This window comes from Dysidea avara, chromosome 2 (assembly GCF_963678975.1).
Source record: "Dysidea avara chromosome 2, odDysAvar1.4, whole genome shotgun sequence".
NCBI classification, from domain to species: Eukaryota; Metazoa; Porifera; class Demospongiae; order Dictyoceratida; family Dysideidae; genus Dysidea; species Dysidea avara.
Window position 1 is genome coordinate 42107648 of NC_089273.1, and position 143634 is coordinate 42251281.

General features: G+C 37.4%; 1 protein-coding gene and 2 long non-coding RNA genes across 11 annotated transcripts; all 3 read left to right on the top strand.

The window, feature by feature from the left end:
* The first annotated feature begins 6514 nt into the window (after positions 1-6514).
* Positions 6515-100285, top strand: LOC136247381 (uncharacterized). 4 transcript variants are annotated; one of them, XR_010697459.1, is made up of 7 exons: positions 6515-6632; positions 8225-8322; positions 19476-19527; positions 22321-22366; positions 34542-34662; positions 71156-71314; positions 100122-100285. It is a non-coding gene; the product is annotated as an uncharacterized lncRNA (long non-coding RNA). The 4 variants fall into 4 exon arrangements; XR_010697461.1 differs by lacking the exons at positions 19476-19527; positions 22321-22366 and adding an exon at positions 66068-66187; XR_010697460.1 differs by lacking the exons at positions 19476-19527; positions 22321-22366 and adding an exon at positions 91317-91404.
* Positions 100286-113986: 13701 nt separating this feature from the next.
* LOC136245375 (uncharacterized) lies at positions 113987-115797 on the top strand. Its single transcript, XR_010695820.1, has 3 exons — positions 113987-114948; positions 115075-115598; positions 115655-115797. It is a non-coding gene; the product is annotated as an uncharacterized lncRNA (long non-coding RNA).
* A 5312-nt stretch (positions 115798-121109) lies between these two features.
* On the top strand, positions 121110-134346 carry LOC136247376 (uncharacterized). Of its 6 annotated transcripts, none has more exons than XM_066039043.1 (4): positions 121110-121167; positions 122089-122172; positions 127836-131670; positions 133899-134346. In XM_066039043.1, exons 3-4 carry the CDS (start codon positions 127844-127846, stop codon positions 133978-133980), a joined length of 3909 nt encoding a protein of 1302 aa, XP_065895115.1. In that variant the 5' UTR covers positions 121110-121167; positions 122089-122172; positions 127836-127843; the 3' UTR covers positions 133981-134346. The 6 variants fall into 6 exon arrangements, with proteins under 6 accessions (XP_065895115.1, XP_065895119.1, XP_065895120.1 ...); XM_066039047.1 differs by having other exon boundaries at positions 127884-131670; XM_066039048.1 differs by lacking the exon at positions 121110-121167 and adding an exon at positions 121618-121731 and having other exon boundaries at positions 127884-131670.
* The last annotated feature ends 9288 nt before the right edge of the window (positions 134347-143634 follow it).

Below are 143634 nucleotides of genomic sequence, written 5' to 3' on the forward strand. Positions count from 1 at the left end.
GATCCAGAGTTTCGAAAGAGGGGGGCACCTTTCTGAAAAACAGTTGAAGACCAAAAAAACTTGCTTAAAACCAGTTGAAGACCAAAAAAAAAAAAAAAAAAAAGGTCACAACAATAATAGCTAGTTATCCTTACCTACTATATCACGTCTGTTATGTAAAATAAAATCCTATTTGTAGCTTCATAGGTAAGCTACACTGCCTCATGAACATTGTGACTGCTTTATTAGAGTAATTGACTGCTCTATTAGAGTATATCGATCTTGTATACAATTTCTTGAAGGGGGGGGCATTTGCCCCAAATGCCCCATCCTGGATCCGCCACTGCTCCTATTAGATGTGCAATGTCTCAAGTCAACAAGATATACTCACTGGTGGCAGTGCATATATCTTGTTGAGGCAGTGTGTAATGAGATATACGCACTACCTTAACGAGATATACACACTGGTAGCAGTGCATATATCTTGTTAACATTTTGAGTCAGTGCAATATGTGATATATATGCACTGGCTTTCCTTTGATCTGAGGTGTGAAAGTGGTACATGTGAGAATATAGAATGTGCTTCAATAATTTTGAACATATACAGGTTAGAGAGACAGGTGTGTAGTTACTACACTGAGTGATGTCACCTTTCTTGAAGATTGGTACTGCAAATTGGCTCAGGGGCTAGTTCAGCCTAGTTGTGGCCAAAAAGCTAACTTTTGGCTAGTTGTAAATGGTGATTGGGCTAGTTGTAAAAGTCAGGCTAAAATAGTATAGAGAAATGTGAATTTTTAGAATTACCAACAAAACAAATCCTATAGCTATGCACCAGCGTTGAAACAGGGTCGGGTCATCCGGGTCAACCGGGTCACATTTTCTCCGGGTCATCCGGGTCCGACCCGGTTTACAAATTATCCGGGTCTGACCGGATTGGATCACGTGAGAAACGAAATTGTTTGATGACATGAACTTATAAACGCTAGTCCTCTTTTCGAGAGCCACGCCCACTTATCGCGTTACAAACATACGCTCAGCCACGCCCATTAATTAGTAAGTGCATAGATACTACACTGTGGGTGTAGTGTCTATGGTAAGTGCAATCTGTAGCGAAACTGTGTCTGTTGCTATCTGCAAGCTTATGTGGAGCCACGCCCACTAATCGATTATTGTACGAGTTGTATATAGTCTAGTATTGCAGCAGGATAAGTACTTTTGTGAACCACACTCACTTCAATATATCAGTCGGGAAATTGTAATACTAGTTTGGCACACCCAATTGCTGTCTGTAAACTCACAGTCAGTAGCTACGTGGAACCAAAACCTACTGACTGAATTTAAATTATAAATTTACCGGCTTAGTCTTGCTCGCTTGAGACTACCCGAAACATAGCTCTTATCGCACGCCTCGGCTTTAATTAATCCGGGTCAATCCGGGTCACATCCGGGTCTGACCCGGATTGCTATCCGGGTCAGTGGGTCATTCCGGGACAGCAGTAGTGACCCGGTTTCAACGCTGCTATACTCAGTACTTTTATGCAACCAAGTCATCCTAGAAGTAACCCAAACAAAGTACTTTGGAGTGGTTATTGACTCAGTCAGAACTCTCCTGGTCACAGCATGCATATAATTATTAAAGAGATCTCTAACAAAGCCAATCTCGAAGCCAATAGAAAGCCAATCTCGAAGCCAATAGAGTCAAAGGTTTTCTACTGCACGATCTCCGAAATTGTCCTCCATCAGTCACAGTAAACTGTTACAAATCATTATTTAAATGAATATTTTTGTCGTTTGGGCACCACATACATTATAAAGACATATCTCTTATTGAATCAGTCCAGAAGCATGCTGCAAGGCTTGTTTTTAATAATTACTCCCCATTTTCAAGCATTACTGCATGGAATGTTACAAAAACTAAACTATAGGGCTAAAACAATCATGGTTTTTAGAGTACTCTCTAGAGTTAACGATGGAGTACTCACAAAGACTATAGCTAGTCATACCCATTTGACATGTTTTGTAAGCTTTTCAAGTAACAACAATGATGCGCATACCAGGGGCGGATCTAGAAATTTTCAGAGGGGATTTCAGTTTCTCTGGAATTGTAACTTCAGCCTAGCTGCAGGTTGAAAAAAAGATCACTGCATGGTTTTGAATGCTGTGACGGTGATTTCAAAGGCAATTGTATGAAGTTTTGCCAATAGAAAAGGCCATAATATAATACAACATGTATAATTCTTTGTAATTTTTATTACCCAGACAAATCATAGGGGCGTGCACAATTCAGAGGGAGTTTCTGGAATCCCCCAGAAACCGCCCCTGCACACACACACACTAGTACTGTATTAAAGTACTGATGTTAGTATCCTGACAAAAAGTTATAATATGCAAATCAAAATCTACATGCACTGAACTTTCATTGTGTCACTCCTTGGTGACAAACGCACCAGGTCACGTGATCTTAACGAGTACTCGTGTACCAATTTTACTATCCGAGTACCAAATCCTTAACGAATACTCAGTATTTGTTTCAGCCCTTCCATTAATACATCATCGAAACCAACTTAAAGTAATCACCATGATTATATACAACCTTATCGACATGCCTGCCCATCTTACAGAAAAGTACAAAGTCAAAATTGCATACTAGTATATGTGCTATGCATCTTAGCTACTTCTTCTTTTAGCTTATTCTGGGATTTGACTAAAAGTACCTGAAGATCAATATTGAGTAGTCATTTTCAAAATTTTCTATTTTGTGGTCCATTTTATGATTAAAAATTGTCTTACAATCCAACTTATAATTGACGGGGGATAGTATAGCAACAGATTCATGAACTGGAAGGGTGCGATCGGCTCGATATACACAGATACAACTCAATGAGCTCAACACTAAGTCATGACCTGTCAAATTTCTAATTACAGCACACTATTACATCATAATAATTATATTACGTGTATTATTATTAAGTGTATGTGTAATGTCAACAATCTTCGACAACAATAATATTATTGCTTTAATTCCAACTGATTCAGTGCCTTAACTTAATATCTAATAATATAAAACAACAGCTTACTCTAAAACTTGGCTTGTATGTAATGCACCTATCAATCTTGCCCCACCCTGGGGCATTTGACGGCAACAAACTCAGTTTGCTGAACCAAAACAATCTCCCTAAACCCCTCTATTGAGGTGAGGACATAGTGCGGTTTTCACAAGCTTCTTAGCCCCAGTAGCCTACTGGGGAATTTGACACTAGGCTTTGTCAAATCCCCTATATTCCCCAACCCTTCCCAGGAGTGGGGGTGGGGCATGACATTGATAGGTGTATAACTATAGCTACTCAGGGGCATAGCCAGAATTTTTTGAAGGGGGGTTCCAGCACCAGCATTGAGTTACTAGAAGCAGGGGTCTGGGGGCGCTGCCCCCAGCCGCTGAGAGACTTTCAATATTTTAATAAATCAAAACTCAGCAAATTACTATATTTTATGCAAAAAGTACATTAATTATGATGCATTAAGTGCCCCAGGGATGAAGGTAGTGCTAGATAAAGTCACCTAGTGGAAACAGACAGCATAACACATAGAGACACATATAGTAATCTGTAAGTGATGGTTATATCTCACTGTGGTATAGGAGCCATGAATCCACTGATACAAATGACAATCAAAACAATATAGCTAACTATACAAATATGCATAGCATGAATTAATTTTGCATAACAAAAGTGATAAATTACTGGAGCTCTATATCTTTAAACATTGCACACCAAAGCTATAGCAGTATAAGGTCATGCTAAGTTTTGCATTTAATGTTGGAATGTCTGAAAAACTTCATATGGACATGGATATTTACATGCATGTTCTATTAGAGTATACCTGACTGCTCTATTAGATAGGGTCCGCAACGCGAAAAATCGATATCCTCCAATCAACTACCTAACTATTGTCATGTGTTAGGCTAAGTGTAACTTGAATAACACCAGCGTGGCAGCCAAGTTTGTCACTTTCTTCTGGTAGAAAACGATACAAATGTCTTAAAATCACGTGATTTTTCGTTGCAGCAGTTCGTAGGGTTCTTCGTATGCCACGATATTTACTCTCAACATTGTTCAAGTAGTCTATCATCAACTCAAAGTATTGGTGGTTTGACTATATTGGTCAGTTTCCGGTGGCAGCACGATATGTGCAGCTTTTTGGCGACAGACAAAATGTTTCTTGCTCTGGAGCACAGGACAAGCAGAGCAGCAACTGCGCCGTGGGTCAGCAATGACCAGTACTAGGTAAAGTACCTGCATGCAGAGTATGGTTATAATTGAAGCTTGTTAGCCATCTGGCTGAGCCATCTATATGCTGAAATTCGGCCAAAACGACGCGATTTTTGCAAACAAATACCAGAATGGTTGATACATCAGTGAGATAGTCTTCAACAGCAAGGATGTGAAGCTTATAAACACCTAACAATACGGCTATCTCGTCCAGTAAACGCATAGAGTAATCCATTGCATGAAATAAGCACTCACGTGATCGAAATTCAAATCGCGGAAAATACAACCATAATCTATTAGCCTTATCAGAAATTACGCCACAGACATAAAAATGGCCGCTGTAATGTGTGGGGACGTTCGTAAAATTTGTATGGGCGACTATGGGGAGAAATTTTTTGAACGGCAATATCTCAGCCAAGGCGGAAGATATCGAGCTCTAACCAACAGGTATGGTGATAAATTTGCTGAAAGAATAGGAATCTAGCGTTGTTTTGAAAATCAACCGAAAATCGCTTTTACGTACTTATTGTAATGTCTTATAGCCATACCTGCTAGTTACAGTTCGATATTTTCCTTCTTGGTTGAGATAGCTATTGCCGTTTAAAAAGTTTCGTCCCATAGTCGCCCATACAAATTTTACGAATGTCCCCACACTACAGCGGCCATTTTTATGTCTGTGACGTAATTTCAGATAAGGCTCATTCCAATGACCTTAAAATCACTTGGAATCAAGTGGCAATCAGTTTGTGTGCATTAGGTTCAGCATCTCGATAAGTGCAGCAGTCTGAGACTCTCCCTATTATGCCATCACAGCATAAAATATACCTGCACTGGCCCAGACCACGCCCGAGTGAACAATTAACACAAATATTTACGAAAGGAGTACACTGCATGGTTCCTATTCAGAAATGAAAGCGATTTCATGGGTATTTCCGCGAATTGAATTTCGATCACGTGAGTGCCTATTTCATGCATTAGATTGCTTTATGTGTCTACTGGGCGAGATGGCCGTATTGTTAGGTGTTTATAAGCTTCGTATCCTTGCTGTTGAAGACTGTCTCACTGATGTATCAACCATTCTGGTATTTGTTTGCAAAAATCGCGTCGTTTTGGCCGAATTTCAGCATATAGATGGCTCAGCCAGATGGCTAACAAGCTTCAATTATAACCATACTCTGCATGTAGGTACTTTACCTAGTACTGGTCATTGCTGACCCACGGCGCAGTTGCTGCTCTGCTTGTCCTGTGCTCCAGAGCAAGAAACATTTTGTCTGTTGCCAAAAAGCTGCACATATCGTGCTGCCACCGGAAACTAACCAATATAATCAAACCAACAATACTTTGAGTTGATGGTAGACTACTTGAACAATGTTGAGAGTGAATATCGTGGCATACGAAGAACCCTACGAACTGCTGCAACGAAAAATCACGTGATTTTAAGACATTTGTATCGTTTTCTACCAGAAGAAAGTGGCAAACTTGGCTGCCACGCTGGTGTTATTCAAGTTACACTAGCTTAGCCTAACACATGACAATAGTTAGGTAGTTGATTGGAGGATATCGATTTTTCGTGTTGCGGACCCTATATTAGAGTATATACCTGACTGCTCTATTAGAGTATATCGATCTTTTTAACAAGTTTTGAAGAGGGCTCATGTTACCTCTGTAAATCCTTCCCTGAGAGATGAATGTAAGTTTTATCAACTCACTCATTTTGTCCTGCCACACTAAATGGTGTGTTAGGATCCTGCTTACAGAAGTCTAAATTTTACAGGGGGGGTTCTTGAACCCTCCCTCCCTACGCCCCTGCTACTGCATACATACATGTAGCTAGTTCACTAGTTCTTGATCTTAATTTGTCCCTTCAGCTAGCTAACTACTTTCTTTAAATTACGTCCAGGTTGCAGTCATTTCTCTCTTGAATTTGCTTCCAGATTCGATCTTGTCACAGCTGTGCCGGGTTTTAAAATTTTCCTGGGGGAGTATGCCTCCACTATATTAGTTAGAAATCATTTCAATCTTGCTATGCAACACAAGCTCTCTTTCCACTTTAACTAGTTATGGCAATGATTATGTTTTAATAGTTCAAGTTGGAGCATGTGTAACAACTTTCTCCCCCCCTCCCAGTCTCAGGTAGGGACACTGGCCCAGGCTAGTTGTAAAAAATAGCCACTGCACTATTGGTTTGTTTTGGCAGTCTGAGTTAGGATGGAATTAAAACTAAGGATGGCACTGAAATCCTAAATCCTAAGCGCCAGGTGGGGCTTAATTAGTAGACCGCAAGATAAGAGGCGCTCTTAGACGCAGAGGGAAGATTGGTCAGGGCGGTCGAAATACTATGTACGCAAGTTGTTTCAGACAGGATGGACCAATGACCTTCAACAGGTATTCATAAAAATAGTGTCACGTGTTCGCGTGTTGATTGTCGGTCCTTTTTCACAGAAAAGGCTTTCTTCTCAACTAATCCCAAAAAGAGAGGACGGTGTCACTCCAATAGACACTGTACTAGTCTTGTACCCAGACCGTTTCTTCTTTTTTTGGAACTTTTTGTTAAGGCACTTTTGTTAAATGGCAAAAAAGGCGCGCGTGGCTTTAAACTCTACATCCAAGGGTACGAGCGCTGTTTTGCCCATTTTCACTTCGTCATCAGGCGTTCACTACTCATAAGCACTAATCAACAGTCCCCAAAAATTACCTCACCCACCCGCAACACACATACAAAAAGCGGTTTGAGCATGACTGTCCTACAGTCTGCAAATTTGTTGTTTCAATTTTGACATTTGTTTGTGTGTTATACATGAGAGAAGTTAACTGCATTTATTGGGCCTCATTATGAATTGTAATAATGGTGTTTAAGGTGCTTGTGTTCACACAAAAGTTGACCAGTGGAAAGCACCAGTCACTAAGTGTGTCACTGCCATGAACCAAGGAACTATCTCTTTCCACCATAGATAATGTATATGTTCCTGATGGGTTGGAAATGCCCGTTAAATTATTTTCCTATCTCCTATCCAAGTTATGGTGTGCCAATACATTGGAAAATTTGTTGAGTGGCTGTTTGGCTTTCTCTCCTTGTTTGAAGGCCAGTTTGAAGGCGTGGACATTCCTTTTACATTGTTTATTGTGTTGCATTGTGTACTGAACAAGAGCAGAGCATGTCTGTGGACATTGGGAGAAATATTGTTTGTGACAGGTGACAATGGCAGGTATGCATCAGCTATTTCAGCAGCAGTACTATTAGCCAACTTCTCATCACCACATTTACACAGCCAAAGAAATGTGTGATATATTGAAATAGATTTTATGAGCTAAACAATTGCACGAAGTAGTGCTTGTTTTCTGAAGTTTTATCAAAACGGGGATTTCACAGCGAAGCAGTGAAGATCTAGCTAGCCTACTACTACTACAAGTGGTATTAACAGCAGCAAAGAAACAACGCTACACTTTCTGTTTCTTCAGGAAATTTGCACAACTGTTTTGAAACACCATATTTCACCTTTGAGCCTTACGCTGTTGTTTACTACTCTCCAGCATCCCTACCCAGTCCAGCCTCCAATCAGTGTAGGTGGTAACAAACCCAGCTGTAAACAACAAACACTAATTTGCTGGTTACAAGAACAGCGGAATATTCCATCTCCCAGCGAAATCTATTGATAAAGTTCTTTATCTGTTGAGGTTGTTAACCTGTACTGCAGGTGTAGAGGTATCATTTTTTTTGATAACCAAAGATGATTTTTTTTCTGACAACTTTGCTACTGTCTTCCTAACAGTTTCACTCGAACGTATCTCACGTATATTGTTAGTTAGCTTGCTTCTGAGGTCCAGGGTAGTAGTGTTAAAATTTGTCACTCATACCTGCAGTGCATTGATCTGATGTCCATACATATTCACACACTATAACATACATTGTCTGATGTGGTTTGTACTGCACCAAATAAATTAGAATCCATTCAGACTTGTTTTAATTTTTTTGCTAGGAGATACTCTACCGATGGATCAAGGAGGCCAAAAATTAGCTATGCAGCATCCTGTTTGCCCCAGCAACAAGCTTCGTCTTAGTTTTGGAGAAACTGAGGTGAGAATAAGTGTGTGTATCTATATATGCCTTGTTTTTGTTCACTATTACTTGTACCTGGGTATTATAGAGTTTTGGGTCCCGTGTTTGGACTTCTAATCAATATAGATAAAAAACCTGACCGCCAAATCTGTAGAGGCTCCAATCTAAACTTAACATAGTTCTATCATGTGGTACGATGATATATTGTATAGTAGGGACCGCAAAGGAGTAGATATGGCCCACAGAATAATATCACCCAAAAACCAGCCTCAGTTTTACCTGATGACGATGAGGCAGTATTGGTTAGGTAAAACTAAGCCCAAACAAGTTTTCAGATCGACCTGAAATGCTTTCAACAAGTTGCTATGGAATTTAAAAAAAAATTATTTAACGGAATTTTCTACTGACTGACTTGAGTAACTGACTGATGCCTTCAGACAAGCGCAACTCGATAACGGCTAAGGCTAAGGGCTTGATTTTTTCACTGTTTGACATCGCTTCGGCCCAACAAGTGCCTTTTGGCATACCATAGTACGTACAATGCATTCTTCATAGACTTACCAGTATCCTCCTTTGTGTCCCCTTCATCTTTGCTGACAGCGAAAAGTGTTGATTTGGTGGTAGCACGTGATGGCTTCTCTTCGTAACGGAAAAGTCTGTATTTTTCGTAGTAACAGTTTTGATAGCAGAGGTGCTTTTCAAGCAGTTCTTGATTGTACTGCTGTGTAATGGATTGAACATAGCCGACAAAGAAGCGTATTGGATACTTCACTTTTCAGACGATAATTGATATGACTGGGGCACATGGCACCATTTCTTTCATTTGGCATGCGTGGATTGTAGAGGTGCCTTTCAAACAGTTCTTGATTTGAAATGCTGCATAACAGGTTGAACATAGCTGACAACAAAGCATAATGAATACTTCACTTTTCAGACAATAATTGGGGCACGTGGCACCATTTCAGATGTGGTATGCATGGGTTCACCAGTCCTAATAATTATTTACAAAAAAGCAAACAAGTGCACAGAACAATTTGGAATTTTCAATTAGAGTAGGGACCATAGCACATTGATAAAAAGTACTGAAACAAGCTGGAGTAGTGCACGATATTAAATCACAGTAAAACAATAAGAAGTGTTATATCCCTACTGTGCATTTCCATCTTGAGCACGGTAGGGATATAACACTTCTTATTGTTTTAATGTGATTTAATATCGTGCACTACACCAACTTGTTTCAGTACTTTTTATCGATGCGCTTTGGTCCCTACTCTAGTTGAAAACTCCAAATTTTTCTGTGTACTCAGTTAAAGTGGTCAACACAACTTTGAACAATACTTACAATATAACAATATATCATTGGAGAATAGTCAGCTGTGCTTATTATAAATACAGTACTATAGTAGGGACGACAAGGGTGTGGGTGTGGTCTGTGATAAAGTATCAACTAAAAACCTGCTTTGATTTCCCCTCATGGTGACAGGTTGGGTAAAATCTAGCCCAAAAGTGCCTTCACCAGATTATGTTTCTGTGCCATGTATCACCACTACCATCATGATAAACAGCCTCGTTTGCTCCTTGATCCTCCTGTTGTGTTCAGAGTACAGCATAGTTACAACACACGGTGTAAAGACTGTTTTGCCAACTCACTTAGTTACCATTTATCAACCACCAAAAAATATTTCCGTTCCTCTGCTACAACATGGTGGAATTCTCTTATAAAATCTATTTCAATTGATTGTAATTACAATTCCTTTGTATTCTCTGTTAAAGACTTTTATCTCAACACTCAAAGTAATTAATTATGATTATAGTTAGTTTCTTGTGTGTGAATTGTTTGTGTATTTGTATGGCTGCTTATGTTTTTGTTTTTGTACTCTGTTGTACGTATGTGTGCTCCAGTAGGGAAGAACGGCTCTGCTGACTATTGTGAGGATAAACAATAAATCAATCAATCAAATCAGTCAGAAACGTTTTCATCAAGTTGTTACAGAATTGTAAAAATATTTATTTAATGGAATTTTCTAATGACTACCAGCCTGATGTTGATGTGTTCAAGCAAGCATAGCGGAAAAGTGGCTACAGCCAGCGCCCTACTTTCACAGAAACGCTTCAAATTCACAAGTAGAAACCTTTGGTATATTAATAGCCATACATTATGTATGTTACTTTTATCCTTCCATATACTAGTGTTCAGCACTATAGTACGCTCATAATAGGAATTGCTCATATTTTTTAAACCAGGTGTGTGCCTGTGTGCACCTGGTTTACTGAAAATAGTTTGGCAAACCCCGTGTGTCTGTGTGTCTGTCCAATGCCCATGTGAGAAAACAGGCTTAGAGCTACAGAAAATAAACCTCATTCAGTGAATAAAGGCTGTTGCCCAACTTTCTGTTTTTGTCATCGTGGGAGTGGCTGGTATCTGAAACCACTTGAAACAGTGCTCTAGGGGCTAGTCTACATGCTGTAACAGGCATATAATGACTGAAAAACAATGTAACAGGCCTAGTAAGCTACCAGGAATGGCATATCTTCTCGAGGTAAAAGTAGGCGTATTCCCTTTGTATGCGAACGAAAATTAAAAGAAGACATAAGGCTTTGTGTAGAGAATTTGCATATGAAAACAAAGTATAAAACAGTTAAGAAGTTCCTCTATGCATAATTTGTGGTTTAAAGTGGTTTGCTTGAGTTATGCTCTGGAAATTATATTCAAGGTCTCCATAATCCCATTAAGGGTCAAAATGTGCAATTACACCTCTTTGATAGTGCTTAACATGTGTCATGTGTCCTCCTCTGGAATTAGCGTTGAATTATTTTGATAATTAAAACCCACAATCAGTTGTAGAATTCATGTGTATATAAAGAAATCAGTGATCTTTACAATCAACAGATATCACAATGAATTCTGTGTTAGTATGGTAATTAGTAAATTTTTGAAAAAGACTTGCTAAAAAGCAGAAAGTCTTTAAAAGTGGATAAGAGTATCAGATCGAGCATTTGTCAGATTGCCCAGCTACTGTTGTTGATACAAGCAAGAGTTCATAATATGATAAACTCTTGATACAAGTAATAGTTGTATACAAATCAGATAATGGGTGTGTTCTAACTGATTTGTGGTGTGGGCGTGCACAGATCAAAGTCACCCGTTTGTAACACAGAGGGAACAAGAACACAAGACTGATATTGGCTACTACTGAGCGCTGTGTATTAGGAACAGTTTTACTCACCAATTACTGTCTTGATGGTTAGTTAATTCATTGTTAGTTAGTTTATTCATTGGTAACGTGTTTGTTAATCTGTTAATGCACGAGCGCAAGGTGCCATCATCGATGCCAATTACTCCAATCATTGTACTGCTTCTGAATCAGTTAGACGGGTGTAGCTGACTGAAGTGTTTGATATTCATTGTTGAGTAGTGCAGCGCTATAATAGCCTTGGTTAGCTTAATTTATTGGCGAACAAGTGTGTGGTATACAGATACCTGGCTCAACCCAGTGGTTGTACTGGTTCCCATTCCTTCAGACGAGTGTAGTTGTGTGTTCATTCGTTCCAGAGTAATTTATTTCCTTGTCAGTCCTTGATGAATTAGACTTGTATTGTGACTTCCTGTGTTAATCTGGTGTTTGGCTTCGCTTGAAGTCTTTGAGCTAATTAGTGGCCAGACTGGGTGGCCAAAATGAGCTACTTAGCCATGCTACGATTATTTGTAAACAGTTAGTTGGAAAAGGCAGATACGGTCGGATGCGGACACGGATGCTGAACATGCTGTTGATTTCATGTCCGTTGAGAAATTGTGTATTGCCTAAAGAACAATTTCCAACTTGGTTTAATAAAAACTTTGTGGTTGCGTAGTATGGGATTTTTCAGCAGAAACAAAATCCACAGTACAGTAAAACCTCACTTAGTGGCCACCTCATTGTAGTGGCCAGGTCCAGCAAGTCCACTCTACAATAGTACACTTCAAACGTTTGCAATTTGGGCTTGATGGAGTTGTTATCAGTCTACAGGTGTGTGTGTTGTCACTACTTTCAATGTTGTTATCAATAAAAAAGGAAAGCGTAGAATTGTTCTACAAGGTGAGAAATAGTTGGAACCGAAGTGGCTTAGTTCACTGGCAAAGTTATTGTAAAAATTGGCTTGGAACTTCGGAGTTTTATAGGTATCACGTAATGACTGAAAAACAATGTAACAGGCCTCGTAAACTACCAGGAATGGCATATCTTCTTGGGTTAAAAGTAGGCGTATTCCCTTTGTATGCGAACGAAAGTTAAAAGCAGCCATAAGGCTTTGTCAGAGGAGGTTGGACATGTTCACGTGACCTGTACTTTAATTGCATTCTTTGATTTGATATTTCACGTGATCCTCAATAGTGGCAATACCAAACTGAAAAATGGTGAGGATTGCTGGGGATCGTTAGATATTCATATCGTCCTTTGTGTAAGCTTCAAGGCGATGTACTTTGTTTTGTAATCAGTGCTTGAATTCCGGGTGAAATTAATAAGTTACGGTTTGGTGTACACTGCTTCACCAGCCTTCATGTACGTATTCTATTAACGAAATATAAAATGTCTCAGTGAGTTATTCTGAGATTGCGATGCATTAACCTCCTCTACGAAGGGGTTTTGTGTAATTTGTTTTAGTGGTGCTTAAAGCGTGTCCAACCTCCTCTGAGGCTTTGTGTAGAGAATTTGCATATGAAAACATGATAGACAAACTATAAAACAGTTAAGAATATACCTCTGTGCGTAATTTGTGGTTTAAAGTGGTTTGCTTGAGTTATGCTCTGGAAATTATATTCAAGGTCTCCATAATCCCATTAAGGGTCGAAATGTGCAATGAGCCTTATCCACAATGACGTTTTATGACATCACGAGAATAAAAATGGCCGTGATAGTTGGGTGTTATACAAGCGCCTATGGAAAAAAATTTTTGATTGCTCATATTTCAGCCAGGAAAGAAGATATCGAGTTCTAAACTAAAGGTACAGTCAAGTTTTATGTAAGACATTACGATAAACGAGTTTTGTCACGTTTCAAATTTTTTTTCTAAGTAGCGTGCGTTTAGAATAGCTTTTGTTACTTTATAACCACACCTGTCAGTTAATGGTCGATATCTCCATGCCTAGCTGAAATATGAGCGATCGAAAATTTATCTCCATAGGCGCCTGTATAACAGTCCCCCAACTATTGCGGCCATTTTTATTTTCTGATGTCATAAAACGTCATTGTGGATAAGGCTCACTACACCTCTCTGATAGTGCTTAACATGTGCCATATGTCCTCCTCTAGAATTAGCGTAGGATTATTTTGATAACTAAAACCCACAATCAGTTGTAGAATTCATGTGTATATAAAGAAATCAGTGATCTTCACAAACAGCAAATATCACAATGAATTTTGTGTTAGTATGGTAATTAATAAATTTTTGGAAAAGACTTTTGTTAAAAAGCAGAATGTCTTTAATTTAAGGTGGATAAGAGTAACAGATCGAGCATTTGTCAGACTGCCCAGCTACTATTGTTGATGCAACTAATGTAATTCAAAATATTTGCTTATCACAACTGTGGTTAATTCAAATTCACTGGCAAACAGTATCAGTTGCTATCGTGTGGAGCACACCCTGACTAGCCACACTATCTCCTTTCATAACTTCAAAATTATGTATCACAGACCATCATAGCACAGGTGATGGGTAAGCGTTACTCTACTGTAGTACACTTCAAGCTTTTGCGATTTGGGTGTCATGGAAATGTTGGCCAATGTTGTAGTCTATAGGTGTGCGTTTTCACTACTTTCAATGTTGTTATCAGTAAAAAAAGGAAAGCGTAGAATTGTTCTACAAGGTGAGAAATAGTTGGAACCGAAGTGGCTTAGTTCACTGGCAATTTATTATAAAATTAATTGGCTTGGAATTTCAGAGTTTTGTAGGTGTAAAATGAAAGCGTGTTATTTCACGAAACTTTGTATACTAAACTAAGGAATCACAAGCTATCACAACAGCTTTTTAGACATAGATTAAGGTGTGCACTATATAGCAAAGTTTTGGGTAGCTCAGTAAGCACGTGGGTTGAAACAGAGGCTGGACTTAATTGGTTCAGTGTCACCTTAATCTCCTACAAAGTAACTCCTTGAAATGTGAACAACTTGATAACTGTGATGATGTTTGTAGTTTTGTATGTATACATACAAGTACAGTGGTCCCTCCATCATCCAGCCATTGATCATCTGAACATTCGTTATCCAAACTTGGAAAAAGTGACTGTTCTATTAGAGTTTTTAACTGAGCTGTGTATATAAATTTGTGGGCTTCGTTTATTCAAACTTCTATTAATCTGAACACACACACACGGTCCAATGAGTTTGGATAATGAGGGATACTAAATAAGTTTGATTAGGGATCATAGAAAAAAAAAGGGAAACAAGGGAGTTGCAGTTAGTGGACATTAATTTTGTGACTGGATCTGCAAAAACCCAACACAATTTGAATTCCTCTTTATTAGATATTTATAATCTACTTAGCCAAGTGCATGCTTTGACAAAGTTTCAGCCTCGTATGCCAATAGCTTTGTGAGTTACAGCTCTACTAAGTAGCAAGAATGGAAAAATTGATTTGTACAGCAAATATAGGAAAATTAAATTACAGGTGCTTTCTAAAATAGTTGTAACTTGACATACAGAGTTGAAATTTGCACCACTCTGTTTGCCATGAATAAGAGAATTGATCACTGGGTGAATTTTATTACTGTTCTTCACTACATACAAAGGTGAAATAAGTAAAGGAAGATTTATCAAGTATTATAGTTTCGACGTGACATAAACAAACGCCCATAACTTGCGTGCCCTTAAATTGGGTCTACTGCAACGAAACAGATTTTCAAACTCCTTTTGAGTAGGTAAATAAACTTAGGCTGGTTTTCAGTTGCTTTTCTTATGAAGTATTTATAGTCCCTACCATACAGGCCCCGAGAAGGTCCAATGCATTCATGTGAGCCATAGGATTTGCACTAGTAATAGCATGGGTAGCAGTGAAATTTGGGATAAATATCACGAGTGTTGTATTGGAAATGGGGATAAATTTCACGAGGCGAAGCCGAGTGAAATTTACTATTTCCAATACAACAAGAGTGGTATTTATCCCAAATTTCACTGCTACCCATGCTATTCCCAGTTAATACCATACTCGCTGCATATATGCATGCTGTGCATTAGCGTTGCTATGTACGCAATTTGTCACTATGTACTAAACACGCGTCGACACTAATTGGCGCTACATTGTTAACATAAATTCTAGCAAATGAATTTGCAATTACAACTTTTTCACTGCTGTCAGTGAAATACGGGATAAATTTCACTGCTACTATTGAGACTTTTGTATGGGCAGTGAAACAGGTATGGTATTAGTACAGAGAACCTATTTTGGGAAGGTAATGCTAAGATATATGTGCCAATCTAAAGTAATTGTTGCAAGTGCTAAATCCATCGGTTTAATCAGCACCGTTCAACCCTGATGGTTTGATTTCAACATACACGATCCATTGTAGACGTATTCACATGATTAAGAGCTCACTTTAGACAAACATCCACCAGGTAAGATAAGTACAGCTGAAACTGATTTTAAGTGTCTCCAGAGAGCCTTACAATCTACAACACTGATTTGTTTTTAGCAATTAAAGGAATGTTAGTAACAAAATTAGAGACGCTTAACACAAACAAATACAGCTGTATATGGTTGTTTTATACAGCTACTTGTTGGTATTGATTGTGGGTTTTGGTTTTTAAAAATGATACAAGGCATACTGTATGTGTGACAAATAATTATGTACGTATACTTTACAAGTGTGGTTGTTTTGTGGTATGTACAATGAAAATTTAACAACCAGTACAGTGGAACCTCAGTTATCCGAACCCCTTGGGACCAGGGGTGGCCCATAAGTCTGAAAAATCCGTATCTCTGAAACTGTGTATAAACAACCTTAAAATAACACAAAGAAAACTTTAAAAATATCAGTATTTTCAACTAGCCTAATAGAACAGTCACTACTCTAATAGAGCAGTCATTTCCGTAGTTTGGTTAACCGAGAATCCAGATAAGTTGGGTCCGGATAACTGAGGTTCCACTGTATAAGTTCGTAAATTGCTGTATAGATTCCAGTTATGCGCTTATATTTTACAAAGGAATTATTTTTGGACTTTTTATGTTTGTTAATGCATGCACTTCTCAATGATGCTAAAGAAGTTTTTACGTAGGAGGTTTTGTATCCGCCACGCTTTTGTAAGTGATTTGGATACTAGAAATAGTTGGCCGCAGTTGAGGTAATGGCATAACTGAGAAGTCGGGTGCAGTTATTATAGGCAGAAATGTCTTCTAGACATGTGCCTGGTGAGACATTGAGTGTGCTGTGACGTTTGTATGATCTTTTGCTGTAGCAATGATTTGAACTGTATGTGCTAAACAAACGGGTGTCCAGTGCAGTATACCATGTGCTCTTAATAGGCAAACTGCGTGCTTGCGTACCTGCCTGATAAAAATACATGTATGTGTTTGAAACTGGTCTCAAATTCAGTGTCAATGTGTTCCTTTTTATAGGGAAGGGGGGCTTGTGCTTCATGCTGCGGGGTGTTCTTCACACACCAAGTAGTACAACTTGTCTTATGGCAATGCAGCCTTAATAATCTTCTTAAGCTGCTGTGTGTGACAATAAATCATGCAAGCAACATATTAATAAATGCTCCAGTCAAACCCGCAATCAGTAATTTCAGGTATATCAGTGGTGGTTAACAATACTGAGCAGATGTGTGAGTAATGGACTTGCCTTTGTCTTTACGTGCAAGCATAAGCAAAAGTTAGAAATTTTATATACGAGTAGACCTACACCTGCAGCATCTTTATTCAGATATAAAATTTCACTGGAAAGTGATGTGGGTCATTCCACTTGGTTAACAGTTCAGCTGCGTTCAACCTATTATACTGTATCTATAACTGAAGAACAACATGAGAAGTGACTTTGCAATCAATTCAGTCGCAACATAAAACGGTGATTACTAATACGTGTGCTCTGACTACCAATTACTGAATATAGTGAAGTGGCCATTTTTACTTTGTTTCTGGGTATCTTCTACTTGTTGTACAGCTTTGTAAACAAAGAACAGTACAATAAGCGCCTCTGCAATCAATCCAGAAATTACAGGTGATTCTCATGATAGCTAGCAGCTGCATTGAACTCATTTTGCATTACCATGGATTAGCACCTTAACTCCTATCCATTACAATCACCTTAACATCTACCCATTACAATAGTGGAGAAAGAAATGTACAACAAGGAGGACAATGTGAGTACGTGCATGATATATGAATTGTAACAGCTGCAGTTGGCAAAACAGCATGATGGTACTTTCAATTCATACAGTATACCTTGTAATGCTTGTATCATTTTTAAAAACCAAAACCCACAATCACTGCCAACAGGTAGTTGCATAAAACAGCTACTGTACAGCTGTAGCTATGGTCAATTAATAGACTGTATTCCAAATGATGTCACGAAATAAAATGGCTGCAGCTACTTGGGGTATTCTAACAATTTTGAGTGGGAGTTCCAGTGGGGCTTAGTAAGATTCAAATCACTATTCAATCCTGGAAGAAGATATTGACCTAAAACTAACAGGTACAGTTATAAGGGTATAAAATCTATTCTCTAACACCAGGTTAGAATTTTTTAGCTGGTTTTCAAAGTTTAGAAGAAATACTATTGTTTCTTTGCTGTAATAACCAAACCCGGTAGTTTTGCCTCGATATCTTGTTTGTTAGCCTCTATATCAATCTTCGAAATCTCAATCCCCATTGGTGATAATACTCGAAAATATAAGAGTCTCCTAAATAGAAAATTTGTGTGACGTCATTTGGAATACGGTCTATTGGCATCACTAATTTATTTATTTTTTTGGAAAAGGCCATATACTATCTGGAGACCTTTGTAAATTCATATTTCCATAGTGTACCATGATGGTATACTATGTATCTGATATTTGCTTGGGATGTGGCAACTGTTCAAATTTGACTATGACTCAATGCTTGAAAATGATGCTGCAGCCCTTATTTTCAAAATTAATTATTACACCACTTGAGTGTGACTACTATTGAAGGTGCGGCGTTTAATCAAGCAAATACAGTAGCTTTAGGATACTATTGGTACATAAATAATCTTTCTTTTCTTCATTTCTTTGTTGCGATGGTAGACAGACCACTCTCCTGAAACTAGTTTGAGAAACCAGGCCTGCTGCTAGTTTACAAACCCAAAACCACAATCAGTAGTAACATGATTGATAACAAAAGGCCAACTATTGAAAATATTGTCAGGTTCTTCGTTATCTTTGATATTCGTTCTTTATTGTGTAATTTTTGGAAGGTGTTCTGCAGCCCTTGTAGAATACTTGTTATATTTAATTTATCATCAACCAAATGTCAAAGTAAGTATTTTTATTATTAGCACTTTACAGTGACCAGCAGTGAAGGTCTGACAACAACATGTGCTGCAGCCTTAGGATTACCTAACCTACAAGGACTTAGACCTAGTGACTTGACTTACTGACTGAATAAGGTGTAACAGAAAAGGGGCCAAAGTAAGAAAAAATCCCTCCAACCCCAGGATTCGAACTGTAGGTCACCCAATGTCTAGTCGGAGCCACACTCATTTGATCAGAGTGTTCTGTCAACATGTTTATGCTGTATTGTATGGTTATAACATGCTTACAAGGGGTGAGTGAAATATATCCCGACTGTGCAGTGGTCGAGGGGGATTTCAGCCATATCCTGAGTAATTGTGTTATAACTGGTATATTCTATATAATGGTTAGGCATTGAAACACAGGGTTCTACAGAATTTAGAAACTCAAAAGGCCCTGTGTTGTTGTGCACGAGTAGAGTGAGGGAGCCACTACAGGTCCTAAGGGTTTCTAAATTCCGTGGAATCCTATGTTTTGATGTGGAACTAATTTAGACCACAACTCATTGTTGTACCTTTACTGCTGCTGCTGCTCTGTTTATACACATGGCTTTCATGTGTATAAACAAGCCCAATACACATCCCCGTAGCTAGTAGAGCGCTTTCTATCCAGTTAAATGCCCATGCATTGCCAATGTTACAGGCGTATAGTTGCTATTTTGCATCTCCTCAGAAACAGGAATCTATTGAGACATAAAGAAAGGATCTACAGGATTTAGATACTTGTAAGTAGCCAATAAAATGGTAATATTTTGCCTTGCTGTGCCCAGTAGACGTATCGATTATATGTAGATATGATTAAGTATGAAAAACTAAATATGTGGGAATAGAGATGCATGTTAAGCACCCAGAGATCTCTATTTGGACTCAATGGATATATATATATATATCTGCAGGTATAGGCGACCTTGTTTCGCTATGTGATCTCTATGTGTGCAATTGAACTTTTTTTTGTAGCATTATTACGACTGGTGAATCTACGCATATCGCATCAAAGAAAAGAATGCTACCAGAGTTGATGTTTTCATCTGAATGTGTGTCCCAGCTATCAGTTATTTACTCGAAAATGAAGCGACCTTTACACTTCACTTTCAGCTATGTTCAACCCTTTACACAGTGCTACAAATGAAGAATGGCAGGAGAAGTGCATCTGCAATTAATCCATTCATAATGGAAAATATGGACGATTTCTGTTTACAAACTGGGAAAGCCATGCATCTCGCTAGAGCGAAGAGCAGTCAACAAAAAATAGGACACAAAGGAGGACAAAAGTAATTCCATTTGACGAACAACAGTATGTCAAAAGGCACATCTAAGGACGAAAAAAAGTGTTATCGTGCTGTATGACAAACATCCTTCTCCCCAAATTAGTTTGATTCTAAAATGTAAAGTACAAAACCATCTTTTGGAAAACTGGATTACAACTGCTACATGGTTTTAGAGAGCTTTAATTAATAAAATCAAACCCACAATCAAAAGTTTCAGATGCTTCTATAAATACAATGCAGTGTTCAGAATGTGTGATTGATTGCGAGGTGCTTCTCGTACTGTTCTTTATTATTTTTTGGAAAGGGTCATACAATAAATTATTGGAGGCCCCTAATTAACCTTTCGAGAACCAAAGCCCAGTATATTAGGCACAAGTACATGTGCTTGTATAAGCCGTTATAACTAATCAGTACACAACAGAATGAATTTGCTAACGCCACTATACTCACCATGAAATTTCTGACAAAATCACACCAAGTATTGCTTTGTTTGAAGAAAGTCTTCACTGCCTAGGCCGCCAAGAAAAAATAGGTCTTCCATTATCGTCCACCGTTACTCTACATTTGCTACTCTGATCGGTCATATCTCGATGGTACTTTTTTTTCCGTCCTAGCGCATCAAACTAGACACCATTAGACTCAGCACGTGATGATGATTTGATTTTTGTATACAAAAAATCACGTGACTACTTCATGAATTTGTGATAAAGAAATAACAAAGCGGATGTTCAGTGGAGATGACATCGCCCGTTCATTGCTTCATATCACAAGCACTGTTTTGTGTAGAGCAAAATTGTTATGATATTATTGTTGTGTAAGAAATTACCATTAAGTCAATGCCATACAATAATCTGTCTTCGTTTTACAGAAGACCACTGCCTTCCTTATAACACAAAGTTACACGTTCCTCCATACTTAAGAATTAATCCAGTCCTCGAAAGGTTAATTAAAACTGCTGCTACATTAACACATCCTATTATGTAGTAGTTAGGCCAGGACAAATTAATCTTATGTTTCACGGATGCGATGGGTCAATGTTTTGGCAAACCCAAAATTAAATATAAATCATGTGATCTCTTAAAAGCAGTGCTAATATGGCTATAGATTCTTTAATATTGTGCATGCAGTAACAGGTATATTAGCAGAGGGAAAGGAAATTGAGTTCCATCACTTTATTTCGGAAGGACTGTAGCTGAAATCCTGTCAAGATTGAGATTCTCTAATAGAGCAGTCATCTAAGCTCTAGCAAAACATCAGTTTCAACTGAAATGATTTACATTTTTATTAATTTTTTGAACTGCTGGCTCACTACTAGAGGGCAAACAATCCATGAAACATATGATTAATTTGGTATGGGCTTATGTACACCCAAGCTCCAGCACAGTATGGATAGTCACTTCTTTTTATGTTACAGCAATTTGCTGTCATAATATACCAACTCAAGCTTGTTTCAGTACTTTTTATTGGTGCACTATATTCTACTATTCTAGTTTAAATTCCTAATTTTTTCTTATACTAGTGTAAATACAGTAGCTACACCCTACATTAATGCTCCCGATATAGGCACGCCAACTTTGTATATTGACTTTCCTTGCTATACTTTACATAGCAACTTGTTACTTGTTCATTGCATGTTAATGGTCACTGCATGGTACTTACAGCAGATATATTAATAACAGATGACCTGGCAGTGATGTATCTAGAATAATAATTCTTCCAAAGAATAACTTTTTATGTAATGGATTATGCAGTTGTATCTAGGGTGCAATATAGTTACCATTTAACATGGAAGTTGTAACAATGGTGTTGCATAGTGATCAGTCAATCTACAAGGTGTAGTTACAGGGTACTAATGACCATGTAGCTAGGGAGCAACAGACATGCAAGGTGTAGTGTTTGTTCTAGAGTTGATAGTTTTGTGTGCATTCTATTTAATGATCACCCCCAAGGCATTCTACTATTGCAATTGTGTTGTCAGCAGAGTTGTTATGAAGTGAGGAGCATATAACCCTACAGAGAGCATAAATAAGTTAGAATCTAATGTTCGATTTTTCTGTTATTCTGCTGTTCTGTTATTTCGTATTCTGGGTTTTACTGTTTCCCCTACCAGGCTGTCTCATGATAGTTGTATTATGTATAGTAGACTATTGTGTATAGCTTACCTGTCTCCTGACAATTGTGCGTGTACAGTAGTGTGTTTGTGTTTTGATACTTGCACATTTAATCTGGTCATAATTTGGTTTGATGTAGGTTTAAAGAAGGTCTGTCAGCCAAGAGGCCCAAGATGGCAGGACAGGTATGTGTTATTGCACCACACTAGTAGTTTTTTGTATTTCTAAGTGACTTTTGCATATTAGCAAGTGCTGGTAAACAGTGGTAGGGTATACAGTAGCCTGTGATAAGTGATTGTGTGAAATAGCAATAATATTGTTCATTTATGCAAAATACAGTAGTAATTTGAATGTATATGATTGTGACAATGAGTCTTAGTTCTTCATCCAATAATTGTACTATATGACGGAAAATGTCGGCAGGAGAAACCATTGGTGAATTCAATAGTTCAAGGTAGTTGGGAGACAAAAATTTTAGCAAATAGCTAAGCTTCGCCAGTGTTTTGCTATGCTTTTCACTGTCTATGAATGGCTACAATTATTGCTGACTGGTAACCTCCCCCAAGATTGGAATGTGAGGAGATGGAGGGTTGGTGCCTAAGAGCACCTCATACGGAGAGACTCCTGTTGAAGCATGGCGGCTAGTGTGGTAGAAGGATAGCAACAGTTGTAATTGATCCTCCCAGTCATTTCCTTTATCTGCAAGTGTTCTTAGGAGAGTAAGTAGGGATCGATTCATCCTCTTCACAAGGCCATCACCCATAGGGTGGTAGGGTGTTGTATGTGACTTCTTCATGCCAAATGCAAGGCATAGGTCATGCAAGATGTGGCTTTCAAAGTTCCTGCCTTGATCAGAGTGGAGCTTGCTGGAAGGGCCTACAAGGGCAAAGACATTGTTCTGTAATGTTCGCACCATCCCGTCAGCCTTTTGGTCAGGCATTGCATATGCAAAAAGCCACTTAGAGAAGTAATCTTGTGCAACAAGAATGTATTGGTTGTGATGTGAAGAAGGTGGGACTTTCAAGATGTCAATAGCTACCATTTCCTAGGGTCTAGTAGTGATTATTGGTTGCATAGGTCAGCGTTGAAACCAGGTCGGGTCAACCGGGTCACATTTTCTCTGGGTCGTCCGGGTCTGACCCTGTTTACAAATTATCCAGGTCTGACCCGGATTGGATCATGTGAGAAACGAAATTGTTCGTTTGACGACGTGGAAACTTATAAACGCTATCACGTAGCTCTTTCGTGAGCCACGCCCACTTATCGCATTGCAAACATATGCTCAACCACGCCCATTTATTAGTAAGTGCAGTATGTAGTATGAAACTGAGGGTATCTATGGTGAGGGGTAGCTATTGTTAGTAGGTGATGACTTTTTTTTTTTTGGTCTTCAACCTATAGCTAGGCTGAAGTTGCAATTCTAAAAGTCTGGATCCGCCCCTGTTTACTCAACACGAATCGAACGCTCAAAACGTAGTCTCGCTCGCTTGAGACTAGCCGAAACATAGCTCTTATCGCACGCCGCGGCTTTAATTAATCCGGGTCAAATCCAGGTCTGACCCGGATTGCTATCCGGGTCAGTGGGTCATCCGGGTCAGCAGTAGTGACCCGGTTTCAATGCTGGCATAGGTACTGGTTTTGGCAATGGTGCTTTTGCTTTCAGATAGGGAACACAATAGCTATAGTACTGTGACACATCTTTAGCCATGCCTACCTAGTATGAGAATTCACTTAAGTGAGACAAAGTTCTTTCAGCTCCAGACTGGTCATGCGCAATGTGGAGGAATTGTTTCTGGAGTGATTTTGGGACTATGATCAGAGTTTTGGAGGTTTCCATGGAGGGGGAGTAAACACATCTACAAAGCAAAGAATCTTGTAGTATCAGTTGGGACCAGAGTTGTTTATAACATGTGTAAGGAAATTGAGTCCAAATATTGGAATTTGGAGGTGGTATGTTTGACGTGAGGTGGTATGTTTGACCTAAGCTGGTCTATAACTGATGGTAGAACTGAGTCACTGCACTGAGCATTTGTGAGTTGGTGCAGATCTAGGGGTGAGTTTGAAACTACCAAGGTAATTGGGTGGCATGATAGGGCATCAGCAGTCTGATTGTACCTACTGGGACGATGGACAACAGTAAAGTCATAGGCTCTTAGCTCCAGGGACCAGCGCTCTACATGCTGTGAGCATGCTTGACTCTTGCGAGAAGATTCCAACCATTCCAAAGGTTTATGATCGGTCTTGAGGGTGAAGTGGGCTCCAATCAGGTAATGGTGGAACTTTCGAATGGCCCACAAGATACCTAGACACTCTTTTTTTCTGTAATTGTGTACTTCTGCTCAGCAGCAGTGAGAGGCAAACTCTACAACAGATTGCTGTTCAGTTGAAAGGACAGCCCCCAGGCCAATATCGTAAGCATCAGTGGTCAAAACAAAGCGATCATCTGGTTGTGGATAGTCCAGTACTCTGAATTATACAAGGCCTGTTGAAGGACAGTAAAAGCTGACTGCTGGGCTTGTTCCCACTTGAAGGTGGTCCGGGAGCCTGTGAGTGCTGTAAGTGGGGCTGCAATGTCTGCAAACTGTGGTATAAAACAGGAATAAAAATTTGCAAGCCCAAGGAATGATCGCACCTCTTTGGCTGAGGTTAGTACTGGCCAGTTGATGATTGCTTGAGTCTTGTCTGTGGCTGGGGTGACACCACTGGATGAGTAGTTGAAGCCAAGGTGGGATACCGAGTTAAGGCCAAAGGAGCTCTTAGACCCGCACAGTGTGAAGCCTGCAGCCTGAAGTCTACCAAGAACTCGTCGGAGATCTTGGATGTGAGACTGCATATTGTTGGAAATGATGCCATCATCAACATAATTTTCTACGCAATCTTTACAATTGGAGAATACTTTGTCTAAGCCTCGTTGGCAGGTCTGGGTAACACCAGTCAGACCATAGGGAATTGTTGTGAATTTCCATAAGCCAAACCCTGGGCCAGGACAGAACGCTGTTTTCTCAATTAAATCTTCATTCATAGGGAACTGCTAGTAGGCACTTTTTAGGTCTATCTTGGAGAACACTCATTTGTTGCTAAGCTTTTGTTGAGGACCCTCAGTCCTGGGTACTGGATATGCATTTTTTTGTGACCTTGTTCAGTTGCACAAAATCAATACATATGCAGATCTCACCATTACTTTTGAGGACATACACAGCCGGAGCATGCCATGCGTTATTGCTAGGCCTGATGATGCCTTCTTTGGCCGTGTCCTGTAACTGTTGGTGGACACACTCTGTGTAGTGAAAAGGGATGGGTCTTGGAGGTACCTTAATTGGGTGTTAATCCCCTGTATCTATGACATGGTCTGTGATTGTGGTGTGCCCCAGGTCCTGTTTGAAGAGTGTAGCATGTTCTTGTAGCACTTGGGCAACGGCAGGATAGTGATCTGTGGGCATGTCTAGTGGCTTGTTGATGCTGCAGGTGGCAGGTACAGCCTGTGGGTGCTCATCATCTAGGACTACCATGCATGAATGTGGGCGCTGAAGCAATAGTGCTCCATTCTGTGGTGTATGCTTGGTATGAAACCCTCCCTGTTAAAAGTTCAGAATGATACCATGCTTAGTTAAAAAGTCGCAGCCCAATATGGCTGGGACTGACAGCTCCTTTACCGTAATGAAGTTGTGGGAAACCTTGAGTATTCCCCAGTCAACTGTGGTTGTGAGTGTACCTAGTGGAGTCAATTGTCTACCATCTGCATTCAGGAGAGTGGCATGTGTGAAAGTCAGATTAGTGTGTGGGATGTGGGAAGCATGAATGATTGAGTGTGAAGCTCCGGAGTCTAACAATACATGTACAGAGTTATTAAAAGTTTTACCTATTGCACATGCAGTCTTAACAATGTTAGTGTTTTGTGATACAGCAGGTATACAGTCAAAATTGTGATCACTTACTAAGGATTGGGAGTGCCTCCAGCTCGGCATATTGGGGTACCCCCTCTGCCATTTCCCTGAGTCCAGCATTGGTGGGCGATGTGTCTTCAGCCTCCACATTTATAACATTCCATTTTCCTTGTTCTGCAGTTCCTGGAGATATGTCCTGAGCGTCCACGTTTGAAGCATCTAGCTGCTTCAGGTTGACAGCTGGCTATTGACAATGCTGTTAGTTGTTGAGAAACCTGTAGCACTGCTTCTTCCAGCTTGTTCAGTCTATCATCTTGGGTCGTAGTAGGTTGCCTGATCTGCGCAAGTGAATCTTTGGACTCTGTGCGCTGGTATATTAACAGCAGTTCAGTGGCTTGGCGATCGTTTTGATGTATAACTCAGCTGGCAAAACTTACAGTTGAAATGATACCTCTCTGGTAGCACATTCATCAAGTGATATTTTAGCTCCTTGTCTTTGAGGTCACCTTGGAATCCCGGTGAAGCTTGGTCCAGCAGTCTCTCTAAATCTTGCGCTAGCTCATCTACGCTTTCACTCCCTTCATGTACTAGTCTGTTTGCCAGCCCTTCTCTAGCACTCAAGCGATGCTCATCCATGTTGGTGCTTAGTTTGGCTAAGAGAGCAGCCTTCAAGTGAGCATAAATGTCCGTCTGGTCTTCTCCTAGGGCTTCATATGCTGCCCATGCTCTTCCCTTCAACAGCATTGGTTGGCGCAGCTGCCATTTTCCATCATCCCAACCATTTGCTGCACCACACACTTCAAAACGTCTAAACCAGGATTTAGTGTCAGCATCTTGGAGGGGTTCTGGTACAACAATTCCTTGTCCACCAGTTGCCATGTGCTGGGTTTCGGCACCAGTGTAAAGCAGTGACAACTCACTTGATAATAAATAATAATTGAAAAGTAACCAATCACACGTACAACTTATAATCATGTTACAAAGATCAATTATGTAATTACTAACTATAATTATACTCTGATGTCATTACAGGTGGCTGAAGACTAGTGTTGTAGACAGTTATTGCACTGTTCTGGACGGTGGTGTTGAATAACTCAACAGGTTCAGAATTTGGGAATTGGTAAATGTCAGTAAGTGGGAAGCAGAGTTTCCTCCCAAACATCAGTTCAAATGGTGAATACTGAGTTGACTCATGGTGTGCAGTGTTGTATGCAAAAGCACAGGTATCAAGATAATCTTCCCTAGTACCTTTTTATCCTCAACAAACTTTACAAGCATGCTCCGCGGTGTTTGGTTGAATCTTTTATCCAGAATATTTGTTTGAGCTTATCTTTGATTTCTGCATTAGCTCAGAATTTAATTTGTTGTTAAATTCTGACCCATATTTGGTTGTTATGGGTCTGGGAATACCCATTGTCATAAACAGCTTAAACAAACAGTAGCAAATTTCAAAAACACTCTTATCAGTGGTAGCAAATACTTCAACCCACTTTGTTAGATAATCACTCACAGTAAGAATATAACAGTTTCCTGAGGGGGGCTTATGCACTATTGGTCCAATAAAATCAATCTCTAGATGTTGCAATGGTGATTTGACTGGTACTGGATGCATCTAAGGAGTCACTGTAGCTAACTTCCTGTTCATTCTTTGGCAGACATCACATCGTTTCATCACTTCCTCTATATCCTTTGTCATACCATACCATGTGAACCTTTCTGCTACCCTAGCAAGAGTCTTCTTATGTATATCCCAAGTGCCCTGATGTGGCATCAATATGACAAACTCAGATAACTGTAACTGCTCCTCTGCGCTTCTGATGTACCTAACTTAATGTCACCCTTTTCCCGCTTCTTAGTTGAATATATCTCTCCATCAATCACTGCAAATTTTGCGGCTTTCTTCCAAATAATTCTTTTAGTGTTTTCTGACGTTCTGTCTGCATACTGCTTGTCTGTAATGTACAGGTAAACTTTATCCACACAAAACCCATTACAAATAAATAATAAAAACTTGGGTAGCTGAGTGGAGCTAGCAGAATAATAATAAGCTCAACAAGAACTGCTTAGGCTCACTCTGAGAGGGTGCAACACCACTGTAGGGGAACAGTCTTGGCATGATATGAGTGATGTTATCAGTTTATCATCCCGTGCTTAAAATCACAAAACTCCAAAACTGTAAAATCAGTTCAAGTTAAACTGCATGAACTGCCCAGGGGTCACTGCGAGGAGGCACTGATTTAAACATAGCCGTTAAAAAGACTGACCTCCCCCCCTGGCTACTCCATTGTTTTGGTCATTATTATTGCAAGTGAAATGTATGCTCAATTGATAGCTAATTATAGTGATGCAAATACCATAAATTGTACTAAAATACAGTACTATGATTTACTAAGTGATTACAAATAATTCTGTCCAAAGTGGTTGAAGATCTGTTCCTTGCTCCTACAACATGTTGCCATGGAGAACTGCCGATCACACTTATATTACCATATACTAAAATACAATACTATAATTTACTAAATAATTACAAATAATTCTGTCCAAAGTGGTTGAAGATCTGTTCCTTGTTCCCACAACACGGAGCTATGTTGCCATGGAGAGTTGCCGATCACACTTACATTGTAGTGACCACCTGTAAATATTTTTCTTTTGGGAGTGTAGCATTAAGTTGTTTAACATTTCTGTCTAATCTAATAGCGCACAAGTGTAATGTTATCAGTTTGGTAGTCATCAGATACATCTTTGGAGACTGCCTCAATGAATAACTGTTTTAGGTTACTGTTGTTATGGGAAAATACGTTCAATGACAAATTACATGCAAGGACTCTCGTACATCTGATTTCCTTATTTGCAATATCCAGTGAGAGAGTGGATAAATAATTGTAAGATGTTAACAAACAGTAGTTTAATGTTGTAAAATAAGATATCATTGATGTGTTTAATTTCTTGCATTGACAATGTGATGTTTCTGAATATTCACATGCACTTATAGCAGGACATTTCTCAAGCAAGCATATGAATACTTCTTGGTATGCAGATTTTGGGCTTAAAAGCAATAGCTTATTCCGATGTGAGTCAACTGCACTTAGCTTTGTAATTTCTGCAAACCAAAATCACTGAGCTTCACAGATGAAGTGGTAACTTTTCCAGAACCCACAATCAGCAGTTGAAAATGTGGAAGTAGAGGATAAAAGTTTAAAGGTACGTACTTGATCACAATTGTTGAATACTCTTAAGTAAGCAGTGGTACCCAAAGGAACAGTTGCTAAATTCTTACCCTTGGTCGTTATGAGTCTGGGAATACCCATTCTCATAAACAGCTTAAACAAACGTAGCAAACTTCAACAGCATACTTATCAGGGGTAGCAAATGCTTCAATCTACTTTGTTAGATAACCACTGACATGCAGTAAGAATATAACATGCGGTTTCCTGAGGAGGGCTTATGTGCCATTGGTCCAATAAAGTCAGTCTCTAGACGTTGCCATGGTGATTTGATTGGTACTGGGTGCATCTTGGGAGTCACTGTAGCTAACTTCCTGTTCATTCTTTGGCAGACGTCACATCGTTTCACCACTTCCTCTATATCCTTTGTCATACCATACCATGTGAACCTTCTAGCAATAGTTCTTCTTATAAGTGCCCTGATGTAGATCACCATGACAAACTCTGATAATTTGTTGCTGCTCCTCTGCACTTCTGATGTACCTGACTTAATGTCACCCTTTTCCTGCTTCTTAGTTGAATATATCTCTCCATCAATCACTGCAAACTTTACAGCTTTCTTCCGACTCTTTTAGAGTTATTTGACATTCCGTCTGCATACTGTTTGTCTGTAATGTATAGGTAAGCTTTATCTACACAAAACCCATTACAAATACTGTACATAATAAAAGCTTGGGTAGCTGAGTGGGGCTAGCAGAATAATAATAAACTCAACAAGAACTGCTCAGGATGCAATACCACTGCAGAGAGGTATATTGTAGAGTGTACATCTTTGGAGTGTACATCTTATTCATAGAGTGGTATTGCATCCCTGAGAGGGATGCAATACCACTGCAGGGGAACAGTCTTGGCATGATAAGAGTGATGCCATCAGTTTAGCATCCTGTGCTCAATACCACAAAACATGTAAAATCAGTTCATACTAAACTGCATGAACTTCCCAGGGGTCACCGTGAGGGGCGCTGGTTTAAGACTGGCCTCCCCCCCCCCCTGGCTGCTCCATTGTTTTGGTCATTATTATTGCAAGTGAAATGTATGCTCAACTGATAGCTAATTATAGTGATGCAAATACCATAAATTATACTAAAATACATTACTAAGTGTTCACAAATAATTCCGTCCACAGTGGTTGAAGATCTGTTCCTTGCTCCCACAACACAGAGCTATGTCGCCATGGAGAACTGCTGATCACGCTATGGAGAATTGCCGATCACAGTTACATTATAGTGACCACCTGTAAATAATTTTCTTTTGGGAGTGTAGCATTAAGTTGTTTAACATTTCTGTCTAGTCTAGTAGCACATAATCCTAATGTTATCAGTTCGGTAGTCATCAGGTACATCTTTGGAGACTGCCTCAATGAATAACTGTTTTAGGTTAATGTTGTTATGGGGAAATTTGTTCAATGACGAATTGCATGTCATACATCTGACTTCCTTATTTGCAATATCCAGTGAGAGAGTGGATAAATAATTGTAGGATGTTAATGAACAGTAGTTTAATGTTGTAAAATAAGATATCATCGATGTGTTTAATTTCTTGCGTTGACAAGTGGATGTTTCTGAATACTCGCATGCACTTATAGCAGAACATTTCTCAAGCAAGCATATGAATATTTCTTGGTATGCAGGTTTTGGGCTTAAAAACAATAACTTATTCCTGAGTGAGTCAACTGTATTTGGCTTTGTATTTTCTGCAATAGGATATCATTCTGTATTAAAGGAACACTTATAGAAAATAAATTTAGTCTTGTAACAATGCCTAACAATAGTCTCAAGAGCTTTATGCATTTCTAACAATTGATACAAAAACTCAGATTTAGACTGTGAAGATTACGACAAACGATAACTAGTTGTTCCAAGTGAATAGATTGAAGTTGGAGGCAATGAGGCAGCTAGACCATTAATTTTATTTGAGTGGTGATGTCGCATATTTTTGCCTTTAGTTCATTGTAGAGATTACTGACACATGCTGGTATAGTTTCCTTCAATGCTGAGATCACTTTAGTTTTGACTGACAGAGCTATCTTGATGAAGAAATCAAATAATAGTAGTTGTTTATTTGTATCACAATACTTGTGAAGATAACCAAGTACAGCATTCAGGTTTTCATTAGCTTCACCAAATACATTTTTGCATTGAGAGTATATCCACCAACCACACAGATCAAACTGGATCGTCTTACCATCCTCCCCAAGTTCTTGTTCACATTTAATGCAACACCCCCTCCAGGTAGATCCCTTTCTAGATGTTTTGTTGGTGATACACTGAGTGCTCACTTGTTCCTATGGCATTTTTCTGCTGGCCGGGGAAGAGACATGGAAGTCGATCCTGGTTCTTCAGCATCCATGGTTAACGCTGTCTGGCTGCAGTATTGAAGTAATGTACAACATCTCAGTCTACCATTAACTAATTTAGACCCAGAGCAACTAAGGCAGATAATACATCATATGGGATGTCTACAAATACCAGAGCTTAATGTGGATAATGATAATAATATTACAGAACTATTTTCTAGCACTAGCGACCATAAAGAAATCCCGATAGTAGTATCTTCTGAATGGCTAGAATGTGAAGACCTCTTTTAATGACTGGAAAAAAAGCCAACTTTAGGCCAACAAGTAGTAATACAATTGCTCGGCCGGGTTTTAACGCTATGTACATTTACTGCCACTCAAGATACTGTTCCTTCTGGTATCACCGCTCACTTAAAAGTGTTCAACAATTGTGATAAAGTACCTTTAAACTTTTCTTCTTCACTTACACATTTTCAACTACTGGTTGAGAGTTCTGGACAAGTGACCACTTCATCTGTGAAACTCAGTGATTTTGATATACTCGGAGTTGCACAATTAAGGTTGTATGGTTTAGCAATATGTGGTATGATGCTCTCGGTCAACATCACCCCATACACTATATCCTCCCACCATACTGACAATTGGTAATCACCGCTAAATTATTAGTCACCCAACTTCAAAAGCAGCATCACTACCTCCATGAATAATCTGTAAAAACAGTCTTATGCAGAAGCTATTAAATTTTCACCACCTACCACACTGGAAGCTTCAGCTACCCATCCCAGCTCTAGCCAGGCACGACCACCTAGTCCAGATGCACTTAGAAATGCAGTGTCATTAGTCATTAATGAAAAGGAAAAAAAAAAATGCAGACTAAGCATGATAGTTCACAACATGGCAGAGTCTAATGCTGATCAACCACGAATGCTGATCAACCACGAACATGAAAGGAACAATATATAATAAATTTTCAAAACATACTGTCCTCTCAACTTGATATTTGAGCTCACATTTCCAATGCTATCAGGCTGGTGGTTCCAAGCCTAGACTTCTGAAGATAACTGTAGAATCTGATGAAGAATAGGCTGCAATACTACGAAACCTTAAAAGACTGAGAGCATCCTCTATCTCAGAACAGCCAAAACGCATATTTATCACACCTCATGGTTGAAACCTGGTCAGGTCGCCCTAGTCTGGCATAATCAGATCTTTGCGAGGGAGTCTAACCAATTTCATAGAATATCTGGGTCCTGCTGCAGCCCAGTTATTTTGTGGGGCAGCTACACCCACTTATCAGAATCATGTGTTTCTGTCTGTTCACATACGTAGAGCCTCACCCATTTTTCAATGATTGTGCCAGAATCTGTGTCTGTTGCTGTCTGCAAGTGCTTATGTGGAACCATGACCACTAAATCGATCTAGTCTAGTCTTATAGCAGGCAGCTGTTGTGAGCTGCATCCATTTGCATGTGTTGAGCCATGCTAATTTATCAGTAAAGTTTGTTTAAGTAGTATCCACCAAGCCACACTTGGTTTGTCGAAGCTTGGACACAAGGTATAAAAATAATATTGATGAATTTTAAATTTAGAAGTTTGGTGATAAATTACTGATTCGCTAAATTTAGTTGTTCCACTACTTCACTGAACTGTAGAAATCTGGCGTAGCTCAGTAAGCATGTGGTCACAAGCCTCATGTCAGAAAGCGACCCTGACTGATCCGTGTCCACTAATATTGCCTCAACCATTTCGATTATGAGTGGCTCCTTTTTTTTTAGCTGGGCAGATTGTGAGCCAGTGCCCATCTCTTCCATCTTTTAAAGGCACTAATACTGCATAGCAACAAAATTTGGTTATGATGTGACCATGTGATTTTTCAATCAATGGAGATATGATGACCATCCGAATCTTCCATAGCAATTGAGACAAAGGGATGAACAGAAGTGGTGCTTTCCAGAAAACCTGCCCAGTATATAGGCTTGAAAGCTATACCTGCACAGAGTGGGGATGACTTTGAGAGATGAGAGGTTTCTATTCCAGAAATGGTGGTTTCGATGTAGCATGTCAACAACACCATCCCTATTTTCCTACCAACTTAATGGCTGTGTGACCTATCTAATGTTAACCAGCACACCTCTCTGGGAATTACACTAGCACCTTCCATGTCATTCTCAGTTCATATAAATAACATTTGTTCCAAAGCATTTAACTTTATTAAGTGCAATCTTCACGAGTGCTCTGAGTCTTTTAGAAGCCTGGTACATCCATGTCTAGAAAATGTTCATCCCTATTATGGGACCTGTACTTAGTCAAGGACATTCAAGCCTTAGAGAAGGTACAGAGGAAAGCTGCCATGATTGGTATATGTATCTCCTATGCTGAACCATCTAGAATAGCCAACTTTAGTCGATCGTCGTCTTCTTGTCAGACTATAACTTTTCAGAGGAATCGTACTGATGCTTCAATTAGTTTACATATGTTATGGTATTGTGTAATCTGTGTGCATCTTTTGGGCTGTGTCCCTGTGTGTCACCAGCATATTGCTGACTACTCAGTAGTCAAATTCAAATGGCAGCAGTCTTATTACATCTACTACATCACAAACACACGTGACGTGCATACTGTTACGGTTACAGAAACAAACAAAGATTATCCAATTCGAGCAGGAAAATAAGATTCTATACAGCTTTTATCGATTTGAGACTTCCTTCAATGAGTAATGGCTTTGTAATTTGTCTTGGAAAACCTGCCGTTTTGGCACATCGGTCAATTTTCTGTTTTGTACCTTAAATGGGGTACTGGGTGCTCATCTATCTTGTTAAAATTTCAGCTTAGTTTATCTGTAAGCATTCATGCCCAATTTACTGTCCTGTACATTACAAACTGACTTTTACAGTAATACATTGAGTTCTGTGTAACATATTTTGCTGATTAACATATTTTTGTCTTATTCTTTACAGGTAGTAACTATTGGATATCATAAATGAGAAAACAACAAGTCAAAGTGTGTTGATTGTTAATTGCATTGTGGTTAATAGATTAGAAGATGATTGAAAATTCTACGATGGAAATAGAATCATGGTATTAAACTGTGTTTATTTGTAGCTTATATTCTACTTTATTGTGCAATGATGGGGTCCAAAGGAAACAAAATTTATTTATTTTTATATGAAGAAATGTTTATTTATTGTTTGTCCCCTGGCACATTGGTAGGACTCAAGAGATAAGCTCCCTGGGCACAAGGCTCAGCCAGTCAATGCTTGTGTCTATGATGCTTGTACTCCATGGGTTCACATTAGATTAGAGTACAGCTGGCTTGGGAAGGACAAGCTAAGCTATAATGGCAGACCAGTTAGATTTTATTCTCAAGTCAAGGACTTGGAGAGGAGGGTGATTTTGGCATTGTGATCCTTTAGATCACGAAGCGAGTTCACGATGATAGACAAGTGAAATCCTGGGTTGGTGTACCACTAGAATTGCTCTGAAACTTTGGTTGATTATCCATTTGGCATAATAAAATGGAATTTGAAAAATGCACTAACGTATGGGGTTCTTGTAGATCCGGTCACAGTTTTAGGATTTATTGCAATAATTTTTGCTGTAATATTTTGTGTCTGTAGGGAGTTTGTTTAGGATTAAAGTTATTACGGTGTACTGGATATGTGAAAACCAGTTTCAGATGACTTTTATGGCTCTTGTCACTGCACGTGCTTATAGTAATCTGGGACCTTTAACACTATACTTTAGTCTGTTACCATCAACCTGAACTCTGATGAGAGGATTAATCTCTTCACTGCTTTATTTTGTACAGATTATGATCTACTGTGTACGTATGTACAATTTTTGAGGGGCATCATTTTTGCAGATTTTGATTTTGCTTAGCTCTCTGCAAGATTTTAATAATTGTCCAAAATTAACTATTATTAGATCCCTTTTGTGGTTGATTTGGTGGATTTTGGAGGTGTCAAGTTACTTAGACACTTTTCATGTTTATTACTCGCACCTGCATTGGTAGAGCTGGACAGTTATGGGTGGAGTGATGGTTTGTTTCTACTAATTAACGCTACATTTCTCTGCTACAAACAGCTGTCAACAATGTTAAGGTACAACAACTACATAAAGGGTCTAAATAACTTAGACTTCAGACCACAGGGGTATAAGTAATTTAGTAACCCTCAGGCCCTGTAGTAGCGCCTTAACTTCACTCAGGCGCCGCAACACAGGGCCATCGAGTTACTAAATTACTTAGACCACTGTGGTCTGAAGTCTAAATTAGTGAAAAACAAGTGATCCATAATAGTTAAACCGTGAAATTTGTTAATCCGTGAAATTTGTCAATCCGTGAAAATTAAAATGTGACATATATGTTACTACTTTTGAACTGACAAATATTGAATTTAATCCAATTATCGCTTTGTTAACTGTTGAACAAGAAATTTATGGAGTTATCATTTACACAATGATGCCATTGTGCATCATCAAAATGCAAAATCAGCTGTAGTCACAACGTGCGTAAATATGGTCACAAACTCCAAGGTTTTGTATTGTTCTGGCATTATGCTCTGACCCAGGCTCTTTTGTTTTGCTATGCATTCTGTGAGAGATATGAGTTTTGAACTGTGTGAAGTTTTAATGGTTTTTTATTTTTTATTGACCATTATTTGTTGTTGACGTTTTGACTCCCAGTTATTGGCTTTTGTTTCTGTTGGATTTTGATCACTCTTGATCTTTGATCACTCTTGATTTTGATCACCTTTTGTAATCTATTATAAGTTGTACTTTTGTCTTGAATGATCAAAGTAAGAAAACCAATATATTAATTGTTGTCATAACTTAAACCCACAATCAGTTGTAGAATGTACATGTATATAAGGAACTCAGCAATCTTAAACAACGGACCCACAAGATGTTTGGTATCAGTCATATATAGTTTTATCAATCATATATTTTTGGAAAAGACTTTGCTGTTATCATGGCTTAAGTCTTTGATCTCATTGCAGGGATTTTTTTAGAAAATAAATTCAGGGGGGGCAATCCGAGTTTTTCAGAAATTGAGAGAGGAGGGGGGGGGGGGGGGGGGAGAACTTAAATTAGGCTAAATTTGTTTTATTGTAGCTAGCTAGCCATCGACTAAATTTTATGGTTTCAAATCAATTTATCATTGTTTCATCATTGGGCTGGTTGAGGCAGAGTTCAGGGGGGCAAAATGCCCCCCCCCCCCTTCCCCCAGAAGAATCTTGTCATTGTAAATTGATGTGCATCGAGGATTTCTCCCTGTAGTGTGGACAATAGGGCAAATTAATACCCCCTGGTAATATACGTACAACTGGTATATTTATTGAGTTTCTACTAGTATAACTACAGGTGTGTTGTGTGTTGTGTGTTGTGTGTGTGTATCTACCTATTTTTGTTCGTGTGCATCCATGTGAGCAAAGTGTTAAAAGGTAAAAGTAGCCTGCATGTAAGAAGTAAAAGCTAAGTGTATTTTAAACTTCTGCACAGGTACAGTACCGCTCAAATGTAACGTCTCGTGAGGGTGAAAGGGCGTGGCACCCGTTTTGCTTGCGAATATCCATTCCGTTCCATTTGGGAGGAATACTAGCAAGCGAAACGGGTGCTATGCCCTTTAATTAACAAGTTTTTTAATTGCTTGTACTCTCGTGAGACGATGTTCCACTACAAACTATTGTTTCTTTTTGGTGGTCTGAAATACTGGTGTGCCAACTCTAGACTTTACAAACTGCCATCTCTTTTGAGATTTAGCAATTGAAAAAACATTGTTGCAGGTCTTGTAGGCTACCAGGAATACCCTTCAAATTGAAAGGGTTGTGTGTCTCCCATACTTATGCGAACGAAAATGTAAGGCAGCTTGTGGCTTTGTTAAGAGGAAAAGCATGATAGACTAACCAAAGAAGATACTTCTATGTATAATATATTGTTTAAAAGTGGTTTGTTTGAATAAGTGCTTCAAGTGTAATTGGAGAATTACAAAAGAATTCTCTAATTATATAAAATACGAAATTACAATTGCTATTAATTTGATATTTTAAAAATCTATTGTTTATTATATAACATTAGATGTGTGTTCTATTATTGCAAGTAACATGGGTGATTCCTAATATGAACCCATTATAGTACTAAACCCTTGTGGTTTGGTATTAGTATACAGAGCGTCATTATGGGATGAAGGGTTTATTGCATTAAATGGAGGGCAAACAGCAACAATGAAAAAGAATTTTACTGTTCATAATCCCATAAAAGGTGAAAATATGCAGTTACGTGAATTGTCTTTGATAGAACTTAATGTGTGTCAATTCTCTTTGCATAATATTATTTTGATAGCCAAAACCCACTGTCAGTTGTAGAATTCATCTGTATATAAAGAAACCAGTAATCATAACAAATGTTTTACAATAATGGATACATAATGGTATTAGAATTTTTGGAAAGACTTACTGAAAGCAGAAAGTCTTTGAGGTGCATGGCACTGAACTGATTAAGGGCTGCCGTACAAAGTTCATTGGACCGCATATTTTTGGTAATGTACGGACAAATGTGGAAGTCCATAAACCATAGCAAAGTGTCCCAGTGGACTAACAGAACAGGCTTTGTCAGACCGCCCGGCTACTAGTATTCATACAACTAATGTTATTCTCACTTTAAAAATTATTAGCTTGTCACAACTCTGGTTAATTCACTGGCAAATGGCACCAGCTACCATCGTGTGATTACTGTTTTATGAAGCATGCCCTGACTAGCCACACGGTCTCCTTTCTCGCTTAATAACTTCAGTATTACGCACCACAATAGGCTTTGGGTAAACATTACTCTACAATAGTACACTGCGAACATTTGAGTTTTTTGCTTGATGGAGTTGTTGGCCTATGTTGTAGTCCACTGGTATGCGTTTTCACTACTTTCCATGTTGATATCAGTACAAAGGAAAGGGTAGAATTGTTCTACAAGATAGATAATTGGAACTGAAGTGGCTTAGCGCTAGGTAGTTCATTGAGTTATTTTAAAAATCGGCTTGGAACTTCAGAGTTATATAGATGAAAAATGAAGGCATGTTATTTCATGAAACTTTGTACGCTATATTGAAGAAACTTGTACAGCAAAAATAAATTACAGGCTCTTACTAAAATGATTGTAACTTACAAGCAGAATGACATAGAGTTGAAATTTGCACCGCTGTATAATATTATTTCAACGTGACATAAAGAAACGCCCGTATCTTGCGTACCCTTTGGTCTACTGCAACAAAACAGATTTTCGAACCCTTCTTGAGTAGGCAAATAAACCAAGTCATAAAGGAAATAATGAGGCTGGTTGTCCCTACCATACAAGCTCAGATGAGATCCAACGTGTTCATGTGAGCCATAGGATTAGTACAGAGAACCTATTTCGGGAAGGTAATGCTATAATATATGTGCAACCGAAGAAAAACAATTCTTATGCTAAATCCATTGGTATATACAACCTTGATGGTTTGATTTAAACATACACAATCCATTGGAGACTTACTCATGTGATTAAGAGCTTGCATAGATGTGAAATAAAAGAAATATCCACCAGGAAAGATGAGCATGGCTCAAACTGATTTTAAGTGTCTCCAGGGAGCCTTACAGTCTACAACACTGGTTTAGACGTTTTCAGTGATTAAAGAATTGCAAGTTATGTAATTATCAAAATCTTTTGATAGCACTTACTTTGTGTTGGCCCTCCTCCAGTGAGTTAGTGTCATTAATTTCTATTGAATTATGTAGACAACTACACAATTTTACATGTGAGGAAAAAAATTTAATTGCATTTAAAAATTTTAGCATTTATCTCCAGTTGGTAAACTGTTTACAGTTTTCTTCAGCCATCAGGAAGTCAGTCAGTGTCCATACAACTTGTTGTAGAACAAACAGCTGAGTTAGTTTGATGGTGTTTTGCAAGGGGAAGGTTAAAAGCTGGAACGGAACTGGAACGGAATAAATTAGGGCGTGTGTCAACTTTAAATCATTTTGATAAGTTTCTTCACCTTCCCAAATCATTGCAATTAGGTAAAATTTATCCTGCAGTTACATTTGAAACTGTTTACGCTGAATTAGTCTGGTTTTTCTGAACTTGGTATTGTTTTAGCTTATTGGCTGTACTTTTTGCACGGAGTGATATGTTTATTGTGAAGAATTGTACATTAGGAGACTTGAAGATAGTCTTTTACAGCATAAGCTAAGGCATAGACTCATAATAAATATTCGTGTGGTGGGTGTTAAATAGAAACTATACGTAGAGAACTTCTAACATGTCTGTAGTTAGAAACAACGAAGCTTATCATTAGAATAGTCATTGTGTAATGGCTGAAAATCTTGTACAACTTGTTGAAAAGTAATTTTCAAGTTAGTGCATGTCCTAATTGTTTCCATTCCGATCCCGTTCCGTTCTGGCTTTTACACCTTCCCTTTTGCAAGGTTGCACATTTCATTTTGTAAAATAAATTTAGCGTTCTTTGTGTAACTCTTACTGTATTGGCCTATAGTGTACTGTACTGAGAACATATCAGCACTGTGATCCTCCCTCACAAAACGCAATTATAGTGTTCGAAGAATTTCATAGCACTTCTTAATGTTCTGGCAGCTGACTTGTGTGACAAGTAAAACCAGAGCTCAGGTGGATAAACAGGTTATAGTTTGTTAAAGACTATCAGTAAATTGAGTACTACACGTTTCAGTTACTCAAATCACTACTGCATGGATCTAGAACATTTTCAACATTGAACAGAGTTTTGGGACCAATAATCTTACTCCCTGCATTAACAGGCTCCAGTCTACTCACAGTGCTGTAGTGTTTTCACTATGTAGTTTAGTTTATGTTCATATTGTGGTACATAATACATTGTGAGTTTTGTGCATGCAACTGTGACATAAACTAATTCCCACAATCAATAATTTCTTATGGTACTATAAATATAAGTTAGGTGGAGAAGTTTGTTAAGCTTTGTGAAATTTTTTTGTTCAGTGTATCTATATTTAATTTTTGGTAAGGTTCCCTTTAGAGACTGAAGGGAACTTTAAACTTTGTGTGTAGTATTAGTATGTGTGAAATAGAAGAGTATCAATTGAAGTGCTGCTACAATATAATGTACCACTATGTAACACTGTGTAGGGAGATCTAAGGAATTTTTGAGTATAATATATTTGATATTACTCTGTGGTCAGGGCATTTTCTGTATAATGCCCTGTAGTTAGGGCATTATAGTTAGCTCATTAGGTAGCAGTACCACCTGGGTTGTTTTATAAAAGCTCAGATAAAATCGATTATGGGAATAAATTAATGCTCATGTGACTTATCCTGAGTTGAAATTTGTCAACGAGGAGGACTCAGATGGAGGCGTTGCAGTATCCTTGCCATTCTACAAGTTGGGAAACATTAATTGAAGGTGAGAACTAGTCTCATTGCACATACACAAGCGTTTCAGCACATTTTTGAATAGTGACCATACCCACATTACAAACAACACAAGTTAACCATGCTATAATGAAGCTTATCCCTTTAGGTCTTTAGTATATGTTGTAATTAGTCTTTGAACAACTCAATAGCATTAAAACACTTGTAAATTCCCACAATTTGCAAAAACTCTTTTCCATGATATCTTTAGGTCTCCTCTGTTTATTGTATAACAAACATAGCTGTAGCGTTACCTGCTGCCTAGAATCAGGCAGGCTGGCACTCCTCTTGAGTAGGTGAATAAACCCAAGTTACGAATGAAAAAAAAAAGAGTATTCAGTTGCTTTTATGATGGAAAAATAGAAATGTTCATGGTCCCTACCATACAGGCCTAGATGGGATCCAACACGTTTATGTGAGCCATAGGATTAGTACAGAGAACCTATTTCGGGAAGGTAATGCTATAATATATTTGCAACCGAAGAAAAACAATTCTTATACTAAATCCATTGGTATATACAACCTTGATGGTTTGATTTAAACATACACAATCCATTGGAGACTTACTCATGTGATTAAGAGCTGTCTATGTGAATAAAAGACCAACTGGTGAACGATAAATATGGCCTAAACTGATTTTAAATGTCTCCAGAGAGCTTTACAATCTACAACACTAGTTTAGATGTTGTTTTCAGCAATTAAAGGAATGTTAGTTATGGAATTAACATAAATAATTTCCTTTGATACAGGCCAACCATGTGTACACTATGGTAATATGAATTGGTCTTTACAAAGGCCTCCAGATAGTGTATAGCCTTTTCCCAAAAAAATACAGTGAATGCCTACTATTAATATAGATCATAGCTATAGCTATACAGTAGTTTGTTTTATACAACTACCTGTCGGTATTGATTGTGGGTTTTGGTTTTTAAAAATGATCCAAGGTATACTGTGTGTATGTGTGACAATTATACTTGACAGGTGTGGTTGTTTTGTGGTACACTCAGTGAAAATTTAATGACCAGTATACAGTAAATAAATTGCTGTAGGCTCCAGTTATGTGCTTATACTTGTCAGAGAAATTATTTTTGGACTTTCTATGTTTGTTAAATGCATGAGTTTCTCAATGACACCAAGAAGTTTTTTTACGTGGGTTGACATTATATGTACCCACCATGGTTTTTTAAGCGATTTAGACCACAGCAAGGTGAAATACTATTGGCTACTTACAGGTATCTAAATCCTATAGATCCCTTGTTCATGTCCCTATCTCTGGGGTGATACAAAACACGGCAATTATGTGCCTGTGACATTGGCAACCCATGGGCATTTAATTGGATAGCAAGTACTGTTACAAGCAAGGTTACAAGTTGACAGGGGCTTGTTCTACTCAAGAACGCTACATTTCTGGTGTTACAAGCAGCTGTAAAGGTACAACAATGAGCTGTGGTCTAAATTGGTTAGACATCAAAACACAGGGTTCTATGGAATTTAGAAATCCTCAGGCCCTGTAGTAGTGCCCTCGCTTCGCTCGTGTACCACAACACAGGTTTTCGGGTTTCTAAATTCTGTAGAACCCTGTGTTTCGATGCCTAACTATTATTTGAATACCAGAAATAGTTTGCTGCAGTTGAGGAAATGGCATAACTGAAAAGTCAAGTGTACTGTAGCTGTAATTGAAGGTTTTGGCAATTGAATTTGTCACTCTGTAACAAGGTTGGCAGCTGGAGAAAACACGAAAACAAGATGTAGCAGCTGCTACAATATCTTGTTCAGGTAAAACTGTCTCATTATAAGGTGATAATTCTTCTACTGCAACTTCTTCAGCAACATTCGCAACTGTACTATGCCATTATCGATTTGCATGGTCACTTGTGAACAAACTAATTAACTTGCCAGGCAGCTATCAGCTTCGCGTAAAACCAGCTTCGCGTAAAACCAGCTTCGCGTAAAACCAGCTTTGCGTAAAACCAGCTTCGCGTAAAACCAGCTTCGCGTAAAACCAGCTTCGCGTAAAACCAGCTTCAGTCACCTTCTAGTGTCTCAAGTGTAACTCTCCATAAAATGATTCACTTCGTAATGAGCAGTTGTTTTCTTGAAGACAATTTAAGTATGATGAATTCTTGTGTCACTGCGACGAATTGAATTGCCAAAGCGACGAATTCAATTGCCAAAACCTGCATTGCAGGTAGTAGTATCTGCTAGATATGTGCCTGGTTAGGTGTCGAGTGTACTATGACATTTATAACAATCTTTTGCTGCAATTTTGTATATCATGAGGTTGCAGCAGCAGCAGCAGCAGCAGCAGCAGCAGCAGTTTGAACTATATGCGCTAAAGAAACGGGTGCCCAGTGCAGTATACCCACCCTTAATAGGCAAACTGCATGCTAACTTGTATAACCGGACTGTACAGTTTGTTAAGAAGTGTTGATTATTTTGAGCTAAAGATTTGCAAATCAAACCACCTCAGAGCAAAGCTTATGGGTGTGTGTGGAAGTTTAATGCAGACTTAGTTTAGCTTTCAATTCTTACATGCTGGCTGCTTTTTACCATTGTTGATGTTTTGCTCATGTGGGTGCGTACGGACAAACAAACATAGGTAGGTACACACACACACACACACACACACACACACACACACGCACACACACACACACACACACACGCACGCACACACACACACACACGCACACACACACACACACGTTTACGAAAACAATTTCAGTAAACCAGGCACGTGCCTGGTTTAAAAAATCCCTAGTAGGAATCATCCCCACAATACTTGCAAAATATCCTGGCAGTATTGGCAGGTTCAGTCTCAAACTGTTCCATTTACCTGGGGTGTGTGGCTTGTGCTTCATGGTGTACTTCATACAAGCAGTATAACTTGTCCTTTAGCTACACATTGTTGCAGATAACCTATCAAGTTTTACATTTGATTGGCCATTCTGTCCGAACAATAGTTTTCCCTTACTACTTTATTCAATGTTTTAGTGGAGTATAATGTGTAACAACCTTCTCATGTTATGTTCAGGAGTTAGGCCTTAAACCTTTTTAAGCTGCTGCTGTGTAGGTGAAGTTGATAACGTTCAAGGTCCTCCAGAAACGGACCTCCATCTCTTTTTCAAGCAATGACAATTGCTAGGCAAATCTCAACGGTGGCTAACAATGCTGTGTGAGCTACAATGTGTAAGTAATGGACTTGCCTTTGTCTTTATGTGCGAGTGCAACTTTTATGTTTTAAGACAAAAAGCAATGATACAGTGGACGTCATCTACACCTACAGCATCCCTATTCAGATATATAATTTCTAATTTTCCTTACGCTTGTTTTATTTACTGTTCTGCGACGTAGCTTATAGCTGGTGAAGCATACTGCATCAAAGAAAAGAATGGTGCTGGCCAGACATTTAAAATTAACTGAGTGATCGAATCAGTGGCATATCTATAGTAGGGCTTTGTAAGGCAGAGACCCTGCTAATTTGGCTAGTGCCCAACCAAACTGAAACCCACATTCACCAGTTTTTCATGGGTGATTGCATTATCTAACAAGTAAACCGTATTGAACAGTCGCAAAGACCAATGATTTGACAATTCTAATTAATGCCCATCAATTGAGCATGTGATTATAAATCAAATGTAGCTGTTGTTGGTGATAATTGATTAAGTAATAAGGACGTGTGTTCTTGGTGTTCTCGTAGTTTATAATCATCGTATCTATAGATAGTGTACTTTGCATGGGAAGATCAAAGCAATCGTATTGTCCATACAGTACTAATTAGCTGCATAACTGTACTGTATGAGTCATACAGAATAGTTATGCAGCTAATTGGGCAAACACAGTATAGTTTGTGGAAAATTTATTTAAGGAATGTTTTGAAAACAACCCCACATGCGTGACACTTTAAATTACTAAAACCAACCAAAATATTTCTCCACTTCATTTTACGGCTAGAAATAGATTGTATAAACACTTACTAATCGTCTCATCATGAAGCTATTTAAACATGGCTACCAAGTCAACATGATTGATCACATGCGTGACATTGTAAATCACTAAAACTGCCCCCAGACCCCCGAAGGCAACATATACAGTGCCCAAGTTGTGCCATACCAGATGTGCAACTGTATTGAGACTATCAATTACTGAAAAGTGATGTGGCCATGACGGTTTGTTAACAGGCCTGTAACATTACGACTAAAGAACAACATGAGAATTGGCTCTGCAATCAATTCAGTTGCAACATAAACTGACTACTAATATGTGTGCCCCGACTACCAATTACCGAATATAGTGAAGTGGCCATTTTTGCTTTTTGGATATCTTCTACCTGTTGTACAGCTTTGCAAACAAAGAGCAGTACAATAAGTGCCCCTGCAATCAATCCAGTTACTACAATATATTACAGATGATTCTCATAATAGCTAGCAGCTGCATCAAAGTAATTTTGTATTACCGTGAATCATTGCCTACCCACTGCAGTAGTGGAGAAAGAAACGAACAGCAAATGTGAGTACATGCATGATACATACATTGTAACAGATGCAGTTGACAAAATGGCATGATGGTACTATCAATTCATACAGTATACCTTGTATCATTTTTTATAACCAAAATCCACAATCAATACCAACAGGTAGTTGTATAAAACAGCTATTGTAACACTGTAGCTGTAGTTTATTAAGTAACAAATTTCTTATTTTTTGGAAAAGGTCATACGCAATCTGGAGGCCTTTGTAAAGACTAATTCATATTTCCATGATGTTTTTTTTTTTTTTGCCACTGTTTGAACACTTGTGTATTGCAGTAGTGTGATTATATTACGTGTCGCGTGGTTCACTCAATATGCAAGTGTTCAAACTAGAGCTGTGAACCTGATAACAAATTCAAAACCGACAACTACACAGAAAAATTTGTTTTCAACTAGAGTAGAGAGCATAGCACATCAATAAAAAGTATTGAAACAAGCTGGAGTAGTGCCCGATATTAAATCACAGTAAAACAATAAGAAGTGTTATATCCCTACTGTGCATTTCCATTATGGTATCTTGAGCACAGTAGGGATATAACACTTCTTATTGTTTTACTGTGATTTAATTTTTGTCTATTGCATCTAATTTGTGCATGTAATTGAATGGTGCACAGGCTTCTAAGCCTCAACCTAAATCACAAAATAGAGCACATTGTGTAAACACAAACTATGTTTAGAAGTAACAATGTTTGTGCATTCTCAGACCTCTAAAAGTGTATGACCTTTTCCAAAAAAAAACAAAACAATGAATAGCAAATAAATGATGAAATACCTGCTGGACCCATGCAAATATTTTTATAGGAGTACTTTTTGGTAGTGATTGTGGGTTTTGGATTTTGAAGCATATTCAATTTTAGAGATAAGATTTTTAAATCTCAAAGTATTTGATTGGTATGGAAATATTTTACAGTTGTGTTCATGTGTGTAATGGGCTTTGATCCATCTATGTAATTGTGGCCGGATCTGTAAGAATCCCATATGTTAGCACAAGCCTAATTTTTACAATAGAATGCAATAAATGCAATGAGTGAAATATTTACGAAATCAAAAAAATTCTGTAATTTTTTGAGTGCTTGTTTCACAATAAAGGAAGGTGATAACACCAAAACTATGGTAACATCTTGATCCCCAAAGCAAGAGGAGTTTGAAAATCTTTGTTTCGTGTCAGTACTTCTAACAAGAAAGAAAATATGAGCGTTAGTTTGCCTTATGTTGGACAAGACATGAAGAACATTGGTAAGTGCATGAAGAATGCATTGTACAGTGTATATGTACTGTGATATGCCAAAATGCACCTCTCGGGCTGAAGCAACGTCGAACAGTGAAAAATCAAGCCCATAACATTAGCCGTTATCGAGTTACGGTTGTCTGAAGGCATCAGTCAGTTTCTTATTCAGTCAGTCATACTCAGTCAGTAAGAAATTCCATTAAATATATATATATTAAAATTCCTTAGCGACTTTTTGAAGGCGTTTTGGCTCGATTTGAAAACTTGTTTGAGCTTAGTTTTATCTAACCAATAGTGTTTCATCGTCGTCTGGGAAAATTGAGGTTGGGTTTTGGGTGATGTTATTTGCGGGCCACGCCTACCCCTTTGCAGTCCCTACTATACATTGCTATTGTACTATATGATTATACAATATAATACTTTAGTCTGTTAATATCTACCTGAACTCTGATCTCTTCACTGCTTATTTTGTACAGATTATGATTTTTGAGGCACATAATGGAGGAGTTGTTATTGTTTCTGCAATAATGTCATTGTGTACCTTCAAATGCAAAATCATCTGTCACAACATGTGTAAATATGGACGCAAAATTTGTATTGTTCTGGCATTATGCTCTGACCAGGGCTCTTTTGTTTTGCCAGCCATTCTGTTAGAGATATGTGTTCTGAACTTTGTGAAAGTTTTTTTATCTCTGTGAAAGACAAGTATTTGTTGTTTAAGTTTTGACTCCCAGTTGTTGTCTTAATGTTTCTGGTGGATTTTGATCACTTATTATAAGTTGTACTTTTGTCTTGAATGATCACGAAAAATCTGCGTAAGAAAACCAGTATGTTAATTGTTGTCATAACCAAAACCCACTAACAGTTGTATATAAGGAACTCATTAAGCTTCAACAATGGACTTGAAGGATTTTTTCATAGTTTAATTTTTGGAAAAGACTTTTTTTGCTATAAGCATTGCTTAAAGGGGAAATGTGTCGTGAATTGTTTATACGTAAAGCCGTTCAAGTTCATGATGTAATCATAAACAAATTGCGTCATTGCTATGGATCCCATGTGTCATTAAAGTGGCAGTATTATATATCTGTCCTTGTATGACGATTGTACGCCAAGTGAGCTAGCTTAGAATTCTCCCTGGGCTGTCTAACATTGTAACAAAGCTGATACATGATGGTAGAGGGTGTGATTATCTTGAAGATGAAGCACTTCATTTCATATAAAACATTGCTGTGATACACCTGAACACATGTTGTTGTGTAGTGTCAATTACTCCCCAGCCGCTTGTTTATTCCTTTTACAGTGATAGAATAAAATCAGTGGGTAGTTTTTAAGATTATTCTCCCATCCACTGACACACAGGTGATTTTATTATACACAGAATAGTCAAAAATAAACAATCGTTTTGGCAATCTTGAATGGCTTCACACCAAAACAAATTCGCGACACATTGCCCCTTTAAGTCTTTGATCTCATTGTAACAAAGATTGCTCCGCTGGTGTATTTATTGAGTGTACTAGTATAGTTGTAGGTGTAATAACCACGCTGCTTTCTACTTCTCTGATCCTTACTCAATGTACAATTTCTTGTAATTGTTGCCACCAAAATTGTGCAGTCTTCCAAAATCAACATTATTTTATTGATTGTCTAAGAAGTGTACTTTCGGCTACACTTGAATGATGCCATGATTGATTTTGACAATAAAGGATTCAACTTCAGTTTTGAGCATCAAATGGTGGTTGGATTTGAGTAGTTGCCACATTAAACTAGGATAATAAATATGGTGGCTTTTAACATTAAGTAGATATAGTATCTACTATCTAGCTAAATTAATAGTTAAATGTTAAATAAAAACTGAGATATATATTATATAGAATAATTGCCTAATTAGCTAATATGTGCGTGTGCGTGCGTGTGAAGAAGGTGTGTGTTCCCCTTTATATGTATGTATGTCTGTCTGTTTGTTTGTTTGTCTATCTGCCTACATATCTACCTATGTTTATCTCTGTATGCACCCATGTGAGCAAAGCATCAAAAGGTAAAAGAAGCCTGCATGTAAGAAGCAAATCTAAGTGTATTTTAAACTTCTGCACAGGTAATCTTTTATTTTGGTGGTCTGAAATACTGGTGTGCCGACTCTATACTTTGCAAACTGCCATCCTTTTGGGGTTGAGCAGGTGAAAAAACAATGGTGCAGGCCTTGTAGGCTACCAGGAATGCTGAAAGGATTGTGTGTCTCCCATACTTATGCAAACAAATATGTAGGACAACCTGTGGCTCTGTTGAGAGAAATTTATGGGGAAAAGTATGACAGACAAACTAAAGCAGTTATGAAGATACTTCTGTGTATAACATGTTGTTTAATATAGTGGTTTGTTTAAATAAGTGCTTCAAATGTAGTTATAGAATTATAAAATTATGCTGTAAATTAGAGAATTACAAAATAGTTTTCTAATTATGAATACAAAATTACAATGGCTTTTTTTTTGCAAATAACATGGGAAATTCCTAATATGAACCCACTATAGTACTGAACCCTTGTGGTTTGATATTAGTATACAGAGCATCATGCTAAGGTAAAGAGTTTATTGCATGAAATAGAGGACAATTAAACAACAAGAATGAAAGAGAATACCACTGGAAATTGTATTCAATGTCTCCATAATCACATAAAAGGTGAAAATATGCAGTTATGTGAATGCTTAATGTGTGTCAAATCTCTTTGCATTGTATTATTTTGATAACCAAAACCCACAATCAGTTGTAGAATTCATCTGTATATAAAGAAACCGGTAATCTTAACAAATGTTACTATTTTTCTTCATAATGTTACTAGAATTTTTGGAAAGACTTTTGCTGTAAGCAGAAAGTCTTTAAGGTGGCGCTGAACTGATTAAAGGCAACCATACAAAGTTCATTGGATTGCATGTTTATGATAATGTAGTAAATGTACAGATAAATGTGGATATCCATAGACCATAGTGAAGCGTCCCAGTGGATTAACAGAACAGGCTATGTCAGACTGCCCAGCTACTATTGTTCATGCAACTAATGTTATTCTAATTACTAGCTTGTCACAACTCTGGTTAATTCACTGGCAAATGGAACCAGCTGCCATTGTGTGATTACTATTGTACAGAGCGTGCTCTGACTAGCCACACAGTCTCCTTTCTTGCTAAGTAACTTCAGAATTATCCACCACACCAAACTTTGGATAAGTATTACTCTACAATAGTCACTTCGAACTTTCGAGATTCAGGCTTGATGGAGTTGTTGGCTAATGTTGTAGTCCACTGGTATGTGTTTTCATTACTTTTCAATGTTGTTATCAGCGTCATTCAGTACCGCTGCTATGCACTTACCAAATGCTTACAAACTTACTAAATAGGATTAGAAAGATAAAACTTAAGAAGGATGCTAGTAAATACAAGAAAACCTGTAATTTGATTGCTAACACTGGAGCTTTGAATGTTCAAATATTTTATTAGCAAATGTTTGAAGGTAAATTTCAATATTCGTCCCAACCCTAGTCATCCGTACAAAGGCAAGCGTAGAATTGTTCTACAAGATGAGAAATTGTTGGAACCGAAGTGACTTAGTGCTAGGTAGTTCATTGACAAAGTAATTTTAAAAATCGGCTTGGAACTTTAAAGTTATGTACGTAGTTGAATATTGAAGGCATACTATTTCACGAAACTTTGTACGTATGCTGTACTGTACAGCAAGTATAGAAAAATAATTTACAGAAATGGTTGTAACTTATGCATGAGCAGAATGACATACAGGGTTGAAATTTATACCATTGTATTCGCCATGAATAAGAGAATTAATTACTGCAGTGAGTTTTTTTTGCTTTTCTAAAGGTGAAATAAGTAATCAAGTAGCATTATTTCGATGTGACGTAAACAAATGCCCATAACTTGCATACCCTTGTGTTTACTGTAGAGGAAGTTGGAAGCGCACACGTGAACCCAATGGTTTTGTACTGAACAGCTCAACTAACCTCTTTTGTCACAAAATCCCATAGAAAAAGTTAGAATGTTGTAAATGAATATCAACTGTGTAATAAGCCCTGCTGATCAAAGCAGTTTTCTTTTTGTGAAGGAATTAGAAATCACATGAGATCTCGCTGTAGGCATGAGTTGCGGGAATGTCGTCTGTGAGTTAATAGGGTAAACAAGGCCCCAGAGAGAATACCTCGGAGAATCCAAGCCTTGATAACACTGTGCAGAAGTGTCCCAGAAGCTCACCTATGCACTTACTCCATGAAGGCACCAAAAACGAGTCCCGTTCAGAGAACTGGTGCCTAGTGATGATAGAACTGTAGCATCCAAGCCAGATGACCAGGTAGTACAATGTACCACTTAAATCACTGCCTTGCTTATGTGTACGAAAACTACAGCACTCGGGGGGTTTCTCAAGGCAAATACAGCACTCAGCTTCGCCTTATGCTGTATTAGCCTCTGGACACTCCCTCATACTGTATTTTCTGTACAAACTAGCAGCGGTGCTTTATCTATAACATGTAGCTCCTTGTAAGATTTGTAGCGTTTCATGTGGTGTACTGTTTAGCTAGTATTACTATACAATCTGAACAGGTTAAATATATTATATTAAATTAACTGCTTCATGAAAATCTAAAAGCATTTTTTTCTCTGAAAAGGCCTCAGATGCCATTTTGTAGCTGTTGAAATTCAAGGAGGGGAGAGGGGGAATTCCCACAGACCCCCAAAGGCAGCATATACAGTGCCCAAGCTGTACCATACCAGATACGCAACCGTGCACCCCGACTATCAATTACTGAAAAGTGATGTGGCCATGACGCTTTGTTAACAGGCCTGTAACATTACGACTAAAGAACAACATGAGAATTGACTCTGCAATCAATTCAGTTGCAACATAAACTGACTACTAATATGTGTGCCCTGAGTACACCCTGTACTAATAACTGAATATAGTGAAGTGGCCATTTTGCTTTGTTTCTGGGTATCTTCTACCTGTTGTACAGCTTTGCAAACAAAGAACAGTACAATAAGTGCCTCTGTAATCAATCCAGTTACTGCAATTTATTACAGGCGATTCTCAAAATAGCTAGCAGCTGCATCAAAGTCATTTTGTATTACCGTAAATCATTGCTTACCCACTGCAGTAGTGGAGAAAAAAACGAACAGCAAATGTGAGTATATGCATGATACATTGTAACAGATGCGGTTGACAAAGTGGCATGGTGGTACTATCAATTCATGCAATATACCTTGTATCATGTTTTATAACCAAAACCCACAATCAATATCAACAGGTAGTTGTATAAAACAGTTACTATACCACTGTAGTTATAGTTTATTAAGTAACAAAGTTTCTATTTTTTGGAAAAGGTCATACGCGATCTGGAGGCCTTTGTAAAGACTAATTCATATTGCCATCACGTGTTTTTTTGCCACTGTTCAAACACTTGTGTATTATGGTAATGTGATTATATTGCGTGTTACGTGGTTCACTCAATATGCAAGTGTTCAAACTAGAGTTGTGAACCTGATAACAAATTCAAAACCGACAAGTACACTGAAAAATTTGGAATTTTCAATTAGAGTAGGGACCGTAGCACATTGATAAAAAGTACTGAAACAAGTTGGAGTAGTATACAATATTAAATCACAGTAAAACAATAAGAAGTGTTATATCCCTACTGTGCATTTCCATTATGGTATCTTGAGCGCAGTAGGGATATAACACTTCTTATTGTTTTGCTGTGATTTAATTTTTGTCTATTGCATCTAATTTGTGTATGTGTAGGTATGTAATTGAATGCTTCTAAGCCCCAACCCAAATCAAATCATAATCATAAAACAGAGCACATTGTGTGTAAACACAAAATATGTTTAAAAGCAACAATGTTTGTGCATTCTCAAAGATCTCCAAAAGTGTATGACTTTTTCCTAAAAAAACAACAAAAAAAAAACAACTAATGAATAGTGAATAAATGATGAAATACCTGCTGGACCCATGCAAATATTTTTATAGGAGTACTTTTTGGTAGTGATTGTGGGTTTTGGATTTTGAAGCATATTCAATTTGAGATGAGATTTTTAAATCTCGAAGTATCTGACTTTGTATAGAAATATTTTACAGTTGTGTTCATGTGTGTAGTGGGCTTTGGTCCATCTATGTAATTGTGACCGGAATCCCATATGTTAGCACGAGCTTAATTTTACAGTAGAATGCAATAAATACAATAGGTGAAATATTAACGAAATCGAAAAAAAATCTAATTTATTTGAGCAATTGTTTCACAATAAAGGAGGGTGAAAACAGCAAAAACTATGGTAACATCTTGATCCCCAAAGCAAGAAGAGCTCAAAAATCTTTTTTTCGTGTCAGTACTCCTAAGGAAAAAGAAATTATGAGTGTTAGTTCGCCTTATGTTGGATGAGACATGAAGGACGTTGGCAAGTCCATGAAGTACACCTTGTACATACTGCAATATGCCAAAAGGCACCTGTCGGGGCAAAACGACATTGAACAGTGAAAAATCAAGCGTGTAGCATTAGCCGTTATTGAGTTACACTTGTCTGAAGGTATCAGTCAGTTACTTACTCAGTCAATCAGTCAGTCAGTCAGTCAGTCAGTCAGTCAGTCAGTTACTCAGTCTGTAGAAGAAATTCCGTTAAAGAAGTTTTTTAGAGTTCCGTAGCAACTTTTTGAAGGTGTTTCGGCTCAATCTGAAAGCTGGTTTGGGCTTAGTTTTACCAAACCAATACTGCTTCATCGTCGTCTGGGAAAATTGAGGCTAGATTTGTGATGATGTTATTTTGTTGGCCACGCCCACTGCTTTGTGGTCCCTACTATACAGTACTATTGTATTGTATGATTATATGTACTTTATTCTGTTAATATCTACCTGAGCTGTGATCTCTTCACTGCTTATTTTGTACAGATTATGATCTACCGTATCCGTATAATTTTTGAGGGACATAATTTTTGCGAATTTTGATTTTGCTTAGCTCTCTGCAAGTTTTTAATAATCATCCAAAATTAACGATTATCAAAATTAGTGAAAAACAAGTAATCCATAAATTAAGTTAAACTGTAAAATTTATCAAACCACAAAAAGCACATACCTCAAAATGTGTACGTATGCAGTACTCAAAACGTGGCTCTTGGCGCATGCCTCACTTTTAATTAATCCAGGTCAAATCCGGGTCTGACCTGGATTGCTATCTGGGTCAGTGGGTCATCCGGGTCAGCAGTAGTGACCCGGTTTCAATGCTGGTTGCCACCAAAATTGTGCAGCCCTACAAAAATCAACATTATTTTATTGTTTGTATAAGAAGTGTGTATTTGGCCACACTTGAATGATGCCGTTATCGATTTTAACTATAAAGGGTTCAACTTCAGTTTTGAGCATCAAATAGTGGTTGGATTTAAGTAGTTGCCACATTAAACTAGGGTAATAAATATGGTGGCTTTTAACATTATTAAATAAATATGGTATCTACTATCTAACTAAATTAATAGTTAAGTGTTAAATAAAAACTGAGTTATATCAATAATTGCCTAATTAGCTAATCTGTGTGTGTGCGTGCGTGTTTGTGAAGAAGGTATGGGTGGGTGGTGTGTTTGCAAACTGCCATCCTTTTGGAGTTTAGCAAGTGAAAAAAACAATAGTGCAGGCCTTGGGGGCTACCTACCAGGAATACTGAAAGGATTGTGTGTCTCCCATAGTTATGCAAACAAATATGTAGGGCAACCTGTGGTACTTAAGCAGTTATGAAGATATTTCTATGTATAATATGTTGTTTTAAAGTGATTTGTTTAAATAAGTGCTTCAAATGTAATTGTAACTGTCTCTAGGAAAACTGGTCTTATTGCCCATTTAAAAGTATCGAGAAACATAGGTTTTAAATATTCAGAGTGTTATATGGTAGCTGGCCAGTGGTGGTAGCTACGCATACCAAACTTTCATGTTTTACAGCAATTTCTTACTTTCCAGATCATCCACTGAAGAAGTAGCCAGCAGCTAAGTTTTCCACCATTTTTCAGTATTGGACAAAAAAAAGTTCCCGTTCCACCAGCATTTAACGTTTTGTATAACACCTCCCGTTGACATAGCATTTCCGTTTTGGCTGGCATTTTGCAAGCATTTCTGTTTTGGCTAACGTTTGGCAAGCGCATTATAATGGTTCATCTGTCTGTGCATTCCTACTGTATGTATGATTAACTAATAGAATCTTCGAGCGCACATTCAGTGGAACTGGCCTGCCAGAAAAGGCTCCTAGCTACACAGAAGACAAGGCTACTGAAGGCGAGATGGCGAGATGTCAAGCTGGACTGAAAGTCAACACGCATAGTGTACAAGCATAACATAATACACTATAAAATATTTTATATAGCATATTTTAACTTTTCAGGGTGTCTATATGAGCGATTTGCGCCGAGCGATTTGCGCCGAGCGATTTGCGCCGAGCGATTTGCGCCGAGCAAGTTGGCACTGTCAGGCGCTGCTTAAGCTTGGACCCCACGTACTACTTACTAGACTATCCACAAAGTTGTATGAGATACAGAATGTGTAAAGCTAACCTTGAAAAGCCCAAGAACGAGCTGCTCGGTCCAAGTCCTGATTTGGGCAGCTGAATGGGGGTTTAAACGGTAAGTAGACTACTACAATTTACTGAAATCAGTGGATAACCATAGTTTCAAGAGATTTTGTCTCAGGTTTTGTGAAGTGTACTGATATGAGCTGAGCTACATACAAGGAACTATTCTAGATTTATAATAGGTGATACATACAAATAATATTATTCTTCATAACATAAATGCTTTGATCTCTGCTTTTATCGTCTTCATCAATGTCAATAGCTAGCCAGTTGACTCTGGCGTTGCTCTGCTGCTGGCAAAGTAAATTGTGGTTATCTAGCTGGATAAAAAGAAATGGACACACATGGGTAAGAAACAAGTATACTGTGTAGGCTGCACCGTGTGCCTGTAATAAGGTACCATGGGCTATAGCTAGCTAATTAATAACAATAATTATAATAATCTTTTGCTACTGCCTAAAGCAACATTGTACTGCTGTAGTGTAACAAAGGATATAATTCTTTTTGCTAGTGTTGTGCTTCGTTTTTCCTTATTTTTGCTTGATGTTCTTTAAGCATTTTTGTTTTTGCTTGGCGTTCCTCAAGTGTTTTGCCAAGTGTTGTGCTTGCGTTCTTAAAGTGTTGTGTTTTGTGAAACGCTATGCAAACAGAAATGCAATTGGAACTTTTTTTTGTTCGCTACTGTAGGTAGTTTTTAATCCGAGGTTGTCAGTATCAGGCGAGCTCCAGAAGGTTGGGAGGTGGGGGCCCTGGATGGCGGGCAAGATGGTGTTCAAAAATTGAAAAGGAACATGTTGGGATGAATTAGGCCAAGTTATGGGCCATTCAGGGCTCAGAACTGGCTAAAATGAAAGAAAATTTACAACACAGGTCATTGTCCAACACCACGGAGCTGTACAGCCACACACAGCCATCTCCTGGTTGGCCAGGGCTCCATCAAGACTCCAGACCACTTGTGCGTCTCGCCACCGTGCTTTAAAAAAGCAGCCAGCAAAAGCAGACCACTTTACTCTGGTTGACTGTGACAGTGAAATTTGATAGTGCATTCATTAAGCTTTGTGTTTGTGTGAAAAAAAAAAAACTTCCTGTCCTGGGTGATAAGAACGGTTTTTGCAGATCCAGTCACAATTATAGAATTACAAAATTATTCTGTAAATTAGAGAATTACAAAATAATTGTCTAATTATAAAATACAAAATTACAATGGCTATTGTTATTATTATTTTTTTGCAAATATGGGTGATTCCTAATATGAACCCACTATAGTACTGAACCCTTGTGGTTTGATATTAGTGTACAGAGCACATGATGGGGCAGTGGCGTAGCTACCATTGAGGAAACCGAGGCAGCTGCCTCGGTAAAAATTCTCACTAACAACAGGCTGAGCAGGCCTGAGTTTTGACACCCCTGATTTTCTACTCAAACGTTCATACTAGACAGCATTACTGTATCACACACATAATAGAATCTATGGCTGTAGTACTAAGCAGGGCCAGAGCGTACAGTTACACGGTGCTGGACTACTTTTCAGCTACTTGAATTTGTAAAAGATCGAGATACTCTAATAGAGCAGTCATCGTAATATACTCTAATAGAGCATTCAGTACAGATTAGCCACCGTTCTCATTACACTGCTTGGTCTGAATTATTTACATTTGTGTTAATTGTATTAAATTACTTTTAAAAGTTCCAGTGAATCAACTGCATGGAATTGCATTACATTGAGCTAATTGATCATACAAATCAGTTACAATAAAAAATAACCTCCACATGTCATTTCAAAGCATATATTTTCAAAATTTTCCTTGTGAGAGCATGCCCCCAGACTCCCTAGCTTGACATGCTTAGCACATGCAGTTGAGCATCACATGGAAGAGATAATTTCTGACTTAAATATCACATCAGGTCAATAAAAAGTATAGTGTGCACGACTATGAGCTCTGTTGCAGTCCATCGATGGCCTGACTACTCAAACTATCTATGGAGTAATTCAGTTTTTTGTGCCAGGTGAATGCAATTAAACTAGTTTAATAATTGAAGCATGGTATACTGTAGCATTAACTAAGCTGGAGCATTACTTATAACATGTTGAAAAACAGTTTCTTCCATCCAACCAGATAGTCAACCTGCAAATGTTGTACCACCCATACTTGAAAGTATTTGTGAATCAGTTGAGTCAGAAGCAGACCCTTTCAATTAGGTCAATGTATAAACTTTGCCTCAGTAAAGATTTATTCCTGGCTACAGGCCTTAATTTAATTTTTAAGGTGCCAAGGACAAATGTCCTTACATATTCACAAATGTACAAACATAGAGTCAAATTGTACAGACTCGACATGAGCTAGAGGAGCACTTTATACTGCTGGAATTGGAATAGGGAGTTTCCACTGAAAGTTTTGAGGTTAAATACAACCACATAGCTGCAACATATCATCAGGCTGTGGTCATAAAAGCTGCTGGTGATAGCAGTACACAAAGGGGAGGTGGCATTGGTAAATCTTTGGGTTGGGAAAATGTAGTATCTCCGCTATTATGGCACCACTATTGGTTTTGCAAGGACATGTGTGTCCGCCCAAAACGAATTATGTGCAGACTCTGTGCCATTTGTGCGGATTTTGTCTGTTGACTGCACGTTAATTTAAGGCCTGTGGCTATGCCACTCTGGGATAAAGAGTTTATTGCATGAAATAGAGGACAAACAACAACAATGAAAGAGAATATCACTGGAAATTGTATTCAATATCTCCATAATCACTTAAAAGGCGGTTATGTGAATTCCAATTAATAGTGCTTAATGTGTGTCAAATCTCTTTGCATCGTATTATTTTGATAACCAAAACCCACAATCAGTTGTAAAATTCATCTGTATATAAAGAAACCGGTAATCTTAATAAATGTCCAACAAGTGTGGGATAATACTGACACTAGAATTTTTGGAAAGACTTTGCTGAAAGCAGAAAGTCTTTAAGGTGGCACTGAACTGATTAAGGGCAGCCATACAAAGTTCATTGGACCACACACGTTTGTGATAATGTAGTAAAATGTACGGATGAATGTGGAAATCAATAGACCTTAGCGAAGCGTTCCAGTGGACTAACAGAACAGGCTTTGTTAGACTGCCCAGCTACTATTGTTCATACAACTAATGTTATTCTAATTACTAGCTTGTCACAACTCTGGTTAATTCACTGACAAATGGCACCAGCTGCCATTGTGTGATTACTATTGTACAGAGCATGCCCTGACTAGCTACAGTCTCCTTTCTTGCTAAGTAACTTCAGAATTATCCACCACACCAAACTTTGGGTAAGCATTACTCTACAATAGTCACTTCGAACTTTCGAGATTCAGGCTTGATGGAGTTGTTGGCCAATGTTGTAGTCCATTGGTGTGCGTTTTCACTACTTTTCAATGTTGTTATCAGCGTCATTCAGCACCGCTGCTGTGCACTTACCAAATGCTTGCAAACTTACTAAATGGGATTAGAAAAATGAAACTTAAGAAAACCTATAGCTTGAAAGCTAACACCGAAGCTTCGAATGTTCGAATATTTTATTAGCAAATGTTTGAAGGTAAATTTCAATATTCGTCCCAGCCCTAATTATTAGTACAAAGGTAAGCATAGAATTGTTCTACAAGATGAGAAATAGTTGGAACCGAAGTGACTTAGTGCTAGGTAGTTCATTGACAAAGTAATTTTAAAAATCGGCTTTGAACTTTAGAGTTATATAGTTGAATATTGAAGGCGTGCTATTTCACGAAACTTTGTATGCTGTACACTACAGCAAGTATAGAAAAATAATTTACAGGTGCTTACTAAAATGGTTGTAGCTTATGAACAGAATGACATATAGGGTTGAAATTTGCACCATTGTATTCACCATGAATAAGAGAATTGATCACTGGGCGAGTTTTATTACTTTTCTTCACTACATACAAAGGTGAAATAAGTAATCAAGTAGTATTATTTTGACGTGACGTAAACAAATGCCCATAACTTGCATACCCTTGTGTTTACTGTAGAGGAAGTTGGAAGCACACACGTGAACCCAATGGTTTTGTACTGAACAGCTCAACTGACCTCCGTTGACACAAAATTCCATAGAAAAAGTTAGAATGTTGTAAATGAATATGAACTGTGTAATAAGCCCCATTAAGCCCTGCTGATTAAAGCAGTTTTCTTTTTGTGAAGGAATTAGAAATCACGTGAGATCTTGCTGTAGGCCATGAGTTGCGGGAATGTCGTCTGTGAGTTAATAGGGTGAACAAGGCCCCAGAGAGAATACCTCGGAGAATCCAAGCCTTGATAACACTGTGCAGAAGTGTCCCAGAAGCTCACCTACGCACTTACTCCATGAAGGTACCAAAAACGAGTCCCGTTCAGAGAACTGGTGCCTAGTGATGATAGAACTGTAGCATCCGAGCCAGATGACCAGGTAGTACAATGTACCACTTAAAACACTGCCTTGCTTATGTGTACGAAAACTACAGCACTCGGGGTGTCTCAAGGCAGATACAGCACTCAGCTTCGCCTTGTGCTGTATTAGCCTCTGGACACTCCCTCATACTGTATTTTCTGTACAAACAAGCAGCTGTGCTTAACTATAACATGTAGCTCATTGTAAGATTTGTAGCATTTCATGTGGTGTACTACTTAGTTAGTGTTACTATACAATCTGAACAGGTTAAATATATGTTAAATTAACTGCTTCGTGAAAATCTAAAAGCATTTTTCCTCTGAAAAGGTCCCAGATGCCATTTTGTAGCTGTTGAAATTCAAGGAGGGGAGAGGGGGAATTCCCACAGACCCCCAAAGGCAGCATATACAGTGCCCAAGCTGTACCATACCAGATACGCAACTGGGCACCGACTATCAATTACTGAAAAGTGATATGGCTGTTACGCTTTGTTAACAGGCCTGTAACATTATGACTAAGGAAAAACATGAGAATTGCCTCTGCAATCAATTCAGTTGCAACATAAACTGACTACTAATATGTGTGCCCTGAGTACACCCTGCACTAATAACTGAATACAATGAAGTGGCCATTTTTGCTTTGTTTCTGGGTATCTTCTACCTGTTGTACAGCTTTGCAAACAAAGAACAGTACAATAAGTACCTCTGCAATCAATCCAGTTACTACAATATATTACAGGAGATTCTCATAATAGCTAGCAGCTACATCAAAGTCATTTTGTATTACCGTAAATCATTGCCTACCCACTGCAGCAGTGGAGAAAGAAACGAACAACAAATATGAGTATATGTGAGTATATGCATGATACATGCATTGTAACAGATGCAGTTGACAAAATGGAGTGATGATACTATCAATTCGTACAGTATACCTTGTATCATTTTTATTACCAAAACCCACAATCAATACCAACAGGTAGTTGTATAAAACAACTACTGTAACACTGTAGCTATAGTCTATTTTAGTGAATATTCTAAGATTTTTTTGGAAAAGGCCATACACTATCTGGAGGCCTTTGTAAAGACCAATCTAGAGTATAACCTATTTGAACATTTGCGTATTGAGGTAATGTGGTTACATTATGTGTCATGTGATTCACTCAATACGCAACTGTTCAAACGGAAGTAAAATCAAGACACACGGTAGTGTGTCGTGCGGCCCAAGAAGCCGGCGCGTAACACCCGTGAGTATATTGACAGGAAGAAAGAAAACGCAATTTTCGCACCTCCGTAGCTCTGTGCTTCCTTGATGAAACAAGACGATTTTTGCTGTGGACATGCCCCCCAACTGCAGCACTCTACATTCCAAATTTGAGCGAAATCGCTTCGCGCGTTCCCGAGATATGCGACTTCAAAAATTGGCTGAGTTTCTTCGTTTTTTTTTTCTTCTTCTTCTTCTTATTTTTCTTTTTCTTGTCGCACACTTACAAAAACTGCTATAAAACTCGAACGCGTTATCCGATTGCCTTGAAATTTGGCACACAGAAGGGGGGTATAAAGGCGCATCTTGGTACCAACTTTGGCTGGAATACCATAAACAGACAAAGAGTTATGAGCGATTATGCACGAAAAATAACACCAATATGTTGTCACGCCTACAGGGTAAACCGCGTATGGGAAGAAGCTGAAAATCGGTGGGTGAATAGGTTAACTATTGAACCTCAAACCTTTTGTGGTTTGAAAGAAATCGAGCTAAAAACCAGGAAGATACAGCGAAAAAATCAACAGTGTGTAACAATTACGCAATCGAGATTAGCTAATTTTTAATATTTTTATTTTATTATTATTATTATTATTATGCTTGCCACGCCTACCAGGTAAACCGCTTGGGGTAATGCTTTCAAAATCGCTGTACAGATGGAGTTATCATCTTAGAAAGGCTCTTCAATGGTGTAGAAGAATCAGACTTAAATCCACGGAGTTATAACACGAAATCCAACTTGGTGTAGCAAGTGCGAGATCGAGATACTCTAATAGAGCAGTCATCCTAATAGAGCAGTCACCCTGGACAGAATTAAAGAGATCAGTTAGAAATAAGTAACCTGTATAGAGATCAGCTACAAACAAATCACCCTGTAGAGAGTTCAGCTACAAACAATTCACCCTGTTAAAACATCAGTTAGAAGAAGATTTCTTGTAGAGAGTTCAAATACAAACAAATCACCCTGTTGAAAGATCAGCTAGAAGATGTCACCTTGTAGATAGTTCAGTTACAAAGAAACCACCATGTAGAGAATTCAGCTACAAACTAGTGACCCTGTAGATACATCAGCTAGAAGAAGTTACCTTGTAGAGAGTTCAGCTACAAAGAAACCATTCTGTAAAGAGCTCAGTTGCAAACAAATCACCTATACAGAATTCAGCTACAAACAAATCACCCTGTAGAGAGATCAGCTAGAAGAAGTTACCTTGTAGATAGTTCAGCTACAAACAAATCATCCTGTAGAGAGATCAGCTAGAAGAAGTTACCTTGTAGATAGTTCAGCTACAAACAATTCACCCTGTACAGAGCTCAGTTAAAAGAGGTTTCCTTGTAAAAAGTTCAGCTACAAACAAATCACCCTGTAGAGAGATAAGTAAGAAGAAGTTACCTTGTAGATCGTTCTGCTACAAACAATTCACCCTGTAAAGAGATCAGCTAGAAGAAGTTACCTTGTAGAGAGTTCAGCTACAAAGAAACCATCATGTAGAGAATTCAGCCGCAAACAAATCATGTATAGAGAGTTCAGCTACAAACAAATCTCCCTGTAGAGAGATCAGCTAGAAGAAGTTTCCTTGTAGAGAGTTCTGCTACAAACAAATCACCCTGTAGAAAGATCAGCTAGAAGAAATCACCTCGTAGAGAGTTCAGCTTCAAAGAAACAATCATGTGAGAGTTCAGGTACAAACAAATTGTCCTGTAGAGAGATCAGCTAGAAGAAGTTACCTTGTAGAGAGTTCAGCTACAAAGAAACCATCATGTAGATAGTTCAGGTACAAACAAATCACCCTGTAGAAAGATCAGCTATAGAAGAAATCACCTTGTAGAGAGTTCAGCTACAAAGAATCTATCGTGTAGAGAGTTTAACTACAAACAAATCACCCTGTAGAAAGATCAGCTATAGAAGAAATCACCTTGTAGAGAGTTCAGCTACAAAGAAACCATCATGTAGAGAGTTCAGCTACAAACAAATCGGCCTGTAGAGAGATCAGCTAGAAGAAATTACCTTGTAGAGAGTTCAGCTACAAAGAAACAATCATGTAGAGAGTTCAGCTGCAAACAAATCACCTGTAGAGAGTTCAGCTAGAAACAAGTCACCCTGTAGAGAGATCAGCTAGAAACAAGTCACCTTGTAGAGAGTTCAGCTAGAAGAAGTAACATTGTAGAGCTACAAAGAAGCTACCATGTAGAGTTCAGCTGCAAACAAATCACCCTGTAGAGAACTCAGCTACAAACAAATCGCCCTGTAGAAAGATTAGCTAGAAGAAGTTACTTTATAGGGAGTTCAGCTATGAACAGATCACCCTGTAGAAAGTTCAGCTACAAACAAATCACCCTGTAGAGAGTTAAGTTACAAAGAAACCACCATGTAGAGAGTTCAGCTGCAAAAAAAATCAATCACTCTGTAGAGAGTTCAGCTAGAAGAAGTCACCTTGTAGAGAGTTAAGCTGCAAATAAATCACCCTGTAGAGAATTCAGCTACAAACAAATCACCCTGTAGAAAGATCAGCTAGAAGAAGTTACCTTGTAGAGAGTTCAGCTACAAAGAAACCACCATGTAGAGAGTTCAGCTGCAAACAAATCACCTGTAGAGAATTCAGCTAGAAACAAGTCACCCTGTAGAGAGTTCAGCTAGAAGAAGTCACATTGTAGAGAGTTCAGCTACAAAGAAACTACCACGTAGAGAATCCAGCTGCAAACAAATCATCCTGTAGAGAGTTCAGCTAGAAGAAGTCACCTTTTAGAGAGTTCAGCTACAAAGCAACCACCATGTAAAGAGTTCAGCTGCAAAAAACTCAATCACCTTGTACAAAGATCGGCTAGAAGAAGTTACCTTGTAGAGAGTTCAGCTACAAAGAAACCACCATGTAGAGAGTTCAGCTGCAAACAAATCACCTGTAGAGAGTTCAGCTAGAAACAAGTCACCCTGTAGAGAGTTCAGCTAGAAGAAGTCACATTGTAGAGAGTTCAGCTACAATGAAACTCCCATGTAGAGAGTTCAGCTGCAAACAAATCACCCTGTAGAGAACTCAGCTACAAACAAATATGCAGTGAAAAAGATAAGCTAGAAGAAGTTACCTTGTAGAGAGTTCAGCTACAACGAAACCACCATGTAGAGAGTTCAGCTACAAACAAATCACCTGTAGAGAGTTCAGCTAGAAACAAGTCACCCTGTAGAGAGATCAGCTAGAAACAAGTCACCTTGTAGAGAGTTCAGCTAGAAGAAGTCACATTGTAGAGAGTTCAGCTACAAAGAAACCACCATTTAGAGAGTTCAGCTGCAAACAAATCACCCAGTAGAAAGTTCAGCTATGAACAGATCACCCTGTTGAGAGTTCAGTTAGAAACAAGGAATCCTGTAGAGAAATCACCTAGAAGTATCGCCTTGTAGAGTTCAGCTACAAACAAATCACCTGTAGAGAGTTCAGCTACAAACAAATCACCCTGTAGAGAGATCAGCTAGAAGAAGTTACCTTGTAGGGATTTCAGCTACAAACAAATCACCCTGTAGAGAGTTCAGCTACAAAGAAACTATTCTGTAAAGAGCTCAGCTGCAAACAAATCACTTGTACAGAATTCAGCTACAAACAAATCGCCCTGTAGAGAGATCAGCTAGAAGAAATTACCTTGTAGATAGTTCAGCTACAAACAAATCACCCTGTAGAAAGATCAGTTAGAAGAACTTACCTTGGAGAAATTTCAGCTACAAAGAAACCATTTTGTAAAGAGCTCAGCTGCAAACAAATCACCTGTACAGAATTCAACTACGAACAAATCACCCTGTAGAGATCAGCTATAAGAAGTTACCTTGTAGATAGTTCAGCTACAAACAAATCTCCCTGTAGAGAGATCAGCTAGAAGAAATTACCTTGTAGAGAGTTCAGCTACAAAGAAACCACCATGTAGAGAGTTCAGCTGCAAAGAAATCACCCTGTAGAAAATTCTGCCAGAAACAAATTGCCCTGTAGAAAGATCAGTTAGAAGAAGTTACCTTTTAGAGAGTTCAGCTACAAAGAAACCATTCTGTAAAGAGCTCAGCTGCAAACAAATCACCTATACAAAATTCAGCTACAAACACATCACCTGTAGAGAGATCAGCTAGAAGAAGTTACCTTGTAGATCGTTCAGCTACAAACAATTCACCCTGTAGAGAGAGCAATTAGAAGAAGTCACCTTGTAGAGTGTTCAGTTACAAAGAAACCACCATGGAGATTTCTGTAATCAATATATGTAACCGGATTTGCGAAAAGGGGTCTTCCACACACATCCAATTCCGTAAATGTTGGAGACCATAACTCAGTGTTCAAGTAACATAATTATTAACCTGAACATTTCACCATGTATTCAGCTATAGTGGTGCTCACCACTGCCCAAATATCAAGGCAATAGCTCTTTCCAATCTGAAGTTATCAATTGTCAAAGTTGGCAAATTGGACCCCTTTTCGCAAATCCGGTCACATATGTATTATACAGTATATATAATTTGTACATTTACTGATAAAATATTTAAAGTACATCTACTTCATCTTTTCTTCTTCCTGTAGTAAAGAAAAAAACATAGGTTAAAAAAGTCCCAAAGCTGGCCATAGGCTGGCTTTGGGGTATACAAATACAAAAAGAAATGAAATCTAATCCAAAACAGCCAAGCTGTAAAAAAAGTGTGCGGCCCTCAGAAAGGCTATGGTGAAAAAAGATGTGAAATCCAAGGTGGCGGCCAAGAAATGGCTGTGATGGTAGGTTAGTGGTAAAAATTTTAATAACGACAATTCAGGTGAATTTTTGTGAAGCGGCACAAAAATTCACCTGAATTGTCATTATTAAAATTTTTACCACTAACCTACCATCACAGCCATTTCTTGGCCGCCACCTTGGATTTCACATCTTTTTTCACCATAGCCTTTCTGAGGGCCGCACACTTTTTTTACAGCTTGGCTGTTTTGGATTAGATAGTCTGTACCATGATGTCACTACGTATCTGTACATACCACATTTACTTGGTTAAACACAATGGTGTTTTTTACCTTAGTGTTAAGAATTGATGCGGCAACTATTTGAATTTGACTACCACTTCATGCTCGAAAATGACGCTGCAGCCAGTATTTTGAAAATCAATTGTTGTACTACTCAAGTTTGGCTACTATTGAAGGTGCGGCGTTTAACCAAGTAAATACAGTATCATTAAGAATCAGTTTTATTATCTTTCTTTTCTTCATTTCCTTTGTTACGATTGCAGGCAGACATTCAAATGTGGTAACATACAACTATATCACACTCCTGAAACTAGTTTGAGAAACCAGGCTTGCAGCTATTTTACAAACCCATAACACCCACAATCAATAGTAACATGGTCAATAATAAAATGCCAAGTATTGAAGATATTGTCAGGTTATTTCTGATATTCGTTCTTTATTATGTAATTTTGGAAGGTGTTATGTAGTCCTTGTAGAATACTTGTTATATTTCATTTATCTATCAACCAAATGTCAAATCAAGTATTTGATCAGAGTGTTCTGTCAACACATTTATGCTATAGTATAGTTGCAACATGTTTACAAGGGATATTACTAAAATATACACATGACTCCTTAGAGTGGGCAGTGCTTGAGGAAGAGTGTATATTTCAGTCGTATCCTGAGTATTTGTATTATAACTACACCCCACTAAATGAAACTGTTTTAGATAGCTATTAATAGTGAAACAGTTCCTATTAGAAATTAGAATCAGTGATGGTTCAGATAAACATCACATATTCTGTGAAATACTTACTTAAATGGCAAGTAGTCTCTAATAACAAACGCCGAAATCAACCAAATTGAGCTAATGAGTGCATAACAGATAAACGCTTGTCCCCTTCAAACCCATAACTCATTAATCACAAGTAGATGGGCATAGCGCCACTAAAGTAAAACATCTGATCCATCACTGATTCCGATTTATAATGAATTATGGGTTTGAAGGGGACAAGAGTTCATCTGTTATGAACTCATTAGCTCAATTTGGTAGATTTCAGCAATTGTTATTAGAGACTTGTACGCTTACCTTTTAGGTAAGTATTTCACAGACTGTGTGATGTTACACCATATATGTATGATAAGCATAGCCACAAAGCGTGGTATATCTGGTATGTCCACACAGCATGACACTTTTGATCTCCATGTAGTATATTTATTACAGTGTATACCATGATAACCTTTTATTTATTTTTATTGATTTGTATTATTACTGGACAGACAGAAATCACTGATATTTCAGGGGACTAGCCTGAATAAGTTACAAAAATCAATAGTTGCAGCGACAAAAACTGTTCAACTAAAAACTGTTCAACAGTGGGAGATTCAGTTGTTTCAACAGGTACGTAAGTTATTATTCTGGGAAAAAAAAAGGCTGAATTAGTATGATTTGGTTCTTACTGAAGGAGTGATGAAATGAAGTGGATGTTGGTGGTGTGTAGGATAGGAAGTGGCAGAAAAATATGGAGGAATCTTCTTTTGCTATGCTAGTGTTTTGAAAAGCAGTAGAAACACTGATACACGTGGCAACAGGTCTTTATTCGCCAGTTTTCCATGTTATTCTCCAGTTTTCCGTGTTATTCAGCCAAGTATTCAACAGTTATTGTACAAAGAAAGTGTAGTAAGGACCCAAGATAACTCCAGCTCGCTAAAACAATGGTTGCACAAACGACCATGTTGCCACGCCTTCAGGGATCTGCTTGGCAGTGCCAGAACTTTAACATTAGCCAATTCCCTTTAACGCTATCATGTTTTCGCTTGGTTTAGTGGCCGAATTGGGCTAAATCCCGCAACCCTTAATGGCAATGAAAACGAATGATTACTGAAATATCCATATTACTTTACGCAATGATTAATCATGGAGTAGTACATCCGTTCGATACTCTTGGTTTCTATTATATACTGTTGTTTATACTCAAATATGTACTAGCAATTTATTACCATGACTTCATGCAATTACGATTATCGTGATAACTTATCATATCATGATAGAATAAGAGAGCAATAATCGTGATAAGCAATATACAAAATTTTGCCATATCATACAACACTAAAAGTCATTATTGTTATCGAGAAAGTTTTAATTATCGCATTATCATGGCATAGGGAATTTCCGGATACTTTTGTAAACTACATGTGGCCAACATGAAATGAGAAAATGTAGGTATAATTGTTTTAATTTTTGTCATAATACTGTTTTCCATATATAGCTGACATTTTCAGTATCTAACTATTATTTACATGTGTATAGTTAAGTATCATGATACATTATCGCAATAATAAAAATTTTCATTATCACACACCCCTGGTATATATAAACACTAGTATATACTCCAATGTTTGCTGTCAATGTTTAGTAGTGACCAGAAGCTGTAGCTTAATTAAACAAGCACTAAGGTTGCCACATTACGAGCACATGCCTACTTGTATTGACCGACATTGTGTACCGATATACCGATACATATTGTATTGGTGGCCGATATAGAAATTTCTACTATATCGGTAGGAGCCGATATTGCTGCTATAAACTGATACGATACACCGATACACAACTGAACTATCTCGAGGACACTGTCCAATGATCAAGCCACATTATAAATCCCTATTATTTAGCTAACAAGGGTGGGAAACAGTAGTTATCTTACTTGTGTAAACGCAATACGCTACACGAAGCCATCTAAGTCTGTGCATAATCACTGTTTTGTTGTCACAAAGCTTACCAATTATACAACAAACACTCATAGTGATGAGCTTGGGGAAACAGCAATAAGATGAACCAAGAGCACATGTAGCATAAAACAACCAGCCATCTCTACAAGCCATTAAAATGCAGAGTACGGACTAATCTTGGCAGGGGCATGTATTAAAATATTTGTGGGTGCCTTATAGTCTGAGCTGTGAATAGAGACCACACCACCATGAGTAACCAAGCATAGCCAATAATCTTAAGATAGTTATTGAACATGGCATATGTGATTCCTCAAATATAAATAGTTATATCATCGGTATATCGGATCGGCATCGTATCAGTTTCAAAATGATTAATGTCATGTTGGATCGGTATCAGATTGGTTTAGTTTTCTTATATTGGTACACCTCTACTAAATATATATATAAATATATACTGGTATGTATATCTGATAGTTCCTTGTTATTAATACTGGGTATTTAAATTTCAATAGTGCCTAGTACTTATGAATGCCAGTGAGACCTTACATACCTTTCAGTTATGAATATTCTTCCCCATAATTTAAAATTTAAACTACAAAAACATCTCTCGGAAAACTGGGTTACATAGTTTATGGAAAGTTTTAATTATAAAAATCAAACCCACAATCAAAAGTTTCAGATACTTCTATAAATACAATGCAGTGTTCAGGATGTATGATTGATTGCAGAGGTGCTTTTCGAACTATTATTTTTTGGAAAGGGTCATACAATTTATTGGAGACCCACTATACTACATCATTGGGTCCTACTATTTGATTGATTTTTTACCTACAAAGGCATTATAGAGACAGTCATTGCTGTGAAGATTGTTACACATGTGTAAGTGGATTTTCACAAGAAAAGTAGTATTTCAGCCAACCTGATGATTTATGGTGACAGTAAAAGATGTCAAAAAGCAGACATGTCTGGTTTGGTTCCATCCAATATTCAGAGAAAGATGGTAACGTACTCTACTTTTATGGCTTTCCTATAGAAAATGTATGGTGAAATTTTTGATGGATTCTTTGGTGAAATTTTTGATGGAAGTTTTGATGAAAAAATGTTTAGTAGTATTACAAATACATAGTTCAAGAATTTGTGTAATGAGCGATATCTGTAATGACGTTTCTTGACGTTGCGATTTTGTTTCGTGTATTATCTATGACATCACAAAACAAAATGGCCACCATGGTTGTACAGGGATGTATTGGGTGAGATAGTGTTTCTCTATGATTGGTGTTAATAAATTCGAAACAGGGCGAATGTAAGGCATACAGCAATACAAAGAAGCCTACTTGTGTGTGAATTTAAAATTTTTGATCTGCTGTCCTAGTTGGAGTGCGTTTTGCACCTTCATGGTGCGTGTACTAATAGTGCAGGTACTTTACGGTGCGTTTGTGTATGCTTGTACCTTCATTATCTCGTGGTTCCACGTGTAAAAACTACAGACAACATTTATTTCGAATACTGTGTGCCAAAGTCTCTGAAGCCCCCCACACTATCACGCCCATATTGTCATTTATGACATTAAATTTTGTCATTGCGGTATTGTTCATTCCATCCTTGAGTTAGTAAATGTTTTTGAGGGCTTATCTCAACATAAAAAATATACGTAATATTATAGCATCAAGTGTTGATAACATAAAGGTGTACCGATATGGATTTTTGGCATGTACCGATATCCGATATTAATGCCACCAATAACCGATAGTCGATCCGATATTTGCATTATAATTTTAAACAACCAAAATATACGTTTATTTACCCTACCACAAAATGTGCATGTACTCCGCCTGTGGTGGTATAGAGCTTGGGTTTCTTTGTGCAATCCAGACAATTAGGTACCCACAAATATTTTTATGTATACTCCCATGAAGCCTTAAACAGACATTTCTGGATTACTCCACATTCAAATGGCTTGTGAGAACAAGTTTCCTTGGTTATCCTGTGACCCTTTTTTTAATTACAAGGTACTCTATAACTGCTTCATTTGTAAAGACTATGATAAGCTTTCCAGCAACAAACACTAGAATTGCATGTATTTGAATGGTTTCTTGTAGCGTAGCATTTGCTGCAAGGTGACCAATAAGCCACTGGCACTAGAAAGCCACATGGATAACGTAGAAAACCAATACATAATCTGTTTATGTACAAACTATTGCTACTGTATAAATATCAGTAGTGATATTAGTCCTCCTACTGTTCTGTACCGATACTGATATTGGTAAAAATTACCATATCGGTGGCCGATATTTAAGCCGATATGATTATCGGTACACCTGTAGATAACAGTGGAATATGTTATTGTGTGGATCATGCTTACATGCATAGGGATAATATTTTCATATTGCAATACAGTAGCTGTGGTTTGGTGTGATAATGTCATATTTTGATAGGAAATTTTATCAGAAGAAGAGTAAAGAGCAGAGTTGTGTAAAGTGAGAGATGTCATCAGACAGGAGTTTGGTGGATTATGTTCATGTTGTGAAGGCATTTAAAACACTATGGATCCTCATTTTCTTCAGAACTACCTACGCTTTACTATTAAACTGCAAGTGAGTGTGAATGTGTTTAAATATTCTACTGACTGGCTAACTACACAAATCATGCTTCAGACCAGTATAATTTGATAATGGGTCAAGTTATGTGTTTGATTTTGTCACTGTTACACGTTGTGTTAGACCAACAAGTGCCTTTAAACATACTGTAAAATGTATGCATAGTCTATGCATTTACTTTTGTCTTCCTTTGTGTCTCATGGTTTTTTTTTGACAATGCAAAGTGTCAATTCGTGTTAGTTTGTTATGGCATTACCTATAGTTTCCATGTTGCATTTATGACAGAAACCATCATTATCTTCCATAGTGACTGAGTTAATTGCAGGGGTGCTTCTTGAACTGTCCTTTATTTGTAACTTTGTGTAATGAGCCAAATACAGTTGAAAACAAAGTGTAATGGCCACTTCACCTTTCAGTAACTATTTGTAGTAAACAAAGCGTAATGGCCACTCTGTAATTGATGCGCTGGGTTGCATCTTCAGATGCAAAATTTATTTTACGATATGTCTGGTACTATTCTTTCTTTAGATGTGCTACGTATGTGTGCGTTCATTGGTTGAAATTTTATGAACAAGCACAAACAAAAAATTTTGAATTTTGAAATTTTTTGTAATGAAGCAAGATCTGCAGATATACTAGTGGACATTTAATTCATGGCTATAGACCAAATTAGGGATCAAATTTATGATATCGTGTGGGTGTCCTCCCTTGTTTCATTATGCATTTGTAAAACTTTTATTCAGATAATATGTGACCGGATCTGCGAAAACAGAACATAGTTGCATTTTTTCGAATTCCTGTTTATATAATCTACTTACCCACTGACAAAGCTTCAGCTTCATTTGCTAATAACTTTGGGAGTTATAGCCCTACAAAGTAGCAACAACAGAAAAATTGATTTGTACATCAAGTATGTATAAGGAAAATAAATTACAGGCGCTTACAAAACTGTTGTAACTTACCAATGGATAGAGGTACAGGGCTAAAACTTTCACCATTGTGTTCGCCACGAACAGGGAAATCTATTACTGAGTAAGTTTTCCCTTTTCTGACCCTTCTTCACTGCATACAAAAGCTAAATTCATGAAGAAAAATCAATCGCATACGATCGCTTCGACATGACATAAACAAACGCTCATAACATACGTATCCTTGGGTCTACTACAACAAAACAATGATTTCCAACTCCTCTTGAGCAGGCGAATAAGATGATATCCAGGTTTTTATTGTTAGTCCCTTCCTTCACTAAGAAAGAGGGGTTAAATTTTTTATTTGAAATTTTCAATGATACGCAAGTATTTCCCCCAATGTATTCAATGCTTTATACTGTAAATTTAGGCTCGTGCGATTATGTCCCTTTTTCGCAGATCCGGTCGCATATTATTGTTGTAATTACAGGAAACACTCAAGTCGGTGTTAAGGAGATATTTAGTTTGACAAGTGTTTCATCTTGAAGTTAAAGGAGACGCTTGAAGCTAAAGCAATAGACTTCAAAATGAGTAAACTGCTTCAACTATCAGGATCCATGTAGAACGAAAAACTGAATTACTGTACGATGCTTCTTTCCTTAAGCTTGGCCCTTGCCTTTATCATTCTTTGTCTACTTACTGCTAGGTTCAGGCTTTGTTCGTCTGTTCTTCTTAAACTTCTTTATTGAATATTGCAGCTTCTTCTACCATGTGCAACATACATATTTATGCATGTTGAGAAAAATTATGCTAAATTACAGAAGTTCTTCTATTAAAACAAGCTTCTTCTCATGTATACATGCAGGTACACACCAGAACAGTAAGGATTTAGTGTTATAGGTCAAACTTGAAATATGACCTTCCAAAAATTAATAAAGTACTAATATCAAGTAAAGTCAATGTAATAACACTGTTTTGTACTTAGCTGCAATATATACTAGCTTCCATAATAATGCATTGTGGGTTTCAGTTTTTTTATTTACACAAGAAATATCAAAGTGTCATTTAACACTGTGTTGGCTATAAGCTACTACATCATTATGCTAATCTAATAAACACAATTTTTTCAACAATGTGCAAAGATCTGCTTGTTGAACCAAAGATATCTGTAAGACGGGTACTGTATTTACTCCATTTGTGCCATATCCTCAAATAGTACTGCAGTTGCTCTACTATTGTAATTGTTTCATCCTTGTTTTTGAAAATAATTTTATTTTAATTGTACCACACCCTCGAATAGTACCACACTATACTTTTGTAAATACTCATTACAAGTGCTCACATACTTATAGCATTCATCTCCATCAAAGACGTAGTCCTGGTTAACTTAAACTGCTGTCACATAATCAAAATTCCAGATATTAGTTAGTAAACTGACCACGTAACATTAGGCGTGACATCATTGTGCTACAAGGACTTGAAAGGTCTAGAAGTAAGTAGCAAAGTGTTGTGACTATAATGTGTTGTATAGAATAGCTATAGTAGTGGCAGGTTTAAAACATTAGTAGTGCATCCTTGAATAATACAGCAGTGGGGCACTGTTCGAAGGATTTTATCTTTAGTTTTGGTCAAGAAAATAACAGAATCCCTGTGGCATAAATCGAGTAAATAGTCCCTGGAGTTTTATGTTGAAACTGCCTGTTTGCAGGTCAGTAATATTATTACTATACATTGCAACACATTCTGTATTGTAGGTTTCAGTTTTGTAATTCACAAAAGTGTCGAGCACAATGCTACATACTGCACAAGTTTTGTAATTTAGAATTTTTATTTTTATTTTTTTTACAGCTACTGTATGTACGTATGTATATTTGTTTGTCTTTCCGCACCCACGTGAGCAAAGTGGCTTATGCTAAAAGTGAGAAATGAAGACTACACAAAACCAACATAAACCTTTCCGGTAGATAAGCGTTTACTCTGAGGTGGATTATTTATGCCAGCGTGAAGCGAGTTCCTAAAGACGTTATGAATGCCTTTCACAATGGGCTATATGGGAGTAATACAACTGAACAACAGTGTATCTGGCTTCGTAGGCTACAAGAAATGATGTTCCTTCGAAGAGAAAGGGAGCGTGTCCTGTATTTACATGAATGAAATTGAAGGGCAGCCCTGAGGCTTTCCCTGAACAATTTACGTGAGAAAACATGATAGAAACACTATAAAGAGTTGAAAAGATACTTGATACTTGGTAGTTTAAAGTGGTTTGTTAGAGTTTAATACGCTTCCTTAATAGTGCATAGCAACCTAATTACTGAATTACAATATAATTCATGAATGATGAAATACGCTTAACTACCGTATTTACAAATTGGCAGAATTAATACATAAATATACATGGTTGATTAATTACCTGATTAGTATTAACTGCATGGGTGCCTGGTTTTTGGAAGTAGCATAACATCAACTTGCTTTACAAGATTCAAAGGAAGCGACTGCTCTATTAGAAAATCTCTGATTTTTACCTGGTTTTATGCAGAGTCAGAAAGTTTTGTTGCCACAACATCAAGTAAACCATGATTAATCTCAGTTAAGGAAAGAATTATTTGCTATTCTATCAAGACACACGATAGTGTGTCGTGCGGCCCAAGAGGATGTCGCGCCACACCGTGGGTATATTGACAGGAAGAAAGGAAATGTAATTTTCACACCTTTGTATCTCGGTGATACCTTATCCGATTGGAACTAAATTTGCTGCAGAGTTGCCTGCCAGCTAGGGGAGTCCACATTCCAAATTTGAAAGAAATCGCTCAAGCCATTTCCGAGTTACGAGCAGCCAAAGTTTCTTTTTTTTTTCTTTCTTCATTTTTTATTCTTTGTGTTTTCGCACACTTGCAAAAATTGCTATAAAACACAAACGCGTGCTCTGATCGCCTTGAAATTTGGCACACAAAAAGGCAGTCCAAAGGCGAATCCTAGTATCAAATTTGGTGCAAATCTGATGAACAGTTAAGGATTTATGACCAATTATTTACATAAAACAAGATTGATTTGTTGTCATGCCTACAGGGTAAACCGCTTCATGGAATGAGTTAAAAATCGTTTTGTGGATAGATCAACCATTGTAGGAGTACCTTTTGGTGGTTTGAAAGCAATCGAAATAAAGATCATGGAGATATGACACAAAACCGAAGGTGTGTAACAATAGACGCTTTGCTAAACCACGCCCGCTTTTTAAAAACTATGGTAACCGACCGGCCGCCATTTTCATTGGGGCCTGTACGAATTATTGCGATTACGCAGCATTGAAATTCGATGTTGACAGCACCTCAAGCAGAGCAGAATTGTTGAACAACAGACTATGGGAGTGTTCAGAGCTTTAAAATTAGTGTTTCTAATTAGATGCAGCTGGTTATCAGGGTTGAACAGGGTGCAAAACACGACTGCTGGTCAGCACAAGCCGATAGTGCTGGTATATACTGTGTTCTCAGCTGCTGCAGACATCACTGAAGAATAGTTAGATGGTATCCTCAGTAGGTGAATGAATACATAAAAGCACTTACTGCTCTGCAAGGAGTGTGAATTTTTAACTGCAGAAATGAGAGAACTATTGCCATGCAAGCAATGTGGCTCACCAAGACCTCAGTTCCTCATACCTGAACTGAAAAGACGGTATCCTCAGTAGGTGAATGAATACATAAAAGCACTGCTCTGCAAGGTGTGTGGCATACACATTGTGTATTTTTCAATGCAGAAACGAGAACTCATTGCCATGTAAGCAATGTGGCTCACCAAGACCTCTGTTCCACATACCGGTATATGCATACATCTTTTGAACAAAAAAATCAAATTAATTCTGAAAAATTTATGTATAATTATGCATAATGTTGCATACAGTTCAGGTTATCAGCTTGTAAGCTGTTTGAAAACAGTATCTGGGGATCTACAAAGATACGTGTCAGCAGCACTGACAAGCAATGATATTGCAAACAACAGCACCATCCAATATGCCATCCTCATTTCATGTAGCTGCTGTGGCTGTGGAATTATCAATTGTTTCTATAACACATAAAGTAGTTAGTCATTCACTCCTTTTCATATACTGTGTGTAACATAGCTAGTACTCTTGTGAGTGTACAGAGATAGCCATATGCATAATGATGACACCACTAAAACTGATGACGAGCATAGAAATTGTGTAAAAATCATATCCTCAAGTACTAGTGTCTACTGATGTACCATGCACACTACGTCTTGTCTCTGTCATACTTGATACACCATGCTATCTTCAGATAAGTGAGAACAAGAGGGGTATGTACACTCACCACACTATACACTAACAGCTTTACACTTCATTGGAATATATAACTCGAAGATGTAGCTTTTCCTCTTTTCTGGATAGTCTCTTAATGTCGAACTTAATGTATTGTGCTCCTGGCTTTTAATATTTCCAGCAAGTACAACAGAGTAATCATCCCAAAATTCTCACAGTAGCTGGCTAGTACCAGTGGCGAGGGTAAGTCATGGTCCAGTGTGACCGACTGGGGGGGAGGGGGGACTCAGTGGCTTGAATCTACACATTGAATACCAGAAGACAGTATTTGTGGGTTGTATATTACACTCACAGTAATTTTCACTACTTCTGTCTGATAACAAAGTTGCGGAGAGTGAAACGGCTTTCTTCCGCACAACGGTCAGGTTTTCAATTCTCTAAAACCAGCGGATGGGTGTCGATTTCCAGGCTCAATTAGCACCATTTCCCAAAAACACACTTCTCCTTTTCCAAAAGGAACTAAACAGCGGTGCTGCGAAGCAGTAAGAAGGAATATGCCATACGCCGCTATGTACACTGGCCCCAATGAAAATGGCGGCGGCTCGGTTACTATGGTTTTTAAAAGGAAGGTGTGGTTTTGCAAAGCGTCTATTGCGCGATCGAGATTCTTGAATAAAAATACTAATAATTTTCATGCCTACCAGGCAAACTGCTTAGAGCAGTGAGCTGAAAATAGGTATGTAGCTGGAATAGTCATCATAGAAAGTCATTGCAGTAGTACAGAACAATCGGATTACAAACCACTGAGTTATGATTCCAAAGCCAACTCCATGTAACAAATGCAAGATCGAGATACTCTAATAGAACAGTCACCCTAATAGAGCGTTCAGCTAGTTCATGACTTACTCCATTACAGATTTCTATTACATTGCAAGTTATGCTGTAGGGAGTTCAGCAGCAACCAGTTAATATTGTAGACAGTTCAGCTACAAGCAAGTCACCCTGTAGACAGTTCAGCTACAAATATATCGTTGTATAATTATTACAAGTCACACTGAAGACAGTTCAACTATCAACAAGTCATGCACCCTGTAGAGAGTTCAGCTACAAACAATTCACCCTGTAGAGAATTCTGCTACAAACAAGTCTTCATGCAGAGAGTTTAACAACCAAAATCCACCCTGTAAAGAGTTCAGCTTTACTAATTATAACAAGTTGCTCTTTAGAGAGATCAGCTAGAAACAAGAGTGAGCTCCGCTAGAAAACGTCACCTTGTAGAGAGTTCAGCTACAAACAAATCACACTGTAGAGAGATCAGCTAGAAAAAACCACCTTGTAGAGGGTTCAGTTGTGCACTGATTACCCTGTAGAGAGTTCAGCTAGAAACAAATCACCCTGTAGAGAGTTCAGCTCTTGGCTGTGGATGAGACTATACATTACACTCAATATTGAGCAGCTGTTGTCCAACTTGTCTTGCTACATGTGTCCGGACTCTGGTCTCTTAGTCACTGTTGTCACATTAGCATCCTAATGCAGTGTTTATGAATATACACACACCAAATGGTATGATACTGAGCTAGCTACCTGTCACAAGACAACTGAAGACATGGAACTCTGACAAGCATGTAATTATAAGTTAAAATAGTTAGTGGTAGAGGTGCACTGATATGGAAATTTTCCAATATATCGATAACTGATATATTAGCTAAAAATTACCGATTCCGATATCAATACCGATACCTGAAAATAAAAGGTTTCCGGTATGGACACTACAATACATGTTTAAAAATGTGGCAAAAAGCTTTAAAAAGGTGGTCACTAAAAACCTATGTAAAGAAAAAAACAAAATTGTGAAAAGGTGATATAAAAAGGTGTGCAAAAAGGGAAAAAAAATGTGACCAATTCAGGATTTGAACCTTGGACATCATCAAAGGCTCTACAACTTCAGCCTCACGCTTTAACCATTGTGCTTCCAAGTCAACTATAGCATGTATTGGACAATTATAGCACTAATGTGTAATATCTGCTCATATCTGCTAAAAAGTCAACTTTTCACCGATACCGATATTGCGATATTGGTACCGATACCGATATTGATATCGGTGCACCTCTAGTTAGTGGTTGTGCATTTATTATTTCAGCCAAGGCCGTACACAATAAGAAGAATCACATGCAGATTTTCCATGGGTGCATGGACTACAACATTGGTTCACTGGTTATAAATGAAAATATAGTTTGTGCAGCTAGAGTTTGTTGTTCACATGAGTATTGTATCCATTGGGTATACCAAAGTGAAGAAATCTAAGTTGTGGGCAGTATATGAATGCATATGGCTTCCCACAAACAATATGTGGCATCCACAAATAAATTGTTTCACACACCACTTCATACAGTTAGCCTATAGAGTAGCTAATCTGCATACACACACATCATTCACAACAACAAAGTCAGGTACTGTGTAGCTGCAATGTCTATTGTAAACCATGGGTTATCAACATGTTGTTTACACAATGTGGTCAGACAATTATGGCACTCATGCATAGTTTTAATTTTAATTAACACTAATACTGACTCCACCCAACTTTAGGCATTACGTGGAAAGGAAATATGGTTTATAGAAACTATATTCATAACAATGAATAGTCTCTGGTATCAGCGCTATCACTTCGTTATGTCTCTGAGAGAGTGCTTGTATGGTTGCTCGTAGCAAATCGTGATCGTGCGCTTATAGGAAGAAGTAGACCATACTCACCACGCAGAGACACTATGCGTGATCTAAGTCTAAGAGGTGCTGTTGAGTACTTGATTTACAATGCAACAAACCCAAAGAGAATGGAATCTTGTAATTTTATTGTTATGTGGCTTCTTTATAGTATACGGAGCTGCTGCCAATAGTGTAATGGCGAAGAGAACTTAGAAAATTTTCGAGGTGTAGGGTGATTGGTGATCTGTGGAATACAGGCTTATTAATAGCATGGCTATATAGTTTTTAGCGCGAAAAAGTGGATAACTTTTGCTATACATGAGTGAAACGAAATAATGTGAATAATAATAATAATATGAACAAAACGGCAAATTTCAGTTTTGTCCCAAATACACATACTGTTTCCTTTTCACTTGATACTTACTAGTGGACCAATACCAATTGCAAATAGCCACCAGAGGGTGGTTTTAAATTGGAAGATGCTTTCCAAGGTGGTTTTTAGGCGTGCGTTGTATTAGAGTTTTTGCAAATAACATGGGCAATCCCTATTATGAACCCACTATTTGTGGTTCATGATAATTTGTACATTTACTGATAAAATCAGAATTAGTTAAAGTATTTAAAATCTTTATCTTTTTCTTCTTCCTGTGGTAAAGAAAAAAAGATAGGTTAAAAAAGTCCCAAAGCTGGCCATAGGCCGGCTTTGGGGTATACAAATACAAAAAGAAGTGAAATCTAATCCAAAACAGCCAAGCTATAAAAAAAGAGTGCAGCCCTCAAAAAGGCCATGGTGAAAAAAGATGTGAAATCCAAGGTGGTGGCCAAGAAATGGCTGTGATGGTGGGTTAATGGTAAAAATTTTAATAACGACAATTCAAGTGAATTTTGTGCCAAGACCAAGCTTTTCTCACCATAGCCTTTTTGAGGGCCGCACTCTTTTTTTACAGCTTGGCTGTTTTGGATTAGATAGTGTATAACAGGGATCACAAGAGATGTTTGTATTTACGAACCATATTATTTATTAACCAAAAAATTGACTAGATACCAGTCCCTTAACACTTGCTGAATATCCTGACGTTAAGCCCAAAGGTATCACCAGTATGACCTGAAAAACTCTTCCAATAAATTTGTACAAATTTTTTGGTCTACGGACTGACTAAATAACCGACCAACGAGTATACTGTAACTTGATAACACTCAGTTAATGCTGTATAGGCTTGTTTTACTCAGCTACATACTGTAGATCTTTCCTGTGTCATTTGCATACTTTCGAAGGTGCAGTGCATTTGTATATAATATCATGATAAATGGTAATTTTTAAATTAGGCGTATGCCCAAAGCTGTCCTTTAGCTGGCTGTGGATGCACGCCTGGTTTCTAGGGCTGAGCGATACTGCCATTTTAGTATCACGATCGATACTAAAGCCACTATTCACAATACTGAATAGTTCACGATACTTACAAATAAGTCAATCATAGCTGGTGCTACATAGTATATTGCTCAGCATTCCTGCAGGAAGTCCTTATAGGTGATAGCAAACTAGCCACTATCATCCTTGTTTACAGTAACAGTTATTGTAACACATGCTTTGAGGTTGTTATGGTGTTCACACCTCTCTGCAGGGGAAACCAGATGGGTGGACTTTCATTTACAAGGATTCTTAGCCAAGTACTGCATAACAAATGGATTTTTTAATGACTGTAATGTACAGGCATGGTATCACGATAGTTAATAACAAAATATCGCGATATCGATACTTTCAAAATATCGCAATATATCGCTAAAACGGTAGTATCGCTCAGCCCTACTGGTTTCCTGAAATTAATTTGGTAAAACCTGTGTGTCTATGTCTGTTCAACATCCATGTGAGTAAAAAAAGCTTCGACCTACAAAAAATAAACCTTCATTCAGGATGGTGTCACCTGTAGTTAATGTTTTCATCTGAACCCATGCCCCAGCTATCTATTATTGACTTGAAAGTGAAGCGGCCATTACACTTCGCTTTCAGCTATGTTCCACCCATTACACAGCACTACAAATGAAGAACAGAAGGAAGTGCTTCTGCAGTCAATCCAGTCACCACGGAAAACACGGATGGTTTCAATTTACAAACTGGGGAAGCCATGCATCATGCTAGCGTGAATCGACACCTTGGGCAATCGGCAAAAAGAAATGGGACACAAAGGAAGACAAAGGTAAGTCTATGATGTGTGCATTTGATGTACTGTGGTATACCAAAAGGTACATCTAAGGATGAAGTGATGTCAAACAGTGAAAAATCAAGCCTGTAGCCTTGTCTGAAGGCATCAGGCAGACGGGTGGATAGGCAGAATAATTTTTCAAAAATTGTAGCTAAGCATTTAGGGTTGTACTGAAGGCATTTTTTTTGGGCTTGGTTATACGTATCTAACCTATACTACCAAGGCACCTGGATATTGTGAAGCTGGTTTTTGGCTCCATGATCCCTACTAGTGTGCTGTATGATGAACATTCTTCTCTCCAAATTAGTTTTGAGTCTAAAATGTGAACTGCAAAAACATCTCTTGGAAAACTGGATTACAGCAGCTACATGGTTTTATGGAAAGTTTTTATTTATAAAAATGAAACCCACAATCAAAAATTTTAGATACAGTATATACTTCTATAAATATAATGCAGTGTTCAGAATGTGTGATTGATTGTGAGGTGTTTTTTGTACTGTTCTTTGTTACTTTTTGGAAAAAGTCATACAATTAATTAGATACCCAGCTTCTGCTACATTAACAGATCCTATTATGTAATAGCTATGTAATAGCTGTGTACGCCCAGACCCTGAAGGTGTGGCTGTACGTACAAGGCAAATCATGAGGGCATGTGATACAGCTTATACGTACTATGCCAATTGCAGGCTAAGAGTCTGCAGGTGATTAACCACACAAACCAATACAAAACCAACCACTGAATTTATTACATAGAACAACTTGTAAATTATGGGTCAGCATTAGTGACTATGTTAACATGAATGGGCAAATTTTTAGGGTATCACGGTAAAGTTCAATTGAGCGATTTTGCAAGTGTTTTAAACCTACTGTATTGTTATGCAGCTGTTTACAACATTTAATAGAGGTAAGCTTTGCTGTGGAGTGGTAACCAAAAGTGGGCGTGGTCCATATTCAAAAATGCAGTCGCTTTGTGAATATGCTATAGGAATAGTTCTCACCTTACACCAACGTTTCTCAATTTAGAATGGCAACAGTGACAAAGTGCTTCTGTCTGAGTGATGTACATAGGATGCAAAATTAGATGCATGGCTTTTATCATGTGACCAATAATAAATTCCCACTATCGATTTAGGCTTGAGTTTTTATATATAGAAACTAGCGGTACTGCTCCCACATCAAGGCCCAGAGCCAGCCATTTAAATTTAAATGTACCATAGCCAGCCAGGATTTATAAGATATGTACCCTGTGGCTTCATGGTACATTGATACAGTGGAACCTCTATATAGTGGACACCCACGGACCAAGCTTAAGTGTCCTTTATATGGAGGTGTCCTTTGTAAGGAAGTTGAAATATTTTATGCATATAATATCACACACAGTATAATTATAATGTTTGAAGATTGATTACACTATAACAACAGTTCACACCTGTACATAGTCAGTCACTAAGCTGTTCTTCGCTCTGCTTTGAAAAATAACTATCTAAAGTTGTTTGCTTACTAAATACAAGAGATGAACAATACAGGCGAACTACAGTAGTAACCATTGAACCAATTTTCAAAGCTTCTTCTGTAAAACCTTTGTTTTGTAGAAGTACAGTAGTTGGACATCTTCTAGATATTGCATCTTTGAATGTGTCAATCTTTGGTACAGCTTCAACCACTTCCATTTCTACACCACCCATCACACAATCCTCCTCATCATCTATTGGATCTGGCTCAGAGGAGCAGGCTGCAGCAAGGAACTCTTCTTCCCAGTGCTCCTCAGATAGCTCACGGCACACTGGTAAAGATCCATCACCATCAAGGTACTCATCAACAGAACAGGTGCCATCACCTACAACTTGAGGGATCAAATCGTGGAGGTGAAATTCACTACCTACTGCTAGGAATGGATCAGCATCATCTTGACCCACATTACAAGTAGTGACATTGAGATCTTTGTCAAGTACGCCAGCTGACCGAAAACATTTGCATATAGTCTCTTTTCCCTAGCTTCACTGACAAAGTGGATGGCCTTTAAAACATTCAGTAACTCTGCTACCTGTGATGCAGTATCACATTCTTCAATTTTGGTAAGAACATATTGCAAAAACAACTGGTGATAGTGAAATTTGAAATTTTTTGATTATCCCTAGATCTAGCGGCTGCAATCAAGAAGTGGTATTTGCTGGAAGGAATACAACCTTAATATTGCTGTACTTATCTTTCATTTCAGGGGGGTGACATCCAGCATTATCCATCAGCAAAGCAACAAACCGAGTCTGAACCCTCAAACTTTGATTTATCTTTTTAAGAATCCTATCCAAGATATCCCCAGTCATCCATGTCTTGGACTGGCTGAAATAAGAGACAGGAAGAAGACTCTTATTAAGATTTTTAAACATATGGGGTTCTCATACTTCCTGATGGCAACAGGCTTTTCTTTACCACCATCTGCATTTGTGATGAATGCTATGGTAAACCTTTGTTTTCTTTTCTTTCCTCCTTTGCAAGACCGACCTTTTTGAACAAAACCATGTTCAGGTAATGCTTTCCAAAACACACCAGTTTCATCTAGGTTCCATATGTCCCTTTTCGCATAGCCTTGTAAAACCTCAGGGAGTCGCTCTTCCATGAGTCCACAGTTGCACCAGAAACATCACCGCTTTCTCCACTTACTGTCAGTTGTTTAACATTGTATTTTCTTTTCCATTTCTCCAGCCATCCATTGGAGCCTTTGAATTCACCCCTCCCTAGATGCTCTGCAATTTCTTTTGCCTTTACTACAAGTTGTGGGCCTGCTGGGTAAATGTTTTTAGAACAAGCCAACAGGTACCACTTATACAATACTTCATTTACTTCACTGAAGTCGGACTTTCGCGTGTGGAGGCTTACTTTGCAAGATTTATCAGAGGCATTACTTTCATACAAAGCCAATAGCTGCTCTTTCTCTTTTAAAATGGTTGCAATCCGAGTCTTCCCACAGTTAAAACATTGACTTAGACCTCTGACCCCTAGCTTAGGATTTTTCTTTGCCTCTTGTATAACTTCTATCTTCTGCTTGAGCGTCAAGTGCTTTCGGTATGTTGAACAAGAATCCGCCATTGTCACTGATTATACCAATTAGTTATAGACAGGTGCAATCATTGTCGCCAATTAGTTACTGACAAGTACAATTAGTTATAGCACGTGTTTATAGAGTGTAGAAAGTGTAGAAAAGCGTCATCATGGCTCGCATTGTTGCTCATCTTGAGCGTGTTGTTGTCTATGAGATTGATTCATATATCCGAGGGTACCATGCATACATGGATAGGTGGGAATATGAAGTTGGTGAAGTTTTACCGTTAAGAAGGGAGCCTGACAATGAAGTCGATGTTAATTATGTCGCCATCATGAAAGACGAAGAAATAGTTGGACATGTTCCGTTTAATTTAACTAGATTAATATCACAGTTTCTTCAAAGAGATGTTAACGTAGGTTTCATGGAAGTAGCTAACCGGTGAGAGAGTTAACCGAGGAGCTGGCTATGGCGTCGAGTTACCCTGCAAATACTGCTTGCATGGACCTGCACATTACATTAACAAACTGAAGGAATTAATTGCACCTTTGAAAGAATAAAAGCTATTGTAAATTGTGTAGAATATGTAACTATCATTATACTATAGTGATTCCTCTCGAGTACCTAAAGCGCTTCAGTAGCATCTGTTATTTAGAGGTAACAGCATACGCGTATGGTACCAGAGGGCACTTGTCGACTGTCCGTTGTCCGTTACAAGGAGGTGTCTATTCTGCAGAGGTTATGATTACATTGAAAACAATTAGCAAATGGCTGGGGCCATAGTTAACTGTCCGTAACACGGAGGTGTCTGCTATTCGGAGTGTCCATTAATAGAGGTTACACTGTAAATGTATTTTATATCTGGAGGCAATTGTTATAGTAACAATCATTGATATGAAGCATATTTCTACAAATGCGTAAGCGGATTTTCTCAAGAAAAATGCCAGATAATTTATGGTGAGAATAAAAAGGTGGACATGTCTGATTTGGCTCCATCAAGTGTTAAGAAAAAGGCGGTAACAGACTATATACTTTTATGGCTTCCATATAGAAAATCTATGATGATAGAAAATCTATGATGAAAATTTGGATGGATTGTGTCCGACGTTTTGAAGAAAATATTTTAGCAGTACTACAAATAAGTCAAATGTCAAGAACTTTTATAATTCCATCCTTGAGTTATTAAATGTTTTTTGAGGGCTTATCATTCACGAGGTTGCAGTATTGCATAGCACCATAAGAATAAATGTGACTGGTAAGAACCTCACGTGTTTGCACAATCCCTTTTATTATCATCTTCAAAAGAACGTTCAACTGAACGTTCCTTTGAAAATGAAGGAAACATTGAGTATTGAGGATTCCATTGATTATTCTAGAGTGGTTAATTTTGTGCATATTCTATTTAAAGATCGCCCTGAGGATTGCCTTTGTGCTGCCAGCCATCGTGGTTGCATTCTCGGGGCAGTTGCTACGAGGTAAGTATTGTGTAATGCTATAGATGGTATGAACAATCATAAAATGTCAATAATGCTTATTCCGTAATTCCACTGTTCTGTTATTCCGTATTCCGGGTTTTGATGGATCCCCTGGTTGTTGAGAATTTGATGGTTTGAGGGTAATAGCAGTAGTACATAGTTACCACTGGTCAATCTATACAAGTTTTATTCTATAACAATGATCTGTATGTATACATTGGTCATGAAAGACTTGCCAGAAAGTGAATGTTTTAACCCTTAAACCTGCAAAGAACTTTTGGGGAATACGTGTTTACACAGTATGGGGATGCATGGTAATGTTAGGTGGGGTATTTCTTTTAGTTTAATACAACACATTGTTCAGAAGTCTGTTCACTGGGCTATTTGGAGAAGGTTAAATGAACACTGTGTAACTACAGTGGCTTACTTGTTATGAAGTGATGAACAATGTTCAGTGAGTCGCATTTCCATGTTTCAAAATTCTTCCCACGTGTTTAATTTCAATAATTGTGGGCTTGCTTGTATGAGTCATATGTGACCTAATTTTAGAAAACCATTGATCTACACACAATAGTACTTTTGTAATAAAACGCTTTCAAAAATAATGGGTAAAAACGCAAGCTTCAGAAAAAAAATTTACTCAAGCTTTTATCACCTTGGTGGTCGGTGAATTGACACTCCAGTGGGTAAACTTTAGGAATCACCATGTTTCCCTATTCATAGGGAGTTCAAAAATCCTCTTTTCATCTTCATACACAAGTGGGTTTCTGAGTTACTGACGTTTGTTTACGTTGTGGTGACAAAAGAATTTACAACGATTTTTCTTCAATGAATTCGCCTTCTTCCGGATCACAGAAGAATACCTTTGGCAAAAACTATACCTTGGTGGATTCACAAATTCATGGTGAATACGATCAGCAAAGATTCAACTCTGTACGCCATAGTTATGATGGTTTATGTAAGCGCCTGTATATTATTTTCTCAGTGCCTTCTGTACATATTGATTTATTCGCTCGTCCGGCTGTATTTCCCACACTGCTTATCTTATGAAACTGAAACTTAGCCAATCCATTCCTCTCTCTGTCCCTGTAGACAACAAAGAACCAATAAAACGAATTTTGATAAATGTGCGTCTATTGACGGTTTTCTAAAATTAGGTCACCTGATAGAAAATTTTATGTGGAAACAAGTGAAACTGGTTGCAAATTGATAGGAGCAACCACCACCAAGTTATGAATCATTTTATAAAGGCATGTATACACCTACGTATTATTACATAACCTCTCTGATATTTTCATTTATCCACAGTACAGAAAATTGGAACATATCATATACTTTGTATGAAACAATAGTTTTATTGTCGGTTATCATTGTTTTCCCAATGGCTTCAATACATTTAGTAGTGGCCGTGCAATATACAATTAACTCTAATTACATTTACAGACGTTTTGTTAATTTTGTGTTAACAATTTTGTGTTGATACAGTAGGAAACACTGGTGCAATACTCCACTAATGTATAGTCTTCAAAATTTTATATTTAATTTGAACCCACAATGCAATGTAACAAGAGAGACTATATATTTGAAGCTCATAATCAGTGAATAAAATTGTTTTGCCTTTGTGTACTTCATACTACTTATAATTTTTGGAAGGTCATAATATTATTTGACCTGAAGTGTGGTGTGTGTGTGTATCTGAAACTTTTCATAAGTAAAGCTACAATATCTGGCTACATTTTAGTACAAACAGCGGTTTAATCAATATAAGGAGTCAACTGCTATAACATTTTGTTTTGTTTTGCTCACATGCGAATTGTGTGGAAAAGGTACCTTTTTGCAAATCCGGTTACATATTATGAATAAAGTTCATAAATCTGTTACCCGCTGGCCTGGTTTGTGAACTTAAAATCTGTAAACTTCTTGACAGTTTATTGACTAATTATTAAACTTGACAATGCACAGTATCTCACTAATTATATAACAACAATGATCATGTTTAATAGAAAAAAATTGTGATTCACAGTCAGGTAGGAGGATACTGTCGGAGTCAGAGGAGTATGCAAACTTCTAGCATTTGTTGGTGGAGAGAATTTAGTACACCCACCAGATTCTTGTGCATGGACTCTACTGACCTGTAAGCAATTCTGTTTTCTGTTTTTTTGTACTGACAGCTATGACATCTGAAAATGTAAGCTCAACATCCACATTTGCATGTGGTAGACACAATAAAATGTTTGCTTGCAGCGGGAAAGGACTTTGAATGCTGGTGTGTCTGCACCCTCTGAGATTAGGTACAAGCAATTCCAAAATTCTTCAGGACATTACCACCCTATTTTGACTCTGTCATAAACCTTTAGTTACATGCTCTGTCATTTTGAAGTGAATAGGGATTTGTGGTTTACATTACCACCCCAGCGATCCCTTCTTGTTTTGTGGCTTTTTTCAGCGATCCCTATTCCCATTTTAAAATTTCCAATTTTAATTTATCTAGTTGTGTACTTTTTAATTAATCCAGTAATGGATTATGAGATTTCTTTTATTGATAATAAAGACTGTTGTGAATAGTGTAATTTTGCATTCTGCATAGTAACACTGTCAACATTTCAGTACACACATGAAACTGATCAAATTGCAATGTGCATACAGACTGAGAGTCTCCTAATATGAGCTACAATTTACATTACTGGTGCCTTTAATAGCTGTCAAATTCAGTGCAAGGATTGTAGTTATACACTTGACTGCACTATTAGAGTATTTAACTGACTGCTCTATTAGAGTATTTAATCTGTATAACCCGCCCACGTACAATAATCACGGAGCAAAAAATAACCACCTTGCAACAAAGTCATCAGCCCAGATTAAGCTTCCTGACCTATACTGAGTTTAATAAAGATGGATTCTATTAGCCACAAGTAGCGCACACCAAGACGCAACTCTGAGTGTGATCTTGTATGGCTTCTCGAGTGTAATGGCATTTTGGCAAGAAGAAACGGCCTGGTTTGGGCTGTTTCCATCCGAAAACAAAATCAAAATAGGTCATGGACATGCACAGTGATCCATTCAGCAAGCCTTGCTACTTTAACCCAGGATTCTCCTTGTAAACTTCACTATGCCTGTGAAAGAATAATAATATTATGAATAATAATAATAATAATATGAACAAACTGGCAATTTTCAGTGTTGTCTGAAATACACATACTGTTTCCTTTTCACTTGATACTTACTAGTGGACCAATACTCATTGCGAATAACAACTAGAGAGTTGTTTTGAGTTGAAAGATGCTTTCTAAGGTGGTTTTTAGGCGTGCGTTCTATTAGAGTTTTTGCAAAAAAAAACATGGGCGATCCCTATTATGAACCCACTATCGTGGTTCATGATAAATGAATCAGCGTACAGTAATTTCAGGAAAACTTTAACAATTTTGTGTTGTTACATAACAAAATACGCAATCCTGATGCAGTGACTGCATTATTGAGTATAGTCAAAACATGTACATATTCTGAAATTATATGTGAACTCAAACCCACAATGCAATGTAACAAGAAAGGCTATAAATATAAAGCACACGATCATTATCTAGTCTACTTTTTTGGGTCGTCATTGGTTCGTTTAAAAATTTTTGGAGGGTCAAACAGTAAATGTTTGACCTGAAGCCTGTACTACTCATTGTTATGTTTCAGGAATACAGTGGAACCTCAGAAGAATAGTTGGAAATTTAAATTCTACAAAATCTGGTTATGGTAGCAGGTATGATTTTTCGTCACAGTCTTTTACATAGCTAAAATGATGTGATCATTTGTATCACTTCAGTAGCTCAATGTTTGTTGGACGGTGTGTTTTGCAAATGCATTGTCATGAGTGCAATATGGAAAAAAAAAACATACCAATGTGCTATTTTCCATATTGCACAAGTGTGGCGATGCTTTAACTAGTTTAAAGTGCTTTGTGGTTGTCTTTGTTTGTAGTGCTCATTTTATAGACACGAGTCGCACTGTATGTGGTTCAAAGGAATGCAAAATGCTGCTGTACTGAGTTGAAGCATTATAGTGGCCAAGTGTAAGATTCAAAAGGGTGTGTGTCAATCTAGTATGCAAATGAAATTGAATGATAGAAACAAGAGAATTTTCACAAAGCAATACCACAGATAAACTATAAAACTAAAAGATAGTTCAGAGGTTTACAGCAGTTGTTCAAATTATGCTTACTTAGCAATAATTAATTAATTACAAAGTAATTAATGAATTACAAAGTATTTAATGTATTATGGAATACATGTAATTACAACAAAACGCTGCAGTAAAACAAGGTTTAAGATGTATCTACAGCAGTAACTGCATGGGCACCTGATTTTTAGAAGTAGCAGGACATAAATTTGTTTTAATACATATGTATGGTTATACTGTACCAATTATGTTATATTACTGAGCTTGGAAATTTTAAACTATAACATTGTAAGATGCATGTGTACATCTCATAAAGGTCTATGTAGCTTATGATCTACGTACATGCATTAGCTGTTTAGCACATAACGTACAGTACATATGCGTGTGCAATGTATTTGAAGTATTTACATTTAAGTTTGTCTTATCGTGTAAATTCTATGCTAGATACATGCTGTCCTTATGTATGTATGTGTCTAAATCTCAATCCCACAATTGGTTTCTCCTAGGACTCCTATAAAAGGCAGTAGACTGACTGGAGTCCTGTATTGTTGACACGTAGCAAATTCACAGATGTATACCACAGGTGTATACATAATTTTGAAAAGGGAGTACTGCACATTACAGTAGCAACCTTGACTTGTAGTAAACCTATTAAATATTTTTGTGGTGCCTGTTGTGCTGAATTCCTACAGACTCACAAAAGCAGAAATGTTGAATTTGAATTATTTTAGAGGAGCCTGCAAGAGTTTTTGTATTGTACTGCAAGTGACTTTCATTTCATTTAGTACTTGTTGAACTAATGCAATAGCTTGGTTTTAAAATAGTGAAAGTTCTCTTCCAATGGTTTTGTATTATAGGCTATGTATGTTTGTTATCCTGTTCCATTACTAAATGCATTGGAGGTATCATACTCACTTGAGCTGCTCATCTAAAATCTCTTTGGTAAATATCAGTTTTGTTTTGAGCTAGTACAGTAGGTACCTACCATAGAGCAAAAGTTATTGGGGGGTGTAAATTGGAGACATAAGTCTCCACATTGGTTGCTGCAATCAGCAAAGCTTTGAGATACGTAAGATTCTGAAACCCTGCTTAGCGGACCTGAGTAAGATGCATATGTCACATTTCCAATAACAGTGTTTGCATTATTGTGTCAAATTGACTGCATACTGTAGTTTTGTAGTCAACTTTTGTGGTAAACTTCATTTAACGTTACCTTGTTGTTTATTCACTCATATAGTTGTGATGGATGGTACAGGTTCACAGTGACAGCAAGGATCTACAACAACTACAGTTAGATAGGAACAAAATAAAGGTTACATATGTTGGTATGTATTTTAGTGTTGTTGAAACTTGTGACAGAAACTAACATACTAAAGTAATTGAAAACATTTGATAGTTAAATAAATTTAAAACTGCAAACTAAAAGTTATAGCCATTTAAAACTATGCCGTAAGTCTTAATTGGTGTTGAGCAGTATTAGCGGTTAAAAATGGTACGGTTCTTTATAATGGTATTGCAGAAGTGCACAATTTGTAATACATGCATGTATATTTTATTTCAGCACTCTGACATGCTAAAGTAGTATTAATGCTGACCACATATGGAAGTTAGTGACTCTACCATCATCATTCTCAGTATTTCTGTACCAAGATTTTACAATGTAGTATTTTTTTTCTCAAGATCAACTGTACTCACTTATCCATTTTTGTATTGAGCAGTACTTGTATATAATAACTTTGTGTGGGAGGATCAAAACAAAAAAGTGTTCTGTAGTTGCCATACAAGCACAAGTGTTCTATATTGGGCAGTTATAGAACGCTTTAATAGACCACAGTTCTATATCAGGTAGTTGTAGAACTGCAACGTCTTTATTTTGTCCTACTTTGAGTGAGTGACCACTCACTCTTGGCCAGTACAACCAATCAACCAAGCCAGTCTAGGCTGATAGCCTGTACTGCACTGACTGACCAGTCAGCCCATCCAGTAAGAGGAGAACCACTGGATATAATTTATAGACACACTTCGATGATGGTTGCTTGTGGTCAGCAGCAGTGAATGTTCTTACTATGTTTTGTTCACATAAACGGACGAGCCTTAGGAATATCATGGAAATGTGCTTAATAAAGTGAAAACTTTTAACTGTTGGGAAGACAGACTAGACTCACTAAATGACTAATGCAGGCGCAGCACATAAGTTTCTAATCGTTTTGTGTGTCTTGTGCATATCTCAAGTTGACAGTTCTCTATACCAGATAAAGTATTGCCTTCGCTCTTGCTACAGTATACGGGAAATATAGCACTCAAAGAGTGGTCTCAAGACAAAATATAACACTTGGCTTTGCCTCGTGCTATATTTGTCTCTCGCCCACTCCATCTAGACCACATCTTGTTGTTGTACGTATCTTCACTGTTGCTTGTGACATAAGAAATGTAGTGTTTATTAGTAGAAACAAGCCCAATACATCTAGTTCTAATTAGTAGCGCACTTGTTCCAATTAAACGCCTTTGTGTTACCAATGTTACAGATGCATAATCTGCTGTTTTATGTCACCCCGGAGACAGGTATCTATTACCTTTCAAAAGTAAACATCAAGACATTCTGTTAGCTATTCAGAATTGCAGTCATTGCAGTGCAGTGATTTTTCTAGAACTCTAACCCAGGAAATGGCAGCTATATTCTGCTATCAATTGGAGAGGTGGGGCACTGACTAGATATGATAAGCAATAGGTATCATGTTCCATCTAGGGGATCAGGGGCATGCACTCCTCCGAGTTTTGGAAAACAGGCACATATCACGAGGGAACAATTTGACAAAGTCTAAAGCCCTAAGTTTCAATAGAGTGTTGAGCATGTATGATCACTTTACCACGTGAGTCTGGGGGAATTTACTCAATGAAAAACAAGTATTGTTAGTGTTTTCAGTAGTTTTCACTGTATCCTGTGGATGCATACAAATTAGAGTCAATGTTTTAATGGTTAGGCTTTTTCTTTAGCCACGTGGTTAACTGTGAGGAAATCTTATATAATTGTAAACAGAAATTGCATGTGCACCAAATTCAGTTGCAAAATTTGTGTTTTTGCTTAATTAATGCAATGCTTCATTGTGCTGTACTGCAATGCATTTGTTATGAGAGGTATTATAAATTTCAGCTACATAAGTGTGACACATTGTACATATACGCTACACACATGTGCATACACATTCATACTGACACATACACACTGCAGCCAGATCATACATTTACAAAACTCAAACCCACAATCTTTTACAACATGTGTACCTATAAAAACACTGTCCACAGCACTGTGTAAATAAATTTTATTCATTCATCATTTTTTGGAGAAGGTCATACGATTTTGGAGGTCTTTATATATTTATCTCTCTATTAATATAATGTAAGAACATAATTTTATGTAGCATCTCTGGTTTGCTATCCTCAAGTTCAACATTACTGAGTATTTATCTATCTTGAGCTTCCTGCACTGCCATGCTGATCTAGTACTTTGCTTTAACTATTTAACCGGCACAAACTTTGGCTAAAACTTGCCATGAAATAATGTATGCAAGTTAAACGTTCATGCCATCATATACCTTCAGAAAATGATTAACTCCCTCTCAGTTCACTGTATTGAACTGAAATCAATGTGGTAGCTTTGCCATTCATTGGAAAATCATGACATCTAAAGCTCATGTGATGGCTGTGATGCCATGTGTTCACAAGCTGAGACTAGAGGAGGTCGGAAGTGTAATAATCGCTACAAAAAATTGTTTGTGTTAATTGCATTTTTGAGATTGTTCAGCATGAAGAAGGGCAGCAACATTGAATGTTGGCCATTAGAATATCATTTCTAACCTTCTTTGTGGTAGCCAGTTGTTGCTATCGTTCGTCTGGAGGCTTTCTTCATCTTTATAACTAGTCTCGTGTGATCTCGACTAGGGCGCATGCACGCCACTAGTGTATTAGTGAAGTAGGCTGCATAGGATGACATCTTGGGGGTTTATTTATACTGTTTTCTCGAGTGGGACTCCTCTCTCCATCTTTCTAGCTCGTCAACGAAAACATTTACAGTGTCCGTGGCATGGCGCGAGATCTTGCGTGATTTATACGTAGCCCCAAGTTTAAAAAACTAACTTATTGGGTGGGGCTTAACGGGGCTTATTGTGCCAATGCCATGTACTCATCATATTTCATCAATCGGGAGGTATTTCAGTACCAAAAAACGTCCAGTACGCTTTTCAATACAAAGCCATTGGGCTCACAAGCATGCTTCCGACCTCCTCTGAGCTGAGAGAAAGCAGACATTGATTTTCAGCATGTCTTAACAAGTGACTGAATATTGTATCTTTGTCTAAAGAGCTCAATGAATATACTTTCCACTGATTAGGGTTAATGTAATTAGGCCAATTTGATACCAATTTAGAAGCTGTTGAGTAGCCATGCATTAGCAGGGTTCCATTTAAGGGGGGGGGGGGGGGGGGTCACCCCCCTTGAATAATTCTTGTCCCCTTTCAATTGTTTAAATGAAAGTGCATCAGAAGCAATCTACCTACGAGAGTCTAAAATCCAAAAATTTCTGGAGCAGCATGTCCTTCTCAGGTACATGAGAGTGCACTAGAAGCAATGCACTAGGATTGGAACGAATGTACAAATACACCCTCCAACTTCTTTTGAAAATGTTACCGAAGCTTTGAAGCTTTGTTACTGTTGTCATGTCAACAATAATGAACACAATTGATGGTTATTACGGTGTACACTGTAGTACAAACTCCTACACTTTGTTATAGCTCCACTATAACCATTGTTTAAACTATAACTAACCAAAAAATATGTTAATGGCAGCTTCCACAAGGAGTGACAATACTTGTGCTACGGGTTTAGCTTGTTAGTATCTATGGTAACAAAGCTTCGGTGGGGTAAAGCAGCATCTGAATGTTATGAAACTGAATGAAGCTTTGAACAATTTGTCTCAACCCTACAATGTACGAGAGTCTAAAACACATTTTTTCCTGGAGCAGCATTTTATCCTCAAGTACCTCAGAACATACCAGTAAGTGAGTATAAAATCCAAAAATTTCTGGAGCGGCATGTTATTCTCAGGTACGTGAGAATGCACCAGAGACAATCTGCAAGAGTCTAAAATGCACAGATTTTCTGGAGTAGCATATAGTTCTCTACCAGAAGCAATCTGACAGTCTAGTGGGCATGGCCCCTAGATGCCATGCACATTAAAAGTATGCACAGAGATGCTTATACTGCCGCCCCCACCTTTATCACTCCTCTGATTTGCATAACTTGGTAACTTAGGGGAATTTCAGCCATCTTCCATCCAGCACGTACACCCTGGCTGAAACATGAGGTAAACAAAGCGTATTCTTTTCTATCAATACTTGTCAGTGAAGTCCTTAACTTTCTGTATAATCTTCGCAGTCTTTTCATCTATCCCTGCATGTTGATTAAATCCTGGAGTATGCAATAATTTACTGGTGGTACTAGTGGCAGTGTGTTTGTATGGGGTATATTCGGCATTCATTCCTCTGTAGTATATTATGAACTCTTGCTGCCACTATGTAGAGTTACTTTGGTGGTTTCATTACCAATATCTGTAAAATATTACAATGCCAACAAATTGTGATCATATTTTTACAATACTGAAATGACACGTTTCTCTGGCAGGCTTTGGTAAATAGAACAAAATTTTGGGAAATTCTTCCTGTGTCGTGACAGTAGTGTTTTCAGCTACCAAATCCTCAAATAATACTGGAATTGAGTAGAAGTTGTCCATGTGCATCAAAGTATATGCATCAATGTTACCAGTAGCGGAATCATCGGTTATTCACAGCATTATTCTCCCTTTGACAGGCTTTTTAGGCATATACTGCAAAAAGAGAACCAGTTTTAGTTCTGATCATGCTCTCATCAATAGAGATTTTTGATGTAGGTCTTACGTCTTTCCTGAAGTAAATTAATCATTGGTTGTGCTTTCCATAGCTTATCAGTAGATAAAGAAGCAACAGAGTTATCCACTAGATGCACATATCTTTTGATTTCGATCTCTTGATGCAATTGTTATTTCAATGGGCTTGGTCAGGCTTTCAAGTTACAAGGAATATTGGCCAAATGACCCAATTTTATGTTTCATGGTTCCATGCAGTAATTGTAATATGACCCTCTAGTTATTGGTGACGAACGGTATGTAATATTTCTGGAGACACAACTTTGCTTGTCTACGTATTGTTAGTTTGCAACAGCAACTCATCAAAAATTTCTACAGGTGGAGATAGCAGTCCTCCACAGCATTTGCATCCATACGGCCCAGGCAAAAAACCAGTAAATGGGAAAATTTTATGAGCATGCTTTGAGTTTTTTTGATTCTTTCCAGTTCCATTTAGTTTCTCCCACAATACTTACTGTGACTACTTCATGTAACACCGCTGCCTCATGTTCAAGAAGTATGCCTGCTCCACCCCCCAACCTTGGCCTCTTTGTGAAGCACTGTGGATGATTTCTGGTGTATCAGTGCAACTTGTTCCTTGTATCTCAACACTACATTCCACTTGACGCCCCTATGTCGTGAAGTACCTCGGCCTCTACCACTTCATGAAACACTGTGATTGATTTCCAGTAAAGCACTATGATTTCTTTTTTCGTGTAGCAACACTACCTCCAACTCGAGGGGACCCCTAGCCTGCCTCTCCTTTGTGAACTACTTCAGCTTCTTCCTCTTTGTGAAGCACTGTGGTTGTATTTTGTTGAATGCATCAAGACTTCTTTCTTGTGTAGCAGTACTACTCCCCATTGACGGCTATCCTTACCCCTCCTGTGTGGCAACACTACCTCCAGTTTGAGGGGACTCCTAATCTGCCCGTCCTTCGTGAAGTACTTTGACCTCTTCCTCTTAGTGAATCACTGTAGATGAAAACACCAAAGCTTCTTCCTTGTGTATCTATACTACCTCCTCCTTGAGGATTATCCTTACCACTCCTCCGTGAAGTACTTTGCCTCTTCACGAAACAGTGTGGCTGATTTCTGGCAAAGCACTGCTACCTTTCCCTTGTGAAATACTGCAGTTTCTGTTGGTTTCTATCTTTTCCCTGGCTGATTTCTCCTTGGTGAATTACTGTGACTACTTGCTTGTGTAGCAGTGCCTCTTGATATATGCATGCTCTGATTTACTACAACTCCCTACATTGCATGTTCAATGGATAACAAATTAATCTATTACATGGCTGCTCTTGATCATGTTCTGATGTTGCAGTGTTGCACTGTTGGTATGATACATCATTATTGGAATTAGAAGCAATAAAACTAGTAATAATCTTGCTTTATATAATTGTACAGGTATAATATATGTAGCTATGTATAATACGCATCTTATACTTTAGCCTACCTGGTTCAGAGCTACAGAGGCTGTCATCACTGTTGAAGTTTCTCTCAACTAAAAACAATAGAGCACCTTAGTCTATATGTTCATACAAGTCTAATATAGCTAATACATATGTCTATAGCTTTAGCCGTATGCAATTCAGAGTTATTGAGATCTGTAGCACCGAATCATGCTCAGCTGGTAAAGGACATCCTTGCACTTTAAGTAGACAATGGTCACAAATATCCCAGTCTGATTCACTGATCTATGTGTTCCCCTTCACTATCAATGTTTTCTCTTATACTGTCATCGTACAAGCTCTCGCTGTCACAGTCTGCTGAGGCTAGAACATTAAGGCGCTGTTCTTCCTGGTTGTTTAACTCTTGCAATTCCAGCAGATTCAGTACCTCCAAAGCTACATGCGTATACATAAGGTATAGCATTATTTCTGCTATTACTCACCATATCCACATGCTCGTAGTGATGAATCATAAAACCATGGAGATGCCATTTTGAAGTAGATCATGTGAGGAGTGTGAAAGTTTGTGTCCTATAGGTGACCACATGTGACGATACTTATGGTTGTTTCTTTTTGCATACATCATGTTGGATAGTACATCTGCAATAACACCATGGGACACTAAGTAATAGTTAGACTTCAGACCACAGGGTCTGCATAATTTAGTAACCTGATGGCCCTGTGTCATGGCGCCTGAGCGAAGCAAAGGGCCTGAGGTTTACTCATTTTAGCTGTAGTACCAGATGTTCGCATTGAGCTGACTAGTAGGCTGAAGCCATCAAACAAAAGTAGTTTACACTGTAGAAATATGTCCAACTAAATCTTTGTCACAGAGAATCTGCACAGCTGACAGTCTGTAAATTGTGTGATGGCTTATATACAGTGAGGCAAAGTTATGGAGTGGCTATAAACAGAAGAAAACAGCAAATATTTAACCATTTTGTGTTACAGAATAAATTGTTCACCCCTTTGTGAAAGGCTTTTACTTAGCAAAGTGATCTTTGGGACTGCAAAAGAGGTAACTGTTTAATGTAAACTTTCTATACCAATTGATTGAGAATCAGTTGAGACCATCATCATGTGGCCATTATGCTAAGTTGACTGGACAATACAGGTAACCGTTTAGGAACCAATCAATGTTATCAGTATCTGGAAATGGTTCAGCTATATAAACATTAACTAGGGCTGGGCAATATCTTGGTAATATCGTTGTACCGTGGTTCGCAATAAAATGTGTATTGTCTACATTTAGTGAAATGATAATATTATGATATCGATACTGCCACAGCTTTCACCAATGATAAGGCAGCTCTTGTAGTCCCATGATATTGTATCATGACCATTCATATGTAGCTACTGACAGGTGAGACAAGAGATTGATAATAGCAGAACCAAAATTTTGCAAAAGATCTGGAGATGCTCCATTAGAATAGTCAACCACTCTCAGTGACCAATGTCATTATAAATAGTACTATCACTATATGTTTCTATACTTTGTACCAGGGACTAAAATTTCAATACTACCCAGCCCTAGAAACAGAACCATTGTTACCTCCCTAATACAAAAGGAAGATAGTAGCCAATTGAGACGAGAGTATCCCTTCCTTAAGCTCGCACAACTACAGCACATGACGTGTGTCATAACTCAGTGAAGTGCAATTACACAACCATTTGTCTCCACAGCATATACTTAGCATTTGGCTATCCTTATGCCTTTGTTCTTTTCTTTTATATTAGGGGTGTATATATTGAAGTGTACCTACGTATGTATAACTAACCTGAGAATATAAGTTACCTGGAGCCTTTGTATATCTTGATTTGTGCCTTGATTTCATGCATGAGTGCATGTGTGTGGTTACTGAGAGTGTAACCCTGCATGTATGTATGTATGTATTTGATTGTACCATTTGGGGTTTTCACCCCCTGGGCAAACCAGCTGAGCTGACTGCCCAGTACCTAATCTTAAATCTTAAATCTTAACCCACAACTGAAGACATTTAATGGGACCTAGCCTATGGGTTGTACGGTGTGACAATAGGGATACTCTGCTTATCAGCCCAACATGGTACCGATAAGAATGAAGCATATCAACGTAAGCAGTGGGTGTGATCTGTAGTTTACCTCATACAGAACTGTAACTGTGACAGCTAAAGAGTTCTTGCAACAAAAACATAGTAGTGAAATATATGTTGAGGACACTTCTTTGTGTGTATTAGTGTTTATTATTGTTTGCTGGTGATTCCATAGTAATTGTTAAAAACTTTTATTTGTGTGTTTTATGGGGATTGTGTTTTATGGGGATTGCATAAGTAGTTTATACATATACATAGTATTATACATATACATAGTATTCTATTTTAAACACTTCTGGATACTAAAGTTGTTAGTTTACATATTGTACACGTTTGTAGGTACGTAACCTAATACGAGTCAGTCATAGGTATTTTTTTTACCAATTATTTTTCTGGCCATAATTCATTTGTTTGGACAAAAAAATGTAATAAGCTATGTTAAATGGAAACATGTGCACAGAAAAATTACTACTACCTTGTTATCACCACCGACCAAATTCAAACCAATTTTTGATCACTGCACATACATACATATATACGTGAAGTATAATAAATTGTATGATTTCATTCTTCATCTTTCCACAGATATCAGTTATGTAAGAAACAGTTGTTGACTAAAGAAGCACCTGGAAGAAAAGATACAAAATAACACACAGCACAAACTACTACTCTATATGGTAACTTTTGTATATTTATTAATCTATTTTAAACAATCCGTATAATAATTGTCACCCAGTGTGGCACTTTAACACTCCTGCGAACTGCAGTAAGGGCCATTAAAAAGTTTACACTTTGTTTGGTTTTAACATGGTTATAAAAAACAATTAGTTTAACGAAACTATCTTTTTAACAAAGCCACGGATATGCAGTAAATATCATATCACGAATTGTTAAACTGTTGTTTTAACAATATGATTTGTTAAAATGATTGGTTTAACAATACAGATTGGTAAAACTGTTGTTTTAACTAATTTTTTTTAATGATAGGATTTGTTAAAATTTTCACTATTGTTTTAAATATTGTTATTAAAACACAGTGTAAACTTTTTAATGGCCCATACTGTAGGATATAGTATACATTGAAGCTACATACAGAAGAATGTGATATAGCACAACAAACATGTGTGTACACCACACACTACATATATGCACACATTGATACATGCACATAGAGCCAGATCATACATTGTTTACAAAACTCAAACCCACAATTAATTACGACGTGTACTTACAAAACTACTGTCTACACTACTGTGCACTAATTTTCTAATAAATGTCGTTCAATATTTTGGGAAAAGTCATTTGGCCCTTAATATCAATAATACTATCAGGTATTATTAGTAAAACTCAAACCCACAAGTGATTGTAACTGGTAGTCCTATAAAATACAGTGATCCTATGAAACTTACAGTGTTCCTATCACTTTGCAAAAGCTTTCATTTTATTATTTTTGGAAAAGGTCATACACTTTTGGAGGCCTTTGTAACAATATGTGAAATGTCATATATATTATATAGTTATACAATGGGCACGAATGTTCTGCCTGATGTAAATGAGCCTGAGGGCCGTTAGGCCTGAAGGCAAGTGCATTTATACATGCAAAACACAAGTGCACGTTGTATAACTGTTGTGAGCACCTAATAGGTGGGGAGAGTCTCACAAAACAGCTGCAACTCTTATAAAGGCCAGGTTTCTAACATCATATGTGGGTAACAGAGCCGAATGTTGTGGGATGGCTTGTTCCCAGACAACTTGCAGTTTTATGTTTCATATAACACTAAAGAGTACATTTGAAATGGAGCAATAAATGGCAAACATTGTCTTTGCTTAAACTTGACGACCATTTTAATGATACGAGCGTCCATTATAAGATTACATGATCTATTGTGTACCACTGGATTCTGTAGCACATGGGGATTCTAGTTTATAGCCATAGCACCAAGTATGGAAAAGATATTCCTTGTTTAACGAAGTAGTTTAAGCCATGGCGGACGTTTGATGAAGAAGACTGTTTTCTAAGTGGTGTGATGAAAGCTGTTGTACCTGACTACAGTGATGCTTGGTACTGTTATATCGTGGAGTTCATTATGAGTAATGTAGTGGCTGTGGGATCTTTCTATCATTAACTATACTTACAAAGTTCTTTTAGTTTGTAAAGAGGTATTTGTCACAGCCTAAATGTAGGCTTACCAGATTTGATAAGTTATCAGACAGACTTTGAGATTTTTAACCATGTCGATAAAGTATCAAATATCTTAACACTCTACCCTAGTACTTGTTGTCCATCTTAAAGGCCTCCAAATGTGTTTGACCTTTTCCAAAAAATGAATCAAACTAGTAGTTGATAACATGTTGTAAAATTGTGACAGTTTTTTATAGTTGAACTCATTACAATCGATTGTGGGTTTGCATTTAAAGTTTTGAAAATAAGGAACAGACATTGATTTGTTGTTTATGGCAGAAACAACCTATGCCCAAGGCTTTTCTTTGTCTGCATGGGGAAAACAGATCAACAGACAGAGACATATCCCATCTTCATAACTTGTTTCAATTGTGAGTTTTGATTGATTAAATAAGTGCCTGTAATTTATTTGCTATATTGTTGCTCCATTGATTTTTATCTAGCTTGCACCATATTTTCCTTTGATATGGTAAACATTGGTTCACCAGTCACAAATTATGTTACAAAAAGGAAACAAACAAGTGTAAGGAAAAATGCCTGCATGCATGACTCATGCCTTATTTTCTTTCACAGCACTTACAGCAATGCTGTAACACGGAAGTGGTCACTTAACCAAAAGTTTTTTTCAACAACACACTGCTCTAGGATTAAAAGCACACTAGCCAAATGTTTGGTGAAATCAAAGAGAGCTAGGGTTGGAGCAAGCAAAGCAAGTGTTTCGGAAAAGCTGGGCCAATCTTAGTTCACTAAGGCCAATCTTAGTTCACTAAAAACTTACCTTCATACAGACAGTAAAAGAATCGCTATGCTTAACAGGCAAACCTCAATTTAATGTTATGATTGCTTTGTTTCTTCTTAACCCGAGTGGCAGTAAAACTTAGCTTACTAAAATGGAAAAAAAGTGCAATACATCCTAGGTTTAAACCCTGGATTATCAGTGTGTTAGATTAGTGTGCTACCGCTGCCAGCTACTTATTGCAAAATGTTAACTAACTATTAGTCTTGAGCTAGCTACACATTGGACCTCTGCAGTAGTGCAATGACTTGGAACCAGCTGCAGCTGATGCTGGCCCTCCAAACATGTAGGTTTGAATATTAGAGCTGTGTGATACTATCAGTGCTACCTGGTATTGTAGTACCAAGTGGCAATACTGCACTCCAATATTTGGTATTGTAGGTATTGATTTTGTAGATAGTTGATGATATTGGATCACATTTTCAATTTGTTTGAGTCAAACGTTTCCTATTATTATGATATAAAGTTTGCATCTTCATGTACAAAAGGCCAAATTTAATGTGCACATTAGCTAAGTTATCTCATCATCATGTGCAGTTAGTATTGATACCTAAAGTATATGTGACCGAATTTTGGAAAACCGTCGATATACGCACAACAGTACTTTTGTAATGGGTAAAAAACGCAAGCTCTAGAAAAAAAAATTATGCAAGTTTTTATTGCCTTACTGGTGGGCGAACTAAGCCTCCAATGGATACATCCTGGGCATCATCGTGTTCGCCTGTTCATAGGGAGTACAAAAATTGTTGTTTCATCTCCATACACGAAATGATTTCAAAGTGACAGACGTTTGTTTACGTTGCGGTGAAGAAAGAATTTACCAACGATAGTTTTTCAGTGTATTTGCCTTCCTTCTTGAACACCGAAGCATGCCTGGGACAAAAGCTATACCTTGGTGGATGCACAAATGCATGGAGAACACAATGAGCAAAGATTCAATTCCGTACGCCATTGTATCAGTAAGTTATGATGGTTTATGTAAGTGCCTGTAGATTCTTTTTTCGATAGCTTCTGTACATATTAATTTATTTGCACGTCCGGCTGTCTAGTGCTGTATTTCCAACGCTGCTTAACTTATGAAGCTGAAACTTAGGTAGTCCATTCCTCTGTCCCTGTAGAAAACAAAGAACAAATAAAATGCATTTTGAAAATTGTGCGGATATCGACGGTTTTCTAAAATTAGGTCACATATTGTGATACCCTTCACATTACACTTGGTAAGTGTTATAAAGGTCTCCAAAGTTTATAGCTAGTCCTTTTCCAAAAAGCAATCATATTAGAACACACTTGTTTCCAGTAAATGTGTTGCTAATAGTAATTTATAGGTGCACATGCTACAAATGATTGTGGGTTTGAGTTTTGCAAATACAGTGATGTGGAAAATAAATAATGAACAAATCAATAAGTAAATTATTAAAACGATTGTAACTTGAGAACGAAATAACGTACAGGGTTTAATTTGCACCATCGTGTTTTGCCATGAATAGGGAATCAGTTGTTGAGTAAGTTTTGCTTTTGTTTACTGCATACAAAGGCAAAATTATAAAAAAAAGAATCAATCGCTTCATATGATGTAAACAAACACCCATAACTTGCGTGTCCTTGAGTCTATTGCAATAAAGCAAGCGTTTTCCAATTCCTCTTGAGTAGATAAATAGGATGATATCCAGAGGTTTGTGTTGGTATTCCTTTCCTTCACTAAGAAAAAGATTTTCAAAAAAGTTTACGGCAATAATGTGTAAATATTTCATCCATTGCTTTTTACTGTAAATTTAGGCTTGCGTGATTGTGTTGGGTTTTGGCAAATCCAGTGACAAATGTGTATTGTGCATGGTTCACATACTGTACATTAATACTGAATTAGCTCTGATAATAGCATTTTTACGAACTAAGAGATTTCAGTTTGGTGCCAAGTTATTCAGAGTATTACTTGTTACAAAGTTCTCCAAAAGTGTATGACCTTTTCCAAAAAAATGACATCTAGAAAAAGTCGATACGATGAAGTATGAACAGATAGTTGTGCGCTGTATTTTTATAGCTGCATTTATTACAATTGATTGTGGGTTTATGTTTCTAGTGCTACAATGGAAGAATCAAAAATGGCTTTTGGCAGATAGAAAACTATTATTTTAACACTACTGACTTTAAAAACTTTTTTCCATCACTAAATCAAATAAGTGATAGCATCTGATTATGCACATTAAACTCTGTAATATGCACATCTGTGACTGAATTTTGGAAAATCACCCATATGGGTGCATTTGACAACTAAAATATTTAATGATCAAATCACAAACTTTATCGTGCATATCTACTTGTTAATGGTTTTAGGCCATTCCCAATACCTTAAATTACAAGAAAGTTTTTGAAATATTTTCAAAACTGTGCCCTACTCTTATTAGCAACCCACTAAACACGAAAATTCTAATTATTTCATACGCACCCATATGGGTGATTTTCCAAATTCAGTCACATTTCATCATGGTCCCAACTAATTGATGATACTACTAAAAGGTATTAGTTACAAAACTCATCACACAAGTGTACTGTGTAGCTAGTGGTTATTTTTTGGATATTTCAAAGGGTTCTTCCTTTGAAAGCATATTATTTCCAAGACTTGTTCTTTTAAAAAAAATTCCACAATACAAGTTTTTTTTACGCAGTCCATTGTTTGGTGTGGATACATGTGTTCTTCAGGTTTAACTCAGTATTAATGACTGTAATCGTTGAACAGTATCATTACTGCAAGTTAACAACTGATCTAGGTCTGTTCTTGTGATTCTATGATCAAACTGTCAACTGTTGTGATTTTCTCCACTTGAGACTCCAGTAATATTTCCAATGCATAGGGAGTAGAATATTCTGTGTTTAGTTTTTTTTTAAAGCATGCACACATCCCTTGACACAAGTTTCAAGTTTTTGAAGTACGCCTGCATGCTCTCTAAGTTTAGGAAATATTTCAAAACTATCGACTGTATACAATATTACCGTAATTCGCTTTAATTTTTGCAAAAAATTTCGTGATAAAAGTTTTTGTGTAAAATATTTTTGTATGATTTATGTGAATGACTACTCTATTAGAGTAGTTTGATCTTGTATGAAAATTTTTGTGCAAGAAATTTTCATATAAATTTTGCATACGAAAATTATTTTACAACAAAAAAAAAAGCAAATTACGGTATGATGTGTAATACTCAGTACCGCAGCTATTTTGTTGTTGCTAAGATTCCAATAGTGCATGATTGTAAATGTGGCATTTAATTTTTTACAATGTGAAGTACTATCATGTGAATACCCCCTGTTACATTCAATTGTGGGTTAACATTTATAGGGCTGGGAATAAGAATCAGAAATACATTATTGTTTACAGATTTTTGATGGCCTCCCATATGTATATTATTTATGAATATTTAGTTAGCTAAATTATGGACAGTGCATGACCAACTTCTAGCTCAGGGACATCAGAGTAGATCTGTAGCACCCGTGGACCAAAATGTCCACAAGATCAATATACTCTAATACAGCTTCTTCTTGTTTTGCTACAAAGATCTCCAAAAGTGCATGGCCTTTTCCAAAACAAATTTAATTCTATTGGAATATACACGTGTTTCCAGTAAAAGCGTAGTTAATATTAATTTATAGGTGCATATGTTATAAATGGTTGTGGGTTGATTCTGCAAAAACATACAACACACACTTTGAGAATTGGCAGGTTATGCTTCATTTTCAGCTATGTTTAGCCCGTTACACAGCATTACAAGCAAAGAACACTATGGGAAGGACCTCTGCAATCAATCCTGTCACAATGGAAAACTCATCACGTGACACATGAATTGACTTTTTTGTAGCAACCCATTGGAAGTGTTTCAGGTTGTACTGGAGGCACTTTTGGGCTTGGTTATACTGAACCAAAACTGCAAAGGCGCCATGAAGGTATTGTGAGGCTGGTTGTAGGGTGATAGTTTAATCCCGAACTTTCATGATCCCTGATATACAGTGCTATCATACTGTTTGATGTATATAGCAGGTTTTTACTGTGAGAACTTTAATCTCACATTTTGGGCACTTCGCAATATTAAAGTTTGCGACTTATTTCATCATCAGAATTTTATTTCTTACAAGGTTTATAGCACCTGTAAAAGTGTCATGTTGGAACATTCGACAACAAACCAACTGCTTGTTTATGTACATAAACAGCTTGCTGATCTTTTATAATGGCACATCAGCTGCTCGTTCCCTGCATAAATCAGAATTGGTAAAAAATATTAACTTTTAGCAACAATGAAGCATTAAAAACGCTTTGTATAATGTATTTTGTGCAGCATTTAAATATATCCTCTTATTTTGCTACAAAGGCCTCCAAAAAAGTGTATGACCTTTTTCTAAAAAATGAATAAATGGAATACTTGTTTCAAGTTGAACGTGTATGCATCATCAAAAGTGTTTTATAGGTGCAGTTGCTACAAGTGATTGTGGGTTTGAGTTTTACAAATAATGTGATGTGTTAAGAACAAACCCAATGTTCAGTTATGCTTGTATGGTGCAATAACATAATTTCACAAGGCTAGTAGAGTTAGTGGTATGAGATATGTATCGATATATGTGACCCAGTCTGGGAAAACCGGTCTTATCGCCCATGTCAGCAGATTTGATTTTTCAGGGCACAAAACTACATGAATAAACTATCTAATTCCACAATCAAATTCAGCTAGTCTTGAGTGGTCTGGTTTTGCTGGCTGCTTTTCCCAAGCCCAGTGGTAATCCGTACGTGCGGTCTGGGGCCTTAATGGAGCTCTGGTCAGCCTGGGGATGACTGTATATACAGTGTTGGGAAAGTTACTTTTTAAAAGTAACTAGTTACATATTACATATTACTTGCAACAAAACTATTTAGTTACAGTTACATATTACCCATAAAATAAAGTAACTATAATAATATTACATATTATATTACTTTGTATCCACATGCAGCCTTAAGCTGTCACGTGTGAAACTACCACCTTATCACGTGACATGATTGCGTTGTTGGGCAATGTGCAAATCTTGGTTATAAGTAAGAAGCTGGTGAATATGCTTCATTCAGTAGGCTTCATTACTTCATGGTGGCTAGGCGTTACTCAGTGGATTACTAACGAGATTAGTAATTTCGTTACTTGTAGTAATAATATTACGTAATATTAGATTCGTTACAGTAACTATATTACTTAAGTAACGAGTTACATTTGTAAGTAAAGTAACTTGAGTTATATTACTAGTTTTTATAGTGTATTTCGTTATATTACTTAGTTACCACAAAAGTAATGATATTACGTAACGCGTTACATAAGTAGCGCGTTACTCCCAACACTGTGTATATAGACCACACAATATTATTGCATCACACACAAACCAGGAATTCAGGTAAGACTGTCCTTTTATTAATCAATCTGATTATGTACATATTACCATTGTGAAGATTAGCATAATAACGTGCAGCCTTCAGTTCTGACATACTGGCTGATTTTATGACATGTGGATCAGAGAGACAAACACACATATTTTGTGTAAACAATTTCACATGCCTGATTACATATCATTACTGTCATGCAAAGATGATTGTCATATAGCTACTGCAAGCATGGATAAGTGTTTTTTAGTCTGCTAACTTTAAATTTAATGAAGATGCAGTTCCCGATTCCCATAGTATTGGTAGCTGGAACTATCGAAAAATAATATTGTCAAATTTATGTTTGTGACTACTCAACATTCTGTAGTTAGTGTTGAATTATTCACACCGGATTTGATAACTTCTTTTTATGTGACAAAAAGTCTAGCCATCTACCATCAATCACTTGCACTGTAAGGAGGTTACTGAATCAAACTTACTTTACTTTCTTTAGCTTGTTTTTCCATCTACCTACTGTAACAAAAATAATGTTGAACATTTTACCCTTGTTAGCTACAGTACCACTCTTTCAATGTAATGCACACCTGTGCATTTATATACACTGTAAAGCTGAAGTGTCCACAGGACACCAAAATGTCCCAAGGCCAATACAGACACCACTGCATGGTGACAATGGTGTCCGTATTGGGACATTTTTGGTGTCCTGAGGATGCTTCAGCTTTTTTACAATGTATAATCTGGATTCAGTGTGCAGATTCAGCAAACAATGTGATGGTGTAAGAAAAAAAATTTGGGTCTGATTCTGAAAACCTATTATAAACATGCCAGTAGGCATCAACCTATTTTGCTGGAATGATTTTGAGCATGATAGATAACCTGTCCTGAAGCATCAAGCATAATAGACAACTAGCATAGGCGGCAGAAAGGGGGGGGGGGGGGCTGAAGCCCCCCCTGGGTCTGCTGAGGGGGGGCTTAGCCCCCCCTCAGATTGATATCACGCCGAAATTATCCCTCTTGGAGTGGGGCTGAAAACCGTGATAAAGATCAAGATACTCTAATAGAGCAGTCGCTCTAATAAAGCAATGAGTATGTAGCGAGCTATGTAAGGATTTTTATGTAGTTTATCAGCTATAAATGCATAGCTGGTGAGGTGGAAAGCTATCTGTGACCGGATTTGCAAAAGGTACCTTTTCCACACATTTGACATACCAGCAAACAAATTGATGTAACACTTGACTCCTTATACGTATTAACTTGCTCTTAGTATCAAAATGTAGCCAGATACTGTAGCTATATACATTCATTTAAAATTTCAAGCAATTATATGCCATGATAAAAACGTTATGAAGCTTTAAAGTTCAAAAAATTGGTCAAATTTTGTGTGTGAAAAAGGTACCTTTTTGCAAATCCGGTCACATTTTCAGTTGGTTGTGACCCTTTTTTTTTTTTTTTTTTTTTTTTGGTCTCACCTTACCAAATCAGAGATAAGTCTGGGTCAGCTCATATCAACTACTTCCTCCGCCCCTGACAACTAGAGTATCACGATATTCCAATACATTGATACATATTGCATAACACTAACACTTAGCCTTGTGAAACTATTATTGCACCATACAAGCATAACTGAGCATTGGGTTTATTCTTAACACATCACTTTATTTGTAAAACTCAAACCCACAATTGCTTGTCTTGTAGCAAGTGCACCTTTCACATTCAATTTGAAACATTTTTGGAAAAAGGCCATACACATTTTTGGAGGCTTTTGTAGCAAAACAAGAGGATACTTTTTAGATGCTGCACAAATATATTATACAAATTGTTTGTAATGCTTCATTGTTGTTAGAAGTTAATAATATTTTACCAATTCTTCACTAGTGATTAGTTTTAAGTTGTTAGTTAACTGACTATTGACAATACTATTGTCAGAGTCTCTAAAGAATGTTACAAAGTTTCATCTACCATCTTCTCTCTCACCATTCACCTCTAAACACATATCATAATAATTATCACTAGCTACTACAGTATTTAAATGGAACCATTTATTATTTACTTTCCTTCTCCACCATACACCACATAAGTAGCATTAATGACAAAAATTATGGATAGCAGTCTCCTGGATGTTTCTGCTAATATGATCGGTGAGACCCCCAAAAAGAAGCCAACTTCTCCATGGTCATTTGCTAAGGACATTGTAAAATGTATAGCTATAGTAACACCTACCTCAGGTAGAATCAATGCCACCGAACTCTTAAGTTCTAAGACTGGTAACACTGTCAAAACCAGACCTTCTCATTTCTGCTGTGATTGCACTACAATCAAAATATCAATATGCAAGCATGATATTGATATCGCGATACAGTAGAGTATCGTGATATTCCAATGTGACCCAGTCTGGGAAAACCAGTCTTATCGCCTATTTAAAAGTATCGAGAAACGCCAGTTTTAAGTATTTAGTGTGTTGTAGCTTGCCAATGGTTGAAGCTATGTGTACCAAATTTTCACACATTTTACACCAATTCCTTACCTTCCAGAGCATCCATTGTGCAAGTAGTCAACACCTAAGTTTCCTGCCATTTTAGGTACTTTTTAAACCGAGGTTGACTGTATCAGGTGTGCTCCAAAAGGGGTGGGAGGTGGGCAAGATGGTGTTCAAAAATTGAAAAGGAAGGCGTAGGGATGAATTAGGCCAAGTGTTGGGCCATTCAGGTCTTAAAATTGGCTGAAATGAAAGGAAATTCACAGCAGAGGTACTTATTCAACACCACAGAGCTGTACAACCACATACCCTGGACAATAAAAATTGCAGACTTGATTGGTATAGACACATTGCTACCTCTCTCTCTCTCTCTACACACACACACATACACACACACACATACACACACACACACACACACACCTCCTGGAACATGAAAATTGTAGCTTCAGTTCAGCTTCCTATAGGAAAAGTATTTCATATCAAATATTCTCCAACAATTAAATCTTACCATTTAGGCTTGTAATGCACTTTATAAAGCCTTTACAATACTCTGCATGCTGATGGTGCTTCACATACTGTACTATACTAATTATATGTTAATTTTAGTATTTTTTTAGCCCTCACTTTAGTTACTGTTAAACCAGGCACGTACCCATAGATGGCTGAAGGCCAGCTGTAGAATTATTTATTGGCTGTATCTATGTTGTAATTTTGTTGTAACTTTGAAGTTAGTAGCTGAGTGAAACACTCACTACTTTGAGTATGGTTTACTAGAGTTGTTAAGCTTATTACTACTAACACTTTACAGTGACCAGCACTGAGGGTCTGACAACAACATGCACTGTTGCCTTAGGATTACCTAACCTAATTTCAAGGACTTAGACTTGTTGATTTGACCTAGTGACTGACTTCATGACTGAAAAGGTGTAACAGAAAAGGGGGCTAAGAAAGGAAAAAAATCCCTCCAACCCCAGGATTCGAACTGCAGGTCACCCAATGTCTAGTCGGGGCCACACTCAGTCTTCCTCCAGAAGCTTAAGGGATGGATTTTCTTCCTTAAACCTAAGTATTTATTACTAACACTTTACAGTGACCAGCACTGAGGGTCTGACAACAACTTATGACCTTCTTAACACACTGTCTTGCAGCAAGAATCCAGTACCATTGACAGCTAACCAGGGACAACATACTAATGACATAATTACAATGTTTCAAATTCAATTGTGTCAATATTTGGAACTGGTAGTGAGTTCCATTGTTTTGGGTATGAAGGAATACTGATACACATCAACTTTTGATTGTAATTTACTGATCTTTTTAAAAGGATGTTGATGACAAGTCTATGACACCATCCCACAATCGATTGTGGTTCTGTATTAATTTCAAAGAACTTCCCAGAGACCTTAAATTTCAAAGAACCTGAAAATTTGAAAATAACCCGCTTTACAATAGGTGTGGAGGTCTCTGGTTCAAACCATTTTTTGTGCACGTTGTTCACCTCTTGTATCTCAATCACACTTGTCTCATTTGTTCGGCTTTTTCTATAAAATATATGCACTGTTAAAATTGAGGTGGTCATAGCACACTTAACCAGCAGCACACCCTTAGTAGGGATGCGCCGATTTTGCCGGCAAAGTTTTTGGAAAAATACGTTGGTAAAAACAAAGAGCAAAATGCTGGAAAACTAGGTGGAAAATTGGAAAAATGGGCACCAAGGAATGGCAGCTTAGCACATTTTGTATGAAAAAGATCGAGATACTCTAATAGAACAGTCACGCATGGTATTAGCATAATTAGGATAACATGAGCTCATAGGAAATGGTGACAAAAGATCGAGATACTCTAATAGAGCAGTCACTATGTACAAAATAATTATTCTAATAGAGCAGTTACACATGCTTGCAAGCTTGAGATACTGCAATTAATTTTTACTGATGCTCAGCAAAATAGAAAAAACCCGAGCAAAATATTGAGCAAAATAGGCTCATCCCTAACCCTTAGGGTGCAGGCACACTTTTAGGATATAGTGTGTGAAGCACACAAGACAAGCAGTGTGACTGTATATTGGTGTACATGACACTAAGATTTGTAAATAAAAAATTATTTTCTGCTATTATAGATGATTCTAGTGTTAAAAATTAGGTGTTCTTTGGCATCCTTTATCATTTAGAGGTAGTAGGATGTATAGAAAAGTATAAATTGTATTGAATGTATGTGCTATAAATAAACTCATTTTGTGCTAAGCCATTACACAGACACACTACAATAAAATGTGTACTTGTGCATATGTGGTATACTCTAAATGTGTTGTACATAGCATGCACTCCTGTGGTGTATGTGATGTGTAGGAGATGATAGTTCACATTTGTCCATTAGTTAGCAAATGTGAACCATCATCTCCTACACATCACATACTCCACCGAAGTATGTGATGCGTGTGTGTGATATGCACCAATACACATTTTATTGTAGTGACAGTTCAAGTTGATGAACAAAGCTGGTATGTTTGTATAAATAAAGTAACCAATTTGCATTAACCAAGAATAAATTTACTCTTGATTAACATTAACTCATAGAATTTCCATTAGATTAATCCAGTCAACAGTAGAGAGATGAAAATTTTGTATACTGATGATCAGTGGGGGCCCGTACATATCTTAAGGTAGCCTCAGTTGAGTGAAATTAAACCCACAATCAAACTCCAGGCTTGGTGATATAGGTTTTATATACATTTTGAAACAATGTTTAAGTAGAGATGTGAAAGCAGTAAATTGCTGACTGACTAATGGTGTTGTGTACTGTTTGTAGATTGTTGACATTCCAGGAATGTTACACCAATTGTGAAACTGCAGATGATGTAATATTTCACAATAATACTATGATGAGTGGTTGACTTTGATAAAGCCGTGACATTGTACCCTTCCACTCCTGAATGCACAAGTGCTTTTTTTCAGCTGTACATGCATGGTCACACTATTATTAGTGTATGGTGTGCATACTTACTCTTGTAAGGATGTGCCAGTTTGGACAATATCACACCTGTGCTAGTGTGTTGTGACCACTACTGTATTTACAGTGTGTCTTCTTAGCTAATTCTCTCAAACCACAAAAGTTTTGCATTATGATACATAACTACTCCATGTACAGACCATTTTTCAAATATTCCATAAAGCATATTACCTTGTAGGCATGACAACAAATTACATTTGATATTTTGCATAATTCCCTCATTCTTTATGCAATCTGTATGAAAATTGGACTGTGCATTTGCCTCATAATGCTCTTACTGCCCTGCAAGTGTGTAGCAAACTGACAAAAGCGGGCACGAGTTATTAAATTTCAATTTTTCTAAAATAAGCTGAAGTTGTGAGGAACATAATTACTGGGGTGTATATGTATGAGAGTAGGATACTCCCTTAGTATATACATACATATCATGAACTCTTGCTATTCTATCCAATAATGTATGTAGTACTTAAATACTAGACATATTATGCATGCATTGTTTCAGTAATGACTGGACAGATTCAATTCAAGTTTGAAATAGTGGGTGCCCTACTCCAAGGGAGTTTCCACAGCAAGACTGGTTTATTTCCGATTGGGAACTATAGAGCTATGAAAGCATGAAATGGTGTTTTTCTTTTTTATGGCATTTTCTTGGTTCCTGTAAAATACACACATGCCTTTTACACTATAACTTCACTCGGCCACTTGGCATACTATTGTGTGTCTTGATCAAAAGTGAACTTGCCACAATGATTTTGTACAGAAAATTCTGAGTATTTAATTCCATATTATGAACTACTGATTATATATAGCTATTGTGATATCTCAATAAAGACCACTCTGTCCAAAGCATGAACACACTCCAGCTTTAATGGTTTATACTGAGTGGCAAGCAATCCAAGTGTTAGCTAATGATCCTATAGCTAGCCATGTGCACGTGTATCTAGATCTAGATGTCATGAACTGGCTCTAGTAGCTAGTAGGGACCCACCAATTATGCTCAAAATTTTACCTATTATGCTATGCTGCACTACTCTAAAATTTTACCTATTATGCTCAAGGTTTATGCCTCATTCCCCATGTTTTGCACATCCTTGCTCTTCAAAATGCATGTGACAGAAAAGATCGATACACTCTAATGGAACAGTCAGCTGCCTGATTGTTTTATTAGAGTTATTGACTGTTCTATTAGAGTATATCAATCTTTTTCTGTGATATCTATTTTGATCATCAAGGATTATAGCATGGCTCAAATATTCTTCCTATTATGCTAGCATTATGCTCAATGCTTTCAGGCACCTATTATGCTTATAATTATGCATGCCAGCATAATCGGCAGGTCCCTAGTAGCTAGTAGTAGCAATACTGACACTGTATTTTAGTTATTGTATTTAGGTTATGCACATGCTTGCACTTTAGTGTGTCCTGTATGCTATGATTTTTGTTCACAATGAGTAGGGTGTGACACGTTGTCCAGCATCCATGTAATCACTGGCCCTCCTGATTCCTGTTTTGTGAACTTGCTGTATTGTGCGTCAGCCATGACTTTGATGCTGTCACCAGGTAAATGGTCTACTAGGGAATTAGTGTTTTGACAGGTACAATTAAAAAATGTTTTGGTACTACAATGCCTGTGGGGAGGGTTACAAAAGAGCAAACCAATTCTTTTCTGTTTTTTTATTCTTACAGCAAGCCAGGATGGAAGCAATGGGCAAGTTGAATGGATATACTGAGGCTGCTTGAATGCACATCTATGGAAAGATGGAGGAATTAGACCTGATGCAGCATGCTACTGAAGAAACTACTAGTTCAGTTATATCACATTATGTTGATCAGTTAAATCACTGGCAGAATCACTGCAACAATTAGATGTGAAGATTCAGTCAATAATTGAAGGAGCTGGTGATTCTGAATGATACACTTTTGAGATGATAGAGATTTAAGATATATGAGAAGGTAACACCCTTGAAATGCTATTTACAGAAGAGCAATACAACAGAAGCCATTTCACCAGCTACTGTTCCAGATTTCGGATCAAGAGACCCTGTTGTTGAAGCTGTGCCCACCAGTCGACTATACCTATGCTGAAATTTTCTGAAGATCTGCTTGGATGGCAAACATTTTTGGACTCGTTTCAAGCTGAAGATATTGATGAGCTTTGTAGTCGGTACTGGTATTGAAAGAGAGATTACAATCCTTGGGTTAGAGTCTGGGTGAGAAATTTGTAATAATCATAGTTAATCAAGTAACACAGAATTTTTCTTCACAGGTGTATGTAGGGTCAGTCAGGACTGCCAATAGGGGAGAAGAAAGTACATGTTGAGTGGAAAACCAATCTGTGTGTATTGTAAAAGTCCACATACGTAGTGCTGTGTACTGTAATGTGGTAACTGATGCAAAAGCATGGTCAGAAATGGGGAAGAAATGGCTATGCTTTAATTGTTTAGGAACTACAAGGCTATTAGTTGCAATTGAAAGAATAGATGCAGGGCCGGGGATGTCATAAGAAACACCACAGTAGTCTGTGTGGCATGTATAACACACCTATTGCAACAAAATCAAATCCTACCTCACAGAGTAATTCACATTCCACAATCCACTCAGACATTTCAGACCATCACTGACTTTTGTTCCAACACATCCAGTCACTGGCCTTACCACAACCATACAGTCCCTCAAGATTCTAGTCCAGCATGTCTTTTGAAAACTGCTGTAGCCCCTGTTAGAGCTTGCAACCACAAGGTATCCACGCATTTGATAAAGGGGCACAAGCCGCACAACATTCATCTGTAACACAAGCTTTAGAATTGGATTTGTGTCCCTGCTGCAGAGAAAATTAATTATCTTTTGGAGGTGAAAACTACTTCTAAATACCAGGTTGACACAATAAGTATGCTGGAAACAATTGATGATATCACATTTCAGCTTTAGCTTTAGTTGTACCCCGGACAGCAGCACTTGTTCAGAACTTAATCACCTCAACTTTTACATAGCCTTCCGAGGCTTTAAGTTGGCCCACCCCAGGAGTGTACACAGGAATTTTGAAAAAGGGTTTCCACTACAGCTAAGTGACTGTTATATTAGAGTAGTTCAATTACCTAACTACTTTATTAGAGTATCTCGATCTTTTCACCACAATCACAATTCAGAACAATGCTATAAGTGTTGCTATTATGTTAGGAACTATTAGTTAACTAAGATAAAAGTTTAAAATGTGTCCTGTCCCGTGATAATTTCAGATTCTGGAAACTTGAATTTTCAATTTCTTAATGTTTCAAGTACTGTGTAAACTCCAAAGGGATTTCCTGAAACCCCTGGAAACCCCCCTCGTTACACCCCTGTACCCTGTTTGTTTTGCAGAAAATTTTCAGATTGCACTGTTATTTGGTGTTGCCCACTACTGGGAAATAGGGACAGGTCCAACTGCCATGGAGTGGATATCTACAGTCAGGGTCACTCCTAACACAGTCAGCACCCCATGTTGCTCATGCGTATACAACCCTAACACTTAATCACCAGTTTTCTGACTGCATACTGAGCCACCACACCTGACACCAGTTTAACCACCACTTCCCACACTTTTAGAACATGATTCTAGCAGCATATTACCTGACTATTCATGATAACCTATCAAAGGGATTACATAGCTCGTGATAAGGAGGATACTATGTAGTTTAGAGCAGGCTATCCCTTCCTCCCTTCCTCCCTTCTAATCAGTCAATCTGTGGATGTCAAACATGAACACTTGCTATAAAGCTGGGACGTCACCCAGCTTGTTTGTTATGTTCATAGAATTGCATCTGTTTACAAGACCCAAATCCAATTACACATACATACTGTATGTATGTTGTGAGCTACTCTTACTACACAAAAAAAAAATATATATATATATATATATCACTGTATGAATATTATGATTGTGGTCCAAAAAGGATATTGGTTCTCAATGTTATTATTACACCAATAAAGTGTTGGAATGCTGTAAACAACTTTGTGGTAAGGTAGTTACATGGATGATAACACTTGAATATTATTTTTTAGTCCATTGGCACTTCTTAGAACTAGTTATGTAATATTATTTAACATCCACACAATTCCAACAGTCACTAATTACAGACATACACATACTGTTGACTGTAGTCTAGTTTAGTGGTCTATATAAAAGGGGCGTCTGGATTCAGTGGAATGGAATGGTGGACTGGAATGGTGGAATGGACTGGAATGGTGGACTGGAATGGAATGGTGGAATGGAACAGTACTTTGGTAATTTCAATTGGTGGTCACCTCTTTATAAAGACCACCCTCTAACAAAGACCACCTCTTTATAAAGACCGTTTTACTTTAATGTTTAAATTGTTGCTATCTTGTTGTTTTAGAGTGTATCCCCATATTAATAATGGTCTTATTGATCAGTTGTGTGCCACATGCCTAGAAAAGTTAGAGTGATATCTGATTTGTAATACAGCAATATACCCCTTGCAAAAACAGTTTGGCTGTACAAAAAAGACATCCCCATCAAACTAAAAGTAACTAACAACTAAAGGAGCTAATATCTGGCAAATAACTTGCTATATAATTTATAAAAATTTGGTCCTTTATCATTGACTCGTACAGTCTTGCTTCATTCCTAATTAATTCCCTGTAACTCTAATTGGCTAGTAATTTTTTCTCCTCTACAATGTCGGACTATTGAGAAAGGTACCAATTTAATAGCCTATTAGACTTACAGGGAATTAATTAGGAATACAGTCAGACTGCACAAGTCAATGATAAAGGACCAAGGTTATTGTAAATTATACTTGGTTGCCAGTATATATTAACATTCATTTCTTGGCCTCACCAGATATTAGCTCCTTTAGTTGCCAGTTGCTTTTAGTTTCGTGGACACATCCTTTCTTGTATAGCCAAGCTGTTTTTTATGGGGTATATAGCTATTACTGTATTGTACCATAAATCAGATATCACAGGCTTTTCTAGACAGAACATGTGGTACACAATTCATCAATAAGACTGTCTTATAGGGCTCTAAAACAACAATTCAGATATTAAAGTAAAATGGTCTTTATAAAGGGGTGGTCTTTGTTAAAAGGTGGTCTATTTAAAGAGGTAACCCTAATTGAAATTACCTAAGTACCGTTCCATTCCACCATTCCATTCCATTCCATTCCACTATTCCATTCCATTCCACCATTCCAGTCCACCATTCCATTCCACTGAATCCAGACGCCCATATAAAAGTATGAGTTCATTACTGTTTGAATTCTTGCATTGTTTTCATAAAATAAGGAGTGCCTTAACTTCCTGTTTGAAAGTGTGTAAACTGATTTACTCTGGCTAACTATAACACTGCTCACTTGTTACTCTTTACAAGCATTATAACAAAAGGCTAGAGTGAATGTACAGATTGCTGAAAGACTGTTGGGGATGCAATTTTATTTCTGTGTTACATGGTGTAATTGCATGACGTAAAGCCTCTGTTAATGTGTACTATTTTACAAAAGAAGATGGACAGATGCATTAGCAGTGTTAACAGTGTGCACAGTGCTTGTATCATTGCTATATTATAGCGATGGACATTATAAGGCATCCTGATCTCACTGTTTATGTCAAGTGGGCTATACAATAGATTAAGGGAGAGTGGTTCCTAGTCTTGTTTTCTACAGCACATGCAAGTATAAGGAATTTTGAGTGGATCATAAAAAAGTAAGGAAACAAGAAAGGTTGCCTACACCTGCAGATATACTAGTGAACATTTAATTAATCCTTAATTTACTTTAAACCCATGACTGAAATGTCCTCTAGTATATCTGCAGGTGTAGGTGACCTCCCTTGTTTCTCTATTTTTTTCTATGATCCCTAATCAAACTTAAAATTCTTAATTTTTCCTTATACTTGTTTGTTCTTGGATATAAATTGTTGACTAGAAAGTGAAGTGGTCATTACACTTCACTTTCAGCTATGTTTAGCCTGTTACACAGTGCTACAGATGAGGAACAAAAGAAGAAGTACCTCTGCAATCAATCCAGTCATCACAAAAAATATAGAGAATTCGCTTATCCCAGCAGACTCATTGTACTTTGCTTTCATCTATTTTCAGTCCAGCGTTACAAATGAAGACACCTTTGCAATCAATCTACTCTCCATGGAAAATATGGACAATTCCCATTTAAAATGAGAAACTATGCATTGTGCTACCTCGAGTCGACACCTTCAACTGTCAGCAAGAAGAAAGAGGATACAAAGGAGGAGAAAGGTAAGTCCATGATGCATGCATTTTATGTACTGTGGTATGCCAAAAGCACACCTATAGGGACAAAACAATGTTGAACAGGGAAAAATCAAGCCGTAGCATTAGCCATTTTCAAGTTATACTTGTCTGAAGACAGGCAAGCAGGCAGGTAGCTAATCAGTCAGTAAAAAATTCCATTTTTTTATAATTCTGTAGCTACCTATACTGTATATTGGAATAATTTAGAGTCACACTGAAGGCATTTTTGGGCTTGGTTATACCTAACCAATACTGCCAAGGTACCAGAATGTGGCCAGAAAAATGCAAACCTACATGATCCCTAATAATAATACAGTACTGTATGATAAGTAGCACTAAGAGTATTGTTGAACTTTGTTGTTAGAAAGTGTAAAAATAAACTAATAGCTAGGCTGCGAGCCAGCTGTGACATCTTACCAACACCATTTAATCCGGCTCGCTGGAATATAATCATTAGTCCAGTATTTGCATACCCATTGTCACTCTACTCAGCGTACAACCAACCATATTTTAACTGGTTGCTCCATTGCACTTTATCAAGGGACATGCACTTTCCATCACAATTCCATTTTGCAGGGTTTTGTTCAGAACGTTAAGGAGGATTACCACCTTTATAAAGGTGTTGCAACCTAAAGTGTGGTCCGGTAAAATTTTGCTACAGCTTTCAATTTCCAGGAAAATATGAGGGCAAAAGTATCGAGAATTCTATTGTGAAAACCTTCCTTAAGCAGAATTAGTCGCTGGGGCATAAATATGTGATGCACTTTTTACTGTAGAGTGCCACATCCTAGATTGCAATGACCTTCTGGCTACCATACAATTATTATTCCGCCAAGTACTGTTCCACCTCATATCACATCTACTCTAAGCATACCTGATCTTGTGCTAGTTTCATCTTGCTACTGGAACTCTCTGTAGTTACTAATACTGAACATCACCTTTTGGCTGCACTGAACCATAAAAAGATTGCTATGGTTCATTACTGCTGGACCTTCAACATGCTGGATTTCCAGTTGATCTTGTGACAGTTGAAGTTAGTTGTATAGGCCATTTCATCACAGTGACCATTACAAAATGTAGCAATGTATGAAGAGAATACATTGCATACTTCAACAGGCAGTTCGTGTTGCCATCTGTTGTTCGTACAAGTTATTTAATCTCTCAGGCTTCAACATCATGGGATATCTGTTGAACTGTTGATAAACTGATTGCAGCTATGTAGATCATTTAGGGTCTGGTCACCAGAGCAGATTATAACTAGTCTTGTTTATCTGACAATATATTAGGTCATTGTAATAAAAATAATGTATGTGCAAAGCAGCAGCATTCATAAGCATGCCAAGCTATATAGAGGGATGTTGGAAATCCCCCCTTGGAAATTTTTGGATTTTCAATGCATGGAGATTGCATAGTATTTTGACACACAAAACTCCATACACTGCATCATTTGTTAAGCCAAATACATATGAGACGGCCCTCAGGCCCGTGCGTTTATATCAGGCAGAGCAGCGCCTGTACGTTGTATAACTGTTATGTACCACTCACCTAATAGATGGGGAGAGCCTCAAAAGACAGCTGTAACACTTATAAAGGCCAGGTTTCTGACATAGATTGTGGGTAACCAAGCCGAACATTGCGAGACGTTCCCTCTACAGTACTGCAGCCACCTGAGATATTGAAAGCTAGTACACTATGGGTTATATCACTAACCTGCATTCGTTCAACTCTCATCATGTAGCACTCAGCATGCCAGCGTGATCACTCAATCGCCATATAGACTAATTGCCATAGTGGTTCTCTCGAGCGAAAAAAGCAGCTAATAGACAGTTTAAGTAAACAAAACCTAACTACTAAACGATACTGGTCTAATTCTTACTATTCACACTGGCTAACTTGAATCTGGTGGAATGACAAAAACTGGCTACCGTACGCAAGAAAATTTTGACGTAAGAAAAATTTGATGAATTCACACTTCAGCAGATTCGACGAATCAAAAATCAAGAAATTATGGACAAAACCTGTACTTTTAAGAGCGCTTTTAAACATTTGACGAATTGATACCACAATCAAACACAAAGGTGAATATTATTTAGAATATAATAGTTTTATTGAGTCATTATCGAAGTGGACTACAGCTTAATCTGGGCTAAGATGGCACCAGACTAGTATAAGGTATATAAGTACGTTTATATATATATATATATATAGACTAGAGTTGTGGCCACCGAGTTGGCTTTTTCGATTGCCATTGGCTGCTTGGTAAACATTATACGTATTAGTGACATTATGACCCACAATCGACTTTTACATGTCAGGCTATAAAAAAATTTGAGTGATCTGTGAGATGTCTTTCCACCTATTGGATGAGGTGTTGTAGTGGTCTCGGTTGCTGGCACTTGTATGCTCACTATTAATTTCCACATCACATCATACAGGTAGCTACTTCCTGACAGGAGACAGATGCAGGTGTACACCATATCATAAAGAATACAACCTGGAGTGTGACTCCACTGTGTGAGGTAGTGACTGTATAATGTATGTATTGTTGTATAGACTGTAGTGGACTGTATCAAATGTGATAGTATGTAGCTATATGGGGAGTAAGCATGCAGGGCTTATATGGTCATAAGTGAATAATGATATTGTGGGGGATATTTCATAATATTACATAACTATTTCTGAGATGAAATAATAATAATATTATCCACATAACTACCTTACCACAAAGTTGTTTATAACATTCCAACAGTTTATTGGTGTAATAATACAGTTTATGATTTTAAACTTATGATAAACAGACACTGATATATTTTTGTTGAGTAGCTATACAGACACAGATAGTCCACTACATACATGATACTAAACTGTACAATATTAAGGAAACTATGTATGTGTTTAATCATACAGTATAGTTACCATATATCTCCAAAAAAGTGCTATGATAATTCTTTGCTGCTATTCATCGGTAAAATTGAGCATACTGACAACTTCATTAATGTTGTCAAATACATAAGCTTAGCCCTACAGGTATTGAGACAAGTGTAGTAACAATGAATAATCAAATGGATATGGGTAGATAGTAATCTCGCATAGCCACACCACTACCTTTTTTGTGTGTGTGAAACGTTGCATTGGATAATACCAAGAGTAAATGATAATACCATATGTACCACTCTGTGTGGGCAGTTCAAAGGCCCCGCCAGTGCCATAATTTGTATATGGCACTCTTGCTGACCGCAATGAGTGTATTATAAGTTATAATGCACTGACCACAGTGCAATGTACAGATATTATTGCACTGGCTGCAGTTTTGTGCAGCAATACACATAGCATTGCCAAAATCAGGTCACACTGAAATGTCACCATCAACCCCACATGAGATCACATGATCTCCCAACTCCACATAGATTCTATAAAAGTTGCTGCTACTTTCTCAAGCTGCTAGGCATTAGTAGAAATTGTACAGGTGATTGCAGGTAAAGTAGAGATTGTATTGATTGGTGAGTGTTCATGTATGATTTTGTGCATGGAAACCATCTTTAGGACAGTTTATTCATAGATAAAAGATATTTGATAATTTAGGTAGCTATGCAGGTAAAAATTAATTTCACTGAAGATGGAGACATTTATGGCCTTTTATGTATACGTACTGATATGACCTATAGAAGGAATTTGTGAACAACAGTTGACATTACGTACACTGGCATTTCTAATAGAGCATGAGTGGACATAAATAGATGATCTGTATCTGACCACTGCTTGTTTGTACATGTTACTGATCTAATGCCAACTTGCAAAACAAGGCCAACATAGTTGATAACCAATAGTCACTCCAATTATCCATACACCTCTACTGTACTTTTCAGGCATCTAGAGTACAAGAAGCAGTGTCTACGATTTCCTGCTGTTTTATTAGATAGGTTTTTGCTTGAGTGCTGCTGGATCATGAGTCCTCACAAAGGAGTGGGAGGTGGTGAAGTGGTTGACATACAAAATGGATGGGTGGGAAGTTCCAGGTATAATTACATGCCCTGTGAGCTCTAGATGGACCGCAATGCCACAAAATACACAAATTCCATGTGTGCGTAATGTTGCCAGTTACTCCAAGCCAATAACATTGTCTGAAGCCATTACAGTGTCCTCCCAATGCCTCTAGAGTGAAGTATGGGTCTTGCCTCTGCTACAGACGTCTATCTCCAGAAAGCAGAGCTGGATTAGTGTGAAAATAGCTAGCCAGATAGTGTAGCCATCCTATGATGGTGTTATTTAAAAACTCTTTTTTGTGTGCATAGTGTAGCAATGTAACATAGCACAAGACTTCATTGCTAGACAATGTTTGTAATTATTAGGACAGTTATGAATTTCTCACTTAATTTGTCACATAAAAAAGAAGTTATCAAATCCGGTGTGGATGACTTAACACTATCTGCAGAATGTCAAGTAAGCAAAACACAAACTTGACAATTTCTTTTCAAAGAATTTTATATTTCCAGCTACAAAGTCTATATAGGCATTATAAATGTCATTACTGACATTCAAAGATGATTACCTACAACTGCTAGCATGGAAATTTTAGTCTAATACTTTAAAAGGAATAATTGTGTACACGTTTGTTTTCTGCATCCACGTGATCAAATTATATTATGCTATACCTATGTGAAAGCCGAAGGCTGTATAAAACCTGTGTTAAACTTCAAATTGGAAACCTTTAATTAAAGCTCATCAATAATATCATACTACAAACTTGGTTGATAAATATCCTATTTGCTGAAAGGATAGTTTTAACCGAGTGCCTTTGATGCATTTATGTTGTGCAGATTACTAGTAGACAGTAAAAATTACATGGGAATAAGTTAAGTTGGTGCCTCTTTCTTCCCTCCCACTCTTACATTTCCTATAAAAGTGCACCATGCATTATATTCCTTTCCGAACATGTAATGGAGCTAAGCCACCAGTGTTGGGCAAGTTACTTTGTAAAAGTAACTAGTTACATATTACATATTACTTGCAACTGAACTATTTAGTTACAGTTACATATTACCCATAAAATAAAGTAACTATAATAATATTACATATTATATTACTTTGTGTCCACAGCCTTAAGCTGTCATGTGTGAAACTACCACATTATCACGTGACATGATTTCGTTGTTGGGCAATGTGCAAATCTTGGTTATAAGTAAGAAGCTGGTGAATAAGCTTCATTCAGTAGGCTTCAATACTTCGTTGTGGCTAGGCGTTACTCAGTGGATTACTAACGAGATTAGTAACTTCGTTACTTGTAGTAATAATATTACGTAATATTAGACTCGTTACAGTAACTATATTACAGGTTTTTGCAATTGAATTCGTCGCCTTTGCAATTGAATTCGTCCCGTTTGCAATTGAATTCGTCGGTATTGCAATTGAATTCGTCGGTATTGCAATTGAATTCGTCGCTTTTGCAATTGAATTCGTCGCTTTTGCAGTTGAATTAGTCGGTTTTGCAATAGAATTCGTCGCGTTTGCATTACAATTCGTCATAAACAAAACGGCTCCAAGAAACCAACCCGTTCATTAAGAGATGAACTATTTATGCCTTGGAGAGTTACACTTGAGACACTAGAAGGTAATTGAAGCTGGTAGTACGCGAAGTTGATAGCTGTCTGACAAGTTAATTAGCTTGCTCGCGAGTGACCACACCCATCGCGAATGGCGTAGTAGAGTTTGGAATGTTGTTGGAGAGGCTGTAGAGGAAGAATTATTGCCTTATAAAGAGTTGTTTACTACTGTTGTACTTGAACAAGTTCTTGTAGCAGCTGCTACATCATGTTTTCATGTTTGCTCCAGCTGCCATTCTTGTTATGGACGAATTTAACTGCAAAAGCGACGAATTCAATTGCAAAAGCGACGAATTCAATTGCAAACGGGACGAATTCAATTGCAAAACCGACGAATTCAATTGCAAACGGGACGAATTCAATTGCAAACAGGACGAATTCAATTGCAAACAGGACGAATTCAATTGCAAAAGCGACGAACTCAATTGCAAACGGGACGAATTCAATTGCAAAGTCGCCGAATTCAATTGCAAAAACCTGTATTTAGGTAACGCGTTACATTTGTAAGTTAAGTAACTTGAGTTATATTACCTGTTTTTATAGCGTATTTCGTTATATTACTTAGGTACCACAAAAGTAATAATATTACGTAACGCGTTACTCCCAACACTGTAAGCCACACATGTATGCTCTTGACACTTCTACTGTCACCACTAATCATGTGGTTAGCTGAATATTATTATTCCTCTTGAGAAAAAAATCTACATTTTTATAGCTGTTTTTCTCAGGGCTCAGCTCAAATTGTACATACTATAGTACTCTCAACCTGTATAGCATTGCATCAATATAAAAGTTGTATAATATACCGTTTTATTATAAGCACCTACTGTGTACACTTACACTGATATCTACGTGTGTACTAACTACCAGGGTATGTGTACACATTGTAAGTATTTACTCCAGTGTTTATAGTGTTGTAGTGACCAATAATTGTCATTATTACTACTCTATTTAAGCAAAAAAATGGAAGCTACTTATAGCTACACTAAGATACCTGTATTTCAGGTAGTTACACTTGCATAGAAATGGGCCATTAATTCCATTATTGAAGTGTTGGAATGTTAACAACTTTGTGGTTTGTAGTTACACGGATGATAGCACTTGAATATCATTTCACAATCCAATAGCATTTCTCAGAACTAGTTATATAATATTATGCAATATCCACATGATCAGTCAAAATTGACGTACAATATTCTCACATGTTCTCTATCACATTTGGTTCATGTTTCCAGTATATAGTGTATACAATAATGACTACAATACAATAAATTATACAGTCACTACGCACCTCATCACACTACAGTCAGAATACTGACATTAAGTCATTGTTGGGTGAAGTATTGTATGATATATCATGATAGAGTACACAGCAGGATTGGATGACCAGGAATAGTTAGTCCATGGCCAGTACCACTTACTGAAACTCACAATCAATTCTAAAAGCGTGTAATGTATGAAGAATGATTGTTTCCCTCACCTTTACCCAACGATTGATATTTAGATGCATATATAATATAAAGTAAGTACACAAACATGAGTAACTTACTTTAGCAAATAATAGCTACAGCCTATTTGACAGCTGTATAGGTGTCATTTCCACTAATAGTAAATATATTTTCAGGCCACTACCAAACCATTTCAATTTAATAACTTTGTGGTAAGGTACTTTCTTAGATGATTGCACTCAATATCATTATTTCTTACTTGATTAACATTTCTCATAACTATAGTCATGTCCATAACTCAAGCAGTCACTCAAGCAGACGTGTATATAAAAGTTTAAGCCGTAGTCCATAAGTATAACCACATCACACCTTATGAGTATTATATACTTTAGTGATAAATTGCTTCCCTTCTAGCTATAATGCTATATATAATATTGACTATAAAATTACTGTATGTTTACAACATGTTCACTATGATACACACTTCAGTATTCTATCATATGTATGTTACCCTTATGTAATTACCTCCATAGTACAAAATTGGTGTAGTTGAGAGCAAATAATTAACTAATAAAACTAGCCTTCAATTCATCCATTTGTAACTCTAGTACTCCTTTGTTAATAGCAACCACTGTTGATATCACTTTGATAAGTTTATTTTGTGTGTGTGTGTGTGTGCGTGTGTGTGTGTGTGTGTGTGTGTGTGTGTGTGTGTGTGTGTGTGTGTTAACCTTTATGTACGAGTGTAGTACTTCATTAAAGACTTGATCTTAAGTCATAGACAGTAGAAGACCACACGTATTGGCACTTACAGTACATTGCACGGCTATGCAGTTATTATAACTACAGTACTACCCCACTGTGAATGAAAGTGTCAATAAGGAACAGATTATTATGGTACATAGTTGTTTTAAAATTTCACTGCTTAATACAAATCAAATTGGTGTATAGGCCATCTAATTACTATAATCTGAAGTAGTAATGCACAGTCCATGTTTTCCACAAACATGTTTATAACTATCATTGACTGAATGCACACATTTATCATGACATCATCAGTGTGACATCATATCCTCTTTTGAAGCTATAAATATCAGTAACTGAACTACAAGTTAGTCTTTTTGTTACCTGTAGATACAAGCATGGAACTCTTAAAAATTTACATAGCTGCTGTTTTGCTAGTGTGTTTGTTCAGCCAAATTGAAGAAGCTACAAACATGATGCTGGATGATCTATCTGATACTTCTCAGAATAGAAGTGATGACATTGTTAGTGGCTCAGGTGATCTAAATGAGAGAGATCAGGATAAACCAAGGCCTTCTTGTTGTGTATCTGGAAATTTTACTTTTCATTCAATTGATGAAATTCTAAATAACATCTCCAGTAACAACACCATTGTCAACATACCAACTGATGTTGAGTTGTCTTCTATTGTGACATTAGAAGGTCTTGAAAATATCATGATAACAGGACACAGAAATCCTGTTGTAAAGTGTAATGATGTTGGTGCAGTAAAGTTAATCTCCTGCAAGAACATAACCATTGAAGGTATACAGTGGGAGGGATGTGGCTCTAAAGATTATCCAGGAGTTGAATTCTACAACTCATCCAATGTTTCTTTTGAAAGATGCTTATTCCATAACTCCAAAGGAAGAAGTGTTTTACTTTCAGAAGTATCTGGAAATGTGTGCATTAACAATTGCAATTTTACATACAACAACAAATATAGTAGACATGGAGCAGCTATACATTATTTACCAAATACTAATAGCCATGGTCAACACAATTTGGTGGTCCAAAATAGCCGATTCATCTTCAATAGAGCCACACAAAGTGTAGTTTACATTGATGGCTCAGGTAGCAGGATCCCTGGTCATGTTTACTTACAAGACAGTGAGTTTGTCAACAACACAGGAGTACCAATTTACATCTCACATACTAATCTTCATATTAGAGGTGGTGTGTTGTTCAAAGGTAATACAGCAAAGTCTGGTGGAGGAATTTATAGCAGGAACTCCACTGTCATATTTTGTGATAAGTCTGATGTAAATTTTATTAATATCTGTGCTACAGATAATGGTGGAGCTATTTATCAAATATATTCTAGTGGAGCAGACTCAGTAGTGACATTTACGGGTAACAGTGCAAGGTTTGGTGGTGCCATATACAGTGACAATTCCAATATCAAATTTGATGGTAACTCAAGTGTATCATTTAGTAATAATAAAGCCAGCTATGATGGAGGAGCTGTATTTTGCGATACAAAATGTGCTGTCTTATTTTATAGAGGTACATTAGTGAAATTTATTAATAACAGTGCAACAACTGGTGGAGCTATACACAGTGAAAGCAATTCTTGTATATTATCTAAAGGGGATTCAGTTGTTCAATTCCTGGAAAACAGAGCCATACAGGGTGGCGCTATATATTCAAAGAAACAAGTTGCTTTCCTATTGGAAGGAAGTTGCAAAATAAGCTTTAATAATAGTAAAGCAAGTGAAAGTGGAGGAGCACTCTACATTACAGGCCATTCCACTGTGACTATTGCAGAACACTCAAAAGTTATTTATTCTAATAATGAAGGTACTCAGTATGGTGGAGCAATCTACTGTAGTGATAACTCCAGCATTACACTAGAAGGGCAAGCTATGGTGATATTTATAAACAATACATCTCAATATGGTGGAGCCTTATCAATTCTGCAATCAACACTGATCTTTGATGGAAATACTTCAGTAAATTTCACCAGGAATAAGGCAGAGAATGGAGGAGCCATCTCTGTTGTGAAATCTTCTGTAACTTTTGTGGATAGTCCCCAAACAGAGTTCTTCAGTAATTCAGCAAGAAATGGTGGGGCCATGCATCTTAGTAATCATTTCACTGTAAGTATATCCCATAATGCTCATAACACATTTTCCTACAACACTGCTAACCACCATGGTGGGGCCATATATTGTGACCTGACTAAAAGTACTGAGAATAAAATTACATTCAACTATACAGATGTTATAATGTTTTATAGCAACACTGACCTCATCGGTTCTGATGTTTATATTGATATGCCAACATCATGTGATGAGACTTGTTTGAACGACAGCATCATTAACATAGAGCATACTCAACTTGATTGGGTCAGTATTAAAACTTCTCCTAGAAAACTAGAATTTAATAACTCAGCAGTTACATGTATTGATAATGACAATGATACAATTTGTCAAACTTATCTAACAAGAAATATAATGCTAGGTCAGGAAATTACAATCAATGCTTGTTTATGGGATTATTACAATCAACCTGCTGGATCAACACAATTTGTACTGAGTAGTGAAGATAAAGATCATCACGTTATTGGCCCAAATAACGTGCTACTATCATGTACACTATTTGACGGAGTTAGTATAATGGGAAACAGAGTTATGGAGGCAACTAATTATACAATGAACATTACTTCATATGACTTGAAGGAGTTTTCTATAGAACTAATAACTGAGCTATCACCATGTCACTCTGGTTTCTACTATGATAACACTACACAAATGTGTGTATGCTACAGTGATAGTGATATTGTGTATTGTTCTGGTAGCACATCATCTATCAAAAGAGGTTACTGGTTTGGTGAAGTTAATGATAAAGCTACAGTGGCAATTTGCCCCAATAGCTACTGTAATTTTACTTGTTGTGAAACAGCTGATGGATTTTTCAAACTTTCACCAGTCAGAGAAAATCAGTGCAATTCACAGCGATCTGGTACTGCTTGCGGTGGTTGTAAGAAAAACTTTACTCTTTCATTTGATTCTATAGAATGTGTAAGTGTTGACACATGTACAACTGGACAAACAGTACTTGTGGTAACATTATCAATCCTTTACTGGGTGGTCATAGTTATATTAGTGTTCATTGTGACATACTATCACACTGGGATTGGTTATTTGTATGCTATTACATACTATTACAGTGTGGTGGATATTTTACTGTGTGAACACTTGTACATATCACAAGGGTTATTTACAGTTGTTAGCATTATGTCAAGTATTGCAAAAGTCACACCACAATTTTTAGGACAGTTCTGTTTAGTAACTAATATGAGTGGAATTGACCAACAGTTCATTCATTATGTACATCCACTAGCTGTTGCTATTATCATAGTAGTAATCTGCCTATCAGCAAGGATATCAGTCAAGTTTTCATCATTTGTAAGTAGAGGAATTATTCATGTTATCTGTTTTCTTCTGTTGTTATCGTACACTTCTGTGGCAACAACTTCATTACTGCTTATGAGATTCCTGACATTTTACAATGTGGATAAAGTTTATACTCACCTGTCACCTGACATAGAGTATTTACATGGACGCCATCTACCATATTTTATTCTAGCAATAGTATGCGCACTAATTATTGTAATTGGTCTGCCATTTTTGCTTTTATTTGAGCCATTTCTTAACTACAAAATCAGCTTCACCAAGATTAAACCATTATTGGATCAGTTTCAAGGATGTTACAAAGACAAGTATCGTAGCTTTGCAGCTTATTACATGGCATGTCGATTGGTTACTATTCTGATAATTATTGTTAATCCATCAAATGATGACACTTCCCGCTATTTATTGATTATTTTAAATTCCTGTTTAGCCTTTATACATGCGACAATAAAGCCATATAGATCTAACATTCTTAATGTGTTTGATAGCTTCGTGTTGCATTTAATGATTGTGGTTTCAATGGTACCACTTATTGACAGTTATGATCCTAATTTATTGCTATCATTCATATTTGTATTAGTTATACTACCTTTAATATCTTTTCTGCTAATGGAAATTTACCTTTACAAAAGGAAAATAAAGAAAATCGCTAATTGTTTTGTGCCACCTAAACATGACACTACTAATGACAACAATGAGGTACCAATGAGAGACTTTGTTGATAGTATTATTGATGATAGCAGGAGGGTGAATACTACTATATGTGAAATGTAAGTAAATTATGATGTTGTTTGACAAGCATATCATGTTTCTATGTACACAAGAAATTAGAATTTTCAACTAGAGTAGGGAGCATAGCACATCAATAAAAAGTACTGAAACAAGCTGGAGTAGTCCATGATAATTATTAGATCACAGTGAAACAATAAGATGTTTTATATCCCTACTGTGCTCAAGATACCAAAACGGTAATGCACAGTAGGGATATAGCATTTCTTATTGTTTTACTGTGATTTAATATCTAAACCAAACTGTAAAAAAAAGAGTGCGGCCCCCAAAAAGGCCAGGGTGAAAAAAGATTGAAGTCAAAGATACTGGCCAAGAAATGGCTGTGATGGTAGGAGAATGGCAAAAATCTTAATTACGACAATTCAGGTGAATTTGCATTGCCTCCTCCAAGTTTCACTAGGATTCGGCACCAAATTCACCTGAATTGTCGTAATTGCCATTAACCTACCATCACAGCCATTTCTTGGCTGCCACCTTTGATTTCACCCTGGCCTTTTTGGGGACCACACTCTTTTTTACAGCTTGGCTGTTTTGGCTTAGATATCACTTCTTTTTGTATTGCAAGCCACAAAACCGGCCATAAACTGGCTTTGGTGCTTCCTTTTAAACTTGTTTTTTTCCTTTACTGCGGGAATTGTGGAACAAAAGAAGCAATTGTGTGTATAGCTTTTTGTCTGATTAAATATTTGTATATTGAATTTAACACTGAATGATTATCACATAAGCAATAAGATGACTTCTTACATAACTGCATTGTAGCTGAAACTCTCATTGTTTGTAGTTGAACTCTTTTCAGGGTGACTTGTTTCTAGTTGAACTCTCTACACAGTGATTTGCTTCCAGCTGATTTTTCTACAGGGTGATTTGTTCGTAGCTGATCTCTCTATAGAGTAACTTGTTTCTAGCTGATATCTCTACAGGGTGACTTGTTTCCAGCTGATCTTTTTACAGGGTGATTTCACTGATTTGTTTCTAGCTGATCTCTCTACAGGATGACTTGTTTCTAGCTGAAATTCTAAACTGGGTGACCTGTTCTCTCTACATGGTGATTTGTTTCTAGCACATATTTCTACTGGGTGATTTGTTTGTAGCTGATCTCTATCGGATAACTTGTATCTAGTTGATATCTTTACAGGGTGACTTGTTTCTAACTGATCACTATACGGGTTACTTGTTTCTAGCTGATCTCTCTTCAGGGTGACTGCTCTATTAGGATGACTGCTCTATTAGAGTATCTAAATGTCCTTGCTACACCAAGTTGGATTTCGTGTTATAACTCTATGGTAGGGTCCGCAATCTGAAATTTCGACCTCTGAGAATCAACTACCAAACCACCCACAAATGCTAGGTTTGGTATCACTTAGAAAATGCCGCATTGACATTATTTTTCATTAACATCTTGTCGCGCAAATCGGCGAATATGTTTACAAATTACGAGATTTTTTGCTAGTCTATATCTTCAAGGAAATGTCTTTTCAAGCTACAATATGCACTTTCAACCTTTCTTACTAACTGTACTCTAAACTAAAACCATAAAAAGTAAGGGTCTGGTGAAATACAGATATTAAATCATTTCTACCTCCCAGATTCGGTTTTTAATGCGTACTAATGACGTTCACACATAAATCGCCTTGGCAACGCAATGCGTTTGCTAGAATTGAAGGGCAATCAACTGACGTCACAAGCATAAGTACGCTGTCTAATTGAATTCCTTTTGAAATAATTTGGTGTTTGTATTTCCCCAGACCCTTACTTTTTGTGAAGGGGCGGGCGGCACCAGACTAGCCCACACCCTACTATACAGTACTATCGTACTCTATACTTAATCTGCAAAACCAAATACAGCTGTATGGTAATAATTATTGAGCAAAATATCAAGCATTTTTACAAGAATTGCTTAAGGAAAATTCTAGGTATGAAAAAAGCAAAATACACTGATCCCTAAAGCAATGTTTGCATAAAACTGCAATGAACTGTAGATTTTTGTCTATACATAGTAGCTACTTTCATATGTGCTACAAAAACTTTTTTTGATAGTAATTTTGATAATATTATGTTGCAAGCCTGTGTTAGTACAAAACTGGGACCCCAGGCCCCCATCAATATTCCACTATACTTTAGTAGTGCATTAGCTGTTTCTGAATATTGTTACTATACACATCATGCTTTACAATGTAATTGTTGTCACATTATTCCCTCACATAATTAGCTATAGCAGAGAATCAGAGACTGATGATGTCACTCACTACCGTGAATCATTCTTTGAAGTGATGGACGAGATTAAAGACTGACTGTATGCTATGAGATGTGAACAATGACAAGTGTAGATTGTATGTATTTAGTGTGTCACACATACATGTATCCCCCTAATGTGTGTTGTAGAATTTTTCGGCTTTAGGTGTACGTAATACACACAGTGGATCTGGATGATTTGCTTAATGTTATTACAATGTAAAATTTTGCTGCTCAGAAACAGATAACCACGTTCTCCTAGATGCGACAGGAATTTTGTCACACAACAGAACTACACTGTAGTTACTAGCTGGGATGATTCATTTCTAACATGGTTGATTGGTTGGATGCATGGGATAAACTGTTCATGACTGTTTCATTGCTGTCTTGTACCTGTATGTAGCCTACATTATTTGAAACATTTTTGCAAAAGAAGTACAGCTGTGCTTTACCCAAATTTCTGCTTTGCTTGGCTGAACGCATCAGGCAGGCAGTAGAAAATTCTGTGAAATAAAAATAGATTTTTTTCTTTATTATGTAGTGATTTGACAAGAATGTTTCAGGTTGATCTGAAGGCAGTTTTGGGCTTGATGTTACCCAACCAATACTGCCATGTCATTGTGAGGGAAAATTGAGGCTGGTTTTTAGGTGATATTTTATCACAGGCTACGCCCACAACTTCATTGTCTCTATTATACAATACTATCTGATATTTAAACTGTCAAATGTGATATTAACGCTGACTTTCCAAAATCGCGGCACATATTAAAATAATATAACAAGGTGAAAGTATATTATAGTTAATGTATTCTTGTCAGGGGTAGTTCTGCTAATTAATTTCCAATTAAAAAGTATATGAGCTATGTAAATTAGGTGATGCCACAGCCTATTTAAAGTCTGGTCAAAAATCATCCTCACAGTTAAATCAGGCCTTTATAGAAATCTGGGTATGAAAACATTACAGTGTCAATAATAAATCATTCAGTCTGAGCTCATGCTTAGCTATTTTAGGGATGCTTAACATGCTAGAAAGTCCAGGAAGAGCATTTTGGGTGATTTTGTGATAAAAAGCGAAACAACTTATAAGACTAAAGAAAGCTGACTAGTTTCTGGAAACTAGTGAAGCTGTGCCTGGATGTTATATAACCGGCTCTGAGAAATGTTAACGGGTTAAGAAATAATATTCAAGTGTTATGATCCATGTAACTACCTTACCACAAAGTTTTTTACAAAATTCTAACACTTTATTGGTGTAATAACAGAATCTAGGGCCCATTTCTATGCCAGTGTAGCTACAAATTTTAATAGCTCAAAACCAGACTTTCACATTTCTGTGATTGCACAATCAAAATATCAGTACACAAGCATGGTATCAATTTCATGATTAGGGATGCTTCTATTATGCTGGAATATTTAGTGCAGAATTATAAGATTTCCTTGTAGTGTGATGCAAAAATCTTTGGGACACAACACTGAAACAGTGCAAGCATAAAAATGGCTGAAAATATCGATAGAGCAGCCACTTATACAGTTATACTCTTACTTATACTCTAATAGAGCGGTCAACTACGAGTCCTAATGCAGTCACTTATGTAAAATGCTGACTAATATGTTTGTTTTTGCACAAATTCCAGGAATAATTAATAGGTAAATTTAAAACGAATTGTCACAAAGAATAATTGGTTAGCCCTGGTAATGTCAGCCGAAAGCCCTGGTAGCCCTGATAATCATAAAGGGCTGGCTACGCCTCTGCGTGACATGTACTGTTTTCACAGGCCCAATCACATGTTGTAAATGTTTCTCCAGTGCTTGAAGTGTTACATATCATTGTAGAGCAACTATTCTATCTTGACAAAAAATGCAAGCTAGATGCAAATTCAACAGTGTAGCTTACTTGTTTCTACCAGTATTTTAAGCTTTCTATATGTGACCTGGTCTGCAAAGAGTGGTCTTATAGCCTTTTCAACCCTTACACCCCTATCATAGCACTACGGCTTGGTGCAATATGAAGATGATAGGCTAAAAACATGAGGAGAATATGATTAGTCAAACTTGACAATTTGGAAAGGCTATAAGACCCCTTTTCACAGACTGGGTCACATATAATAGTGCAGTAGAATATAATAGTTAACGGAAATATCGGTTGTCCACACCTGTAATTAACTTTAATATGAAGTTCTGTATTTTTACACTATAAAAGTGTAGCTAGGCTGAAACTTGTGTAACAGTATTCAATTTGGTGACTACACATGTACAGTTGTTAGATACAGATAGGCTCTTTCAGGTGTATTGCACATCACTACACAAGATGAATATTATTTATCAGTATTCCAAATGATTGTGGTTTGAATTTTACAAAACATAAAATTATAAAATTGACAGATTTTCTTTGATGTTGATGAGATATGTTATTAATATTCAGCAGTACATTTCTTGCATAAGGTGACTTTCCTTGTTTCATTGCTTTTCAATTAAATAATGATGAAAAGAGGGTATAACATTGTACATGTTATCTTCTTTTCATGAACTGACATGTGTAACATAGATTAAGCTTTGGATTTCATTGACTGTTCTATTTGAGTATGTATATCAATCTTTTCGTTTAAAAAACTGACTGGTTTCCGGAAACCAGTGAAACCACCATGGTACTAAAACTAAAATAACTAAAACTTCTGCACACAGGGGTTACCAGAACTAGTCATAGCTAAAACCAGTCTTAAAATCAGGTACTAAACTGTATAGAACTAAACTTTCAGTACTTTAACAACACTAATTTAGCAGCCAAAATCGAGCGTGCTTTAAGGGTTATCATGTGATGTTTACACCCACAAGGGGAAACTGCACAGACTTATCCTGCGTGACTGTCATTAATAGAAGTATATAAACAATAACTAAGCCATCTTTTTAAGCATGTACATGCACATTATTGTATCATACTTGTAGCATTGTAATTGTAACATTATTGTGACTAAATATATTTGTGCATGCCTCATCAAAAGAAGAATGCCACCAGACTTCACTTCTTTTTGCTGAATTTGACTATTGAAAAGAGTTAAGTGACTATTACACCATATGCTCAGCCCATTACACAGCATTATAAATTAAAATGAATTGCCTTTACAATCAAAATACAGATGATTTCCACTTTCAAAGTAGTATAGACAACCACAGGAAAGCTATTTTGTGTTACCCGGAATAGATACCTTGGACTGGCCTAATGTATTTCACGAACTGGACTCGCGGACTGGACTCACGCACTGAGCTGGAAACAGCTTTTAAACAATAATCCAGGCCTTATCCATCTCTTGCAACACTGGAGACACCACTATCGAGCTACAACTGCTGGTACTGCTCTTCCTTACAACTCAACAAATTAGCGTGTGCATTAATTAATTAGAATACACTTACGATACACCAGCACTACAGAGATGCCAACCTCTGAACAATTTTAGGAGTGAGACCTCAAACACTACCAGCAATGTGGACTAAATTCAAGTGCAGCTCCAGGATTTTTCATAGTGAAGACCAATAAAAAAAAAAAGGTCGCTGCATGCACAAAGCACATAAATAAGCACAAGACTGTCCAATTTTAAGCACAGGGCTAATTATAAAGCAGATCAGGCGTGATAACTAAGCTGATAGAGTGAGAAACAGAGGGTTACGCGTGAGAGCGTGAGATTACTGGCCAAAGAGTGAGACTCACGCCTAATGCGTGAGAGTTGGCATGCCTGGTACTAGCAGTGATGAAGCGTAATTGTTGTAGCTTAGATGTTTTTCCTTTGTTATTCAGTACTTAGCACTAGTGTTAGGCCTGTAGTGATGAGCCAGTTTATTTGCATAGCCCCATCACTTCGCTGGGCCTGCTGGGCGGTGCAACCAATAGCTACCCTGCTAAGAACTATTACTAGCTCATCACTACAACCCAGGGGCGTACGCAGGAATTTTGAAAAGGGGTTTCCACTATATTAGAGCATTTTTATATTACCTGACTACTCTATTAGAGTATCTCGATCTTTTCACCAAATCATAAGGCCCCTATTTGGTGATTATTAGTTTCTCATCCACCGCCCGCATCTTTCTTAAGCTACCGCATGGTAAGCCATTATTTACTCTGCGCATGCTCAGAAGAACACGTGATACCAAACTGTTATAATTTTTGTTGATGAACGCTACAATGCGCTATATATCACCAGGAGTACTGTTGTTTTCCTTAGCAAATTGCTGTAGTACCAGTTGCAATGGTGCTCTATCGACTTCATCAAAGCAGGCTTTCAGTTGACTGTCGAAAAACAGTTGGCGATCACGAAAAGTAGTGAAGGAAATGTTTGTAGTAAGAAAAAAGACAATTTGGACAAGGTCTGTACATCAGTGTGTTAATAATGGTATAATGGTAATACCCTCCTGCCCGCATAATAATAATTAGAAAGGCTGGATGAGAAACTACACTGTAAATTCAGAAGTGTGAAGTTCATACTGATGGTATGACTCCTGTGGTCGCTTAGTGTGGTTGTCATACTTCTGAAGTATGAGCATCACACTAAGCAACTGCAGGAGTCATACCATCAGTATGGACATCACACTTCTGAATTTACAGTGTAATAATCACCGAATAGGGGCCTAATTCAGAACAATGCTATAAGTGTTGCTATCATGTTCCATGACAGATTTCAGATTCTGGAAACCTGAAGTTTCAATTTCTTAATGTTTCAAGTAGTGTGTAAAATCCAAAGGGGTTTCCTGAAACCCCTGGAAACCCCCCTCGGTACGCCCCTGCAACCCCAGCTAGCACTAGTGCTAAAGCAATAAAGGAAAACATCTGCGCTACAACAATAACCTCTATCACGCTTTGTTACTGCTAGTACTCGTGTATCGTAAGCGTATTCTAATTAATTAGTGCACGCGCTAGTTTGTTGACTTGTAAGGAAGAGCGGTATCAGCAGTTGTAGCTCGATAGTGGTGTCTCCAGTATTGCAAGAGATGGATAATGCCTGGATTATTGTTTAAAAGCTGTTTCAAGTTCAGTGCGTGAGTCCAGTCGTTGTTTTTATCTGCTTTACCAGTTAGGCACTGGAGGGCGAACACTGGAGGCAGTCAGCGAGTCCAGTCCGCGAAATACATTACGCCCCTTGGACTACCACTAAAAAGGTATAGGTAAGTCCATAATGAATGCATTATGTGTGATGTGGTATGCCACCGTCAGGCTGAAGTGATGCTTAACAGCAAAAAAAATCCAGCTTTGCCATTATTCACTTAAACTGGTCTGAAAGTACCAGTCAGTTAGTCAGTCGATCGGTCAATCGGTTGGTTGGCTGGCTGGCCAGTCAGCCAGCCAGTCAGCCAGATAATGGTCCGTCTATTATCCAGCTATTGATTATTACTATTTGAACTGTGGGGGTGACTGTTCTATTAGAATATTTTGCCTAAAGTGTATGTTCTATTAGAGTAATTGAACAAGGCTTCTATTATCCGAACTTTTGAATTATAACTTTTAAATTATCTGAACACACTCAGAGCCCAATGAGTTCGATAACAGAGGGAGCACTGTATTTGTAATGATCAATTAGTTATTTATACACAGTAACAATACCTGGTCACTACTCCTTTATAACATCTTTATTAATCTCTATAACAAATTAATTTATTGCTAATCATGTCAATGTAAGAATCTTCTACACAAGAATTTGCATATCATTATGGGAACTTTTTACAGACCTGTATCACTCACTGTTTGCAGCATACATAACTGGTACAGTACCAAAATGTGTACAGTTTGGTGTGCAAGTTACATATTACGGCACTCATGGTTTCTAATTATTTTTATTAACGACAAAGCTTGTGATGTAATGAAAAACTGTTGGCCATTTTAGATTTTGTTGAATTAGTAGTCATGTGTACAGTGGAACAAGGGCCTGTGTATAGAAAGGTCACCAGTTTGATACACAAAGTTCTAAATTCCGCTATGAGGCATTCTCTGACATGATGAACTGCATGGTTGTATACATCATACCCATGTGGTCTGGGGACAAGACTACCTTTCTACTACCTCTGTGAAACAATAGGGTAGCTACTGCATGTCAGTATCAAAGAGCCATTTTTCTCAGCTTGTGAATTTGTTACATGCACATAATTGAAGCTTGTAAAATTATGTTGGGATGCACCTCCACTTGTACTCCAACTGTTGTAATACATGGACATAACTTATTGTGTAACTACACTTGTCACTTGTCACCTACACTTGTCACTTGTACATATATATGACCATGTTCAAAAAGTTTCAAAAATATGGACACACATTTTCTTGTGTGTTTTCTGTGTGCTTCCCTCATGTGTTATGATATAAATTTCCCTATTGCAAGGTGTCCTTGATCCACACAGATCACAATGAAGACATCCTATAGAATCACAAAACCTAACTATAACACTGTTCACGTTATTATGCTGACAAAACAATGTGTGTAATTTTAGCCTAATTTGAAATATCTACGTATGCTGCATATAAAATTAGGGCTAACTATAAGGAAGTTTTTGACTTGTGAAATCTAGCTTTTGACACACTCTCCAGTGTTCCATCTGGATTAAATATTCGGGTGAGTTAGTCTACTACTCTGAGTCAGCAGTACTGACCCACTTACAAGCATAAGTGGCTGTTACTTATAACATAGTCTGATAGTTAGCTGCTTATCCTTGGACTAGGAAACTGAAATAGAATACCTAGCACTATTATTCACATTTTTCAATATAGAAGAGTATTACATTGCGTGTATGGAATCCATACATTTTACTCAAAAAGCTTGTACTCCTACTTGGTGAATATCAGTAGTGAAATTACGAGATGTACTAAACAGTCAACATGTACATTTTTTACAATTTTGATATACTAAATATTTGGCACTAACTAGCTGATTGTGATATAAATGCTGTCCTTGTATAGCAACCATGCCACATAGCCATGGTACCTGGGTTCAGGAAAATCCTGAAATTGTACTGAACTTGTAGGTTGGCAGGAACGTCAGTATGACAGCACAATCACAGAACATAATGGGAACAGAGTAGAGCAGTATAGTAATGGGAAACTTACATTGATTCCTCAGAAGTGGATTAAGGAGAACGAGGATATAATATGTATTGAAATCTTTGTAAAGATCAACGTACTCTAATAGAGCAGTCAGATTTACCCTAATAGAGCAGTTAAACCTACTGTAATTAATAGAACGTTCATAATGGAACACAATTTAAAATGCATGGTATAAACATAATTAATACTTACAGTTGTAGTACTTAACTTGAATTATCATTTCAACTGGAAATTTGGATATGTATTCATTGGATGACTATATTATTGATTGCTATAAAGGGAACCAAGCTGAAAATAGTCTAGATGTGCATGCATAATCTGTCAGCAGGTCCATGCCCTCAGACCTCAATACCAAATATGGAACACCTTGGATATTCCCCTGGCTGGGCTAATAGTTTTATGGTGGTTGGACATTAGCTAACCTATACATTAGTGCTGAAACGATTATTCGGTTATTTGACTATTCGGTCGGTATGATACTATTCAATTTGTTAACACACTATTTGAATAATTGTTAGCACTTTGTACACTGTATTCAGATGGAAAGGCCCGCCTTGAAACTTAAGATTGTGAATGAAGTGATGTATTCATGCTGTAAAAATTCTATTTTAGAAAAGACACTGTTAGAAATAGTGCTTAGGTTTTAGCTACCTTGCTCCCTAACAAGAGGTTCAGTACTTATTCAATAGAAGTATAAGCTTAAAGAATAATCGAATATTCGGTCGTTTTGTTCACAACTATTCAAATAGCAAAAATTGCTATTCGTTTCAGCACTACTATACATTCAACATTTTCTTTTAAAAGGAACGATATCCTCAAAAAACACCTTGGCTGTAAAAAAGGCGAGTCCAAGAAAGTACAAGTTATTGAATATCTAAACCAAAACAGCCAAGCTGTAAAAAAAGAGTGTGGCCCCCAAAAAGGCCAGGGTGAAAAAAGATGTGAAATCCAAGGTGGCGGCCAAGAAATGGCTGTGATGGTAGGTTAATGGCAAAAGTTTTAATTACGACAATTCAGGTGAATTTGCATTGCCTCTTCCACTAGGAGTCGGCACCAAATTCACTTGAATTGTCGTAATTAAAAAAAATTTGCTATTAACCTACCATCACAGCCATTTCTTGGCCGCTACCTTGTATTTCACATCTTTTTTCACCCTGGCCTTTTTGGGGGCCGCACTCTTTATTACAGCTTGGCTGTTTTGGTTTAGATATCACTTCTTTTTGTATTGCAAGCCACAAAGCCAGCCATATGCCTTTGTCTGATTAAATATTTGTATATTTAACACTGAATGATTATCACATACTGTAGTTAATAAGGTGGCTTCTTACATAACTGAACTGTAGCTGAAACTCTCATTCTCAGTAGCTGAACTCTTTTCATAGTGATTTGTTTCTAGCTGAACTCTATACAGGGTGATCTGTCTGTAGCTGAACTTTCTCCAGGGTGATTTGTTTGCAGCTGAACTCTCTACTTGATGGTTTCTTTGTAGCTGAACTCTCTACAGGGTAACTTCTTCTAACTAATCTCTCTACTGGGTGATTTGGAAAGATGATTTGTTTCTAACTGATTTCTCTATAGTGTAACTTGTTTGTAGCTGAACTCTCTACAGGATGGTTTCTTTGTAGCTGATCTCTCTACAGGGTAACTTGTTTCTAGCCGAACTCTCTACAAGTGATTTGTTTGCAGCTGAACTCTCTACATGGTGGTTTCTTTTTAGCTGAACTCTCTAAAAGGTGACTTCTTCTAGCTGATCTCTCTACAGGGTGATTTGTTTGCAGCTGAACTCTCTACAGGGTGGTTTTTGTTAGCTGAACACTCTACATTCAAAGTGACTTCTTCTAGCTGGTCTCTGTACAGGGTGATTTGTTTGAGCTGAACTCTCCCATGGGGTGGTTTCTTTGTAGTTGAACTCTCTACAAGTTAACTTCTTTTTTTCTAACTGATCTCTCTAAAGGGTGACTTGTTTCTAGCTGATCTCTCTACAGGGTGAATTGTTTCTAGCCGATCTCTCTACAGGGTGATTTTTTTTGTAGCTGAACTCTCTGCAGGGTGATTTGTTTGTAGTTGTACCCTCTACAGATGTGATTTGCTTGTAGCTGAACTCTCTATAGGATGGTTTCTTTGTAGCTGAACTCACTGCAAGGTGTTTTCTTTAAGCTAGGGTGACTTATTTCTAGCTGATCTCTCTATTGGGTGACTTGTTTCTATTTGAACTCTCTACAGGGTGGAGCTGAACTCTCGACAGGATGGTTTCTTTGTCTATGCAAGGTGATTTCTTCTAGCTGATTGTTGTACAGGGTTCTAGCTGATCTCTCTACTGGGTGACTTGTTTCAAGCTGAACTCCTTCTAGGGTGATTTGTTCATAGCTGAACTCTCTACAGGGTGATTTGGTTTGAGCTGAACTCTCTACAGGGTGACTTGTTTCTAGCTGAACTCCCTACAGGGTGACTTGTGTCTAGTTGAACTCTCAACAAGGTGATTTGTTTGTAGCTGAACATTCTACAGGATGATTTTTTTGTAGCCGAACTCTCTGCAGGGTGATTTGTTTGCAGCTGAACTCTGTACAGGGTGATTTGTTTGTATAGCTGAACTCTTTACAGGATGGTTTCTTTGTAGCTGAGCTCTCTACAGGGTGAT

What these genes read in the sequence shown, in the direction of transcription:
- LOC136247376 (XM_066039043.1), top strand. Translation starts at nt 127,844, where the DNA reads ATGGAACTCTTAAAAATTTACATAGCTGCTGTTTTGCTAGTGTGTTTG. An exon ending in AATACTACTATATGTGAAAT is followed by an intron (nt 131,671 to 133,898) that starts GTAAGTAAATTA and finishes TCACATAATTAG; the next exon opens with CTATAGCAGAGAATCAGAGA.